Source organism: Onychomys torridus, chromosome 3 (assembly GCF_903995425.1).
Source record: "Onychomys torridus chromosome 3, mOncTor1.1, whole genome shotgun sequence".
NCBI classification, from domain to species: domain Eukaryota; kingdom Metazoa; phylum Chordata; class Mammalia; order Rodentia; family Cricetidae; genus Onychomys; species Onychomys torridus.
The window spans coordinates 154,060,135-154,201,806 of NC_050445.1; the positions used below are offsets into that span (position 1 = coordinate 154,060,135).

Sequence of the window (141,672 nt, forward strand, 5' to 3'; positions counted from 1 at the left end):
AAAATGGAAACTGCTACTAGGTATACTGCTGTTCTGTGTGAAGAGAATGACCTGAGATAGCACATGGTGGTAGCCATGCAGCTCTATGCCACGCTGATCAGCAAGAAGTGCATGATAGGGGCAAACTTGTGAGAATTCTATTTCAGCAAAGCTGCATTAGGCTAAAAAAGATTAAATCAAACTGTTTATCAGACTCCCTGACACAGAGTATGCAGGTCACTGAACTGGAAGTCTGATGCATGTGAGAACTTGCATACATTTGCTCATGACCTACAACTACGCCCTATGATCTAAAAGACATTCAGAAGCAGGTATTGAATAGCTAACTGCCCAAGGACAGCAGGAGTGCCATAAACACACACACACACACACACACACACACACACACACACACACACACACACTGAAGATGAGGATCCACCATACAGTAGATGCTCAGGATATTTACTGACTTCAGGAATGAGTGTGTGGAGATGAAATAATAGTAATGACTCAGAAACATCACATCAAAAAGGCAAAGAAATAGAATCACTGTTTACCAACTTTTTATTTAAAAAATAAAATTATAAACAAAATACAGAAAAATATTGACACCTGTATAACAATAAGTTGACTTTTCATCTTTAGGGTAATTTGTTGTTCTGAGAGAATAAAAATTCTAAGTTTTATAAGGAAATTTTGTTGGGCAAAGGAGGGCTTTGATATTTCATTAGCAGTGGGTACCTGGCATAGGTAAGACAATACAAACATCCAACACGTCACAGCATATTCAAGTCTCATTTCCAAGTCTATACCAAATAGTGTACCTCTCCAAAGTCCCTAGATTAGTAAGAGTGCAATTTATATTGTGAAAAAACAGTCTTGTTTTTCCTAGGTTGACTGTATTTTCACTACTTGAATATGTTTCCCAATGGACTCTCCCCAGTTAAAGCCAAGCCTCTTCTAGACAATTAAATATGAAGCAACAGACAGTTTTGAAGCATCCTCCTCCTTCCTCAATGTGGACAACCAGTTCATGAGGCATCTCCCCACTCCTTGATGTGGACAGCCAGTCATGAGGTGTCTCCCCACTCCTTGATGTGGACAGCCAGTCATGAGGTGTCTCCCCACTCCTTGATGTGGACAGCCAGTCTTGAGGTGTCTCCCCACTCCTTGATATGGAAGCTTCCAGGGGAAGCTCCTTCGAGCATCAGATAAGACTGCAGATGCACACTGTAGAATTTTCCTTTTAAATATGGCTGAAGTACATTACCTGTCCAGCTAACAAATTCCTCATTTCAAGCAAAAGGTACTGAGAAACCCACAGAGTAATTTTCTGAAAATACACAGTAATTTCCTCCATTTCTCAAATCAACTATGGACTCATTAGCAATCTGGATTCCTGCTTAGTTTTCTTTGTTACAGAAGCTACTTATTGCAGCCTCTTAACAATCTTCCCATTTCATTTTTAATTATAATTTTATTAAAATCAACATAAATTACAAATAACTCCTGTAACTGAAGGTGCTAGATTCCATGGGGTCTGTCTGTGTAAACAGGGCAAATGAAGTGTCAAGATCAGAAATTCTTAAGTCTCCAAGACGTCCACACAAACCAAACCAACTCATACTCATTCCTCCTTAGTTATCTATCCCAGGCTGGGTTTTTGGTCTGAGAAGATGACGACAAACAATGGAGACAGATGAATTTCATTCAGTTGAGCTCCTTCTGTCTTCAGGTTGTAACTTCTCCAGTACATGACGGCTGGCAGTTGACAACTGGCTGCTGAGTTGACATGACCTCTAAGTCAGATTCACGAACAAAAACCACTGCATCACCACTGACATTTATGAGACACTGCGCCTGTGAAAACAGCAGACAGAAGCCCAGGTGCATGCAGCCACAGTGGTCAGATGCCTGCTATGCAAGGGATCTGGGAGAAAACCAAATCCAGCACAGACCAATCAACTACTAGATAAAAGAACCCAGCAGATGCTCAGAAAAGGAAATGTTCACAAGCAAAGAAATCCAGAAAGTCTGGGAACAAATGACAAAATATTCAAGCCTGCTATAAATCAGAGATCTATAAACTTGACAATAAGAGCCTATGCCATATATACTGGAGAGCTGGTGAAAGCTAGATCTTATGAGGTGCTGACAAAGGCAGAGGGCAATAAACAGGTACTGGAAAAGAGCAACCACTCTGAAAAGCAACGTGTCAGTCTCTCACAGAGCAGAAAAAAGTATGAACTCTGCAATACTTTCACCATTCTGGCCTGTATTTTGTATTTTCCTCTAGGGAAAAATTTTGGATGGGACTTTTTATGGCAGCATGTTTATAAGAGGAAAATACTAAAATTAATGTAAATACCATCAAGAAGAAAGTGAAAATACAGAAGTTATACCTGAAATACTAAAGAGAAGTAAAAATACACAAAACTCTATCAATATGGCTGAGTGTCATAAATGTGATAAATTAATGAAAATACTTAGAATGTGGAAAATAGTGTCAATGGAGGCACATTCTGTCCCATATGAAAACTACAAAAATGAGAGCCCTTCCCTATGGACACACTCACTGTGCTAGCCCCTTATGTCCATGTTAGTTCTTATAGCACTGTATATACATCAGAGAAGCAGTCAACAGCTACCTCCTACAGGAGGAAACAGCTGAGGATTCTGAGTGACTAACACTGTGGAGTGCTGAGTGGATGAAGGAGCAATGAAGACAATCCTTAGGCCTCGAGCTGAGAAAGTCATTTAAAAAAAAAAAAAGAAGTGAAAAAACCAGCTACAAAATCACGTGCATAGCAGTACTACCCTGTATGCAGAAGTGATGTGAATTGTGTACTTGCTTGTGTGCAGCTAAGACACTCTCTATATCCTCAGGAACAGAAGTGACATTAAAATATATAAGAAGAAAAGAAAGGCACTAATGACTTCAGCTGTATAGGTAAAGAAATTGATTGGCTGGAACACAGACCAGGGAGAACCTTTTCTATTTATATATTTAATGGTTTTGAGACAGGGTCTCACTATGTAATCCTGGTGTAGTGGTTTGAAAGAAAAAGGCTCCTAAAGGGAGTGGCACTATTAAGAAGTGTGACCTTGCTGGAGTAGGTGTGGTCTTGTTGGAGGAAGTGTGTCACTGTGAAGGCAGGCTTTGAGACCTCATATAAGCTCAAGCCATGTCCAGTGAGTCCAGACCACTTTCTGATGCTTTCAAGTCAAGATATAGAATGCTAGGCTACTTCTCCAGCACCATGTCTGCCTGCACACCACCATGTTACATCATGATGATAATGGACTAAACCTCTGAAAATGTAAGCCACCCCAGTTAAATATTTTCCTGTATAAGAGTTGTCATGGTCATGGTGTCTCTTCACAGCAATTGAAACCCTAACTAAGACACCTGGGTAACCCAGAGCTATGGGGACCGGGCTGGCCTCAAAGTCATACAGCTCTGCCTGCTTCTCCTACCTCCTATACTTATTTTTTAATTGAATTGTTGAAGTTTGAATTGGATACAACTCCTCCAAAACATACATTAAAATATCATAATATAAAAGACTATATATATGTCCATATATATCTTGAAAATATAAAAAAACAAGGTCAGGATGGTTTCTTCAGTGGGAAGAACACACAGGCCCATGAAGTGTGTGGGATGGGGTTAAGGGGCTGCAGGCACTCTAGTCTGCATGTGTGGAGACCAGACATCAATGTCGTATCTTCCTTAATTGTCCAGCTGACTGCCAGGGCTCTTCAGCGTGTATGACAAGATTCCCACTGTAACCTGCTTCACCAAACATATCAGAAAGCTGTTTTCTGGCTTTCAGAATACGACTATTCTTTAACATCTATTAATGTTAGTGGAAGAAACTAACAAGCAGAACTGAAAAGATGGTTAAATGGTTTACCTTTTTCAAGAAATTGATTAACTTAATGGCTCTGAAATAAGGCTAAAGCTGTGTTTGACTCTCCTCTTACATTGCTCGCAAATTTATGACAGAAGCTCACTGTGAAGATTGCTTTATCCAAGAAAAGCCAGGAGTACTAAGAATGCAAAAATAATTTGCCCTTAATTATAATATCTAAGTATACAGCTGGCAGCAAAGTCCATACCCACAAAGACACACACATCTACTCTTCTCATTCCTGTGAAACCTGCATTGCAGTCTCCTGAATGCAGTGTCTGCCTGCATATCCCGTGCTCAGGGCGCAAGTCCATTTATCATGTGTGTCATACAAAATGTGATTTATGTATGTACCAAGTGGAGTAGGATGGGGCATGCTGCCTTCAGGATATTTTGTTACTTATATAATTATTTAATTTTAGAAGAAATCTTTAAAATGTTTGAGCTCTTTCAGTTAAAATTAATTAATAAAAGTACGATATTCTAAGGTTTAATCTAATAAGACCTCTTCTTATTCTATACCCCATTTACAGAGTAACATTTAATAGAAATAAATAAGCAGTCTGCCCCTACTGTATGCTCTTCACCATCAAGGCAGGTAAACCTAGACATCCCAGCACACAGAGTGAGGGGTGCCTCAGATCTTCTGAGAGGGGATACAGTCACATCCATATTCCCAAAGTTCACCACCAAAGTGGCAGAAGCAGTAACTCAGTGCAAAAATTCCAGCAATATTTAATTAAGGGTGACAGCTAGTCATGTGAGATGTGGAACACAGCCTGAGCGATGATGATTACACGATTAATAAAGTCACTTAGGTATGCTTTAAGCATCTAGAATCTAATTCTAAAAACCAATTAATTCTTCTAGAAGGGCATGGATGTGAACAGGCCAGAGGTCATTTTCAGACTGCCTTAGAGATGTTTAGTCGTCTCACCTGGTTCTTACTCGGATTCTCCATGAAGACACACTGTTTCATAATGTAGGAAACAACAGCATTCCCTCCCAGTGCAGCAACGTGAGCTCTTACCATGGCAAACACTTCAGCAATGAAAGCATGGAGGAAACCACTGACTCCTCCTTCCTGCAAATAATGGATGAGACCATTGTATCACATTCAGCTAGGAACACATGTAAAATGTCAAAAGCACATACACATTCTAAATTGCCTTAGTGTACAAGACAATCATTTACATTTCCCTCATAGTGAGGGGTGTTTTTTTGCATTAATAAACATACTTTTAATAAACACACCTCTGAGTAAGGATTTTAGAGTACTCTCATTAAAGCTCAGATAAACTGTAATTTGTCCATGACTAGCTTTTATTATACACAATGTATAATTTATGAACGTGATGCTGGAGAACAACCCCAGGGCTTTGTGCCGCTCAGCAAGTGCTCGACTAGACTCATCTACACCTATCCTCATCACCATCGTCATCATCATGGGTACACAGGGTCAGAATCGTGAACTTCTGGACTCAGCCTGGCTGGGCCTACACCTGTTTTCCACATCATATACTAATACACAATTCAGCACTACACAAGTAAAATTCCATATGCATTGCCAGAGCATGAAAAGAGCAGTATGGCGAACTTTTTCTGTTATAAAACCAAACAAAACAGAAATTAAAAGCCAGTCAATAGCTTAAATGCTTTTCTACTTAAGTTTTCTATCAACTCTACTTGAGGTGAGGTTAAGGACATTTCTGAATTAAACTGGAGTTAAGGAACAGCGGAGTCTTCTACTAGGAACTAAATTATTTTCTTAAGTACATCTTTAAAAAGTTGACATGCATGAATGCTCTGCCCGTGTATATGTCTGTGTACTACATATATGCCTGGTGTCTAGAGAGGACAGAATATGTGCAGGTCAGTTATAGAAGCACAAATGACTGTAAGAAGGATCTCACCAGGCAACGGCACATGTGGGATGCTGCACCCTTGGCTAATGGTGCAGGTCTCTGCTGCAGGGAGACTGACCAGGCAATGGCACATGTGGGATGCTGCACCCTTGGCTAATGGTGCAGGTCTCTGCTGCAGGGAGACTGACCAGGCAGTGGCACCGCAGTAGGGAAAGCTTCCACAAGAGCAAAGAGTAAGGAAGTGAAAACACACAGACTCCAGGGTGGCCAGCAGCTTGTGCCTGGACCCCACTATCTACCAGGCTGAGACAACAGGATCATGTGTGCCCTACACTATACCATACACAACTAGGAGTGACTAGAAAAGGAAACAACAACAACAACACGTCAATTTTGAAACAAACCTATCTGTCAAACTTCAGTGGACTTTAATTCTCTATTATTAAGAGGTTCTGAGACTACATGGTTTATTCTCCACGTAAACATAATTAGAGTACAATTACGCCAGATTATCTTAAAGCAAGCATACACCTAACTAATTAACCTGTCAGACATTATTCATTTATTTAAAGAAAGACATATTGTGCTGGCTCTGTGCCAGGCAGGCTTCACTCTGGGAGAAGGAAGTGTGGTGTGCAGACAGCTGTTCCAAGAGCACAAGCACACAAGAGCTTCCCGTGACACAAAGCGAAGCACAGCTGAGTCATCTTGTAAGAAAGGCACTTTCCACAACACAAACTGCTGCGACATTAAAACAGAGATGATAGGGTTTCACACCTCAGTAATTTCAGTTTCCCTATTCATAATACTAATTTGATCAGCAGCCCTGACTCATAAGATACAATATAATTTCCTTTTCTATTAGGTTAAATTCCCATGTTACAAATGACACAATAGAGTGGCCTTGATTTTGAAACTGAATCATATGACATAAAATTCCATAACCACTATGTAACAGTTCCCCGTGTGCACTGAGAATGGCGGGAAACAGCGCTCTGTACAGTCAGGACTGAGAACCAGTGGGCTCCTTCTTTTCCAGAGGGAAGAGAGCAGAGGTAAATACAGTATCTCTGCATCACACAGCTACTATAAAAATCTACTACTTCTAAATGTGGGTCCTTAAAAACTGCTGTTTAGGGTTGGGGACTTAGCTCAGTGGTAGAGCGCTTGCCGAGCAAGCGCAAGGCCCTGGGTTTGATCCTCAGCTCAAAAAAAAAAAAAAAAACCTGCTGCTTAAATGCACCTTAACAAAACAGCTACTTAGAAAACATAGGATGTCCTGTCAGGGCGGTTTTAAATCTTGCATCAAATATAAAAGGAAGTTATTTGTTTTACAATAAGGGTCTAGAACTTCTAGAAACAAATTTGAATCAGATACAACTCTTGTAAAATGGGTGACTGTATGAAATGCAAGTCTTATACAAAAATCCATCTGGACAGGTCACAAATAGGTAAATAAGTAAAATATAAGAGTCTATGTTATTTAGAACTTGGTTTTATTACTCACTCTTTCAAGAAAAAAAAATTTAAGTTTTGTAAAGTTACCTCACGGAGAGAAGTAGTTTCTCTAATAAAAAACATGTTAATGATGCCGAGATATTTTGTTATCTTTGCTCCAGGAATGAAAGAAAGAGGCGTCATCTTAACAACCCCGACTGTGGAACTTGCACAAGGTGGAGCAGAGCGATTCCGGAAATTTCCATCACCCATGGGACTTGCTTTCTCAACCGTCACAGCTAAAATTGGAGAAATAACGAAAACATTAAGAACAGACACTGGGAACTAGATAATCCCCTAAGGTTTCCAAACAAGAGGTGACAACATTCAGCTGTCTGTGAGACTAAGCCATGTCATGAAAGAAAAGAAATTATCATGCACCACATGCAATTCAGAGAGAGAGAGAGAGAGAGAGAGAGAGAGAGAGAGAGAGAGAGAGAGAGAGAGAAACAGAAACATGAGGAGATGCTGGAATGGAATTCTTTGGGAAGGAAAATGGCATTCCTGCAAAGGAAAATGTTGATGCAGTGTAGCTAGGCACACAATGATCGGTTACATAGTGGAGAAAGGAAAGCGCCAGAGCGGTAAGGTAGCTGCTGTAGAAACAAATTTTCCAAGGAGAGTGTGAAAGTTGTTACATTCCCAGGACATTTTCCACCTGTCTCCGACACTCCATCACTGTTGACAGCAGGCAGCCTAGGTAACACTAGGTGTAATACATCTCTATATTTCCTTCCCAAACTTTTTTGATTAAACAGCCACATAATTTAACCTTTAACAAGCAATCTTGGCTGTCTAAGGGATGTTTGGGGAAGAACAGGTAAAATAGTTACCACCACTTACTAAGTAACTGCAATAAACACACATCCCTGTGTTTTCCTAACCTCACAACCAGCTACAGGGTCACCATCATGCCTGTTTCCACAAGGGGAATCTAAGGTTGTCTAGTTGTTAATTTGGTACCTCTAGGGTTAAAAATACGATTCTGTTCTATTTTCTGTATCACCCCCTTTAAAATGTAGTTCTTTCCCTTGTACATTCACTCAAATATTGTTTTCTGAAAACCTGCCAAAACACAGGATATAAATCACCTCTCTGAAGTCTAGCAGTAAGACCAGCTGTCAACTTTGTAGGCACACTTGACCCTTTCTGTACCCTGTCTGAATTTCAGGCTTAGGAAGCTGACAGCCATGCAGTCAGTAGTTCACTGGATCCCGGAAGAGTGTCTCTTCAACAAGAAAGCTGGCCACATCCATGTACTTTCAGAAAGTTTCATAAATATAAAATTTAAAAGACAATTCTACAGCTAGAAGTAACCACTGAGAGACTCTATCTACAATAACTTCTCACAAAGGACCAAGCATCTGGAGCTTTCACACTCAAATACATGACTGATTGGCAATGTTGTTACTAGGCAGTAAGGTCTAGCCTTCACCACTGGGAAATCAGGGATATGCTTCTCAGGTCATCAGAATGTGGTAGAAACATCCGCCTACTTGTCTTAATTGATCCGCGCCTTATGGTCTGAGCTTTCAGTTTAATGAGCTCTATCCAGCTGCTGCATCTGTCTGCAAAGGAACTGTAATCAACTGACGTTGCTGAAAACACAGACAGAAAACAAAAGAAAACACAAAGAAAAATATGGATGACGTGTCTTACTCGCCATAATCCTCCTTGATGATGTAACTTAACTTGGCTGTAGCTTAGGGAAAGAGCGACCTTTTCAGGTCAGGCAGGAGAGGGAGAACCAGTGGGGAGTGGAGCTTAGACATTCAAGTGTCCAAACCCAGTGAGGCTGGCGGAGGGCTGAACACATGAGCCTGTGGTCTCAGGGGGACAAGTGCAGTCCAGCTGAGGCCTGAGCTCTCCTCCTTCTAAGAGTTTTATTGCTTCTGATTTTAATTTATAATCCAACTTATAATCAACCAATTATGAGCAACCCCTCCCCCACTTTAGCCAAAAATCAAAACTAAAAAAGAATCAAGTGCTGAAAATACTTGAAGGGGAAAACAAAACAGAACAACAACAAAAACCCCACCACCTCACAGGCTGACCTGTTTCTAACTAAAGTATCCTCTTTCCACCATCAGTAACCCAGCTACTAAACCCAGGAAAACCAAGCGGTCATTGTCATCCTACATTCTGCTTCCAGGTCTGACTTCTGGCTGCAAGGCCTCCAGCAAGATTTGTGGCTAGCACTCCTACAAACAGTAACTTTTACATGCTGCCATTTATAAAAGATTAAAGAGCTAAAACCTTAGAAACTGGGAAGACTATTACAATATTAAAAAATAATAACAAAGTAAATAATCAATGATTTGTAAAACATTCTAAATACAGTAAAGCCATATCTGATGTCTACTCCACTGTCCAGACATGTCTATGTCTGTAGCTGTATGTCAGCTCAACTACAGCCTCACACATATGGAGACTGTGTGCTTAGCCAGGCAAACTCACCTCTCTGTGCAGCTGGTGTACCTGAGTTAGAACTCGCACTCTCCAGATGTTCTAGTAAGACAATACGAACAGCATTAGCTCAGATGCTAAGCACAAGCCAGCACTTCTTCCTGCTGATTGTTAATATCTTCTGTGAGCCCGAAGAACAGAGTAAGTAAATCTTTACGGCTTCATTATAAAGGCAAACCAAATACAAGTATTAGCATTTAAAACGCAGTTCCATTATGTGAAAACTATCCCCATTAATAAATACCATGCCAAGACGGCTGCTTACTATGACACCAAGTGAGTTTCTGGAGAAAGTACAAACAGTAGCATGTTAGTAGAATGATGGCACAGGGCAAGAAGATGGGACCAAAGAAAGGGTGGGTCAGTGTGCTGGGGAGGGCTCAGAAGAGGAAAATGGAAGGCAGTATTTTAGGAGAAGGGTAAGAGCTAGTACCACAAAAAAACCACACACCAGGTAACCACCCGTGCTCCACACATATCAACCCCACTTCCTAGCCTTGGCCCTCCTCTCCTCCAACCTCTCCATCTGATTTTATCAACAACTCTCTCTGCTGGTAACAAGACTTTGTGGTACTTAAGGGTGACTGACAGATCTCCAGAGAGATGAATAGGAATCCCAGGATCACCCAAACAGTACCATACTCTTCCTAGCAGGCTGGAGAGTAGCATCCAGACAGGCATTTGTTGTGTATATGTAAGATATTGTGGAAATATAAAAGTACTATTAAAGTCAATATATTTTTGTTGTTTATGCTTTTTCTGTACTAGCCTATTTGAATTTTTGTTTCAAGGAATTATAAAACTAAAAAAAAAAAAAAGGAATAGCTCATTAGAAACACTAAAAATTATTTGGGACATCCAATTTTTTTAAAGTATCAACTAAGTAAAAACATTTTTCATCTCTAATGTTTTGACCTTTTGGTAGTATTTTCAAATTAATAAAATTTAACTACACAAGATATGATTTTTAATGGAACATTCTCCTAGATGGAGTAGCCTTCTCATCTGGTAGCTAACACTGGAGAGCATGCAGTAATTAACAGTCCTCCGAATGTGGAGTTGATTAATAAATGGGATCACTGGGTGCAGGCCACAGATGACTGGGAAGGTGCCATGCTGCAGACATGCCTGAACATCAACTATCATGTCCACAGACTACATACCTAACTGGTACAGTCCTTGTGATTCAGGAGACAGAACGAGATGGGAATACAGGAAGAAGACAAGGAGGCCCTGACATGTATTCAGGGGCTTAACAGTTTCTAGAGACCACATAGGACAGAAAGGGACTCCATGCATACACAGAGAACAACCAGCCTACTCCAGGCTTAGAGTTTTCTAGGGTTCTCTGGGGCTACTGCTGAATAGGATAGACTCTGTGAGCATACATTACAGAAAGTATAGTTGAGCTGGGTGTGATGACAAACACCCACCTACCAACTTGAAAGGCAGAGGCAGGAGTTCCAGGCTGTCTCAAAAAAATAAGAGGTAGGGTACTATAGCCTCATAGTAGACTGCCTGCCTAGCATGCACAGGCTCTGGGACTTGATCTCTATCAACAGAAAGAGAGAGACAGAGAGAGAGGGAGGGAGAAAAGGATGGAGGGAGAGTAGTTTAGATTGGGCATCCTAGGAACATTTTTCTCAGGAGCAAGAAGGAACAGCTAAAATAATTTTAGAAACCACTAAAATGAAATTCTCTCCCATAACTCAGTATTCCTGTGTGTGATTTAACAGCAACCCTGAACTGTGCCAAGTAGAAACAACATGGTACAAAGCAATACGAAAACTATATCTGTTTGTAAACACACAATGATGAGCCAAGCATTTGGGTGCATACTTGTAAACCCGGCATTTGGGAAGAGGTGTGAGGAGGATTAGGAGTTATAAGTCATCCTCAGCTATGCAGTGAGTCTGATCAGTCTAGGCTACATAAGATCCTAACTCAAAAAATAAATAAATAAATAAAATTACGTTATTTTTCTACAGAGAATAAACTAATAAGAGTACATGCTTTTGAGAAGGGAAATAAAGGGAAAAGGAAACTTTCAGATTACATGATTTTATAGTGTAGATATTTCTCTCTGAAATTGCCACTCTCCCCCTAAATACTTATAAAGATAGGTCTTTATTCCCTAACTTCAATAGTTTTGAATCACATTCTTCAATGTTCAAGGAGCCCTTTTAGCATACTTGGGATAGCATAGTTATCACTAACACACTTGCTATGATCTTAACTCTTACAGAAATGCTCAAGGTCAGATGGTTTGGGGACAAGTGAACTTTGGCACCTCAGTCCAACTTGCACACCTTAAACTCTGAAGTCCTCAGACTCTTGGCTCCTTCTCAGTATAGTCTCACTTCCCAGGTAACAGGCTCTCAAACAAGAAGGCACTACAACTGTTTGCAGTGTGGCTCATTGATACACTGGTAACTAATTAACAATAAAACATAAGCAATCTCCAGGTCATTTTTAAATGGAGGACACAGATTTCATTATTTCTCATTAAGTATCACTCAAGCTCTGCTGGGGAGCTAGCACTGAATTCTGTGTCATCAGAACATCTACATGGAGGAGTGAGACAAACAGTTCTCATGTGAGAGCCCCACTCCATCTGCAAAAAGCTGTTATCAAGACACATAGCAGTCCACACTTTCACAATGTGTGTGTGTGTGTGTGTGTGTGTGTGTGTGTGTGTGTGTGTGTATGCGCACCTGCCCCTGTAAGCAGTTAAGGGACACTCTGCAGAGGGCATGCTTCCTTCTTCAATCATATGAGACCTAGGGATGGAACTCAGGTTGGTCATCAGAGCTGGTGGCAAGTACCCTTCCCCACTGAGTCCTCACACTGGCACTGCTTCAGATCTTTAAGTCATCCTCATCAGTGGGTATGTGGTGCATGCCTTTACCCCAGGAGTCTGGGCAGGAGGATGACTAAATATTTACAGCCAGTCTGGGGCTACATAACAAGTACCTGCTGTGGATATCGCTCTATATAAATAAAACACTGATTGGCCAGTAGCCAGACAGGAAGTATAGGCAGGACAAGCAGAGAGGAGAATTCTGGGAAGTGGAAGGCTGAGGCAAGGAGATGTTGCCAGCTGCCACCATGACAAGCAACATGTTAAGACACCAGTAAGCTACAACCATGTAACAACTTACAGATTAATAGAAATGGGTTAATTTAAGATAGAAGAAGTAGATAACAAGAAACCTGCCACGTTCATACAGTTTGTAAGCAATATAAGTCTCCATGTGTTTACTCAGTTGGGTCTGAGTGGCTGCAGTACTGGAGGGTGAGAGAGATTTGTCCTAACTGTGGGCCAGGCAGGGCTGGAGAAAACTCCAGCTACAAGTACCAGATCAGCCAGATCCACAAAACACAGCATGATCATGTTAGCAAACTAAAAACAAAACAAAAAGGTATCATTAAGTGATAACTCTGTCACTCCCAGAGAAATAAATCTAACCAGGCAAAGCAAATACCATTACAAATTACTTTCTTAGCTTACTCTAACAATATTCAGCAAACCCTATGGCCACAAATATGGAGAAGAAAACAAACTCAGGTTAAGAATGGGTAAGCATTAATGAGCATATTAATGACCAAAATAACAGCAGCAGCAGAAGTGGCAAGGCTTCCTCCTCCCTCCTTTCATATGCTTCTAAAGTTCTTCTCAGTTATCTGTCACAAGTAGTGACAGAAGCATCTGTCAACTGTAGCTCCTTGAGGTACATGCTGACATTCTGTTGCCATGAGAACAGTATTACAGCTGGTTAGGTCAAACAGCTCTCTCCTCCAGTGACATGGGTACCACTGTAAAGGATCAGTTTGGTCTTTCCCCCACACTATAATGCAGCAAGAAGAAGGGCCTTCCACATTGCCAGAATATGATGTAGGCCTTCTCAAGCCTCTAGAACCCTGAGCCACTAAGTTTCTAGGCTTTCTAAGTCACCTTGTTTTCTGGTGAGCAACACACACTGGACAAAGACCACTATAACACAAATTAACTCTAGCGACTTTTTACGTCTCATCATTACAATATATCAATCATCTTTACTGTACATTTTTTAGAGTAAACATCTTTTCAAAAATTACTGTATTAAAAATTCCTACAAAAATTATTCTCTTGTAGAGTAAAAGTAAAAAATAATACTTTCTTGTAGCCCAGAGTCTTTAATTTTTATTATTTTCTCATTTAAACTTTTAGTTTTAAGTTACTATGATCACAATTGAGTTTTTACATGCTTTCAGGAATTTTTATCAATATAAAAAATGATTGGATATACTTTATATATAAAAAGGTGGCTTAATAACTAAGTTATTGGTGAATCAAAAGATAGAAATAAACCTACCCATAATGCTACTTAGAGGTGGATGAACTGATAAAGTAATTACATATAAGAGTTGTAAATTAAGGCATAAAGATAGAAATAACAGCTTCAATTTGAATAGTTTTAATGGAAACCCAAGACATCAGTAATGTGTACATTCACTAACATGTCATGAGCTTCCACGTGGGTCACACTCTCCAACTAAAGACAAACACCCTCCACTACTTTCTCCTTTTTGAACTCCCTGTCATAGTCTTGCACCCACTCCTGGGCATCTGGGCTTCTTAGGACTATGCTTTATGGCTTCTCTTCCAAATATTGTTAGCTCTCTCCTTCACAGTCTAGGTCTTTTTCTTTGCTTTGCCCTCCTCGGCCTCTTCTGCACCTCACCTCACTGTCCTCAAGCTGCCTGAAAACAGGGGAAAACTACTCTATCCCCGCTTTCATTAACTCCCTTCCTTCCACCCTTCCTCTTGAATGAGCCAGACACTTGTACCTATCTTTACATCTTGTTTCATTCCTTTATTTGTTTGTTTTTGAGAAAGAGTCTCATACTCTAACATCCCGGGCTAGCCTGCCTCAGCCTTCCAAGTTCTGGGGTTACACCTGGTTTGCCTCTCTTTAGTTTTCATATTCCTCATTCTCTATCCTGATAGCTTCTCTCGCCTGCCACTGCTTTGGCCATCCAACTATATGAAGACTATTTACAGATTCTTTTTATTGCTTTCACTATTTTGATCATAATGTCAAAATGTACAGTTTTTAAAAAGCAGATTCAGCAGATGTATGAAATGATTACTATATAAAGGTATTTGTAGTAGTATAGGGTGCTACTATATACAGTTAAGAATTCAGAAATATTTATTTGTAGAAAAAATAAAAGCTAATGTTCACAGATTTTCCTGCTGGCTACTGTAGTCAGTGACTGATTGAACAGAGCTCCCTGCCCTGCAGGCCTCAGCACCTGCCACTGAGCAGAAAGGACTGAGCAGGCACCAAGCAACAGAGACAGGAAACAAGAGTGTATGGAAAGATCCTTGTCTGCACTTTTAACCAAGAGACACTAAATTATCCTAATGAAACTTTTTGATAGTATTAAACTATCAATATCCAAATGAATCTACCATTCTATGACAGATTAGATTTATACCATATTTGAGATATATTTAAAGTAGTATATGACTTATAGTTGTTTAAGTCCATTAGCTCACTGTAACTAATATCTCAAGATTTGTCTTAAGATTTTTTGTTTTGTTTTTGGTTTTTGGTTTTTTGAGACAGAGTTTCTCTGTGTAGCCTTGGCTGTCCTGGAACTTGCAGAGATCCTCCTGCCTCTGCCTCCCAAGTGCTGGGATTAAAAAGGTGGCTGCCTGGCTCTATTTATTTGTTTGTTTGTTTGCTTGTTTTTGATAACTTCAGATTTTAAAGTAGTGCTAACCTTTTACAAACATTAAAGTTCAAAATTATTGAGCTCATCCACATTCTATGAGAAAAAAAAAATCTCATTTTAAAATTTTTTACCCAGGAATATCTTTACTTAGATTCTACATTTTTACTGTATTTATCTCTCTCCATTTTTTCTATAGGTATCATTTTAAAAAATGCAGGGGAAAAAGCCTCAAGTGTGGATGCTGATGAGGCTAAACCATTATGGTAGTATAGAATTTGTGCTACCCATGCTTTCTTACAGCACAGCCTTCCAAGAAAAGCTGCATGGTGATACCACACCATCCATGTTCCTCCTAAAATCCTGACAGCCTTCACATGACATTCTTTAAGAAATGACTGAAATCAGCACCTTCTAATATCTCACAGCAAACAAATCTAAGGAGCTATCAAAGTGACACTGAGTCAGCCAGAAATCTGAGCCAATAAACTTTTGTTACTTTGGAAAAAAAAAAAACACCAACTAGGCGGTGGTGCCACACACCTTTAATCCCAGCACTCAGAAGGCAGAGCCAGGCAAATCTCTGTGAGTTCGAGGCCAGCCTGGTCTACAGGGTGAGATCCAGGACAGGCACCAAAACTACACAGAGAAACCTGTCTTGAAAAACCTAAAGAAAAAAAAAAAAGAAAATGAAAAACAACACCAAATTCTTCATCATGAAATGGAAAACCTGACCATGGCTAGACAGTTCAGAGTTTGGTTTACTCTATATGGTGAATTAGGATAGATACGCGTAATGAAAGCAGCACATGACATTTACCCTTGTTGATAACAAGAAAATAAAGGGAGGTTTATCTAAAAGCATAGATGCAATTGTTAATAAATATATTATCTTAGCTCTTCAAACTACTCTTCCTGTCAACATCAAAAGAGAGAAACAAGTAACAAGTTCCTCCCTCTTTAGAACATGAATGGTAAGTACAAGTCAATGTCTGAAGGAGCAGGCTAGTCCCTGGGCCTGCTTCCTAACTATACACAGCTAAACTTAGGTTTTCACATACTTTCTGTTCCTACTCAACACTTTGTCATGTTACTACAGCACATGCACACTCCATTCATGCTCATAAGACCACTGGACTAGTCTTCAGACCTTTTATAAGCCACCTTACCCTCAAATCTTCCAAATTACCTTGAAATAACTTTTAAAGGCATATTTAACCCGTGTCCTGAAAAGATGGAGGAGGCAAAGCCAATCTATACATGCAACACAAACCAGAACCCACACAAGTATGTGAAAGGGACAGACACTAAGCACTCACCGGAGATGCTCATGCTCCAGGAAAGCACAGGTGTTCTGCATGGAGCACTGGGTGGCACACGTTTTTATGTACATTAGTAGACAAGAGGTTCTGCTATTAGGATGGTAGTGAGGTAGTGTGGTGTGGCCCAATGGTTTTCCAACTCTGGCAACCCTTTTTCAGGTACTATCTAGGAAGCCAACGTTGTAAGCATGGAGTTGAAGATCTCACTGCACACCCTCTTGTCAGCACCTCCCACCCAGAGGCTGTGCTGAGACTCACAACTTAGAGAGAAACTGGGCTTGCTGGTCTAACTGACTGGAGTTTCTTGGAAACTGATAATTACAGAAACTCTCTGATCTCAGGCATGAATTCAACTTTTGATTATTTATTTTTTTTCCCCTGAGACAAGGTTTCTCTGTGTAGCCCTGGCTGTCCTGTACACTAGGCTGGCCTCAAACTCAAGAGATTTGCCTGCCTCTGCCTCCCAAGTACTGGGATTAAAGGCTTGAACCACTCCAATACAAACATGTTAACAATCATAGGCCCACAAAATATAGAAACTGAAGGAATTTTCAAAACTTAAAAGCTAAAAGGAAGTATGAAACTTTTCAGATTTTCGACATGAGAAGCTGAGGCTGACAGAGGTCTGTAGTCAGACAACTTGCACACCTGCTCAGCGGCAGTGCTGCAGATAGGCATTCCACCGTTCCCTCCACCTCAGGCCTCTCATGCTGCCTTTGAAAATGAGCTGTACCACTTTGGGCAGTTCACAAAAAAGCATCCAAACGCTTCTTTTCTTTGTTCTTTAGTCATAATCATTTCACAATACTAACCATATAAGCAGCAGTTGTGACTGACCCTGCAACACTATGGAAGCCATCAGTATGGACACGGCAAACGTACAACCTCTTCTAATCATCTGCTACATCTGGTCAGCTAATATCACCCTGACTCCAAACATATACTCTTGTAAATTAGCAACAGACTCAACCTTTACTGACTAGGCTTTAGGGGTGATTTCTTACTGCAGAGGCTTCTCTTTCATCCCCGAAAAGAATGACACCTAAGGAGCTCAAGAAAGATGTTTTTAAGACTTATTTATGTGGGCGAGAGAGATGGCTCAGAGGTTAGGAGCACTGGTAACACTTCCAGAGGTCCTGAGTTCAATTCCCAGCAACTACATGGTAGCTCACAACCATTTGTAATGAGATCTGGTGCCCTCTTCTGGCATTCAGACATACATGCAGGCAGAATATTGTATATATAATAAATAAATTTAAAAAAAAAAAAAAAGACTTATTTATGTGTGCGAATGTTTCGCCTGCATGTATGTCTATGCTGAGTATGTGTACCTGATAACCAGAGGCCAGAAGAGGGTATCAGATCCCCTTAAACTAGATATAGACAGTTGTCAGCTGCCATGTGGGTGATGGGAACCAGATCTGATCCTCAGCAAGAGGTTAAATGCCCTTAACCTCTGAGTCATGTCCTCAGGCCCCTCAAGAAGATTCTTAAGAATGATGTTTTCTTCTCTGGAAACCATGTTTACTCAAATCTGAACACAGACTCTTTGGAACTGGATTCCCCTTCACTCTTCCAGGGATGTATGGAGTGCCGAGATTCTGTGTACAAGTCCTAACTTGGAGTGGAGAGCTGATACAAGGAAGATGACCAAGCTACCAGGTAAGGAAGTTCAGAATCAGACCACGACTTAGCTCTTCAAGTCTATGGTAAAACATATACTCCTGCATGGAGAGACAGGCTTTGCACTGACTGATTTAGTGAACGCACACACGCATGCTCACAAACACACACACTTATTCTGTTTTATACATAATTTGTTTTCAAATAAAAGTATTCATAGATGGAGCAATTTCAAGTGTTATGATTATAGTAACTAATTTTATGTTAAATAACAAATGAATCATTTCTCATTTAAAAACTTTAGGAAAAAAATACAAACTACATTTACTGAATATGTAATATAGGATTAGACACACAGTTTTGAAAAGTTAAAATAAAAATTATACTAAAAACAAAAAGAGAAATTTAAAAAAATCCTCCCATTCCCATTAAGGGGAAAATATTTTGTATTTGAAAAACTGTTTCTTATGAAAACAATATCCTTCAATTACAGCCATGGTGTAAAACATGGAAACATACATGGCTAACCTGAGCATGCCCCAGTGAATCTATGAAAATCTAAAATGTTCAAAAACCTCTACTAGAAGAAAACTAACCAGGTAAAATACCAAATACACTATATTTAAGTATTTACACTGGGAAATTCAAATCTTCAAAAGCTAAAACTTTAGTAGAACTGAGGTATAAGAATGGAACATGAGAAAAATGACCTTCACAGTTTATAATCTCTTCACAAAGTAAAGAAAGAAGATTATTTCCCCCATTTATACATATGGAAACACACAATGGCAGATGAAGGGCAGACTCCTTAGTGGACTCTAGTGAGGAGGCAGAGAGAAGCAAGGGACTCCCACACCATGAGCATCCATGGGACCAACCTTTAGCCGCTGGGAAAGCATGAGAAGGCAGTGAGTCTGAGCAGAGCTCCAGCGGGAACTGCAGTAGCTCTTCGTTATCTGTGGAGGCTAGGGAAGAAACACACACCAGTTACTCAGCAGCCATCAACTGCCCCGTTTAAACCTAAGAACCTAGCACACAGCTGGGACAGACATCAAAATTTACCTCTTTGCAGTGACTTTTCGACATGGGCTTTTGTGGTCTGTAAGGCCTGGTTTTTATCAAAAGTTATTGCAACTGCTGTGACTGTAACCTAGAATTATAAAAACAATCATATTACTAAAATAATCACTAATAAAATTAAATTTCTTACAATTTGCTTTCAGCACCATGGGACAACCTATATCAACTTACTAGTTTGCCCTTCCTCATTAAGACTCTCAACCAAAATTCTATGGAAACTCAGATGTGCACCGTGTCTAGCTAAACCTAGACATTTCTGAAGAGCTTTCTCTGAAAGACAGGGCTATTAAAGTCCTGGACAATGAGCCCCATTCTGTTTACTGTGTCATCACTAGGAGGACACATGTGAATCCCCTGCAGATAACCAGCAATAAAGACATTAGATACACAGCCTGAAGTATGCTAATAAACAACTTCAGACAGTCTGAGTTCAAACACTGTGCTGTAGTTAGCTAATTATGGTAACATTAAACTAAAACAGATCACAAAGGGCTAGAAGCCTCTTCTACAGTCAACGGCCCCTTCATTACCTGGATTAACTCGTCTTCAGGCAGAGACACTGTAAAGTTCACATGGCATAGGCAGCAGGGGGTCATGGACCGGAGTTTGAAATATAAGCTCTGCATAAAAGAGAGGACTGGTGACTTCATTCTTCACTTCATGCTAATGAATTCACAGAGTTAATTCTGTCCATGAGCATTACATCACAAAGGTGAAAACCAAGAAAGGAGGCCACAACTGCCCTTCTCTTTAAAAGACCAGTGTCAGTGACTGCTGTCGGGAAGGCTGAAGTGCTTGCAGTAGATACAGGAGCATGTAAACACAGAGGACATGGAGTCACAGGCAGGACTATCTGGAAGGCAGGGACTGAGGGGAGCCCTATCACAGCATACACCACAATGAACTAACACAACTTTACGAAACCCATCACTCTATGCTAAGAGCACGCCCAATAAAGGTTTAATGTTTGTCAACAACTCTGAAAACAATTCTACAAATGTACTAGATTGTTATGGAAGTTAAGCTACTAAATTAAGTAGCTTTTCTCATAATACTGTCTCTGAGGAGAGTGAGGACAAGCTAGTGCCTCACTGTGGCACAGGTGAGACCTGCAGGCCATAGCAGCAGCACACCCTGGGCCCGTGAGGCACTAGGCACAAAGGAGAAAGTGAAGCTGCCTGGCTCTGAGTGGCGGGCCCCTACCTTGAGCAGGTTCTCACACAGGCCGTTGAAGTTCCTATTGAGAGCTTGGTTCGTCAGGTTGAGGCCGCTCAGTCTGACCACTCTCACTGATGTGAACATCTAGGGCAGGAGACACAACAACACAACATCTTGGTCTTTTGTCCTGAAAGTCTAATAATTGATAAAACTGACAAATAATGAAGAAATAATGAAATTAAAAAGGACAGCATTTGTAATTTGTACTTGGTGTCAAAAAGAATAGATATTTAAGTGAAACTTACTTATAATGTATATGGTATTTGTTTCAAATTAATAAAATGGTTTACCTGTATTTCTGATGTCCAATTATTTATGCCAGGCATAATTTCTGTATTACAACTATAAAAACCTGCCAAAACAAATTATAGTTAAAATGTGATATTTTACTGACTATGGTTTTAGAAATGATGGTTCTCAACAATCAAATCTAAATATAAAACTTTCATTACTTTTGACTACATATTGAGTTCAATGCCAGCCTGAGATACTTGACACCATATTTCAAAAACAATAAATGACTGAATTACTAAGTAACTAAAAAGAAAGCTAGCCCTCTCACAAATAGGAACCAGAGCATTGATGCACACAGGCTTAATCTCAGAGCTAGCTTGCTGCATACCTGAAGGAGGGGGAACATCAGTAAGGAGGGAGTGAACATCTTCCATGGCATCAGTGTCATCGATCTGGAAACAAAAAGATCAAACTACTAAATGACATGGCATCGGTGTCTTGGATCTAGAAACAGAAAGATAAAACTACCATATAACCACTACACACGAAAGTTGTCCTGATTCCTTAAAATTACTTTCATTATCTGAAAGGCAGAAGATTTAAGAAGTAAGAAAACAGAGCCATTTCCCCCTGTCAAAACATTTAACAAGAGCGCTGGAGACATGGCTCAGAGTTAAGGGTGCTTGCTGCTCTTCCCAGGACCCAAAACTGAGACAGAACAGCCTGAAATGGCAGCCTCGTTTGAATGAGAACAGCTCTGACAGGCTTGCATATGTGAATACCTGCTTTCTAGATGGTAGAACTGCTTGGGAAGGATTAGGAGGAATAGCCTTGTTGGAGGCAGTGCGTCATTTGGGTTAAGCTCTGAGGTTTCAAAAACCCATGACAATCTCAGTTAACTCTCTGCCTCCTCCTTGGAGATAAGGATGAAAACTTCCAACTACTACTCCATCAGCACGCCAACCTGCCTGCTGCCATGCTCCCTGTCATGATAGTCAAGGGCTCCTAAATTCTGGAATCATAGCCTCAATAAACTCTTTTCTTCTAGAAGTTGCCTTGGTCGTGGTATCTCTTCACAGTAACAGAAAGTAACTAAAATAGATACCCTTTTCTTGCCTCTGCAGACACCTACATATATGCTCATAGACACACAGAGAGATACATGCATATAAACAATAAATAAAAATGTAACATAAAACAAAAATTCTAGCATCAGCAATTTCTCCACAGTAACAACTTCAAATACTTCTAAGTAAAATCTTTTATGTATTGAAGTATACTGACAGAGGTTATGCTCATGCAGACTTTTCAAAATGCTTATTAAAACACTCCCTATATAATATAAACAAGCCTAGATAACACCATAGTGTTCTTACATCACAACAGCTCACAGCCATGTTCACCTCTACTTCAGCTTAGTTGCCCAGTCATGGCCACAGCTCAAGCCACGATTCCCCTAACACTACACAAGCAGGATCACAAGCATTCCTCATCCCTCCCTCATCTTTCTGAATCTGTACCTTGCCCCCATCTTCTGCCCACACTGGCAGCACTTTTTCTTGTGTGCCTCTGGCCAACCAGGATCCCAGCACTCTGAACCAAAATTCAAGTGATGCTTAGCCACCTAGAGAGCTTGTTAAAATATTTTTAGGGCCCCACTTTGAAATTATCTTTTCCTATATCTAAAGTAGAGTCCTAACAATCCCCATTTCTTGCAAACTCCAGGAAGTACTGATGTTTCAGCTGGGCAAGGTAACTTGTACAGCCTCAGAGCCTATGACCTCCTTGAGCCACACTGCTCCTCCACTGATCTCCTTGTTCCCCATCTCAAACTGTAGAACAATGGAGAACAGACTACTACTTCTGCAAGAGAAAACTCAGGGGCCAGAGGGATGGCTTGGCAGTTAAGAGCACATAATGTTCTTAGAAAAGATCCAGCTTTGGTTCCCAGCACCCATGCTGGATGGTTTATAACAAATTCCTGGAACTCCAGATCTGGGGATCTAGATCTCTCTGTCTTCAGGGGGTACCTGCAAAAACTCATGAAGGTATATACACATATACAAGAATAAAAACAAACAAACAAATAAATAAAAAACATTTTATCTCACTTTAATTGCTCGTTTCTCATGGAGGACATCCTTAGGACAGTCAAAGACACTGTTTGGGACTCTCATCCCAACACAATTGTACTACCAGCTTCCAGAGTCACTGGGTAAAAGCACCAGACTCTACTCCCTAATACTGTTCTCACAGCATGCATATGTCATTCACTGCCTTCCACTTCATAGTAAAGAGATCTATCTCTCCAAAAGCTAGTCTCAGGGTAGGGCAAGAGGCACTGATCTGAAAACAGTGAACTTCTGAGCACCAGTCCATGGCTACTCTCTGGGAAAGGAGTTTACATGATCTAAGCGTCTTTTAATAAAGATTGTCAAAGTATCTCCTGCACTCAACAAGAACACACATTATTCAGTATTCAATGAGATTATTACATATTGCATAAAGCAATACTTAGCAAATACAATCATAAAAGGTGATAATTATACTGTGTTTAAAGTGGTACATTATCTGATTTAAAGTCACTCAAGTTTCAAAGGTAACTCCAAATGTTTACTATTATAGGTAAGTGTCCTTCCCCAGAATGCTGGGACCAAACCCCTCCAAATTCCAATGTTCCAAACTCGGACATCTATATAGATTTAAAGAGTTGAACATTCCTACTCCTAAACTGAAAGACTAAAATGCTCCAAAATCCAAAACTTCTAACATGAACTTTCTAATTTCTTTCTTTTTGGTGGGGCAAGAGATAGGGGAACAGGTCTCATGTAGACCTAGCTGGCCTTAAACTCACCATCCAGTCTGGAGTTCTGAGATTACAAACTTAAGCACCAGGTCCAGTTCACATGGTGCTGGGGGATCAGGCACAAGGCCTCAGGAATGCTAGGCAAGCACTTTAACAAATGAGCTATATCCCCAGTCCCAAAATTTGGAATTTCTGGGCAATTCAGATCTTAGATCTTTGATGAGGGTTGCTCAACTTGCCTTTTACTATTATTTCAACCCAAGTGGCTTCAGAGCTACCAATATTGCATCAGGTACCTAAGCTATCTTCATGCCTGTAATTTCTACAATTTCCTTGATACTTGTAAGACTTATGGTATAAATTATAAATTATAAACTATTTATCTTCTCAAACTTTTAGGACATAATTCCAATGCAGTCTTACCTCTAAAACAAATGCATCTTTTTTCCCATGTGAAAGGTCTAATTCTGTAACTTCATCAGAACTTTCTGACTGTGATCTTAAAAGTCTTGAGCGCTGTCTAGGTTCTGGGATGGGCGACCCTAGAATCTCTTCAGGTACCTCCTGAAAGACATGCAATTATGGAGGCTGAAGTTTTTGTTTGGTTTTCAAGTTTTATATTAATAGGCAGCTTCCTGAGGAGAAAAAAAAGCCCACACAATACATTCAGTGAACTCTATATTTAAGTATAACCTTTCAGATTATAGAAGACACAGATATTTCCTTTTATCTACAAAAGCTGACATCTAGTGCACAGACAGGGAACTACTCCAGGCTACACATATCTCTACATACTGTATGTCTTTTCTATGAAGAATTTCAAAGTACAATTGGCTACATAAAGATTTAACAATTTTCCAGGAAAGGGTACTACTCTTTCATAGCCTTTCTTATCCAGTAGCAATTTTTAAAGCTCTAACACAGTTAAACGTGAAGAGTAAGAAATGTATGTGTATATGACAAGATAATACATACATATACATATACAAATGCATGTACAAGATATACAATTTATAATGCTAAATAACCTTCAATAGCAACAAAACTGGTCTTCACAATCAGTGTATAATGATATCATCCTGCATGGATGTGTGTGTTTTAAACAGCTAATGACCTGGGCTGCAGTGTAACAAAAGGCAAAGCCTGATACTGATGTACCAGAAACTTCCTTTACAAAAATGAGGGTTATAACAGAGGTTTTCCAAAATGTCATGTTAAATGTTCACTGTTGGTGTGTGCCTAAGGACAAAGGCAACCAGTGCAGTTCAAAGCTACCTGTGGAGTACTGTCACACACGTTTACTTTAAGCATAGAACCTGCCCTGCACACATCTAAAAGGATGTCATTATAAAGAACAAAAGATGAGAAAAGAATGCAACTCTTAAGCTACAAACTAAATGAGGAACGCATGAAAGGCAGCAGTTCTGGTGGGTTATAATTTTTTTTCACTAAATATAAGACACTTCCTCTTGTGATTGTGTGTTTTGAATTCTGTGACTGCCTCTGTATGCTACTAAATGGTAACACTTTGGTATTTGGTATATTCAAGTCTCATATGTTAGGTTTTACCACTAGTAGTATTATTTTAAAAGTTTCTCTTACTTTGATACTATATATTATCTTAATAAAATTTGAACATCAAAATATTTTCAATTTACTGAGGAAAAATAATCCAATAAGAACAGTCAGCTAGGGCTATCTTTCTAAGAGAAGGAACACTGATCCACATTTTAATATTAAGTGGCTCAAGAGATACTCTGGATTAAGAGATTAAGAGCACACACTTCCCTTGCAGAGGACCCATCACCTGTAAATAGGAGTTTATGTCCCACCAGCAACTCCCAAATACCAGACAGCTGCTTTCCAAACTATCACATAAAGGCATATATTAATTACCAATGCTCAGCTGGTAGCTGAGGCTTATCACTAACTAGCTCTTACGCTTAACCCATAATTCTTATCTATGTTTAGTCATGTGGCTTGGTACCTTTTCTCAGTACAACATTCTCATCTTGCTTCTTCTGCATCTGGCTCGTGACTCCTGATTCTGCCCTTCCTCTTCCCAGCATTCTCAGTTTATTCAGCCTGCCTATACTTCCTGCCTGGCTACTGGCCAATCAGTGTGTTTTATTAAACCAATTTGAGTGACAAATCTTTACAATGTACAAGAGAATTATTCCATAGCATTTTCCCCTTTTTGTCTAATTAAAAAGGAAGGTTTTAACTTTAACATAGAAAAATTATATACAACAAAAACAGTTATTAAGTAAGAATTACAGTAGCACTATCTAATCCATTTGCATTTGGCAAAATTAGAGAAAATAATTATCTATCTTACCTTGGTGAATCTAAAGTTTTGTGTCTAATTTACTTTCTATTATAACTAAGGAAAACTATAATTATAACTATCTAGTCTTCAACTCCATCAAAGATCCAGAAGGATGAAATGTTACCTAATGACAGGGACATCAGGCTGCTCTACATTTCCTGTTTACTCAGGTAATATTATATCCTTCTCAGGTCTCTAATGGAGTTGAAGACTAGATAGTTATAGTTTTCCTTGTTACCAGACTCAGAAAACAAACTCACTAAAGAGGTGTAAAATGTATGAGGTTGAGAGACAAAAAAAGATAGTTTGGGGTTGTTAATACAAATTAGAACAGAAAGTAAATTAGGTACAACACTCTGGACTTACCAAGATAGGATAGATAATGGAGTATTTTCTCTGAATGGAGAATTTGTCAAATGCTAATGGACTAGACATTGTTAATGTAATTATTGCCTATATATATTTGTGTATAGTTATTGTACTTATTGTATATAGTTTTTCTATGTTAGTTAAAACCTTCACTTTTTCTTTAGACACAAATTGGGAAATGTGTGACATTTTGTTTGTGTTCTGGCAAATAAAGCTTGCCTGGAGATCAGAGGGCAGAACTTGCTATCCACTAGTTAACCATAGAGGCCAGGCAATGGTGGCTCACACCTTTAATCCTTGTACAATCAGAAGAAGGAGACAGGAAAATAAGGTGGGTGAAAACAGGATCTCAGCCCCCCCTTTTCAGTCTGAGGATTCAGGAAGCTAAGAAGTAACTGTGGCTGTTCCTTTGCTTCGCTGGTCTTTCAGTTTTTATCCCAATATCTGATTCCTGGTTTATTTGATAAGACTACTTAGGATCAAAATAAAGACAATTAAAATACTTAGTGTCTGAAGTAAGGAAAGACATATTGGAATAAAATCCACACCTGCTGAAATTTTAAAAATCATAACAGATTTTCTTCTTCCTCAAAAACCTAACTTGTGTGAAAAGAAGAACAACTCAGTGTTCACTGGGTGAAGTAACTTAACTTGTATTCTTATTAAGTACATTTTCAAGGGGATCTTATAGCCATCCCTCAGTATTCACAGAACCCTATGGATATTAAAATATGTGGGTGCTGAAGTAAGCTTCACAAGATGACACAGAATCTGCACTTAAGACACAATCTGCTGTGTGTGCTTTAATTATTTTGTAGAAATGGAGATCAAATCTAGGGCCTAGCACATGCTAGGCCAGTGTTCTACACTGATACTTGGCAGGCAGTGTGACTGCAGAGCACATGAAGGAAAGTCTCTCCAGTGGGCGATCGGGATGGAGTCACATCAGCAGTAAACAGTGAAAGAGTAGCTGACACCACTGGAACCAACAAACAGAACCAACACGGAGCTCCAGTGTAGCTTCACTGAACCCAAAAGGCATAAACATGGTACGTGCATGTTCAAATACCAAAATATAATTACAAAAGGAAAACAATGTACTGCAAACATTATTCAGCAATGGCTATGACAGCTTTTTAAGACTATTTTTCAGATATTAACATAGTAACATATCAGCATTTCATTGCTTTAAAGTTTCAAGTCACTGTCCAACAGAAACAAAGCAAGAGACACTAGATAATAAAGACAGACAGAACTAAGTCTAATGAAAATTATTATCTAATTATATTCAAAACATTACATTTTCAACATGTAATTAAAATAAAAACATTGATATTTTACCCTACTTTTATACTTTTTGCCCCAATTCAAGCTAAGTGGATGCCAAGGTCTCAGTGGCTCCCACACTGAGCTTCACAGTTCTCATCAAGTCCCTGAGCTCTCAGTTATCTTCACCACTTTGCTCCAAGAACATGACAAAAGATATAGGTGAAGCAAGAATTCTGGAGCAGTATTTTAGAAGACCAGCCCAAACAAGAATTATGTATAAAAGGATTAAAACATTACTCAAACAGTATCCCTTTGTGGAAGTAGTTATTATCTGAAACTCATAAAAAGATAGTTTCATTGTAATTGCAGTACATTTTTTTTTTTTTAATTCAATGATGGGAATGACGTTCTGTATTCTGTGAATGTGTGTTGCTCAGATTTGGATGATAAATAAAATGCTGATTGGCCAGTAGCCAGGCAGGAAGTACAGGCAGAATAAGCAGACAAGGAGAATTCTGGGAAGGACAAAAAGAACTGAGAAGGAAACACCAGCCCACTATACAGGCAGCAGCATGTAATATCACACAGGTAATGCCACAGAACACATCACAACATATAGATTAACAGAAATGGGCTGAGTTTAAATGTAAAAGCTAGTCAGAAGTAGCCCTGAGCTAATGGCCGAGCAGTTTTAATTAATATAAGCTTCTGAATGATTATTTTATAAGTGGATATGTGGTCTGAGGGGCTGGGCAGGACCAGAGAAAACTTCAGCTACAAATGGCACCCAATGGCTCGAGTTTCCACTTAAAACCTGAGAATACTTAACAGGTAATTCTAAATGGAGCTAAAACCAGATTCCTGTTTCATGTCTCATGCGGGTGGCCGCAACATGTGGGCTTGAGCTACTCTATGATGGATTTGTGGCATGTGACCTTGACCTACAGAGGTGTCTCCAAGCTGCACATGATGTTGCATGGTAGATATAGTTTTTGCTAATAATAATTAAAAAAAAAAAAAAAAAAAAAGGTTTCTGGGTTACATGCTGCTTTAATAGAAGCATAGACCCACTGCCTCCCAGAGTTTGGCGGTGAGCATGGATCCTCCAAAGCCGGCAGTAAACATATTTCCACCATTGTTGGAAAGCTAAGGTGGGCAGAGCCAGCAGCCAAAGCTGCCATTTCATTACTAGCCACTGCAGTTTAAAGCTAGATTCACGATAAGTCAGATTCAGATTAAATAAACCTCTAAATGGTTTACAATGTGTGTAAAAATGTACATAACCTTGAAATAGAGAAGAAAATGAATATAAACAGTTATATAAAGAAACGGTTTTTAAAAATAAAGTCTTTAAAGGGACAGTAAAAGTAATATTAAAATAAGCCACATACAGACGGAAATCACACAGAGTCTGGACTATATTGTCTTTGGGATTTTTAACTGCAGAGAGAGAGAGACATTTGACTGTAAAAGCTGCTGAGTTAAATCAATATGTATATTTTAAAGGTATCTTGATTTCAAAATTTATGTCTAAGGATACGTTGCTTTGGAAAAGAGGTTCTGCTTTTGTTTCCACAGAAGATGAGAGCCTGTGAAGTGTTTCCAGGCTAATATGGTTTGATCAGCCAAGACCCCCTGAAAGGTCTCCAATGACACCATGGCCCAGATCATCCAACATCCAAAATCAACTTCGAGGCAACTGGCTCAGAGAATACAGCATCACAGACTACTCCAGTCAAGACTTAACCATAATTCTTAATTTTCTCAGGATCCACATTAGATTGTCAGCACCTTCATCCAGTAGGAAACAGTATGAGAAGTGATGCCCAAATTTCCAAAATATTGTTCATAAATGTTTATTTTTATTTAAAGCAGGTTGATTATGAATGCAATCTCTTTCTAAAGAAGAAAAGAGGATATTATAGATATGATAGAATAAAGAGTAACAGCTTTTTAAAAATGTTTTCAATGCTGTGGATTTTAGTTTACTGATACAAATTTAAAGTTAATTTTGTTATACTGTATTTTTCTACTCTTGTTTAAGGTATTATGTTTGTGTAGCTCATTTAAATTATAGTGGATAATTAAGAAATACAGATTGATAATTAGTCTTCCATGATAGTCAAACTTATAGTCATGTTAGTTAAGTTTTCTAGATATACATAGATATATTTCAGTTAGGTAGGTAATCTTCAAACACTTCAAAGACCTACAGAATATGGCATTTAAAATGTTTTAAAAACTTAAGACTTTCTGGACAGTGAGACACATCTGCTCCTGGCAGGACCAATTTACTTCAGAGAGGAGAATGGGCATCAAAGACACTCTATATGGAATTTATCTTCACCTTGGCAAAAATAGCCATTTGGGCAAGAAACTGTGCTTAACAAAATGTTGTATCGACTGGACATGCAGGACCCAAAGGAAGGTGACCACTGAACTTTGCAAGGCAAAATGGTCCTTCAGGTTCCTACTTTGCAGAGGAAACTGCCAGACATTCTACAGGACACAGAGAGAAGCGACTGAGAGACTCTAGACCTGTAGGCTGAAGATGGATGCCCCAACGTTACAGAGGAACTTTGGGTAACTGTCCAGGCAGGCACCTGTCTCTTGTCATTCTAGATTTTTGGAAGTTGCTTATAATGCTCTTACTGTTTACTTAGGTAATATTATATCCTTCTGAGGTCTTTGATGTAGTTGAAGACTAGATAGATAGTTATAATTTTCCTTAGTTCTGATAAAAATGAGTTAGATATAAAACCTTAGACTCACAAATATAGGATAGATAAAAAAATTTTCTTTAATTTTACAAAATACAAATAGACTGAATATTGTAACTATAATTCTTGCTTGATAACTATTTTGCTATATATAATTTTACCATGTTGAAGTTAAAACCTTCCTTTTAAATAGAAAAAAAACGGGGGTGGGGGAATGATGGGAATATCGTCCTGTATGCTGTGAATGTGTGTTGTTCTGATTTGGTTGATAAATAAAACGCTGATTGGCCAGTAGCCAGGCAGGAAGTATAGGCAGAATAAGCAGACAAGGAGAATTCTGGGAAGAAAAAACAGAACTGAGAAGAAAACGCCAGCCCACCATCCAGGGAGCAGCATGTAATGGCACACAGGTAAAGCCATGGAACATGTGGTGACATGTAGATTAACAGAAATGGGTTGAGTTTAAGTGTAAGAGCTAGTCAGTGGTCAGCTAATGACCGAGCAGTTTTAATTAGGATAAGCTTCTGAGTGATTATTTTATAAGCAGCTATATGGTCTGTGGGGCTGGACAGGACCAGAGAAAACTAAGCTATAATTCAAACTATGACTGAAGGCACCTGCAGTGTGTGAACAATGTGATGCAGCTACAAGCTTGGCGAGCTTGACTATGGCAAGAATGGCAAGCAACTTGAAAGAAGGAGCAGTCGCTGAGACATCCCTGCTATCACACTTCAACCACTAAGCAATCTTTTTACCAAAAGGGATCTGTTTCCTTTTTCTCCCATGAAGGGTCTCATTCTGCAGCCCAGGCTGGCCTCCAACACACAGCAATTGTTCTGCTTCAGCTTCCCAAGTGCTGGGATTACAGATGTAAACCAATATGCCAGCCAAAAAAGAGCATTTTAAACCACTTACATAACAACCATTTAAAAAATATTTACTATGTCAAGAAACACAGCTGTAATGGAGTTTTACTCTATAGGTCACAACAGGCAAGAGAAAAACCGCTTAAACCCTTTGGGTATGTACAAAAGTCAAGCATGTGAACATGCATACACACATACACTTAGAGCACACCCACATGGATATCTCAGGAAACAAACAGAGGAAGCGACAAGAAGCAACACTTGGAAGGAGAGCTGCACTTTGTCCATTCAAGGTCAGAGGAGGTCACATCCAAATGCAGATGCTCAAGCAAAGACAACAGTAGGGGATGTGGAAAATGTTTATGTCCAAAATAAGATATCCTCCAAACACGCTGCATCCAACCGGAACTGCTACACTCGCCATGCAGGCTCTATTCACTTACCGGAGGGTTGATTTCATACAGTTCTTTGTTTCTGGCAATCGTGTCGTTTATTTTCTTCTGCATGTGGGAGATGTGCTGCTCATATGAGCCGTCATTAGGGGTCTTCCCAGCAATCTGGATACCACCAGGCATTGGTAAAGCTGCTAAGTAGACCCCTGTGGCCGACTTGTGAAAGTAACAGGGATACAGTCAGACAGAACATCAAATGACAATGGCTTCCAGTTCCCTACCTAGGAATGCACACTTCACTCTATACAAAAGACACATAGCTAGCGCATTGTCTGTAAGAACATATAAAACACTCTGCTAACGGGTGTTGGTCTACTCAGGGAGGTTCCTAAGTATATGGCAAACAACTGAGAAAGGGGATCTCTAAGTAACGAACTATAGCTTTTAAAGCTTTTGCCTCATTATATTAAAAAAAAAAGTTGAAATCTGAGCAGTTTGGGCAAGAGAACATGATGTTCTAGGTAAGTCTGTGTTTTCATTGTGAGTTCCAGGCCAGTCTGGGCTATATAGTGTTGAGACCATGCCTCAAAATATCTAAAAAAATATATATATATAAGTAATTTGAAGTCAAATATACCTTAGCAAAAAGAAAAAAGTTACTAAAACAGTTTTACCACCAATGAGGAGATAGTCTGCCTTTAGAAGGGCAACAGTAGAGAAAAGCTGCAATCACACATTGAAAGGATGAGGTAAGAAATGCGAGCAGCCTCATCCCTGCATCTCATTCTCCCACTTACTCCACAGTCACCAACAGAAACAATTTACTTGACCCATTTATTTTACTATTTAATACAATGACAATTTCTCATTCTACAGCAGTCATCCTACATTATGAATATTGGAAAGCTATGGGAACTATAAAGCAGGATAAAATCTGCACATGCACGTGTGTTTAAGCTATCACAAGCAGAGCAAAAGGTAAGGAAATCTAAGCATTAAGGTAGTGTAGAGGCACATGCCTGGAATCCCAGCTCTTAAGAGGTAGAGACAAGAGATTTGGAAATTCAAGACCAGCCTCAGCTATATAACAAGTCCAAGATCAGCCTGAGCTCCATAAAACCGTATCTCAAAAAGAACAAAAATAGGGCTAGAAAGATGTCAAGGAAAGGCATCCTCTGCCAAGCTTGATGACCTGAGCTCCATCCATGCAGCCCACATGGTGGAATGAGAGAAGTAAGTCACTTCCACAGGTTGTCCTTTGGTCCCCATATTTGCACCATGGTCTGTGCATCATGGGATGCACACACACACAAATAAATGTGAAACAGTAACAAGAGCAAAAAAGAAGCATTAAAGTGGAGGCATGGGAAATAGGAGAGGAAGTTCTTTTAACTTTGGATATTTGTATATTTAATCTATCAACTGTCAATTTTTCGACATTTTATAATGACGTCTACACATCATCTGAAACTGGTTCTAGGCAGTACTCTTCCAGAACGTAATCAGCATAGCCATAACTTAGCTCCTCATATCCACCACCAAGGAGCCCTGCCAAGCCTTAATATCACCTAACTACTTCTGCTCCATTCTCTGACTGATGACACACAACAGCCTTGAATTGCAGAACCAGATGGGCCTGGGTTTGAAACCACTGACAGTACCTAGGACCCTGTCACTCTGGAATGCCAGCCTGTGGCAACACTGTCTTCTCCTCTTAAGTGACACCCAGCAGGTGCTCCTATGTCAGCCATTACAGAAGCTAGCTTTTGGATCATGCAACTTGGGTGCACACAGTACAGCAGCCAGAAAATGGCAGGTGGTGAACTCTCCTCAAAATTTAAACAATTAGCCGGGTGGTGGTGGCGCACACCTTTAATCTCAGCACTTGGGAGGCAGAGCCAGGTGAATCTCTCTGAGTTCGAGGCCAGCCTGGGCTACCAAGTGAGTTCCAGAAAAAAGGCGCGGGATTGGGGATTTAGCTCAGTGGTAGAGCACTTGCCTAGCAAGTGCAAGGTCCTGGGTTCAGTCCTCCACTCTGGAGAAAAAAAAAAAAAAAAAAAAAGACAAAAAGGTGTAAAGCTACACAGAGAATCCCTGTCTCAAAAAACCAAAAAATAAAAATAAATAAATAATAATAATAATAAAATAAAAATAAAAAATTAAATAAAATTTTCATACTTGTGCTAATAGGAAATAAAAAATAGGAAATAATTTTGCATCTTAACTATAAATTTTTATAGAGAAAAGTCTAGAATATCCATAGATTTTATAAGTTAAATACTTCTATATGTCTTTAAAGTATGGCATGAAGAATTAAAATTTGAAAGCTGCAAACACAGATGAAAATCTTGTAAATGTCAACAGCCCAAAATATGAAAATTTAATAAAAGTTTAGATCATTGGTTTCAACTCAATAAACTAGGACTAATAACTTTTAGACTGATCACATTTCCTTAAAACCACATAAAAGCCAGTCACCAGACTCACTACCTAAAGTGTCTCCAACTATTAAAGGCTGGATGTCTGTTTCTTTAGCTAAGTCTACTTTTGTTTACTTATTCTTCTGAGACAGGGCCTTGCTATGTGGCCCAGGCAGGCCTTGATCTCCTGATCCCTGCCTCAGATGCCCACGTGACTATAAGAATGCATGACCACATCTGGCAATACTGTTTCTTGGATTATAAGGATACATGACCACATCTGGCTATGCTGTTTCTTGGACTATGAGGATGCACTACCACATCTGGCTATGCTGTTTCTTCGACTATGAGGATGCACGACCACATCTGGCTATGCTGTTTCTTCGACTATGAGGATGCACGACCACATCTGGCTATGCTGTTTCTTGGACTATAAGGATACACGACCACATCTGGCTATGCTATTCTTTATATAATCCTCTGAATTCCACACAACAGACTCTACAGCTACAGAACTGAGAAAAGCCAAGCAAAAGCTTCTCAACTCACCGCTAAGCCCATCAACATGTTTTCACCCACTGTGATCTGAATTCTTAGTCCAAACAAAGCATTCATTCCTTTGAGTTTGAGCTTGTTCATCAATTGAGTGTGAACTTCATACTCCATAAATGGCAGGAGATTACTGATAGCTGTGGCATTGGCTTCTGCCTGGGCTTTTTTTTTTAAGCGACATAACCTACAAAGGAGAATAATTCTGTCAGCGCATAGTATTACTGGTACCATTCTAAGAAATGTCCAGATGGGGATCTGATTCAGTGGAAGACTTCTTTAGATTTTTGATGTCTAAGGTCCAATCTCCAGCACCAATAAGAAACAGAAAAAAAAAAAAAGCATGCTCAGTAAAACACTAGTCTGAAACGTATTTGCTCTACTGTAATCTGTTGCTTTGCCATTTTTGTCACTCGGTGTGTCTTTACTGAAAGTTGTAGTTCAATTACATAGAAATTTAAAAATCCCAGAATCTCGAGAATTAAAATAATTAATGAGCAGAACCACTATACAATTAAAAATCTTAAGTTCCAGGGCTGGAAAGATGGCTCAGCAGTTAAGAACATTGGCTGCTGTTCCAGAAGACCAGATTTCAAGTCCACGTGCCCACATAGCAGCTCACAACCATCTCAAACTCCAGTTCTAAGGAATCTGATGCCCTCTTCTGGTCTCTGAAGGTACCAGATATGCACCTGGTGTGCATGCATTATCTCTATGCAGGCAGGCAAAACACCCACACACATAAAATTTTTAAAAATCTTAGGTTCCATAACTGTGTGTAATAGGGATAGATGAATAGCTGAGAGGAAGAGTAGGTTATGCACACAAGTTACTTGAGCATCTATTATGTAACAGAAAGCCTTTAAAAGGACCATACTTAGGGCTGGGCGGTGGTGGTGCACGCCTTTAATCCCAGCACTCTGGAGGCAGAGGCAGGTGGATCTTTTTGAGTTCAAGGCCAGCCTGATCTACAGAGTGAGATCCAGGAAAGGCGCAAAGCTATACAGAGAAACCCTGTCTCAAAAAAAAAAAAAAAAAAAGACCATACTTAGATCAACACATCACTCATAAACAACAATAATGACAGCCAGAAGACATTGATAAAGGCACTGTTCTAGGAAACACTTGCAACATAAAAGTAAACACATTTTCAGACAAACAAAAACAAACATTCATCACCTACAGATCATCAAAAAATACTAAAGGACATATGCTTAGAGGAGAGGGAGATAATCCTAGAGGGAAGCAGAAGATAGAAGAGGAAAAACACCAAATAGAATAGAAACATATCTTTATGAGGTAGGTAAGGCTGAAAGTACTGGGTCATAGCTTAAGCAAAGAAAGAGCTGTGACATTTGCACAGAAAGCACTCTGGTCAGAGGAAACCTGACCCATAAACTCCAAACTGGAAGGTAATGATGTGCAGCCCCAGAGCCAACCAAGAAACACCACAGTAGCTAGGTGCAGAGCCCACCAAAAATCCACAGATATAAACCTCCGCCCTTTGTTTAAATAAATGAGAGCTTGCTTACAACCTCCCAGAGTCTGTGTCGTTGACTCTGCATCTACCCACCACCCACACCCACCCCACCCACCCCGTCCCAGGGAACAGAGACAGCAAGACCCCAGCTGCAGAACCAGCAACATCTTAGAACAAAACTCAATGTAACATTGGAATTAAGCTGATGTGCGAAAGTTAAGAGGACAATATCAACAATTCCCTGGACATGAATGGGGTACTGTTTACTTACAGAGATGAGCAGGAAGTGGGGGACCATCAGTTCAACTAGAACAATGTGAGACACATATCTCTCATCATATTAGGGTGTGAAGTAGAGAGCTCTGTAGCTCTGAAGCTCAGAAGCACGTTTACACTGGATTTATAAATATGTACTCACAGGCATAAACATAGCACACATACCTATAAGTTGACAGAAGTTCCAAACCCATGGTTCCCATTAGGATGAGTCAATAGACTGAAGAGCATTCACTATGTTCAGATAAAGACTCAGTGTGACACTGTGAAATCAAAGGAGTCTCAAGGAAAAAAAAGGACCAAGTGTTTCACTACTGCTGAAGTTTCAAGGTGAGGACAGAAACACTCAAGCGACCAGGGATCCTGGCAGCTGTTGGTAACCTAGACACTTTGTGGTGGACCAGCTCCCACACTTATTTACCAGGAACTCTTGAGGAATGAGGGATAAGAGACTTAGTCAGAAATAGAGAGGGAGAAACACAGAGAAAACACAGGATAGACTCAGGTGGGCCTGGATCCTTATCCACGAGCCCAGAACTTTATTCCAAAGGTCTATTTATAACAATACCAAGGGGTGGAGCAAAAATCCTCCCCCTTGCTAGTTAGACCCTTACAAACACCTGGTACCTGGGCCCATGGTCCAATCAACCTCCCATGCAGTCCTGCTGGACACAGCCACTAGGAAACCTTAACAACACTTAAAGCTCTTTGCTGCACGTGTGTCACACTGTAGGATATCCTACTCTAATGCTGAACAGCTGAGTGCCACATGAAAGACACAGTATGGAACACAATTTTAAAAAAAAAACAAAAAAACAAAAAACAAAAAACTAAACAATTAGTTCCAAAACATATCAGAGGTCTCTAAAGCAGTTGATGTTTAGCCACATTCCAAGCCAGTAGACAAGTTAATGCATGCATATAATAAAAGCTTGTACAACAGAATTGTAGAATATTATTTTAAGATGTATTGCATTTGTTTGTATTGTGGAACATTTGTTTAATGATGCAAAGATGTGTTGCATTCTTTTATGTTGCATTTGTTTAATTTTGTAACGCTGTGTTTCTTTGCCTGTTAAAACACCTGGTGATCTAATAAAGACCTGAACAATAGTGAGGCAGGAGAAAAGACAGGCAGGGCTCACAGGCAGAGAGAATAAATAGAGGAGAAATCTGGAAGAAAGAAGAAAGAACAAGAGAACAAACAAAGGAATCAGGGGCCAGCCACCCAGCCACCCAACCAGCCAGAGAGTAAGGGTGAAAGCAAGATTTACAGAAGAATAGGAAAAGGCCCAGAGGCAAAAGGTAGATAGGTTAATTTAAGTTAAAAGCTTGCTAAAACAAGCCAAGCTAAGGCCAGGCATTTATAATTAAGAATAAGCCTCCATGTATATTTACTTGGGGGCTGCGTGGTGGGCCCCCAGCAAACCAAAAGAGCTAAAGAGCCAGAAGAACAAAAAGCAAAAACAACCAACCACACAATTAAAACATTAAAGAAGTTCTTGAGTGTTATAGAGAGTGCTTTTTTTGTCAGCTGTATAAGTGCTAAAGACAAAGTTCAAATAGAATTGCCCAGTTGGTCCAGGATCAAACATGTCAGATACAATAGGTATCGTACAATGGGTTTATGACTATGTACCTCATGGTTTTTCAGAGATATCAGACAGTTTTCACAAACATACCTTGCCTGAATAAGACAACCTTTTCCAACAACAACTGCATCAGTGGGCAGGTCTATAGTTGTAAAGAGAACATCAGGGACTTTTTGTTTCCTGCAGTTGTAACAATATGTGAGATGAGCTGGAAACGGCATGTTTAGTTCATCATATGGTATATGGCAGAATCCACAGCCCACAGGCAAATTTTCTTCAATCCTATGTAAATACATTTAGAAAATAATTAGGTACTCTATTCAAGATCCAATACCTAGTCATCCTTTAAAAAAAGAATAGCAAGTAAGTGTCATAGAGCATTTCTAAAATATCTATGACATTTAAACAGTATATATTACATACATAGTATCTGTGTATAAACCCATACAACTTATACCAGAGCAATGGGAATACGGCTGTGACAAAATGCTAGCAACCATGAAATCAGAGCTATTACTAGTCCTCTAAGGAAAAAGGAATCATGTTATACTAATCCTGTTTGCTCATTTGCCATAATGCAACAGAGATGACTTTTGATGCAAAAATTAGAGGAGTGAATATCATAAAACAGAAGGAGCAAGCATAGCATTTCCCTAATCATTAGTAAATACTAAAACACACACACACACACACACACACACACACACACACACACACACACACACACCAAACAAAGAATAACAACTCTTGGTTGCCCATGGGAACCAAATGGTAAGATACTATTGAAGACACCATATGCTTTGGTTGAGGACGCACAGATAACAAGCTAGAACTGACCTGCAAACCTGCAAACCTTCACCCACCCTGCTAACCAGCTCACAGAGTACTAAGTGATATTCAGGCTTCTGGAGAAAAGTGTTACTCAGTAGTGGAGCCTGTGAATTACAACACCAAAATGTCAGGCAAAATGTGGTACAATTGTGGCATGACTACAGTTAGTAACCAACTGCTTTCTGATTGGATTTGAAGCCCATTCCATAAGAGAGAACTCATACCTAGTACTAGTCAGGAGCCCATGGCTGAAGAGGTCACAGACCCAACTGAGAAACCTACTGTTCCTACTGTTGTCTTGCTAAATGGACATGATGTCAAACTGCCTTCTAAACACTTACATTTATATCCATAAACTAATACTGATCTTAGCCTCATTCAGAGAAGCTTCTATCCGCTGTGGGTAGTGGTTAATGAAGAGACTCATATGTATTAAAAGTGCTGAGAATAAGTGTCTCAATGTAGCTCAGCCCTAAACAAAACATCTGTATAACCCCCACTGTGGTCAGGGAACATTGCAGAAGGAAGGGCGGAAAGAATGTTACAAACACAGGAGGCTGGGGAGGAGTTCTGTGAAACACTGTCTTCTGTAAAATGACACGACCATTTACTCATGAACACACAGCCACTGTAGTTACCTACACAAGATCTGCACAAAATAGGGACACTAACATCCCATCATGCATGAGGGAGGACCCTGAGACCCACTCCTGTTTGAGGCTACTGATATGTAGATAGTGAATGGCTGCTGAGAGAGGAAGAACTGTCTTCTGTGGAGTGGTCATTGGTATGTCGTCCGTGCTCCAGTAAGTAACTACCAACCCACGTGCCTAGAAGCAACCCTAATTAAATTCACTGGGACACCAAAAGACATGAAGCAGAGGGGACCTCTTGGGGAGAAGAGGTGTTCCAGTGGGAAAAGGGTGATGAGAGATGGTAATGGAGGACAAAATGACCAAAATACACTAAATATATGTACAAAATTACCGAGGAAGAAAACATAAGAATTATGGGAAATTTTTAACAACAAAAGTGTTTGAAAAGAAAAAACAGTGTTAGAAAAAGGTATACACTAAGATTTTTTATTTCTAGTAACTATTTTAACATTCCTAGAAGGCCAAAAGACCTACTTCATATGACATGCATATAACAAACCCACAACCACCCCATTCATTACAAGTGGTTCAGAAACAGTATGACTCCACACCAGTTACTTAACCTATCACAGCCTCTTCTATAAAACTGGAGTGACTATTTTGAAATGTTTTGGGGGTTTTCTTGGAAAATTAAGAAAGCCACAACTAAGTATACCTACCCTGCAAACTTAATCTCCTGACAGATGCAAATGCAAGTCTATTTAACCTCAATCAGCTGGGATACCACACTAGCCTGCTAAGCCACAACTGACCTCTTTTTTTAATTAACATTTATTTATTTGAACACAGGAGGATGACTTAAGTGGAACCGTTTTTAATTAAGCACTCTGCACAGATTTGAGTATCTACAGCAAAATCACCAATCACAAAAATGAGAGCAGTACAATTTATAGAAACATTTGAAACACAAAAAGTACAGAAAGAACGTTCTCTGAATACTGAGATTAAGGGGATCATTTTTCTTTCTACTCTGATATTCTCCAAATTATGTCTAGTATGCACTAATAATCCCATGGTTGTGAAGGGGATCTGGTTAGAGTAGTCAGCAGTAAAGGGAGTTGTCACCAAGTCTGTCCACTTGAGTTCGATCCCTGGAACCCACACGGTGGAAAGAAAGAGCTCATAACACATACAAGCTGTCCTCTGACTACTACCCACATGGCATGGCATGTGTGCGCGCACACACACACACACACACACACACACACACACACACACACACACACACTAGATGTTTTGAAAATATTTTATTAGAACTTGCTCTACCCTTCTAAACCACAAAACAAATACCAAGGACGTTTTGGAATACTTATCAAATTAGGTTTCGAAGACACTGAGGATGTAGCTCAGTGGCAAAGCCTTTGCTGAACATAACAAAATCCCAAATTCAACCACCGGTCATCTTCTGCCTTACTCAAGAGTGCAGTCAGATGGAGGTATCCCTGAGGCACAGTGGACTGTAGCCTGCCCAGCAAGCATACGTCCTGGTCCATTCCTCAGCCCAGGAGCTACACTGTGCATCAGGCAAATCACTCAGTAGTATAGTCCAATTTCTGGACAATGTCCCCTACTTAGAAGGCTCTAGCATATAGAATGGCCGGTATCCACTCAAAAGGCAATAACTAAGGTCCTCTTCTTTACCAATGCTAGCATATCATTCTACATTATATCCTCTTGCAAAGTTATACTTAATTGGAACATAGAGGACTTTCATATTTTTTCCTTAATTTATATAATAGTTATTTTTTATCAAAGTAGATGCCAATATTAAGCTAATAATTCTAATATATTTAAATATATTTATTTACATACACATTGGATAGTTTCATCTGTTTTTACATTCATTGACACTAACAGTTTAAAGGTTACAATAATTCAGTAAGTTAAAAGTAAGCTAATCTTACCTAACACTTTCATTTTCCATTTCACATGTATTAAAGTTATTTTTCATGAAGCTTTTAAGCAGTTTAGCACAATGTAGTAAGTGCTTTTCTTGTTTTGTGAAGGAGGAATTTATGAAAATGAGTTGTTTGTGAGGCTGAGACAAAAAGAGTAAAAGTAATTAAAAGTAATTAAAAGTGTATCCTTGCAATCCTTCTGCTGTTAGTCCCACCTGGACTTCATCCAGACACCAAAGACGATGTGCAAGGCAGAATGTTGTGGGGTATTTGTGCACCGTGTGAAAATGTATTTCTGTGATTGGTGTAAAAAAAAGCTGAATGGCCAAAAACTAGGAAGAAGTGAGGTGGGACTTCCAGGGACAGTAAGGACTCTGGGAAGAAGAAGGGAAGAGACACCAGGAGAGGAAACAGGAGGTGTAAGACGGAAGAGAGGTAATGCCATATGATAGAATGTAGATTAATATAAATGGGTTAATTAAAGTTATAAAAGCTAGTTAGAAACAAGCGAAGCTATAGGCTGAGCTTTTATAATTAATAAGAAGTCTCTGTGTAGTTATCTGCAGGCTAGCTACAAGGGCAGACTCCTGCACATCTATTACTAAGTGCCTGGTACTGGCTATGACACTCCCCAACTAACAGCCAATTACACAGAAAATTCTCCCAGGCTAAGACTTTGAAGAGTCAACCTCTCCCTTCTGCTTAGGAAAGAAGTGGTGACAACCTCTGATCCAAAGAGCCCTCCACAGTGCCTTCCTGCAGAAACCGTGGGTTCAGTACAGCTGCCGTGCCAGATGCCGATAAAATACAGACTTCTTCACTAGAAAAGAGAAACACAGGTTAACATTCCTAACAATAAACCTTCAGAAAATGCTAAATATCAAGAGTGACGAATTGAGTCCATATGTTAGATAGTATCTGAAGACTACACCCCTAAACCCAGGGCAAAAACATAAGCAAAGCACATATCAAATGCAAAGGGCAAAAACTGCTGCAAATTAGAAGCTGAAAAAGATAAATTAACAGTAATAGCTTCCTGAAAGATTAAATAGTTCATACTGTAATCTAGTAATAAGCTACCAAACTGTGTTACTCTCTAAAGCTTTATTAAAATTATTCTGAAAGCACAACTATGAAAATTATCTATAGTGCTATAGTTTCATCTGAATTAGAATCACAAAAGTATCTAAAACAGTACCCAAAATATATTAAATGAAACAAAGTGTATCATTCGTATATTTGTGTGGGTATATGTGTGTGTGTGTGTATGTGTATACACATGAATGATAGAAAACTTATTTTAAAAGGATTTCTTTTAAATTCTTCATTACAAATTGCCTGTCTTAAAAGCAAAAAAAATTAGGCAATAACAGATGTAACTGCTGAGTGGTATCACCCACAGCAAAATTCACCAGGATGGTCTTCAGCTACTCTGAATCTTTCCTCCAGCATGCTCCATGTACACGTGTGCTCTCCAGAATCCACACAAGCATTTATGTCATTCATGTTCATTCTTCATAGCTTAGTGCAAGTGTCAGTCATCATTGACACTTTTAAATGACAGTACACTCATATCCCATTTCCACTAACTTTCCCACCCTATTTCAGACTTCTGGTCCTCTGGGATCCTGAAGCATCCTGGGATATCTCAACAATAAAACTTACTTCTCCAACAGAATGTAAATTTCATGGCAAAAATCATGCCTTAACTATCAAATCCTTCAGACATAAAAGCATATGGCACTAAACAAGGTAGCACTTCCTACCAGGGAGCAAGATGGAGCAGTTACACTAAGTCGGTAGTTAGCAACAGCAGAAAACCTACTACAGAGGCTGGAGAGATAGCTCAGTAGTTAAGAGCACTTGGTGCTCTTGCAGAGGACCCAGATATGATCCCTAGTACCCAAAGGGTAGTTCACAATCACCTATAACTCCTGTTCCAGGGCATCCAACAGGCACACACATAGTATATATATACATGCATGCAGACATAACATTCCTACACATAAAGAAATAAATCTTAAAAAAGAAAAAAAAAAATCTACTCTGTGGTAATAGAAAGGTTTAAAGGTAGAATTGTGGCCTGAAACAGCAAAAAACACAAAATAATAGACAGCATGGCTTAGTAATATTCATATTTACTGCAAGTTACTGACTTTTCTCTGACAGTAATGATCAACACACGAGCAGAGTGTCTGGTAGTAAGAACTATGCAAAGCAGAGTGAAGTAAGACAGCACAGGGTCAAATGGCTCTTAATTACCACAATTATCAACTTTCTAGAAGAGCATGAAGATGGGCTTCAAGGACGATAAAATAACCAAAACCTAAGAAAAATATATGTGCCTAAGACAACAGGGTCAAAACTGAGTATAAAGGAGCAAGTGGTAATGGTGGGAAAACATTAGGTTCTAATATGAGAGTAAAATTTCGTAATTTCAAATTTTTTAAATGGTTTCGATGGATCCATCAACAAGTCTAAAACATACTCAAAAGTGGCAATGGAAGACTTAACAACAAGAAAGGCTGATTCTAGCTGCAAGGAGGGAGAGTCGACACATGACCAGGGCAGGACAACTGGAGACAGGAAGCCATCAGCAGAGAGCATGGGTGAAAGGTAGGAAGAAAAGAACCCAAAAACTTAGCAGTTAGGTAGGAGTGTTTCACTAGCAAGAAAGTATCCCGTTCCAGCTTATGAATGAAAGCACAGTGGCTTTGCTTTTTTCTTTATAGAAGGTCTATGTAGCTCTTGGCTGGCCTGGAATTCACTATGCTGCCCAGGCTGGCCTCAAACTCACTGAGAGACCTCTACCTCCCAAGGGCTGGAATTAAGGCTGCCTGAAGACTAACTAGAGACAGTTGGCAATTCATTTACAAAACACCTAGAGCTCCCTCCAAATGTCCCACTGGAAGGAGTCAGCAGAATCAGCAACTGAAGTGCCACAGGCCAAGGACTACTAAGTAGGTGTGCCAGTTATACACTCGTATGACCCTTCAAAGCTCAGTACACAGTTTGTATCCTCATCATTTTAACAGGTAAGCCAAGGCTCTCGAGTTTACAGAGATCAGGTGTGCAGGAGGCACCTAGAACCTTATTGGATACACTCAAGGCCCAGCTGGCCCCCCAACTGTGCTCCTCTTCTCAGACATGCAGCACATCTCTTCCCGCTCACAAGATAAGCCAATCACAGTGTCAGGAAATCCAAGCAGAGATTTACCAGATGCTAGTTGACTCGCTGTAGCCCACTACAGCATGGCAGCCTAAGGCTTTAGCATGTGACTTTATCTCTTGTCTGATTTCTGCCCACCATGCATCTCGAGTTTCTGGTTCATCTGAAAAATAAAGTTTAAGTCAATTGACTACCCCACAGCACATTATACATCAACAGGACATGTCTGCAGTAAGCCTGACTCTGGAGAGGAAGTACCGCCCCATACTTTACACTTCCCCTTTGTGAAAGTGCTGATTTCACACAAGAATCAAGATGGAGCTCTGCAACTTGACTGCTAGGACAGCCCACTCTGCTCTACTAGCTTTACTACTTCAAGGGACACTTGCAGGGCATGCATTTTAGTATAACGGCATATATTTTAAGAGCTGGAACTTAAAAATGAGAGTCAACTTTCCAGATTTCAATCTGGTTTATTTGTTTGACTGATTTTGGGGACAGCATCTCATATAGCTCAGGCTGGATTCAAACTCACTAAGTAGCTGAGGATAACCTTGATCTGATTCTTCTGCCTCCACCTTCTGAATGCTAGGGTCACAGGCATGTGCCACCACACCAGCTCAGATAATAAACTGAGAGGATACGTTGTGTCTCATCTCACTGAATGAATAACTTACATATACTATCCATAAATCTGATTAAAATTATGATTTCATATTCTATCACCTACTTTTATAATTCACTACATTCTGAGTTCTTCCCAAGGTAGAGATTCACCAATATTTATAAATGGTCTAAAAACTTTATTTGCCATTCTTTGATAAAGATGTAAGTCCTAGGGCCGAGCAAAAGGGTATAAAAGGACAAGCTAATCTAAAAAGAAAAAAAATTGAGGGGGGGGGGGTAGAAAAAGAAAGTACATTTAAAAGGTTAACACAAATAATTTGGTTGATAAGGGAAGGGAAAATTTCAAACACATAATAATAAACTCCATACATGGCCTATAACTTCAAAAGTAGATGATGGGCATGGTGAGCTGTGCCTGAAGTTGTGGCTATTTGGGAAGCTGGACCCATGAGTTTAAAACTAGCCTGGTCAACAACTAGAGTTTCTGTCTCTACCGTAACAAAGACTACTTAGGGACTAGGGATAAGCTAAGTCGTACGGCCAGCATGTAGAGGCACTGGGTTCACCCCAGTCACAGGGAATTCTAACATCCCTTGTAATGGGGCAGTATGGATGGAGGAGTGGCCAGATGCTTCTTAATCACCTGCATTTTGCAAGTGAGTAAGCACTGCAAGTGAAACTCAGTCTCCACGGGCAAAGGTGTGAGACTCAAAAGTGGACTATAACAACTAGTGTATCCTGACTGTTTCTTTGTGTGGTCACCACCCATGTGGGAGGACTCTGGAAGCTTAACTAGAGTACAACGCTAAGCTCTCACTGTACAACTGTATACAAAAGGTGCTACTAGCACAGAAAACCAAGCAAATACCACTTTCTGTTTTTACAAAGCAGTTACATCTAATTCTCAGCAGAGCTTTTCAGAATATATGAAGTGGAAGTATACTCACTGGTAGAGTAGAGAAGAAAGGAAGGAAGGAAAGGTTAAGAAGTGTATTAGAACTCACATCCCTGTGATGAGTGTGTCTCCTCCACAAGGAAGGAACAGCAAGGGGAGAGATGAGGAGGTAAATGTCAGCCAGCTCTTCATTAAGTCTGGGGTTAGAGACAGAGCTACCCTAAAAATTCCCTTCAGAGGAAAAGGAAAAAGCACAGACTTGAGGAAACTGGGGAAGATGAAAGGACAAGATAAAGGAAAGAAGAAAGAGCAGACGGCCCCCGTCCCAGACTATGCCCTGAGAGCCACAGAAACGTCCAGGTGGCCATCTGCATCTCCAGCCATTACAAACCTGTTCTCACATTCCTGGCTGAAATGAAAACACTGAGAGTCTGTACTCACATCAGCAAGCAAGAGACGCAGGCCTGCTTGGTGTTTGCTTTGTTTGAGATAGGACTTGCCTAAGTAGCCTCAAATTCACTATAGAAATCAAACTGCTGGAACTTGCTGCAATTCTCCTATCTCAGCCTCCCCAGTGCTAGGATTACGCCTGGCTAGACATGTGTGCTTGTATGCCAATTTAAATATCCATGTAGCCTTATCTTTTTCCAAAAGGAAATTATAGCAGAGAACAAACTATCACCTATGTAGTGTTCTCATCTATCAAATTATTTCTATTTCTAAGAAAGTAAGTATCACAAATAGAAATAATTTTGTCTAGAAAATAATTGTTTTGCTAAAACACTTATCAAATAAGTCAAACTTTTCTCAAACTCATGAATGGAATTTGCTATTTACTTTTTGAATTACTATAGAAGTTTGGACTATTTTCTAAGGCAATTATCGTATGCTATGTAAAAAACAGTTTTCTCACAGTAGACTCACCTTATCTGTACCATGAGTAACACATGGTAGATTCCCTGTTTTTAAAAAAGGGTTTTATAGGCAGCAATCTACAACACCATTTTAAAAATAATGAAATGAAGGGAGCTAGTTATTTTAAGCTTGAAATGTATTTGTTTAGAAATGCCCAGCATGTTCAAATGGAGAAATATTAACAGTTCCCTTGAGGTATGTGTAACCACGTAGAATACAGTTACTGCACATCACACTTACCTGGGTATAACATAAAACAACAGATAGTTAAACCAAAGCCATGAAAGAAAAAGTGGCTGATTACACCTTGAAGAGAGCAGGAGCAAGAGCGAGCTGACTGAGCGCAAGTGCAGCATTCATACCCCTCAGGCAAGCTCACAAGCAGCCTTCATTTTGACACAGCCACACAAGTGCATGAGATGCCAGGACTATACTTAGCAAAGTATTGAGGAGTGTAAAAAGCTACTTATATGACATGGGCACCAAGGAAGCAAATGGCATGTGTCCACACTCTGGAAAATGTTCCATTTGGTTTGAGCTAAAGCAAAAGCTAAGGAACGAAGGGTTTGCAAAGCAGATTTGGCAAACAGGAGCCAGGAACGGTGATGTTTTGGCGCATGCTCGGGTCAGGTGACAGCATGGACTGAAAACTATGGCAGCTCACTGAAATGGTCACAGAAAGGAATGGCCCTAGACTCTAGGTGAGAGCAAGGCAAGCATACAGGAGGAGCACTTCATCAGTAGTCACTCTGGCAACCATGGCCACTATACTGTAAGCAAGAGCAAGGGATGAAAGTTATTCGACTGCAGAAAAATTCAGACTAATCAGTTTATTTAGTATTCAGAAAGAGTCTATTTATCTTTAAAACCTGCACTATAATCATGGTAAAAAAATGAACCACAGACTCAGAATATTTATAATTAGTATGATCTTATTATCAATAAAAAATCAGCTATATCACACTATTTAATCTCTATAAAGGACTTTTTTGAGGTTTAATAATTACTAACTAAATTTTAATAGGAAACACACTATTGAACCTATTTATTTTATTCACTGTACCAAACCATAAATCTGACATTCTATCATACTTTTATAAAAAGCAAAACAGAGTCTGGCTTAAAAATTATCCATGTAGTACACGGGTACTATTAGTCATTTTAGGAAAATACAGCTGAGATGTGAACTCATTTAACAAGTATTCCAAAGGTAATAAGAAGATGATTTCCATATAAAATGCCATATTCCTAATATCTATACAATTATTTTTAATTAAGAAAATTTTTCAGGAAAAATTAAATTTTAACTATTATACAAATTATATTTCACACTATTTTAAGCTTCTTTTCTATGGGTCAAACTTATACAGATTATACAAATCTCTTAACATCTCCTTTTAGCAGCTGACATGCACTAGGCTTTATTCCAGCTCACCGCTAGTTCTCAGGGTGTTACCACTGTGGCTGGCAGCAGAGCCCACTCTTTTCTACTGGTGCTTTTCTAGAGCATGGTCACAGCTTGATATCTTGCCATCTTTTTGTTTCAGAAGTGTGGGTGGAACTACATAGTTTTTGTTTGTTTTTTGCTGAAACAAGGCTTAACATGTAGCCCAAACTAGCCTCAAACTCACAACCCTGACTCAGCTTCAAACATACCATGATTATGAGCCACCACATCCAGCTTAACCTAACTTAAAAATGACCAGGAGATAAAGGTGTTGGGCTGGATCAAGCAAAGGCTGACTATGACCATCTCTAGCTGCTGAGGTATGCAGAGAAGCTGCATTCCCAAACAATGGAAAGTGACCTCCCCTGGAGTAACAGAAATTAAAGAGTTCAGCTTCAACAGAGTACACAGCCTCAAACTGGGTAGAGATTAGAACCAGCCTGAGAAAAAGATCTTCACTGCCCTGTAAACGGTATGTAGGGAGAGAGAGAACATCAAAGTCTAGATGTCAGTGTGATAGCTGGCATATAAGCCATACTGCATCTAACTGAACACTGCTACTTTTCAAAGCTAGACATAATTGACTGTAACCGAAACCTCACTGACTATACATCACGTAACGGGTGCATACAGCAAGCATGCCACACATGCTGCTGCTAGGACTTCTTGGCCTTTCCACTTCCTGAAAACTGACTATAGTTGAGAATCAAGTGCTGTCTACATCCACCTTCTCACCTGAGCCTTGGTGCTCCAGAAAAGAACAGCTGAGGCCTTCAGCAGAATTCACACTCCTGGGGAGCCTGCATGACTTCTAACTAATGACTTAGTGTTCTAAAACTAACGAAACCATTCATGAACAGGATGCCGACCTGGTTTAATGATGTCCCTGGGTGCCAAGACTCAACTCACATGAGCGTGTCACAAGCATTCACTGATGGTTTCCAGAGTGTTTAAGGTTTGTTAAAACAAAACAAACCAACAAAATGAATGAACAAATTCAGATGTTATTTCCTTATACATCAGCTGACTCACATTTGCTTTGTTTTGTTTTGTCTAGGTCTCTCTACATAGCCATCGCTGTTGAACTCACTCTGTAGACCAGGCTGGCCTTGAACTCAGAGACCTGCCTGCCTCTGCCTCCCAAGTACTGGAATTAAAGGTATGCATCACTACACCCAGCTGGTCACATTTTTTACAATTTAATATTTTGTAAAGTAGTAAATTTATTTTTCAAGCTTTTAACTGAATTTTTACTCCCAAAATGAGCTTTCTATAAAAAAAAAAAAAAAAAGATTGTGATTAACAAAAAAGCAGGTAACTAAAGCTTGCCTTATAATTCAAGTCTATTATGATTGAAGAAAAAAATAAATATATGTCCTAAAATTCATGATTCATCTAAAAATATTCTTAAAACTTAAAAAAAATTCTCAAAACCAAAAACAGCAATCCTTTTAAACAATTTGTTTTTCCTAATTCTGAACATAAGTCATCAAATCAAAAATACTGTGTGAAGATTACACCCTCCCCTTGCCTGAGAGCTGACGGGCACCTGTTCTGCATGCCACATGTAGAAGCAAACCCTGATGACTTCATGCTCCAAGTATGCTCCATCCATGGTTAAGATGCAGGTCCCAAAGCCAGGTCACTTAGGCTGCGATTGTGGCTCTGCTGCCTTCTACTGATCCTGTTTCGCTTTATTCACCCATACAGTAGGATTAGAGTCGCCCTCAAAGATCTCTTAAGACTCAAATAACTTGCTATTGTAAAGCACTCAGATGGGGTCTGGCATGTAGTAAAATACTCAAGACTCTCTGACTTGTCTCTAGGTCTATGGAGAGGCAGTATCTGCCAGGATGACCAAAAGGCGTATTATCATTGTCTCATTACCGTGATCTCATGGCAGCCAGAGTATCAAGGAAGAGCAGTAACATCTCAGCCTCCTTTCCAGCTGCTAATAATCCACTCTACCCCCACCCACACGTGTCCCACTTTTCTCAAATTCTGTTCACAGAACAGAAAAATCAGGAAACAAAAGGTAACATCATAATAAGTTCTCAGGTTCATGAGATGGGTTCACTTCTTCCTAGTGCATAAAAATGACCCATCACTGTGGTTAACTTGGGACAAGATGGCTAAGACAAAAGCAAAGGGCAGGAGGCTAAGGCACACCCTTTATATTCTGTGAAGTCACTATCAGCCCTTAAGAGAAGCACTGGCTAAGATGGACTCAAATGCTGGAGGCTTAGAACAGCAGAGTATGCATGCGTACGGGGTTAAGTACCTTACTGAAAGAATTAGAAACTTATGAAAACCTGATATATAACCTTCAAACATGAGCTTAAGAATTAGCACAGTCCCTAACACAGTTAGCTATGCCTGTTTCCACTCTGTATCACACAACACAGTAACACACTTAATACTTTTCTATCATCTAAGAACATAAGTTTCATAAAGACAGGGCAATCTTTGTCCTCTAGTGCCTAACTGCGCAGTACAAAATAAATACCAATTCAGTCATGTATCACTCAATGATAGAGACACATGTTCTGAGAAATGCCACACTGGCCAGTGTTCACCACTGTGAAAACATCATGGTATGCAATGGCACACCAATCCCAAGGCAATATGATCTTATGGGACAATCATGATGCATGATCCATGACCAGAAAGTCATTATATAGCACCACATTGTAAATGCTGTGTGTCGTATTTTTCACCCTGTAAGATTTCTGAACTAAGAAAGTCTAGTAACTAACAAATGTTTCTCATTCAGAATTCTCTTTTCTCTTGCTCTTCCATGACTATTATCAAACTGACTGAGGCCTCACATTATTTAAGGTGTCAAAGAACTCAAGAAATAAAGAATGAATAATTTTGGAATTAAACAGTATTTACAATTACTCTTACTAATGGGAGTCAATTCTTTGTTTGGATTTTTTGTTTGTTGTTTTTTTAACTTTTATGTATGGGTGTTTGCCTGCATTTATGGTTGCACCACGTACATGCAAGTACCCCCATAGAGGCCAGAGGAGGGTACTGGATCCCCTGGAATTAGAGTTAGAGACAGCTGTGAGCTGCCATGTGAGTGCTAGGAATTAAGCATGAGGCCTGTGGATGAACAGTCAGTGTTCTTAACTACTTGAGTCATCCTTCCAGACTTAAGTGTGGTCAATTTGTGACATTTTGACATAACACACTTTATTCAGAATTATCAAATTGTTTTTTCTAAATTAATATTAAAATCAGTCTTATTTCTAAATGTAACTATCCTAAGGCCTGGATCATAGGATGGTACTACGGACATATTAATCTAAAAGCATTGTCTTTATACTCCAGCTGTTCTGTTGTTTGTTTAGTTCCTTCTTCTGAGAGCAGTCTCACATCATAGCTTAGGCTGGCCCTGTAACTACCTACACAGTCTAGTCTGCCCCTCTCACCCATTCCTACGACCCCTCCATGTGGCTCCACAGCCACTTCTCTTTTGTACACTTCTCATGTGACAGGACATTCAGTGATGGCAAGATATACTGCTTCCTCAACCATGTCTGTCCTCGTCCCACTGCTGCTCTGTCTGCCTGAGACAGTACCCTTGTGTCCCAAAGATTTAATTTCTGCGCTTTCCATTTATAAAACTTTTCTGTCATCTGACCAACAACTATCACACCCTAAAAGTGGCTGATCTTCCTTAAGTTGTTAGTAGTCGATATCATTTTTATACACAACCTATTTTTTTAATTGCTCTAAGTTAACTGTGTATTGGAATATATTCTTACTTTATAAAACAAATCTTATAGGGTATATTTTATTTCCTCACTAAAAAAATCAATCAACAAAACATAATCATTTTCATTTTAGTGAATGTCAGCACAATGGAAAAGCCTGTCTAGAAACAGGTAACTTCCTTAAAGAGTCAGAAATTAGGATCACTTTACATTTGCACAGGCTGACACAGCCAGATCATGAACATGACTCACTCTTAGTCAAACACTACACAGCAGAGCTTTCATTTTTGACTCCTGCATACAAAGAATACTGAAAGGAAAATGTTACCTAAAATGCTGAGCCCTTTGGTACTTTTGCTTCACTATAAAATACAGGGACACAAAGAACTGACAACATTCTTTAAATACCAGCTTTAGCATTTAATTAAAATAGTTCCAAATTTTAATCTCAAAAATAATTTTAGATATTTATATTAGTAAGAAAATGTTTTTATCAAAAAGAAACTAATTGACATTACTAAAACACATCATCAGCTGTAAAATTTTCTTATTTTTTTAATTGCTACAGACTATATTCCAATTACTTATAAAGAGAAATTAGAATGTCATATGGAAGGAGGAAAGCTTAGAGATGTTAATCTCCCTGGAAAATCTGTCCTGCTATGAAATTTTAGAACACATCTAGCACTATATATGCAAATGCTGATTCACATTTCCTGGTAATTTATAAAACAGTAAAAATTCTCTATTAAATCTGATCATGCAGTTTAAACATGCTTTAAGGCTTATCAGGCTGGTTGTTTAATGTATTTAATAAATGCTGCTTGATGGTAAAGCTAATGCCTGTATCACTTACCAGATAGGAAAACACTGGCCAAAATTCATAAACAGAATTTAATTATATTCTGAAAGTTAGTCACATAAGCAAAGTCATTCATAATTTATGGTATGGTTTTGATGTGCTTTAGTTCATGTATTTTTATACTTGTACTTTTATGCAAATTACAAGTTGTGACATAACTATTACAGAATGCATCCATGTGACTGAATTGATCTATTTAATCTAGAACATCTCTAAAACCTCACTGAGCTGCCATAATTTCTGTCAGCATATGTAATACTGAATGACCAGTAAAATACCTGAATTGAAACTATTCCAGTCTAGCAGTTTGTAAGATCTTGTGTTACCCATAATTCCGACAAAGGCTGAGTTCAAAACAGCAAATTAGTTGATCAGTTTTAGGTGTAGAATAGTAGGAATAAAAGAAAAAAAAAAAAAAAACTACAAACAAGAACACAATTGACAACAGCACTTGACAGGAACTGGAAGACAGACAGCAGAGTTAATAAGAAATAGAGACAGGAAAGGCAGGAGAAGCAAGCTACAGTCACCTACAATTAGCTGTCATTTGGTCCCCTGGGTGCTCAGAAACCACCCCGTCTTTCTGTTTATGCTTCTACTTGCCTGGTATTTAACAAAGGAAGGAGCGCTAAGAACTCAGAAGTCATCACCAAGAGAACTAGTTAGTGGCAATGTGTTTGTTTTGTTGTTTTGTTTTTGTTTTTTATGAGACAGGATTTCTCTGGCTGTCCTGGAACTCACTCTGCAGACCAGGCTGGCCTCAACAGAGATCCTCCTGCCTCTGCCTCCCGAGAGCTGGAATTAAAGGCGTGTGCCACCACCACCTGGCTGGAGCAATGGTTTTAAAATAAGATTGTTACCCTTTTCCACTGAAAATGAAATTAAAATGTCTCATATTCACTAGTTAAAAACTAACTGCAAGGAAACACACTGCATATGTATCTCTCCCAGCATAGCAGCAGTGCCCATCCCACTTATCGCTGTGATAAGTCTAATCCAGGGCTTTACAGAGTGTCACCATCCAGCTTTTCTCAACAAACTCTCTCTTTGCACAGAAAAATTACTTGAGGGGCTCAGAGAAGCTGTTAGGTAAATGTTCCGTTTTAGTACACAATGCATACATAAAAGAATCCAAAGAGAGTTTATTTTAAATCAAAATAAGATATTGGGACCATTAGAATTACATTTGATAAGTATTAGACTAAAAACAAGCCAAACTAAAAATGTTAACTCTATACTATTCATAGTATTTGCATATAGATATATGCACTTGAACTTCTGAGAATAATTCATTAATAGTAACTGAGGCTTCCCATGCATGATGCACAGCTCTTCTGAGAGACAGGAGGAGAAAACTGGTGAGCAGCTAGTTACAGCATACAAAATTCATTCTAAGAGGACAGTCTCTCTCCTGGGTTCTCAGATTTCTAGGCTGGAATGAATTGGTGGGTATGGTAAACTCTCAAGAAGATTTTGTAAATGTAAGTAACATTTTGAGGTAATTATCTCCATTTAAAGCTAATTTAAATAACTTATTTGGAAGCAACAAAATGAAAGAAGACATCAATTAAATACACTTCTAAAACTGTTTTGGATAGTATCATGTGAATGAGTGCCATCAAAACATCAGTCAGTCATCCATGGAAAGCATAGTGACCATCAGGTTTCATAGCCTGGTCTTTCCTTACACTTCTTGGAACTGAATTTGCTACAGAAAGTTAGAATTTCATGTGCTACATGGTAGCTGTCTGACTGCCCTCTAAGTGCTACAGGGTAGACAATACAGTAAGAAAAATGAGAACTTACACTGACCATAAAAGTAAAAAAGGAGCCAGGCGGTGGTGGCACACGCCTTTAATCCCAGCACTTGGGAGGCAGAGGCAGGCGGATCTCTGTGAGTTCGAGGCCAGCCTGGTCTACCAAGCGAGATCCAGGAAAGGCGCAAAGCTACACAAAGAAACCCTGTCTCGAAAAACCAAAAAAAAAAAAAAAAAAAAAGTAAAAAAGGGAGAAAATAAACCAAATTGAAACAAAATACTGGAGCTGAGATCATGTATTTGCTCACTTTAGAGCTAAATAAACATGAATAGCATTGCCTTTCTGAAGTCACATTTGCAGTTAGAAGAATTCCATTCTTCTTGGATAAAATCAAATCACAGAGCACCAATTAAATTTAATTGTAAAGAATGGTTAATGCTCTGTTATACTCAAAAGCACTATCCATAATATTTTCCATCCCAATCATTGTCAGAGCATTCTTTTCTTCTTTTCCTACATGTCACAAAGAAGTTGCTGGAAGTGATGAATTAATGGCTTCTAAAATATACAAAAGTACAGATGCCAACATTGCTTCAGGTTTATGGTGCTTGAGCAAATGTCTGGGCATGAAATACAACTACCTAGGGAGCTACCATTATTGATGATGCTTGTTGTAGAGTGAGAAAATTCACCCGGGGGTTCTAACCCAAGGCCCTAAAAGTGCCAGGACTTGGCTGCCTGCCTTCTGCGTCACTCACATGTTGTTCTCTAAAGACGTGAGCTACTGCCCCTCCTTGTTTGGCCACACGGGCAAGTGAAACATAAACAACTTCATGTAATGGCCAAGAAGGCCAGACAGTAAAAGCCTTTAACTCCTTAAAGCAAATATAACGCTAACCCAAACATTAATTAACGAGCCCCTCAAAATGACACCCTAGCCAGAAATAAATCAAAAGGTGCTCATTTGTTATACATTAAAAATAACTAAAATATACTTCTTAGTTTACCTTTAACTGCAATTACTGAAAATATTTCAAAATAACATGTGCCAGTTTATAATCTGTTTTCATCTCTCTTCCAGTTAAATTTGCTTTCAATATTCACCAAAATCAATTTTTACAACCACATCTCAAGTAAAAGCAGTAAAATCAAACTTATCAGAAAACATACCAGGATTGTGGATCCGATCTAAAAGTTTCACAGAGCGTGCACTAACCACACCACCGACATGCACGAGGAGTCCAGGAGGAAAGGCCGTCAAGGTGAGGAAGGGGAATTCCTGGTGAAGACAAGGACAGAACAGATAAGACCAAATGGACAGTAGAAGGCTCTGCTCATGCAGGTCCTAACCCAGGAAATGCATGGCCTGAAAAAATACACTGCACCTGCTTTTTCCTTAAAATTTCCCAGACACACAGATCCAAATCTGTTCCCCTACATCTGAGGTGGCATTCAGAATCCACTTGCCTTATCAGTTCTGAGTTAGGGGAAATGTTCAAGAGTCCCCAGCTGAGCTACTCAGAACACACTCTTCTCTCTTCTCCAACTCTATTCCAACACCATTTCCCAATGGCACAGGGCTGGACAGCCTAGCAACCCATATGCCTTTCTCAGTAACGATGCCTCTCACATGCAGGCAACACAGGTTATTGAAAAGTATTTATTCCCAAGGCCTGCATGCAACAAGAGGCCTAGAAAAAGGGAATGTGGGACATGGAGTAAAAGGATAGGCACTCTGGAGAACAAGAAAGAGAAAGTAAACAGCTAGGTGAAGTGAGAGCCAATCTCTGTGTGGCCAGAAGCAAAAAGAGCCACATACTGTATGTGAAGCAGAAGAAAGAAGCCCACGGTAGAGTTAGGGAATACAAAATCCTGCAGGTTCTCCAAGATGTGGCTCCCCTTCTGCCTTAAGAATGACAAGAAGATCTCAAAAGAAAAGTGAAATGATAGGGAACTCACTCAAAGAGCACCAGCAGGAAAGGGGAATGTCTGTGGGTGCCCAAACATGGGCCATGGGCCATGGAAAAAGTGGATGCAAGGAAGAGGTGACGGCTACCTGGCCTGCCTGGCTGTGAGATGAGTGCAGCTCTCTTAACCGGAAGTCACTAACCAACAGCCCTGACCACTTTCAACATAATAAGAGCTGGAAAACAGCCCAACAAACCCTCAAAGGACTGCAAGTATTAAGGTTCATGCACTGTATTCCCCAGGCATCTCCACAGGGGATGCTCACACTGGTAGAAAGTAGCTACAGATGCTAAAAATACTTGTCATTCAAAAATTCATCATTATCAAATTTTCTAGGCCACAGCATACTAAATGCAACAAATAAAAAGAAAGAGCAGCTACTAAAAATAGGCACATATAAAAGCAGCAAGACGACCAACTGGCTGCTTGAAGCATGGAATTACAAGATTGCTGAAGCACAATGCATAAGGCAGAGCAACTTGCAATTTTCAACGCAAAGTAACTATCCTGCACACCTGCATAAACCTAAAAAGTGCACCTGGGTGTGCATATACATAAACACATTAAAATCCAGTCAAAACTCAAGTGACCTTTACTTTAGCAAGGGCCAGAACTGCTACACCGTATAAGAAGGGTAAAAAGCAAATCCATAGTATTGTTTATGTTTGACCTAGACTGAAACATGGAAGTGAATATTAGGAAATACATGGCTAAAGATATAGAATATGTTTTGTCAAAAATGTATCCTTATTTTCATCTGAACTTTTATACCTTAAATTTTAAATTAGACATGTATAAGTGGCTAATGTTATTAAAATGTAGTAAATTAGGTCCATAGAATTTTCCAGGTTTTTTTTTTTTTTTTCAATTTTAGGAACACTTACATTTTTGTTTGTTTGTTTGTTTTTATTTATTATATTTGCGTTTTAATTTTACACATCAGCCATGGGTTCCCCTGTCCTCCAACCTCCCACCCCCCCCCCCGCCTTCTCTCCAGCCCCTCCCCTCCATTCCCATCTCCTCCAGGACCAAGACTCCCCTGGGGATTCATTTAGACCTGGTGGATTCAGTACAGGCAGGTCCAGTCCCCTCCTTCCAGGCTGAGCATGTGTCCCTGTGTAAGCCCAAGGTTCCAAACAGCCAGCCCATGCACTAAGGACAGGTCCGGGTCCCACTGCCTGGATGCCTCTCAAACAGACCAAGCTATTCAATTGTCTCACTTATCCAGAGGGCCTGCTCCAGCTGGGGCTCCACAGCCTTTGGTTCATAATTCATGTGCTTCCATTAGTTTGGCTATTTGTCCCTGTGCTTTTCCAATCTTGGTCTCAACAATTCACGCTCTTACAGTCCCTCCTCTTTCTCGCCAATTGAACTCCTGGAGCTCCACCTGGGGCCTGGCTGAGGATATCTGCATCCACTGCCATCAGTTATTGGATGAGAGTTCTAGAACACTTACATTTTAAAAGTTCTTAAAATATCTAAGTTATATGATGGTCTCAAAGAATAAAATGTACTTTATACTTATTCTTTATACATCCATCTTTTAAATATTAAGACAAAAACCACTGTAAAAAGAAGAAAATGTTTGTAAGCTAAATGGAAAACACAACTTCCAGCCCTGGGGACAGCAGCGCAGTCCAGAGTCTGCTGAGCTCTTCTATAGACGAGATGGAGAGACGAGTAGGAGGGAGGGAAGGGGGAGGGAAGGGAGAGGGAAGGGGGAGGCAGACCAGGGGACTGGATAAAGGATGAGCTAGGAAGTTTCACACTAAAACTAGTCAGAGCAGAAAACACAATGGCTGCTTCAAGAGGCACCAGCTCACTCTGCTGATGATGTCTCTCTTACACAGCCCCAGTCCATCTAGCCAGCACATTGATTCACTTTAAAATACAAGATTTAATCAACAATAGGCAAAAACTATCAGGATTATTTGGGCCAAGTCCATCTAAAAAGTATTCTCCAACTAAAGAAGTTACTGTTGTTACTGACAGCAAGTAAAACATGGCCATCTCCACATCACAGGAGACTGCTGGCACATGCTGACCTATGCCAGGGCCTATGTTAAGTGCAGAAAATTACTTTCAAAACTGCCCCAACCCAAAGAGAGGTGCTATTATAACTCCATATTTTAGAAAGCAGAAGATGGCAGGGCCTCCTATTCCCATCCTCCTTAGCAGTAAACCTTAACACCTATATTTGTTCTTATTTCTCATTAAATATCGTTCAGAACTTGGTTTAATTTAGTCTGTGCATTCCACCTGCTGAATTTATAGAGTTGCTCTTTTTTCCCTCCTGTGACAAAGGCAGCTTCCCCAAGATCAGTCCAAGTATGCTATGCTTTCAATGTCTGAAAGTCGGTTTGAGAAACTAGAAAAAGACACATTCTTTAGAAAGTCCATTAATGTTTAAAGTAGCCTTTCCTGTTGTCCCCAGACATATTTTACTTGTTGACCTTTGATATAAGCCAAGAGCATGAATTATAAGAATATTTGATAGTGTGTCTTTAAAGAAAGGTAGTTGAAAAAAATCAATAAAACACAGCAGAAGTATTATTTTCAGTAGATTTACATGGAGTTTTTCTTTAAGATATAAATGGCTCAATTTTTATATCAACTCTTTTGTCATCCCCAGAGCACACAGTGAATTTCTAAAGCTGAAGAGATGGCTCAGGAGTTAAGAGCAGCCACTGCTCCAGAGGACCCAGATTTGGTTCCCAGCACCCATGTCAATCAGCTCACACCACCTATAACTCCAAGTCCAGGGGATCCAATGCCTTCTGCTGGCCTCTGCATGCATGCAAACACACATGAGCATACACATACAGACACATGCACATCATTAAACATAGAAATACATCTTAAAAAGCAACCCAGCACCATGCTAGATCCCTGCAATGATTAATCATACAATTTTAACCTACTTACTAATAAGGAGATCTTAATTCACTATAAATCCACTTTTTATCCATGTTTCCCAAAAGTATGTTCCTTGAGAACAGGCAAATAACTAGGTTTCTTTCCTTTCCTTCTTCCCCATGTAGTCCAGGCTCATCTTGAACTCAGAACCCACAAGCCCCAGATTCTAAGTGCTGGGACTGTAGGTATATGCCTCAGCATCCAGCTCCAGCTTTCTGTACTGAGGAAAAACACACAACTAAAAACCTATGTGAATACTTTTAAAGCCAATTATTTTTAATGCGCCTAGTATATCCTCACACAGATGTTTTCATACACACCTGCACACTTCTGCAAAGAACTTACTGCTGCATGCCTTTTCCCCAAACAGAAGTGACATCAACAGCAGCCAGAGGTGACTGGAAAAGCCAAAGACACTGCTACTTTGCTGCTTCTTCTGAACTTGGGGAAATTCAAGGGACTACTACTGCATATGGGAATGGTACAGATGCAAAACTGTAACACATCAGGTTTTACACAGTTATACACAAATCTGTAGTTCTCAATACCTTTGCTTTTAATCCTATGAAGAGTGTCTACTAACATATGCCTGTAAGATGGATTGCTAAATAGTCTTATAAATGAAATAAAACCCGAAGTCAGGTATTAGGGTGAACAATGAAAGATCAGAGAAACAGAACAAGCCATAGACAACCTCACCTCGCCAATATATCAGCTGTTCTTGTTTCCTCAAACTGGAAGCCTCTGTGTCCTCATCCGAATGGATCTCAGCTGAACTGCTGCTAAAAGCCTAAAAGCTTAACAAACTTAGTTCCTGGTCCTCATGCCTTATATACCTTTCTGCTTGCTGCCATCACTCCCTGAGATTAAAGGTGTGTGTCACTATGCCTGGTGGTTTCCAGTGTGGCTTTGAGCTCGCAGAGATCCAGATGGATCTCTACCTCCAGAAGGCTAGGATTAAAGGTGTGTGCTACCACTGCCTAACCTCTATGTTTAATATAGTGGCTATTCTGTTCTCTGACCCTCAGATAAGTTTATCGTGGTGCATAATATATCAACCACATTTCCCCTTTTTTGTTTAAAATATAAAATAGTTATAGTATATGCCCAATGTACTGACATGTCCAAGATTTTAAACTCTTTAAAAGCACATTAGAGGCCATCAAGATTGCCTAGTTGGTAAAGACACTTGCTGCCAAGCCTGACAACCCAAGTTCAACTGACCACATGGAAGTAGAGAAGCCACTCCCATGAGTTATTCTTGGGCCTCCATATGTGCACCACAGCATTTATGCACCCACAAACTTGCCTCCGCCCACACAAAATAAATTTTAAAATGTAATAAAATACAGGTTGAAAAGTACAAGTAGAAGCCCAATGTGTTTGGGTATGCCTATAATCCCAGTTTGAGAGGTAGAGATCATTCTTAACTACATACTATGTTTGAAGCCATGCTCTGCTACATGACACTGTATCTAAAAAAAAAAAAAAAAGCATATTAGAAAATAAAAATCTGAGCCAGGCACAGACTTTTAGTCCTAGCACTCAGGTAGCAGATGATCTCTATGAGTTCAAGGCCAGGCTGGTCTACAGAGCAAGTTCCAGAATAGCCAAGGCTATACAGAGAAACTCTGCCTCAAAAAAAGGAAGGAAGGAAGGAAGGAAGGAAGGAAGGAAGGAAGGAAGGAAGGAAGGAAGGAAGGAAGGAAAACAAACATAAATCTGGCCAAATTCTGTAGCACACAGTTATAATCCCAGTACTTAATTGGTAAAGGCATGGGCTGGGCATGGTGGCACATGCCTTTAATCCTAGCACTTGAGAGGCAGAGGCAGGCAGATGTCTGTGAGTCCAAGGTCGGCCTGGTCTACATAGTGAGTCCCAGGACAGTCAGGACTATGTGGAAAGATCCAGTCTCAAAAAACCTAAATAAACAAATAAAATAGCAACAAAAACAAAAAAGAGGCAGAGGCAGGAGTTCAAGGTGATCCTTGGGTATACAGTTGGCTCAGGCCAACCTAGAATACATGAGACCCTGTCTTAAAAAAAAAAACAAAATCCCCTGCATGTTTTCACTCAACTGACATTCCTATCTCCAAACCCTCAGATGCTCTGATGGGCATACACAACACGAACTAACCAGAGAAACCAAGAAAATATAAAGGGGCCATAGATGGGGGGCAGTGAGGGGGGAATTAGCAGGTAATACAAAGTAAGAAACATTTAAAAATGGGGAGTGGACTCCAACAACAAAAGATTAGGGCTCAAACATATGGTGAAGAGGGGAGGAAAATACCAGGGCTATGATTCATTTTATAGTTACTTAAAATTATAAGCAATACATATGTGTATACATGGGTACACACACACACACACACACACACACAAGCTTAAAGGAAGTTAAGCCACTTGGGCTAACAACACTACCCTACAAGAACTATAGACTAACAAAAATCCCAGTACCAGACATGAGAAACCTCCTTTCAAATGGTTGGTCAGGATAGTCCAAGGGACTCCTAAAGCAACAAACTATAAACATAGACTTTTGCTGTCTTTCAGAGATCAAGGGTGCAACCCTAGTGCTGAAGATATCACAGATTAAAGACACAAAACTCATAATTTGAGCTGCACCTGACCTGAAAGTTTCTTTTTCCTGCAATCAAACCTCCATGGTACCACAGAATAGTATGCAAGCTACCAAAAGAGAGATGGGATTGAACAGCCGTACCCAGCTGCAACACCTGTGAACCATGACAATGAACAACATGCAAGATGTCCTAAAGGTTAAACAGGAACACTCACATCTTGGTGGTAACCACAGCTGTTGAAGTGGACTTAAAGCCCACTCAACAGAAGGGCTATCATTCTTGACTCATAGCTTCCTAGCTAGTGAGGTCATGGACATTAGAAAAGACTGCCACATTACTAACCCAGCATAATTCCTCACTACATTATAAATCTTATCCTTAGACACACAGGTAAGTGTATAAGGACACACCACCACTCTTTAGCACTGAAGTCTCTCTTTACAGCAAATGAAGCCTATCACAGAAAACTACAGCTGGACACAAAGAAGGGATCAATGGATCTGAGGATCCCAGCCCCAACAGAAACATCTACATCACAGCTCCTGCATCCATGGCTCAGAGAAGCTCTTGGAAAAGGGAGTACAATGACTGTAAGAGCCAGAATCCCAGGAAGTCTGCTGTAAAACATTCTCTCCTAGAAATAGCTACATAAACAAGCCAAAACAATAGCAGTATCAATGAACATGCCAATGCAGAAGGGGTCATCTCATGGAGTCCCAACCCTAACAAAGAACTACAAGCTACTAATGACTATTGGGAGAAGGATTAGCTTCTCTCAGGGATGAGTCAACTTATTGGTTGTCTAATGTAGAGTGGTCAGCACTGAAACCATATGCATACAAACAACAAAAACAGACTTAGCAGGTTGTACTTACATATTTTTGCATATAAATAGATATATGTATGTAATAATAATTTTTAAAAAGAGGCTATTAACCTGAGAGTGGGTGGATAAGGGAGGAGCTAGACAGAGAAATGGGAGGGAGGAAAGTGATGAAATTCGATTTCAATTTAAAACATATTTTAAAGAAACACACACACATACAACTTTTACTTAGGCATTGTAATCCCAGCATTTGCAAGGTTAAAGCAGTACAATTATGAGTTCAGAGCTAGCCTGAGCTATATCGTGAGATCCCTGTTAGCCTGGGCTACAGGTTAGACACCACCTCAAAAAATAAAAACAAAACAAAACAAAAAAGCCCACAAATTTTATCTGAACCCAATCCAAAATTATTTGAATGTCTCCCATGAAATGGTTGTAAAGTCACCAGCATGTCACACCGCCACATTTCTAGTCCACTATCTCATCAACCAAGCTTTTCTCTTTATGTGAATTCTAAAACAGCCATTAGATTTAAAAAAAAAAAAAAAAAGACAGAGAGAGAGAAGGCAAAGATAAAACGATTCTGGCCTAAAATATGATGAACAGAAGACACACACACCTCCACTTTGACCCTGTTCTCCATATTCTAATCTTCTGCTCTGACTATGGTGGTAATGGTATGGTTATGGTGGTGGTCAGTATGCTGCCGAGGCAGGAGCAGGTGAAGAGCAAATGCAGTTTAACGGGCACAAAACAAAGAACTGAGGGCTAAGGACACAGCTCAGAGGGAAGGTGCTTGCCTAGCATATACCAGGCCCTGGGGTTCATCCCAAGTACTGCACAAAAACAGAGACCTGGGTGGAGCTCAACTCATTACTATACTCCAGCTCTGCTCACCCCACTCTTGTCTAAAAGGTAAACAGGACATAGAGAGCTACTTGCAGCATAAGAAAAAAACTGCCTAGAGAATAAACTTAGCGTCTGTAGTCAGAGAATCAGAAACAAATGTTCTCGGAGGCAGACTGCAGAAAGGAGGTGTGCCTTTTATGGTGTTCACTACATCTCACCTTTGTTCTGTCCCAAGTGCTAGTATAAAATGAACAAACAAAATAAGAGTCTCTAAATGCTTATAGCTTCTAAAGCAGATGGAAAGAAAGCTGTGGAGCGCTGTCTGAAGCACAGGACAGGACACATGGAACCATGCACTGCATTAGCAGAAAAGAACAGGAGCCTCACAGTACTAAGTTCAGAAAAAGCCAGCAACATTTGTTAAAAGCTTAAATAAAACTTGGCTGAGCAAGATGAAAAGTAGAAAAGCTTCTAACACAAGGCACAGGCTCTCATACGTGTTCAGAAACATACCCGCCTTCTACAGAACCTATGAGGCGATCCTCCCTTAGCAATGACATTTATAAAGAGAGAGAGAGAGAAATCATCCAAAAACTAGACTCAGTTTCCCACTCAACAAATTAACTAAACATTAAGCATAATTAAAATATTACACTAGAGAACCAATCTATTAATTTTAATCTACAGAGATATAGAAAGTGTCTTATCTCTAATACACAGGCCAGTGAGAAAAATTATATCAGCCGATAAATATGTTAATATACTGGAACATTAATTTAATGTAATGCTATTAAGATGATTTTCTGAAAAATAGTAACCATTTTCTTTTCTATATTGTAATTTTAATGGAAAAAAGAAATGACTTCATCATTCAATGGATATTTTCAGGAGAAATATTTTAAATTAAAGATTGGAACACAAAACAAAAAACTTACAGAATTTTTCCAACCGAAAGTAAATATTGGTAAATAAATTACTGTGATATCTTAAAGACACCTGATCATTAAAACTACAGGACTGCAGATATGATCAAGAATACCTTTCGGAAGCCTTTGAGCCTGCAGCAGCATAGGAACACAGAGCCATGGTGCCAATGCACGAACAGAAAGTAAAGTGACGACTCTTACCCGCTGTTCCAACGCCGACTGAGTCTGCTGTCGCAGAAGAGCTTTGAAGGGCCCCCCTTCTTTTCCAGCACTACCACTTCCCATTCCTATAGAACATCAGACATAAGTAACAACCAACAACAACTACAAAACAACAAACCAGTATGAGTCAAAATACAAGAAAATGATCCACACATTTCACATACTTTGAGATGGCAACTAACACATACATTTTACTCCACTATACTAAGACTTTCATTAAAGCAAGACATCAAAGTTCTGGTCAGAGCTAGTTTTAGAATCAATTTATTCTAATAAGAATATTATAACAAGGTAGCAAATCTTTGATAATATTCTATATTTAAAATGAGAATTTTAATAAAATAATCAAAAGAATAACTATTACTATGCTAACAATTTAGGCACACCAAAATATCTGATTAAATATAAAGGAGAAACATATTAACTGCTCATTTAAAATATCACAGGAGAGCTAAAGAGCATGAAAACAGCATTCAGAATGAAGTTTATTCTCTGCTGAAACCCATCTCTGAAAATGGTGTCACAAACAGTGTGCTCATTCACAAAAATCAACACAATTTTTTGGAAAAAAAAAATCACACATGGGTAAATAAATCTCAAATGTACATAGTCAGGGATGAAAGAATTCTATTTCCTCCCTCTTAGATGGACTTTAAGGCTAATTTCACATTTCTTTCTCTACCATTTGTTGTTCCTCTTGTTTTGATACTACTACAAGAACAAATATGACCCAAGACTTGTATGGAAATGGGATGGGTGAGAAGCTAGTGCTGCAGACTGGGGTGAATCCCACCCTCCCAAGACTAAGACGCACACAGTCAAATTTACTGCAGTGCCTTAAAAAGGAACTAATTCACATTTACATTTTTAGCTGTTCTTGGATAAGGAAACAAAGGTTAGCATATGTGTAGTCCCATTCTGTTCTTTTAAAAATAAAATTTTTCTTATAGTAATCTAAACATTTTTAAGAGACTATACAATGCTAACTGGAAATAAAACTAAGATCTTTATATGAAGCATATTAAAAGTCACAAAATAAAGGTAAGTTTGCAGTGATAAATAAATTACCAGAAAACATAGCAGAATAACTTGATTAATGTAGTGGATAGAAAAAAGATATAATAAAAGAATATCACCAAAATGAGACTTAAACTGGTTCAAACAGAATAATTTTCTCATGTAGCCTTATGGTTTAGCAACAGGATGGCACAGGTCTGATGTGGATAGAGCAGGTATGGAGAGAAGGGAGCAAAGCATCTACCACAGTCACTTGAGTAAGGACCTAGGTAGTGATAGTTACAATAAACATCCACATCCACGTCCTGAGACATAATCTTTTTAGGTATAAAGTTTAGTATATACTCATAATTATCCATTAAATAACCTCCAATGACATCTTTGTAATTCTGATTAACTGTAGTAAAATAACTAACAGACACATAAAGCACACAATCACTCTTTATGGTATCAAATAATATGTTTCAAAGATGATTTAAAATAAAGGGATTAAAAAAGCTGACATAATGTGATCCTACCAGAAGCAGCCAGGAACAGCTCTTCACTGAAAGAAACACTTTTCCTCAGAACGGGGCTGACAAGGCTAGAGTGATGAGGGGTAAGGCTAGATTCCGAGAGGAGGCGGGACTTAAGGTGAAGGGAACCACAAGAGAGGGGGGTGGAGCTGGGGCACAGGTAGATCCCAGGCCCCTGTGGGTAAGGTGCTGTGGAGGAAAGTAGCAAAGATGCAGATTCAGAAGATCAGAAAATGCAGGAGAAGGAAAGCAATGATGAAGCAAAACATAACAGTCAAATGGATTTCAAATGCAGACAAATCAACACTGAGCCTAAGAACACCCACCCGCCAGAACCCTATAGCCAACACAGTGCAAACCAAAGATATCTTCTAAATTAACAAAGCCCTTTCAAACTCTGCAGTCATTAAAAACCTTTAAATAACTAGCAAGATTTTATGCCATTTACATCACTTTTAACTGACTTCTTCAAACACTTCAATTGCCCACCAATTTTTGTTAGTTGGTTGGTTGTGTGTCTCAGAACTTGTATGGTTAAAAAATACCCCTCTGTAGTATTATGATGAGAAACTTGTTGCTTCGGTCATAAACACTTATTTAAAGTGGTAAAGTTTGGAACCTTCAAACATTACTAGCTAAGATACACAACTGAATATTGTTGTGTTAATGGACTACTCATTAAAAAATAATCAGAGTATTGCCTTAGGAATTCAAAAGAGTTTCTCTCTCCAATTTCGAAGTATAAATTATTCCTTTTACTTTTCTCTAAAATTTTTCATACTTTAATCTGACCATAGTATTATTTACAAAGATTTATTTAAAGATTAAAAACCCTGTGGATAATAAAAAGTATATACGACAACAGATTGTCTAAGAAAATAAAATTAACCCCAAATCAAGTATGTAAATCTCTGTCATACACCAGCATTAAAAAATTTCACTCTTATTAATTGAGAACTTGGGGAAATATTTTTTAGTCTCGTTTTTTAAAATGTCATAAATTAGATTCTAATAAATAAGAAAAAATTTAAGAAATCTAAAAGAAAAAACGCATATATTATAAACAGAAAAATAATTTTCTCAGGCTACCTTTAATATGTCTGCTCTATTTTTGACTTCTCAGTTTATAAATAATAAATCAATTATAATCAGTTTATTCCACTATTTCTCAGAAGACTGGGTCTTGAATGTAGGGAATTAGAGAGCAGAGAAAGATACATACAGAATCACAGCTTTAGGAATTTGAGAACATTATTCTGCCATTTCCTAACAGAAGTGAAGTGCCCCTCTGGACCACTGAAAGGTGAAGGACTCACAGCAAGGCCAAGAGCCTGGGGATGCTAACATACAATAAGTTCCTGAGGCAAGTAAATATAATAAAGCACTCAGAGTCAGCTTATAAGAGTGTTAGAATAACACATTGTTTGTAAATGAGATTTTAAGAACCAAAATTACAAAGGCCATTGCTAGTACAGATGATGCCAGTCAGAAATCTTAAGAGATCTGGTTTGGTCACATATCTGAAAATCTTTAGGTTTGGCCTTTTATTGAAATTAAAAAACAAAAGGCCAAGAAAACACTTTCAAAACTTTATCTATGGTACAACAAAAAATAATCAGTAAGTGTACTGAAAAGTAGCCTAGAACTCAGTGAGTTGCCAAAGCCTTAAAACTATTGTTAGGAGATCTTACTGTTCATGAGGGCACAAAACCAGAGTCCCAGCTATACCGAGCAGCTAATGGGTGATTGCTTCAGCTCACAAGGCAGAGATCAGCCTCAGGCACTTAATAAGATCTTGTCTCCAAAAGCATCCAGGAGCTAGAGGTAAATGCTGGCTCAGAATGCATGATGTGATGTGTTTCATCTCCAGTGCCAATAAAAGGAGAGCAGAGGCAACAATACTATCCTAAGTCTATCTTGTTCTGACCGTCATGAACATTAAGGCCAGTATCTTTTTTTTTTTTTTTTAATTTCATTACAATTTGAATGGTTCCATTTTTTTATGGCACAAAATAGCTACAATGCCCCATTCCATAGCATCCATCACTATGAAATACTACATAAAATACTATTGTATTTTGAACTGTTACTCCTAATTAATAATATAGAGTAATAATAATAAGTCTTCAGCATATGTACGATTGGTGCTAGAGCCACCATACCACCTTTACTACAGTTTCTTATCCAATGTGGGGTATTATCTGCAAATAACCTATGTACATCCTCCTGTCTGTGTTAAATCATCTTTACATTGCTTATGATAAGCACATGCTAAGCTAGAGAAGAAGTTCTAAGGATGCATCGTCTGGGCAATAACGAAAAGGAAAAGTCGCCTGTACTGGGAACAGATGCAATCTTCTCTAGGATTTTTGTCCTGCACTTGGTTTAATATGTTAAGACTACGCATATACTTAGAAATAAAGTAATTGTGTTGGAGAGGTGTGACAGGGATGGTAATAAAAACAAAGAGAAAGAAATGGGTGCTTATAGTATTTCTATTTTGTGACCGTATTTATAAAAAGAAAGAAAGAAAGAAAGAAATTAAGTCTATAATAAATAGCACTGCTTTGGGAGTAAGATTTTGTTTTGATTGTTTTCACGAGATATGGATCCATTTTATATTCCTCTTCTAACACTAAAATAAAACATTAAAGGTTGTTAAAGATGATAAATTCAAAATAATATAAAAACTGTTTTAATCAATCTGATAGGAAAACTGCCAGAAATAGTACTTAAAATACTAGAAATAGTAAGTCTGTAAATTTTCAATCTTTCTTTAAAAATTATTTAAATAATTTAATTCTTTAGGAAGAAGCTAATTTAATCTTTTATCAACTTTTTACCAAAAAACATTAACAAAAATCCAGAAACCATTCATAATACAAACAGGAGAGGGAAAATTATAAATTTAATGAATTGGAAAATATTCAAGGCCAAGGAAATTTAAAATGCAGTTTCAACCTGGAGAGCAAACCTAGCAAAGCTAAGCACCCTGATCCCATGGAGTCAGTATCAACAATGACTAAATAGTTAAATGTCACTCATCAAACAAAATAATTTCTCTATAAAAAATTAATTTTAATAATTGAAATGATCAGTGTTTACACTGTCTTTTTTGTTTGTTTTTTTTTTGTTGTTTTGTTTTTCAAGACAGGGTTTCTCTGTGTAGCCTTGGTTGTCCTGGAACTCGCTCTATAGACCAGGCTGGCCTGGAACTCAGAGATCCTCCTGAGTGCTGGGATTAAAAGCGTGCGCCACCACTGCCCGGCTACATTATCTTTTAAGTTAATGTGTAAACAAGTTAATAAATAGATGTGACCAATGTCATTTCCTCTTCTCTTTTTGACTTTTCCTTTTTTTCTGTTTTTCCAGTTAAATTCAGGACAATACTGAATTACACTAACCTAACCTTAAGCCAGTAAGTAGATGGACAAACATCTGTACAGCTATACAACCATTCCAGTTCTGAAATGTTTTCATAATAAAACACAAACCTAAATTCTGAAATATGAATTCTCTGAGTGCAGCCCACTCTGGCAGCTGTTCAAGCACCTTGAGCCAGCACTCGTCCGGGCTTGAACAGGAAATGAACACTGCCAGCACCCAAAAGTCAACTTTAGACTTGATATCAACAATGATTAGTTAAAATGTCACTCTCCAAACAATGGCTCTACAAAAAAATTAATAACTGAAATGATTAGCATTCACATTCACTTTTAACTTAAATGCAGAAATAGGAGGAAAGACTTGGATGGGAAGCTTCTAAGAAACAGAAACAGTTCTTAAAAGGAAACACGAAAGGTGGGTGGAAGTGCCTTACCAGTCTTGGGTGTCAAACTCAAGTCTGTGTCAGAAGAAGAGGACTGTCGACTGTAGGACTTGGAAGGTGAAAAGGAATAAGTTTGGTTTTTCAGAGGGGTTGAGGGTCCTGATGAGTGAGGATTGGGATTGGGATCTTCATTGAAGGGAATCCTGCCAGAAGAAGGTGGAGACATATTAAGCAATCATGTGCCAAAGGGCTTGACAGTTGGCAGCATGATCCAAACATCAGGAAAGAACTGGGGTGGGGCCGGCAGTCATTTTCTTAAGTGTGGAGCTGGGAATGAGGCCAAAGACAACGAACTGCTGTTTAACCATTCATCACTCTCCAGATAAATATTCTCTGCATTGAAACAGTTAATAAGCCGAGTGGAAAAGCAAAGAAGCATGAAATGGTAGACTAATGGGGATTAAAAATACAAATGTTAAAAGAAAAAAAAATAAAAAGAATAAATAAATGACAAAATATTTAAATAAATGTTTTTGTAAGTTACAAAAGAAAATGATGGCCACAAATGGTGTGTGGAAATATCTGTAACTGTCTTCATATTTACACACACACAAGTATCTCGAAAAGAAAAAACTGTTTCCTTATCCTATAGCATCAGAGTGCTACAGCTAAAAACACAGCAAAGAGGACGGTAAGTAGAGCTACAGAGAAACACTGCGTTGCTTACCTGTTTTCCAATAGTTCTCTTCCACAGAGTGAAACAGGCCCTATCGTTTGAAAACCCTAAGACTTTGTACATAAAGAAAATAAGCAAATCAAAGTGTCAGTGCCTGCTTCATTAGAAGCATTACCGATTTCAATTCTAAACAAATACAGAAACAGTCACATAAATACAACTGGAGGGTTCTCAGAATGTAATACACAAAATCATAGGGTTCTGAGAGGATCTGTGGAAGAGACTTTGGAAGCCGGAAAAACACCTTCGCTTCCATAGTCAGAGCCTTTGTGTTAGCTAAACAGAAGTCCTTTATTGAAGCTGGATTTGAAGTAAGAAAGGGAAGAAGCAAAGATTTGTGGTACCTGCCTATGCTACCTGCCTGCCTGCCTCTGCAGCCACTCTGCCCGTGGCCTGCCTCTCCCCAGCTCTGGAGTCTGAGCAGTCTCGTACCAGTATAGATGAGAGTGGGAACAGACACAGAGAAGTTCTGAGTAAGTCGTGAGCCAGTAGCAGTGTGAATTGGGCTGTTGTGAGTCGAGCGGCATCCATGGCTTGGAGGATGAACCAGCGGAGACCTGAAGGAATTTGTGATCAAAGTGGAAGAAAAGAAAACAATACATACAACAGATTGCAAAAGTTATGTTAAAATTATTTTGAAGGAGCTTTTGTTAAGGGAGAAAACTTATTTTTTAATCCCTAGCATGCAAAAAGTTAAAATTTAAAAAGAATAGCCAATAACTAATTAGTTAGGATATAATTTTAAAGGATCAGATTAATCAAGAACTGTAAGAAAAATAGCAAGTATAATTGTTGATGGAACTAAGAAAGACTACTAAGACTTCAATTTTAAGTTTCTTTTTAACATACTTGTTTTTGTTTTCATCAAAAAAGGACTTGCTATCATGTTTATGGGAGGAAACACCCAACAAAGTGAAAGTCAAATACAGAGCTGTCACGTTCTTTTACACTAAGATATGAATTGCTTATTTAATTATATCTTTCTATGAAAAAAGCTTAGCAATTATTTATGTTTTTAAGACAGAGGTACTTAAGAATATATAAAAACTGTCAGCAGGGAGAGAGAATAAGGGAAGTGACCAGGTAAAAACAGGCATAGTTCAGCCTTTTAATGTACAACACATACTGAGTAAAAACAGGGTAATCTAGCAACTGGACAGCAGGGAACACAACATGGCTTTCTAACTCACATGGGACTGATGCTTTGCTGTGGCTAATGTAAGTCTAAAACGTGTTTAGTACGACTGACACATTAAACCTCTTAGAGGTGGTCTGTTTTTATATACACTACTGAGTGAATGGAGTTCTCTCCCCTAAAGTGAAAAAGGGCCTTTAAATTCTTCAACTTGGAAGGTCTACAACACAGTTCTGTGCACACAAGAAATCACATGTAAGGCACTTGGAAAGCATCTGTGTGCAGAGCAGTGATTAGTCACATTGAATGCAGCTTTACCACAAGGAGAGCTCAGTGTTCATCAAAGGGATCTGAACTGCTGTACAACAGCTAAGAGAAGTGAAACTGTACAGAAAGCATACATGCCGTTAATGCAGGTAAAACACTACAAACACTGCAAGATCCCAAGTGTGACATCAAATCAAAGTTCACATATCTTAGGGCACTACCATGATAGATTCTGAGTTCTGTCTGTCTCCTTGTAAGAAAGTTTGCCTCAAAAGAACACATTTCCAGTGTTAAGTCCATTCCATCCATTCTAATCCTTCATTCATTTAGATAATGTATTAAATCCAATCTGTTTCCTCTTACCAAATTCCAATTTAAAACCAACAGTTATACAATAACCAAAGACTAGATTAGTTATAATAAGCTAAATCATAACAAATGCTAAAGTATCACCCAAACTAATTCCTTATGACAAATACAGTATAGCCAATGGAGACACAGCAGCCTATATCCCAAGGGGCTTTCTAAACATGGTCTACATTGTAAGAAGCCTTCCAAAGACCCTAATAATGCAGGGTAGAACACTTCACCCTGTGTCTCACAATTTAAAGTATATGGCTGTGAGAGAAAAGAGAAACAAATCCTCTAGGGCTTACTGAGGGTCTCTTCGTGAATGCACATAAAACACGACCCTGTGGTTTCTCTTTCTAAGGTTCCACCAAGAAAAACACTTTTCGCTCAAAACCTCACTGTACAGATTACTTTAGAGATGCATCTGCGGAAGCCAGGGTTCATGAGGTGGAGGTTTAAATCACATGGTGGCAACAGACAGACTCAGGTCTTAAGTGTATGTATGTGTGGTGTGGTGTGGTGTGGTGTGGTGTGGTGTGGTGTGGTGTGGTGTGGTGTGGTGTGGTGGGTGTGTGGGGGTGTGTGTGTGTGGGTGTGTGTGTGTGTGTGTGTGTGTGTGTGTGTGTTTTCACTCGTTCATTTGTTTATTTATTTTGAGGCAGAATCTTACCAAGTAGCCCAGGCTGGCCTCCTGCCTCAGCCTCCCAAACATTGAGATTACAGGGATATACCATGGTGACTGGCTTCAAAAAGCAAGTCTTCAAATTTGGTATGGAAAGGGATACAGGGTCTGAATCTATGTGCATCTAACTCTACCTATATCAGATGAGTCCTGCTCTCACACTCCTGTAGGACACATTTTATTTATGAATTTTCACTACAGTATCATGAACACATCCAGGACCTCATGCTTGTTAGGAAAACACTCTACATACCACTGAGCAACATCCCCAGCCTTAAGACACATTTTTAAAGCAAACTGAGGTAACAACTTTTTAAATAACTTCATTTGTAAGTACATTTCCAAATAAAATTTGGTACTACTGTGATAAATCTTGTGAGCAGAATTCAATCCAAATAATTATAAAGACCATATCAAAGGAAGGAGCTAAACAAGTATATGCTCAAGATAAAGAAAATTTCATTTTTCACAAAGATCACAAGTAGGGGGGACTTTTTTGAGAATTGAGATTGTTTCCATTTGCCTTCAGCTGACTACAGAATTTTGACCCGCTGATAACCTAAAGTAGGAAAAAGTCAGCAGACTACACCTGAGGCCAATCTACCTGCCATGTAATTTATAAAGGAAGCCTTACTGGAACACACAGTAGCACTAGAAGTTTATATGTTGCTGGTGCTACAATGGTAGAGTTACACAGGAGCATCAGCAATGTACCTAGACACATAGTTCCCAGTTAAGGGTTGGGAAACTATCTCTAGATCACTGGTCCTTATGGAATTACTAATGGCTCCAGCATGGAAAAAGTGTAATTTCACTTGCATGGAGTTGTTCCAATTACATAAACTGGTCAGCAGCTCTGGTCCCCAAAAGCCATTGAACATAACCATTACAACAGAAAAGGAAATCATCATTCAAACATTCTCCACTGACAATTCAGAATAGCACTTATCTGAAATACTTGAGAACATGAGCATCTCAGACTTTAGAATATTTGAAGAGACTTTACCAAAAGCACTTCTAACCTAAAAACCCCAAAATTGAAATGCTCCAAAACCCAAAGCTCTTGAGGACTGATACCCAAAGTGTTTCCTATTTTATTAGAGTATTCCAGATTTCATACTTTCAGATTAAGGATACCCAAGATATCCCCCCACCACCCTTTGATACAAGTGAAAAATCACAGGCCAAGTCAATCTCGGATATGAGCTTTGCAAGGTGTGCTGGCTAGTTTTATGTCAACACAAGCTAGTGTCATCTGAGAGAAGGGAACCTCAACTGAGAAAATGCCTCCATAAGATCCAGCTGTAGGCAAGCCAGTAGATCATGTTCTTAATTAGTGATTTATGGGGGGAGGGCCCAGCCCATTGTGGGTGGAGTCACCCCGGGTTGGCGGTCCTAGGTTCTATAAGAAAGCAGGCTAAAGCCATGAGGAGCAAGCCAGTAAGCAGCATGCCTCCACGGCCTCTGGATCAGCTCCTGCCTCCAGCTTCCTGCCATTTGAGCTCCTGTCCTGATGTCATCAAATACCCTTTCTTCTCCAAGTTGCTTTAGTCATAGTGTTTCATCACAGCCATAGTAACCCTGACTAGGCACCAGGCACAGAGCTTTCAAGCAATGTTTAAGTCTAAATACCCTTAGATCACAGACTGAGAACTCCTTTGCAGAAATTTTTTATGGTTTTGGTGGTTGTTGGTTTTTTGTTCTGGTTTGGTTTTTGTTTTCTGTCTAGGTCTGGGCGGGAGGGTACTTTCTGTTTTTGTCGTATTTTATAAATAAAGACAGTCCACACTGCTAGTATCTAAAATATTTACTAACTGGCCTTTTAAAGAAGTTTGCTTAAGCAGGCATGGTGCTAGGCACCTCCATCTCAGCTCTTACAAAGCTAAAGATAGCTTGAACCCAAGAATTATGTGTCAGCCTGGGCAACAATGTGAGAACTGATCTCAAAAAGGGGAAAGAAAAGATGAGAGAGAGAGAGAAAGTGAGAGGAAGGAGGGAAGCAAGGAAGGAAAGAAAGAGAGCAGTGAGAGGTGTGTCCACCCTGCTTACACAAACCCAGTATTAATATTTAACGATCCCCAATGTTTATTTTCATGAACTGTTGGCACATAGTAGACACCAGAGGCTGAGAACCCTGTCAAGACAATCTGCAGTCTTCCATACACACTGCTAACAGTAGAGCACATTTAAGCATCTCCTAGAAAGGAAGGCAGATTCCACACAGGACATGAATATTCACTTTATGCTTTAGATAGATGATGTCTAAGGATCTCGAATAGTTTAAGAAAAATCACACAAGTAAAAACTGTATGTTAACACTGCTACCAAAATGTGAGAACAAATGAAACTTCCAGGTAAAAGATAAAAACCTCCATGAGAACAGTTTCATTGATTCATACTTACTCCTTCATTTCTTTGGATGGGGAATTACATGCAGGAAGGAATGCTGCTGGGCTACTTAATTTATCCAGAGTACACGCTGTTCCTATGGCTCGTACCACTAACCCAGACTCGCCTTCCAGATCAAAACACTGCAAGTACCCAACAACTGCATTTCCTCTCATCTCAAGTACTTTCAAGCCAATCTTTCTCTGTAATTCACCTACAGAAAGAAAGAAACTCATTTTTAATTTCATATCTCTATATTATATACCTTTAAAAGAAAGATATAGTAGACATACAAAAACAAAAGTTTAATAATCATAGATTCTCAGAATTTGAGGAGAACTTAAGAGTTATCTGGTCCACGCTTTCAGGTAGTGGTGCACACCTTTAATCCCAGCACTCGGGAGGCAGAGCCAGGTGGATCTCTGTGAGTTCGAGGCCAGCCTAATCTACAGAGCAAGTTCCAGGACAGGCTCCAAAGCTACACAAAGAAACCCTGGTTCAAAAAAACAAAAACAAACAAACAAAATCTCAAGTATGATAGCATGCACCTATAATCCCAGCAGTGGGGAATTACTGGCTGGAGAATCCCTAGGACTTGCTGGCCAGCCACTCTGGCCAATTGGTGAGCTCCAGATTCAGTGAGAGACCCTGCCTCAAAAACACAAGGTGGAAAGTGATCAAGGAAAAAACCAGATGTCAACCTCTGACCCACACATGCACACACATATGCAACCACACACATGCACATATACACTCACATAAACAGAAACAAGCTCCATGTCTACTGGCATTTATAGACTGCTGCCCAGGCAAGTGGTAACGGAGGGCAGAGGAGCTGAGTACTCAGTTCTCAAGAAAGCACTATGCAGAGGTAACGTCTGAACAGCGATCAGAGCAAAGCTCCATGGCTTGCCTAAGCTACGACTGCAAGGGACACTAAGGGAGGACAAGTGCTCGAGTCCTCCCGAACCGCCATACCTGACCTTCACATCACACCACGTACAAGTGTCCTCTGCTACTAGTCAAGAGGGATCCCGGGGGCCAGAGAACAACTGAATCAACAAAGAGTTTGTCCTGCAATCATAAGGACCTGAGTTCCACTCCCAGAACCCATGTTAAAAAGACGATGAGGAAGAGAAGAGGAAGAGGAGGAGAAATAGGTGGCCCACGTTTGTAATGAGAACACTGAGGAAGTGAATTCCTAGAGATCAATTAGAAAGCCAAACTAGTCTGGTGAGTTCTAGACCAACCCAAGACCCTGACTAAAAAAAAAAAAAAAAAAAAATTTTAAATAGTGCCTGAGGAATACCTGAAGTTGTTCTCTGGCCTCTACAACAATGCACACACCTGCATGTCCACATGTTCATGTGCACGCACACACACACATACACACAGTGAACTCACTCATCTGATTCAGATGCCCACTTGTTAAAGGTGTTTAATGGGATGGTACCTAGGATAAGTAATCAACTCCTATAATTTACAGTCTTGGTTGTGAAATTTCATGTATCATACGAAAAGAAAGTGAAAATATTAAGACTAAGTTAACAGTAATTTTAAGTCTAAGTAATCAACAGCTGCTTTACTAGAATACCTGACATTAAAGAAATAAGTCTCTGTCTGGCCTCATTTGATGCCCTTGGTGTGCGAATACGATCAATCCATTGATATTCAGGATCTTCATTGACCACAAGTTCTTCTACAAATCCATGGATCACCACAGCTCTGTAGCACTTTGGAATAGATGTTGCTGTTAAAACAAATTACTAATTATCCTCCTATTAACCACAAAGCCAAACTTAAATTTAGAAAAAAAATATAAATCCAAACCAAAGAAGAAATAAAAAAATAAAAAGTATCTGTATAGTTTTTGTTTTAGATATATAAAGCAGGAATATCTATTACATAACCTCAACACATTGTAAGAGCTCTCAAACAACCTTTTAAGATGTGTTTTATCCTAAAAATAATTTCCTGTCATGAGGCCTCTCACTTTCCTCACGTAAGAATAGCAAATATATTGGGGCTGGAGAAATGGTTCAGAATTAAGAGCACTGGCTGACCCGGGTTCAATTCCCAGCACCCTTAGGGCAGCCCATAACTGTCTGTAACTCAAGGTCCAAGGGACATGACACCCTCACACCAATGCACATAAAATAAAATTAAATAACTTTTTTTAAAAAAAATGAATAGCAAATATAAACTGTACTTTTCTGATCCAGAGTATGGCTATAGACATTAAATCACTGTTCAATACAAAGTTTAAGAAAATCAAAATATCACAGAGTACCACATAAATCTGTACTATTAAAAGTAAATTTAAGTTTATAATAACAAAATGAAAGTTGGCCAGCTGATGCTAACATTATAGGCAGAATGTTCTTTCCATCTCACAGCTCCTTTCCAAACATGTTGAGGAGTCCCACAGCCCCTCGTTCCTAACAGAATCTATGCCATATAACCAACTTTTGTAGTAGTCACGTACTAATTAATAGAGCCACTGAATATGAAAATCATTTAAATAAATGTATCATTGGGTTTAAGTAAAATCTAGTCAGATTCAAAAGGGGGAACATCCACACCAAACTAGTCGCTCAAAAAAATGTATTTATGCACTGAGGATGACTACTTGGGGATGCTTGACCCACTAACAGTGACTGGGATGAGCTTCAGAATAGATCCACAATGGTCACTGTCCTTGGGCCTCACGTGTTCAGGCTATAGACTGCTCCATAGACCATCCACAGTTCTCCCCTCATTCAGCATTCTATACCACAGCAAAATGCCTTGGGATTTTTAAACAAAAATTTCCAAGAACTTGTAAAAATTAGCTATCATTTACTCTAAAAATCAAATAAACAATCACAGAGTTATAGTGACTGTTTCTAGAAATTTAACAATTTTCTCTCTGTTATAAAAACCAAACCCTAATACTTTTTCCATTAATCCATCTGAGTATTGGTTTTTCATATTTAAAAATTATTAAATTCTCCTGTTAAACAAGACAATGCATTTACTTACTGCAAAAGAATTTGACTCCACATGATGACTGTCTAAATCTGTTTAAATCATTAAAGAGGTCTACTTTGACAACCACATTGATTTCTCCACGGATACCTACAGATTTAAAAAGAAAATCAAGTTTCTAAGTTAAGAAAACAGCATACAATAACCCATGACGCAAACAGATGTAATTACTGATCTTCAAGTAATGTATTATCGTTAACAGTAAGGTTAGCTTTACTTCCTGGATATTCTCACTCCCAGCTGGTCACTGGATACACTGAAGCTAAGTGTAACAGCCTGAGGAAAGCATCATGCCCACTATTACCTAACGGCTCACCCACTTGAGCCAAGACTTCCTGAAAGAAGCCCCATTTTAAATGATGACAGCAGTGGTGGAAAGACTTGCTGAGTCCTAAGAGACTCGACCCACTAAACATTCACTGTGCTCACATCAACCCAGCAAGATCATTCCTACAGTAGTACCATTCCCATTTTAAAGAAGAAATTAGTATTTAATTAAAAGTTTACCAATTCACATAGTGTTGGTAACTAACAAAGACAAGGGTAAGGGCAAGAATAAAAAGTCAGTTCTTTGTAATAGCAAGGATAGACTCCTAATCCACTAAGACTCTGATTTAACATGAGAAGTTTTATACATGGGCTTTCAGAACATGCTGCAATAAAAAGGAAATGACCTAGCCCTTACTGCTAAACATTTATTATATAGCTTTACTCGACTGTCTTGATCTCTTGTCAACTCAGTGCTGATGGAGAAAGGCCTTCTAAGAAAAGCCTTTACTAATTTACTGAAACAAGAAGAGATATTTCAAACACAGAGCCCATATTAAGCCAATCAGAAACTATCTTTAATGTTCAATGTTGGGAAACTTCCATGCACATAGGTTTGTATTGCTTTAATCCAGGCCCATAATTAATTACCTCTTTAGCATCACCGACTGACCAGTGAGCTCCCAGGATTTGTCTGACCCTACCTCTCGAGTTCTGGGATTACAGAAGATGCCATGTTTGTACATGGGTGCCGGGGATCTGAACTCAGTCTCTTGTTCTTATATCACAGTCTCTTTAACGACTGAGCCATTTTCCCACTCACTCCCTTTGAAACAGGGTCTCTCTAAACCTGAACTCACTGACGTGGCTTGATGACCTGCCAGCCAGAGGACTCTGCTGTTATTCCTCCCGATACTGGTATGCCCTGCTTTGCATAGCTTCTGAGAATCAAACTCAAGTCCTCATTCTTGTACAGCCAGCACTTTGGTTAACTAAGCCATCTCCTGGACTTCGCAGCGCATCCTTTAACTACAATAGCGTTTGATTGTATTTACTTCCTGACCATAAAGACAACATATAACACACTCTAGAAAACAAAGGGTGAGGGGAGAAGAGAAAGGGAATCATTTAAAATTCAGAATGGAACTGTGCAAGCACAAGCAAGACATCATGCATTCTACCAAATGTTCTAATGTTATTACAGATTAAAATTGGGACCATTATATTTTATAACGTAAATTTTGCAACTCCGAGTATATCACACTGGTGTACCTGTTTCACTGTTTTCTGAAAACTTCAGTTTCTTCTGCTGTAAAACAGGGCCTATAATAGGATCTAACCTATCTTAAAATCCCATTTCTCAACCTGTTTTATCATTTTGAATGTTAATAAATAATAGGATACCGATAAAGTCACAGTGAATTTATACACAAATGTCTTGCTTTATTACAAACATCTCACTTCTTTACTGCTATCCCTCTATCAGTGGAACCGCCAGGTCAGGAAAAAGAAATGCAGCAGAAGAAGCAAGGTGGGGCCATTTGTGTCAGCCCTAAGCAGCACAAGCCCTCAAAAGCAACCATACAATCAGAAGAGTAGATCTCAGAGCTTTGGTCATAGGACCCCTTTACAATCTAAAAACTATTGAGAATTTCAAAGAATTTATAAAGATTATTATCTATCAATATGTACCATAATAAAATTAAGATTACCAAATTAAAAAAATTAATCATTGCTTTACTTACAATAAATGAGCATGAACTTTTTTTTAAATTTATTTATTTATTATATATACAGAAGAGGGCGCCAGATCTTGTTACAGATGGTTGTGAGCCACCATGTGGTTGCTGGGAATTGAACTCAGGACCTCTGGAAGAGCAGTCAGTGCTCCTAACCTCTGAGCCATCTCTCCAGCCCTGAACTTTTTATAAAAAGAGTTATTTTCTTTTTTTTTTTTTTGGTTTCTCGAGACAGGGTTTCTCTGTAGCTTTGGAGCCTGTCCTGGACTAGCTCTGTAGACCAGGCTGGCCTCGAACTCACAGAGATCCTCCTGCCTCTGCCTCCCGAGTGCTGGGATTACAGGCGTACGCCACCACCGCACGGTAAGTTATTTTCTTAAACAGAACAATTAGTGACTAGAGTGCACTGTGACATCTTCACACATCTCTCCACAGTCCTGTTAATGAGTCTTCCTTCAGCTCTATGCTGTGCCCTAACTCCTCTACCACAGCACATGTCTATGAGAAACTGAATAAAAACAATGAATGACACAATCACTGTGCTAAAAATAGCTTAACCACAAAACCCACAGCAGCATTTCAGGGACTGCAGGTGCTCCTAGACCGACAGGCTAGCCTTGACCTCCTAGTCAGCCTATCTACCAAGTACTGGGATTAAAGGCATGCACCATCATTTCTGGCTAAGAATCCAGCTTTAAACAACAAAAAGGCTTTAGGAATCTTTCAGAAAATAAATATCAATATTAATCAGTTTAAAAACATGTCTTAAAAACATAGAATAACAATGTTATTCTATATTTTCCTTTTTTTTTTTTTTTTTTTTGTCATTGATAGATACCATCCTGGAGTATAATGCTGGCTAGAAAAATGCTCCACCAGAGCCAAACCCAACCCTCAATACAGCTTTTAAATAACACGTTTACTTCCTCTGTCACACGGAGTCAGCAGGCATTTTAACTGTGTTCAGAGAAATGCAGATTCTCTCAGCAACACTTGGCTACTTGTCTATTTTTCAAGGTATCTTTTAGGAATATTTTAAAAAACACAGTGTAGTAGAAAAGGTAAACAGAGAAGATTAAGACTGCATTTCATTTTCTTCCAATGCTACTCCTTACCATGTATGGTGTCATAAATTGGGAACCACCCTGAGATGACTGTTGCAGCTTCACTATACAGTAAAGGATCGATGTCAATGTACACCTTGCCAATAGCATCGTTTGCACTGTACGTATCGTGGTCAAGAACTGTGATCTGCAGAGGTTCATCTTGTAAGTCTTCATCATCCACCTAAAAGTACACTCTGAAATTAAATCTTACACCTTTGAAATATTAAGTATCACAAAGCTACACACTACCAAACCATAAAGGCATGGTAGGGATTTATCTGTAAAGAGATTAGCATACTCAAGTGTGGTAACTAGGCCCAACACAATAAACCAGTGGTAGAGTATCTGCCTAACATATATACTACAAGGCCTTAAATGCAATTCCAGAACTACAGAAAGTAAACACCTCCAAGGAAAAAAAGAAACACACACACACACACACACACACACACACACACACACACACACACACACACTGGAGACAGGGTCTTTCTATGTAGCTCTGGCTGTCTTTCTATGCCCACTAAAAGACTACATTTTCCAGCCTGTCTTGCAAATGGTAAGTTTCAGGCACAACTAGTACCCAGGGCATGGTAAGGTGGGAAATCTCTTGAAGGGATCCATCTCCTGGAAACCTTCAAAGAAAGGCTACTTCAGTTCCTGCAACTGAATCCCTTGGTAGAAAGCTCAGACACAGCCAAGCTGCTTGGAAGTGGTTCTTCTGAGAATCATAGGCACACCCCACATGGAGATCATTAGAAATGGTAACCACTGTCCAATATGACTATTTCCCAGTCAAATATCTTATTGGCTGTGAGCTAAAGTATAAATAGCTTTTCAACCTGCAGTTTTGTTTATTTAGCATATGTAGTAGTTGGAATAGGAATGGCCCCATAGTCTCATATATTTGAATGTTTAGTCACCAGAGAGTGGCACTATTTAAAATGATTGCAGTCTCAGTCAGTCTGTGTCTATGTGTGTCTCTTCCTCTCCCTCCCCTTCCCTCTCTCTGCAAATCAGGATGTATCTCTCAGCTACTTTCTCTAGAACCATGCCTGCTCCCATTTAGTCCATGATGACAATGGGCTAAACCTCTGAAACTATAAGCAAGCCCCCAATTAAATCCTTTCTTTTATTAATATTGCCTTGATTGTGGTGTCTTCTCACAGCAATAGAACAGTGACTAAGTCAGAGGTTAGTACCAGGAATCGGGTATTGCTGTGACCCACCACACCACAGTGCTTGTTGACAGAATGTGGACTTTGGATTAGGAAAGCAGTTTGAATATTTTATGTGGTGATTAATGGGACATAATAGTAGACGAATGGAAGACAGTGGTGCTGAGAATGATGTAGATTATGATGGCCTTGCTTGATAAGTGTCAAAGAAGGAGAATATTAGCAAATGGGTTAGAGACTGTTCTTGAAATATTTTGGAGAAGAATGTGGCTGCTTTTTGCCCTTGTCCAAAAAAAACTGCTAAATTGAAGAGTTTGGGATTAATGGCATTGGCAGAGGAGATTTCAAGATAGCCTAGTATTGACTCTGTCATGTGGTTATCAAGTGATAGTTCTTATGCAGATCTGTAATTAAAAGCTATGAAAGGAAAAATACAAAAGTACAGTTTGAGGAAAAAAGGAGCTCCAGGAAGTGTAATGGAGCTGAGTCCAGTGTGCAAGGAGATAAAAAGTTTAAACAAAAGCCTGATGCTAAATGGAATAAAGGGAGTGATGACCTCAGGGCAAGACCCCACTCGGTTCAGCTTCCAACTTGTGAAAAGTAATTTAGAAAAACTTAAGCAGTGAAGGAAACCATCGAAAACAGAAAACTTATGAAAATGTATTTGAACGAGGGGGCTATACTCCAGCCCCAGCTAGTAGAAGAACTTGGCAGCTTTGGCCATGTAGTTCTAGCTTATGAGTCAAGAATACAAAAAAGGGTTGTGGAATCTCCCTCCGTGGCTAAGGAAAGCTGCTGAGACCAAGTGTGAGTCAGGGTTGTCTCTGCATAAAGGCCCAGAGAGGTCATTGTGTGAAGCTGTGAGGGTAAAGCCTGGATTGCCTTGGAGACCTCAAGATGTTGGAGATGCCAGAATTGTGGGATACCTGCCAAGGAGAACTGCAGACCAGGTATGGAACTAGCCCAAGAGAGAGAAGTGTGATGCAATCAACAAAACTGAAAGGAGTTGGAGATCCGAAAAGTGCTTTGATATCAGACATAAAAATGTATAGTTTGGAGTTTGCCCTGATGATTTTACATGCTGTTTTTGTCTAGTATTTCTCCACTATGTTCCCTTAGCCCACTTTTGGACTGGTAATATGCATTATGTGCCATTATATGTTAGAAGTATGTGATCTGCTTTTTTTAATTTTGATTTTACCAGAGATTACAGTTAAGAGATTGTCATGAGTCTCAGAAGAAACTTCAAACTTCGAACTTTTAAACACTGCTGAGACTGTGATAGACTATGGGGACTTTTGTAATGTATTTTTTCATTATAATATGGCTATAAGACTATGGGGGCCAGGGAATAGAATATGGTGTTTTGAATAACAATGGCCCCCACAGGCTTATCTATTTGAATGCTTATACACTAGGGAGTGGTACTATTTGAAAGGATTAAGAGGATTAGGAAGTGTGGCCTTCTAGAAAGAAGTGTATCACTGGGGGTGGGCTTTAAGGTGTCAAAAGCCCACACCAAGTTCAGTCTATCTCTGCCTGTGGATCAGGATGTAGCTCTCAGCTACTCCTCTAGCACCACACCTGCTCCTACTATGAGGATAATGGACTAAACCTCTGAAACTGTAAGCAAGCCTGAAAAATGCTTTCTCTTTTAAGTGTTGCCTTGGTCACGGTGTATCTTCAAAGCAACAGAACAGTGACTAAGATAGCATACCTATACCACTTACACCTCTATATTATCTAAAGGATGCAACTGTCTCAAAATGCCAATATTCAAACCACTTCATGCCTAACTCATTTAATATCATCCACTTTCACTGGTGCCAGCTCATATTAACATACACATAACTTTCCTATATGAACACATTATTATAGCCACCCTCTGAAAGGATACACACTGAGGAAAATGGAAGCTCAAAATGGGCAGCATGTGTGCAGACATGTATACATTACCAAGTACCAAGAACAGGAATTCTATTTTCTCCATTTGGACCTCAGTATTTCACAACAGGCAGCTAGCCAGCATCCCAACTCTTATAGAATAAGCTTTCTGGCACTAAAGGAGAGATCACAATCCTGCCATTGACCAGGAACAAAGCAGTGTGATTTCCTTCCTTCTCTGGTAAGTTGGAAGGCTAGTAGCAAAACTAAAGCAACCTTCAGATCAGTCAACACTCTGCTGCCCCTCATTCTCTTTCTTTAAAGGGCACAGGGCTACATTTTACCCAGGCTTACACAATGACTGCAAAGCAAGGCTCAGAAAAGAAGACACAGGAATAATTCTCTGCACAACATAGGACCACAATGGAGATATCGAGGAGCAAAAGTGCACTAGTATATTTTAAGTGAAAGCTTCTTCAGTGCTTCATTACCCTGTCCCCAAAACGTACAACAGTGGAGTTGGACATGTCAGAAACTGACACAATCCACTTAAAAATGAATAATACGGGCGGTGGTGGTGCATGCCTTTAATCCCAGCACTTAGGAGGCAGAGGCAGGCGGATCTCTGTGAGTTCGAGGCCAGCCTTGTCTCCAAAGCAAGTTCCAGGAAAGGCACAAAGCAACACAGAGAAACCCTGTCTCAAAAAACCAAAAAAAAAAAAAAAATAGGGTTGGGGATTTAGCTCAGTGGTAGAGCACTCGCCTAGCAAGCGCAAGGCCCTGGGTTCGGTCCTCAGCTCAAAAAATAAATAAATAAAACAATAAAAAAATAAAAATAAATTAGAATTAAAAATGAATAATAGGTACACAAAGGGAAAAGGCAGATACTACCAGGAGGTAGCCAGGTACATGATGTTTTTTTCAGAGAGCAAGCATAAAGAAGCTACAGAGCTAGAAAGACTAACACGTCCTAGACAGAACAAGAGAGACTGGATTAGGTTAAGGGAGAGATACTCCAGAAGTCATCAACATCCCATGATGCCAAGAAAGGATCACTACTGCACAGGAGACAAAGTGCAGGGGGAAAGGCGGAGGAGAACACAGACCTGGATGAGGAAATGGGAAGCACCTCCACCTTAGAAAAGATCTCCAGGTGCAGGTGTACACTTGGACATGAGCACTCCCCAACCCTCTCCACCCAATCCTTCCATCTCAGAAACTGCTACTTAGCCAGGCTCTTCTGTACCAGAACCTCAACTTCTGCCCCACATTCATCATCCTTGACCCTCTGTGAACCGACAAATCCCATAGACTCACAACTGCTTCCAATAACCCACAGCAATCACAGCCAATGAGAATTAATCCCTAGTCTTGGTATATAGCTCACATATAGCCCCTGTGCTGACTTTTTAAAGAAAGAGAGAGAGAAAGAGAGAGTGTGTTCACAGGTGCACATGAGAGTACAAGTGGTCAATGAGGCCAGAAGACAGCATTGGTTCCTCAGGAGCTCTCTAGGCAGTTGTGAGCTGCCCACATGAATGCCAGGTCTCCAACTCAGGCACATCACCTGGAAAAGTGGCCAGTGCTCTTAACCTCTAAGCCATCTCTCCAGCCCGGGCTGACTTGTGAAAAGTGCTAAGGCTCTTAAAGGAGAAAGAAGTCTCTTAACATATGGGGATTCAACATCTGAATTTCTACACATACAGAAAAGAAATTAGCTAGCCACTTACCTCATACCACTAAAGAAGTTAACTGAAAATTAATCAATGACCTATATATAAGAGCTAAACCATGAAATTCTTAGAAGAAAACACATGGAGTGGGTTTTTAATACCAAAAGCATAAACAGCAACATGAATCTGTATGTACTGAACTGTATCAAAAGAATCTGTACATCAAAAAAATTATTAAAAAGTAAAACCTACTGAATAGAAAAAGCATCTACAAGTGGTATATGATAGGAACAGATATTAAAAATATATAAAACATATAAAGCCCAAAGCTCAATCCCTAGTACAAATACACATATGAATACACACACACACACACACACACACACACACACATATGAATACACACACACACACACACACACACACACACACACAGAACTTCTACAATTCAATAATAAAAAAGTCAATAATTTAAAAAAAAAACTGGGTGGTTTTTTATCCTTTAATCCTAGTACTTGGAAGGCAGAGGCAGGTGGATCTCTGTGAGTTCAAGGCCAACTAAGGCTATATAGAGAAACCCTATCTCAAGGGGGGAAAAAAGCCCTTGGGGCTGGAGAGATGGCTCAGTGGTTAAGAGCTCTGGCTGTTCTTCGAGAGGCCCTAAGTTTAACTCTCCAAGCCTCTTTGGGCACCATGAACATACACGGTGTTTAAACATGTAGATAAGCAAAACAACTATACACATAAAATAAATAAAGTTTAAAAACAAATGTCTGTGATCCCAGAACTCTGGAAATAGAAGCAGAAGAACCAGAAATTCAAGGTCATCCTCAACTACATGATGAGCTCCATCATAAGCAAATTCAAAGAAACAGGAAGCAGATCAGAAGTTACCAGGGTCTAGAAAAAAACGGGAATAGAAATTATGGCTCAAAGAGTACAGTTTCTGTTTAGGGTAATAAAAACGTTTTGGAAATAGTAGTAATGTTTCCAAAACACTGTAAATGTAGTTAGTACTATTAAGGTGTACCTAAAATGAAGCTGGAATGCATCAGCTATGTGGGAGGCTGAGGCAGAAGGGTCTCAGTTCAAGGCCAGCATAGATAATATTCCAAGACTTGGCCTCAAAACAAAAAATACAAAACTGGTTAAAATCAGGCATGGTGTCAGATGCCTATAATCCTAGTACTTGGGAGGAGGATCAGGAGTTCAAGACCAACCTTAGTGACATTATAGATATAAAGTAGTTAAAAGAAGATGACTTTGTTTCTAAGTGTGTATACTGTTCTTCAGATTTGATACACACTAAGACCCAAAGAAAACTTCAAGAGCATAATGCCTATGAGGAATGCATTTTTCTCCTACATTAGCATATATTTTAACTATGATGTAATACTTTAAAAGCTCAATATTCCAACCAGGTGGTGGTGGAATACACCTTTAGGCCCAGCACTTGGGAGGCAAAGACAGATGGATTTCTGTGAGTTCCAAGCCAGTCTGCTCTACAGGACAGTCAGGATGGTTACACAGAGAAACCCTGTCTCAAAAAAACAAACAAAAACAAAAAACAAACAAACAAACAAACAAAAAAGTTCAATATTCCCAATAAACAAAAAAGGAACTACTTCTCAGGTATAAAAACTAGTATACTCAAAGTAGAAAGTCTTTATCATTCCCAGGAGAAAAGGGTACACCCAAACAACAGAGATATTCAACAGCTTACCTCAAATTTAAACCACTCCGAGTTCCACTGAGGATTGAGTGACTTGAGGTACACATCTGTCTTAAAGGTTGTATTACCAAATTTTACCTAAAAAAAAAAAAAGAAGAAGAAGAAGAAGAAGAAGAAGAAACTATTCAAATACAAATACCCAAAACCAGGAGTAAATTCTAGGCTGTGAGTGGTGGCACACGCCTTTAATCCCAGCACTCAGAAGGCAGAGGCAGAGGAGTCTGATCTCTAAATTCAAAGCCAGTCTGGTCTGCATAGGGAGGTTACCTACAAAACTGGGAGGGGGGTGTTTCAGGGAGGGGTAGCAAATGTTAGTAGCAGCTACACCAAGTGAGGGTTAGCAAAATGAAGGGAAAAAGACAGTCATCCTAAAAAAAAAAAAAAAAAAGAAGGTTGGTCTGCCCAGGTAAGCAAGCAGGATACAAGGAACAAAGGATCGCCTACTGGTCTACCTGACCAGCTCCACAGAAAACAGAAAACATGCTTCCTGACATCAGCCCTGAGGAAGGAGCTGGCATGTCTACTTGAGGGAGAACAGCTACAACAAAATCAGAAGGTAACGAAGACATTCTCTTAGCATCTAAGCAAGAGAAGCCAGAAACACACGCATTAATCAAGGACAGAGTAATGGACTCCTTGTTCTCTAACTTGCTCACGTTATTATTTTTACACCCCTTACCTGTGCACACAGCAGTCAGTGATAGACTACTGTATTTTATGTTCACTTCCTCAAGAACAATCAAAGGAGCTGTGGGGAGAGACTATTTCAGTCCACAGTAATCCTGGCATGCACTAAATCACAAAGGCCCAAAACTAAAGAGGGAAGAGAGCAAGTTAAGCCCCTGGTATTTGCTCCTCCACCCCCGAAAAAAGCAACTGAAAGCTCAGAGTGGATTTGGAAGTGGTCAAGAAGCCTGAGAACAACATACCAAAAGCAGCTTCCTAACCTGCCTCTACAATTCTAAATTCAATCTTTTTTTAAAGGCTCTTTTAATAAAAATTTTAGCCACATTCATTGTGTGTGTGTGTGTGTGTGCGTGTGTGCGTGTGTGTGTGTGTGTGTGTGTCTGTGTGTGTCTGTATTCTACTGCGTAGGTCCCAGGCAGGCGTTAAACTGAGGTCCTCAGGCTTGCCAGAGGACACCTTTACCCACTGCCACCACAAAAACCTTATCTTATCTATCTTAGAGATTGCTGCAAAGAACTTTTTGAGTTTTGTCCATGGTGACGATAAAACGGAGGATCTTACCCATTTCACCACTGAGCCACAACATGCCCTGCTCATGAACAACCAGCTTTACTGTTTAGTCTTCACATCATAAAGGAGAAATTCCCTCAGCCAACACAACTTGACCCAATACTTGATCTGTTAGTCTAGCAAATTCTGTTACATCACAGAATCACTAAAAACTTAAGTTCAGTAGGAAAACGAATTGTGAGCCTGACTACCTGAGCTTCATGCCCAGAACTCATGCATGACTTTTACAATGAAATATAGAAACATGCACTTGTCTTTAAAGGTAATGCTTTTAAATACAGGTCTACTATTTATAGTTTAACATCAGTTTCTGCATAAACTACACTGATAGGACCTGTGATCTGGGGTATATGTATGTGGTGGCACAATTCAAAATTGGTTGTAATATTTTTAAATTTTTAATTTTAATTTACATTTTAATGTAAACACAGAATTCTATTTTTAATCTTTTCTCCTAATTCAAGGGCAATTATCAGTGACTATTTCTATAAATCTTTATATAGCATTAACTTTTAAAACTCAGTTTATCAATTTACACATAAATTACAATAATAAATGCAATTGACAAAAACCTATCTGGTTAAACACAAGTGTTCCTACAGTATATTAGACAAAGGAGGAGACTCCGAGTACACTAGAGAGCAGTTTATAGTATGGCAGCGTGCAGAGTCTCAGAGACAACAATGGTCAGTAGGAACTAGTTGAGAGGGCTGCTAAACAGACTTCTTGCCCTGACTTCAAGACTGCTTAGCAATCTGAACCTCCTTCACCAAATGGGATTTATTTCTCAATCTATTCAACACCAACTCTCCCTCCAAGTATATGTGTTTTACACCTGGCTTCACCTTCACCGGGTTTGTCCTAGTCACTCAAAAAGCACTTTTCTATGTACCTATGGACATTTAACTATCCTCCAGATGCAGCACCAAAAGTTCTCGTAACTTGCCAAGTATGGCAGTGTGCATCTATAGCCTGAGACTGGCAAGGCAAGAAGGAGGGAGATGGGTTTCTCCTTAGGAGCTGGACACCTAGGTTCCGTTATCTCCCTCTCCTGGGAGCTTATAATACTTACAGTCCACATCCTATAACTTATTCCTTTAACTGCAATCCTTTATTATCCCCCTTCTCCTGCTCTAATTTTCTCCTTCCTGCTGGATTATTCCTATTAGACAAATATGCCCGAGAAGCTTATTTCCTTAATTACTAAAAGCTATATACACATTAAGGACCACAGCTTTCTCTCCTCTCTTCAAAGCCATATTTCTTTAACAGTTGCCAATTCATGCTGCTTTCTCACTCCAAGTATCCCAATTCTCTGGAAGTCCTTAGACTGTAAGCTTCAACTTCACAAGAGTAGTAAGGTCCACAGTGACCCATCTAGACAACTCCATGTTTTCTTAATTGCTTCAAGGTGTTAATACTTGAGGACTGCGACTGGAGAGATGGTTCAGTGGCTAAGAGGTGTTCTTGCAGAGGACCTGGGTTTGATTCCCAATACCTACATGGCAGCTCACAGCTGTCTTCAATTGCAGTTCCAAAGGACTGATGCTTTCTTCTGATCCCCTTGGACATCAATCAAGCATGTGGTGTACATATATACATGCAGGCAAAACATTCATACACATAAAATAAATCATTTTTTAAAACTTCGGGCTTCCTCTTTCTCCAACCTAAGCCATCACTCATTATTTTCCTTACTTTTCACATACCCATCAATAGTTTCCTCCCCTTTATGCTCCTACTCAACTGACTTGTTTTTTGGGACAGTCTCACTATATAGCTCTGGCTGGCCACAAACTCAGAAATCCACCTGACTTTGCTTCTGGAGAAAAAGACATGCACCACCACACCCCATCTTCAAATGACCCCATCTTCAGTGTCAAGTTTTTTCAAGGACAGATATATCCTGCTTCTCTAACAAGTTAGAGGACAGGACCAACCCCTAAGTGGGTATTAGAAATTTCTTTTATTACACTAATTAACTGACATTTCTCTATGTGTATATGTATGTTTGTGTGTGCCCATGTGCCTGTGAAGGTCAGAGGACAACTTCTGGAAGTCAGCCCTTTCCTTCCACCATACATACAGGTTTGGAGACTGAACTCAGTTGCCAGACTTGGCTACAAGCACCACTGCATGCTAAACCATCTCACTAGCCTCAAGTTTGAGAAATTTCTAGCCTTGTTTTAGAGAAAGTGAGACAGTACATAAGATCAGAACACTGGGTATACTGCAATGCAAGACTCCCAACAGTGATTTTCCCCGTGTCATGGTTTTTAATAGCCTAATAGATAGTCACATGACTAAAAATCTAAAGCCAGGCAAGGCTGCACAAGTCTGTAATCCCAGCACTTGGAGATCTGGAGACTTCAGAGCCAGCCTGAGCAACACAGTAGGACTGTCTCAAAGGAAATCTACCTAGACTCTAAGTTAGTTTTACAGATCAGAGTTTTATGATAAGGGTTTTTTGGGGTTTTTTTCCTCATTTTTATTTACATGTATGGATGTTTTGTCTGCATGGATGTCTGTTTACCACATGCATGTCTGGTGTCTGTCAAGCCCAGAGAGGGAGTCAGATTCCCTGGAACTGGAATTACAGACATGGTGAATGGTCATATGGGTGCTGGGAATTAATTGAACCAGGGTCCTCTGAAAGATAATCAGTGCTCTTAACCACTGAGCTTTCTCTCCAGCCCCTACAACTGTCTTATTCACATGATTTTATCCACAAGAGACATTCCCAGACCAATTTTCTCACCATCTAGAACACTATTTAATTATATTACATATAAATTACCTCCTCCTCCCAAAAGGAGAAATTATTGTTGCATTCATCACTATATCCCTGGCATCCACTACAGTGTCTGATATATACCTGAGCTCAAAAACTAGCCAATGACCCAATCTGATTAGTTCCCATTTTTTACTACATTTATAAATACTTCAATACTAAAATAACACATAGACATAGACACACACACACACACACACACACACACACACAAACTGTGTCATACTAACCCAGTGCTCACTTTATCATGATTACAGATAAATTATGTTTTCTATGAATATGGTTCAAGAGAGACTTCAAAATATGTGATACAGGGTCAGCTAGATAGCTCAGCAGGTAAAGACCTTGCCACACAGCCTAACAACCTGAATTTGATCCCTGAAATCAACAGGAGAAAACCAACTCCCAAAAATTGTCCTTTGACCTCTATTCTCAATCTGTAGCATGTGTACACACACACACACACACACACACACACACACACACCATATACATATATACACAAATAATATTTTTAAAAAGCCAAGTGTGGTGGCACTTGGGAGGCTGAGCTAGGTGAATCTCAGAGTTCCATGACACCAGGCTACACAAAGAAATACTGCCTCAAAAAATAAACAAATAAAAGCAAAATATGTTTTATTAAAGGGGATGTAGGTAACATGAATTGGAGCACTTTTAATCTACAACTCAACCAAGAAAATAATTTTTAAAAAGTGCTTGATCTCACAGAATTGAGCAATGCTGGCCTCACTTCGAATTCAAACTGCTCTTTTGAACATCAGTCACAAATCTGATTTCCTCTTTGACAAATGTTATAAAAGACATCTCAGGTCTAACATGTCCAAATGGAAACTGTCTCCTCAGTCCATCCATATCCTCCTGCAAAGCTCAGAAAATGACTTGTCTACTCCAGAAAGCTAGGTATTGCCTTAGTTCTCCTTTGCTTGGTCCCTGGCTCCAATCTACCAACAAATGCTCTAATCTACTTTCAAAATAGATTTGGAATTTATCCACTTCTTTCCATTACCAAATCCACCATGTGGACCTATTTGAACTACAACAGACTCCCCATTGGATACAACATGCTACAAATCAACTGCCATTTAATAAAGTTACCCACTGAATGTATAAAATTCAAATCTTAACCATAGTCTTGCAGCACCAGCCACTTGACCATTTCCCCCCTGTGCCTCATACTGCTCTCGCTCCTTTTCCTAAAAGATGTCTACTACATACTCCTTCACTCCCATAATGCATCAGTCTCCTCCAGCTTCTCTTCTGCCTCCTCATCCTTTTACACAAACTATCGTCTCTCAGTAGCTGATGCTTCCCTCCAACAGGTGTTTGCTTGATTGATCCTGATTATTCAACCTAAAATTGATGTCCCTTATCATTCTCTATTGTATTCTCTTGTGGCACTCATAACAATCTTTTCCTAATTTTAATTTCAATATAATTTCCTAATTAAATACTTAATAAGTTCTTTACTTTTTAAATGTCCTAGTCACCAAGATAAAAGTTCACTAAAATCAGAAACCAACTCCTTCTCATAAATCATCATACATAATCAGCTAGACCCAAAATAGCCCAGGGCCGGGCAAACAACCACCAGTGACTAGTTACTGGAAGGGCTGGGTTTGATGGCTCATGTCTGTGACCCCAGCTGCTCAGAGGGCCAAGGGAGGAAGATTTTATTTTTATGTTTTTTATTTATTTTTGAGATAGGGTCTCAATATGTATCCCTAACTGGCCTTGGAACCATGTAGACCACACTGACCTCAAACTTAGAGATCCACCTGCCTCTGCCTCCTAAGCACTAAAATTAGGATTGTGCAATATCATGCCTGGCTTGAGACAGGATTTTAATATCAAGGTATGCCTGGGTAATTTAGTGAAACTCTAAATAAAATAAATATTAAACCCATTCAGTCCATCCTATGGATAACGTAATTTTTGAAAAATCTCATTTCTGCTGAAAACTCTCTCCTGGTTTACTCTCGCTTACAACAGGAGACTAGAATAAAAAATGAGATTTGACTCCAACCCATCTTTCCCGCTTCATCTCCACAAACCTCAAGACCCATATTTTATTCCAAGTGCATCTTACACTAAAATGGCTTCCTGGACATTTCATGTACCACATTCTGTGTTTGCTCTTTCCTTTGCCTGAAAAAAAAAAAAAAAATCCTGGGCATTCCTCAAGGCTCAGCTCAACTGTCGGCTCCTTAGGAAGTCTTCTTAAATTATGATACAGAATTAAGTTCCCTCAGTCAAATATAACATCCATCATCTTGCATGCAGAGGCAGGAATAGTATACTAGAACAGACTGCCCCTAGGCTGTGGCGATTTACCAAGTAATTTTAGGCACATTATTACCAACCCTAGGCCTCTACTGCCTAACTTTATAATATGGGATAACACTCCTAGCAGGACTGTGGTAAGGACTAAAACTTAAAAGTATATGGCACAAATATGGCAATAATGAAGCTCAATACACGTTAGCTATTAATATCAGCTGTATGGGTCATTCTGCCTAATACTAACTCCAGTTATCTGTTAACATCTGAGGACCCAGGAGAAAACAGACTTTTTTCAATGAAAATGAAGTTAAGCTTAACAATTGTCACTTTAAAAAAAATTAAAAATTAAAAAATGGGGTGAAATGCAGTTAATTCGGTTCTAGAACCTTGAAGAATGTTTTATATTAAGCAGAAGTATACTTCATATATCTTTGAACCCTAGGTAGGCATTAATAGCCCAAATGATTATTGCTCTAATGGTCTGCCTCATCATGTCAACTTTTATTATAATTTCTCCTTGGCTTCTTCCAGGTTCTGAGTTATTAATTTCCGGGCTGTAGGCCTGCGCTAATTTGCATGACTTTTAAACTAATCATTAGATTTAAAAAGCAATTTTGCAATTGAAATCCATGGCACTTAATTGACTTCCTACCTCAAGGCAATAAATTACCCTAAGACAGCTCATCTCCTACCAGTCCACACAAGAGCGGATAGAGTGCCACTGTTGTGTGTGACTTGCGCTGACGATTCAGACGTGTTGGGGAAAGGGCTGCATGTCGTCGCACCGTTGGGACTGCGGGTGTCCCCCGAGAGCTGGCTGCGTGGACATGCTGCAGCAATGGCCCTTAACCTCCTGATGGTAAACGAGGTCGTGCGAGCGTCTCCGCGGCCACGCCTGGGACTGGCAGGTGGCCGGGAGGCGTCCTGACCCAGGGACACGGCGAACCTGGCGGCGGGCCGTGTCCCGAGCGGAGGGCCACATCCCACGGGCTGGGGGCGGCGGGCATCCCTCCACGGAGCGGCGGACAGCGGGCAGCGCAGGGCTGGGCGCCCCGCGCCCGGAGGGGGCAGGACCAGGCACCAACCTCCACGAAGGCATCCGTCAGGTCGCTGGCACGGTCCATCACCGGCAAATGGCGACCGGCCACGATTTTCACCTTCAGCTTCCCCGGCATCGCGGCGGCTTCGGCCTCCCCTAGGATTCCTGCAGAAACAAACAAGCGAGTCTGCGCCGAGCCAGCGTCGGGGGGAAGGGGGCGGGGGGGCGGCGGGAGCGCGCGGAGGGACGGCGGGAGCGCGCGCCAACTGACAGCGGAGGGCGCGCGCGCCGCACTCACGCTCTGAGGAGGAACCGGGTCGTCCCGCGCGGGCGCCGAAGCCTCATTCCGGAGGAGCACCCGGAGGAAGGGCGCCGGCCAGCCGTGCCTCCCTGGCCCCGGCGTACCACCTCTAGCCTCCAAGTCCAGTCAGCATCCCGCGGAGCCGGCGCCGCGCCTCCCCGCCTCTCTCCTCCCACCCTTCCAAAAATGGCGGCCCGCGGGGCGGGAGCGATCGATCACTCGGTTCTCTGCCCCTTCGGCAGGACCGATTTGAATTCGCCGGGGCCAGAAGAGAGGGGCGGGGCTGAGCTGGGGAGCAGGGGAGCCGGTCGAGCCCTGCATCATCCACCCAGCCTGCCTTCGGGTGCCGGCGCTCCGGGACGCGACGTAGGTGATAGCCACGCCGCGCTTTGCAGGCTCCTGGACAGACTGCTGCAGCTGAGCCTGCTGGAGGAATCTGCTGTTAGTGTTTCCTAAGACGGCCACCACGAAGGGGTACTAGTGCGTCTTCAGGTCAGAGCCGGGTGTGGGGACGCACACCTGTCAACTCAGAGCTTGGAAGGCTGAGGCAGGAGGATTTCCTCGAGTTCTTAGCCAGCCTGGACGACAGACTAAAACCCTGTCTTAAAATAAAAAAAAAAATAAAAATAAATAAAAAATAAAAATAAAAAACCATACACACGCACATGCATCTCAGATAGTGAATAAGTATTTTTCCGGAAGACTTGTTTCAGTCATAGGCATTTGTACCTTGTCCTGGGTACCAGAGGTCCCTTCACACTTGCCTGAGTATGAACTTTTGTTTGTTTTTTGAGACAAGGTCTTGCCTGTAGTGTATAATCCTGGCTGCCCTCTTCCTTGGTATGCAGCCCAGGCTGGCTTTGAGCTTGTGGCATTGTCCCAGGTACTAGGATGATGGGCTTGCACAGGCACACCCAGCTCTAATTATTAGGCATTTCCAAGCCTAAAGGGAAGGCCTACAGTGCTGGCTAAAAGTCTGCAAGTAATGAACCTATAGCAGTAATGTATTCAGTGTGAGACAGGAGCCCGAAAAGCACTGACCCCACGCTCTGTACTAAGTGAGCCAGCCAAAGAGGAGTGTTTATATACAGCTTCAGACTGTCAAAAAAACATTGGGGTTGAGTGACACATAGGATGTAACAAGACCACTCCATACCATGTGGCAAACCCAGAGTTACCAATGTACTCCATAGCAAATACTAAAATCAACATTTAAAATGCCAGTGAAAAAAATGTAGCACTGAGTTTATTAGGAATGGAAAATTCCTAAATGAAGATAATCAGCATGATCTTTTTAGCTTCAAAAATACTAAAACGGGATAGAAAAATTGCTCCAAGCAGTAACAAGCCAGAAATGCCTTTTCAAAAAAGCCCTCCTGGAGAAGGAATTTTGCCCATGTGAGAAGCTGAATTCTTCCAAAGAAAATGCCCTGCTCAAAAGAAAGAGAAAAAAAAAACTAAGAGATATATTGTTGCAGAGTTTTTGGACTAGAGAATGTCTGTCCATTTAGACTACAACAAAAAAGAACATGATCTCACATAATTGCCTGGGAACCACATAACTTTTTTTCCTAAACACTGACTTTCCTTAAAATGCCCTCGCCAGATTCAAAGGTCCAGCACACATAACCAGTGTTCTTTATATTGTTGTTTTCCTTCATTTAGCCAGTGTTCAATGGAATGGATGTGTAAGATTGCTCTGACTGAAATCTTCTCTGTTACCGTCTCTTCCTCATGTTTGCTGCTTACTCTTCTATCTTGGGGATGTTTGGCCTTCTACTCCAGAGCCTTTTGGTAGTCTTTATCCAGCCTTTAGTCGGGTGGTAAATACCTTGATGGGGTTAATGTTCACGTGGACATTTGTACCATTGGCATTTCTGCTGTCCCTGTTCATTGTGGATGACATTTCCTGCAAACTTGGGCTCTTTCGCCAATTAGCTGACCTTTTTAGTGTCCTCACGCAACCTGAACGTCTTCCTTTTGGACACACAGAGATCAAACCTCTGTCTCAGATCTTTGGGAAAAGGCGTAGGTACACTGAAATCCCTTTTACCTTGCTCAGTTAGGAAGTGCTGAGAGTGGGGGCACCTGTCTTTAATCCCAGCACTGGGGAGGCAGAGGAAACAGATCTCTGTGAGTTCAAAGCCAGCCTAGTCTACTTAGTGAGTCCCAGGCCAGCCAGAACTACACAGTGAGACACTGTCCGCACCCCAGCTCCCTCACCACAAGAAAAAAATTCGCAAAGGTCCTTCAGTTTGACAGTTTGTCCCCAGCAACGGTAGCCAAAGACAAGAGCCTTTTTATTGTTTGGATGGTGTAATTGAGATGGCTTTTCTAATGAAAAGATAACACCTTATTACCAGTTCCTTTTTTAAAACGCAAAAGCAAAGGAGGATTGCTGAGACTTCCGGTCCAACCTGGGCTACAAAGTGAGACTAACTGAAAAAAGAGAAGAAAAAAACAAAAAAACTCACTGGGATATAACTGCATGAGCAAGCATTTGCCTAGTACACAGGGGCTTTGGGCTCAAACCACAGAACCACAAACAACAACAAATCAAAAAGATATACAGGAAAATCCAAGAAAACTGAAGTTTAGCAATAATTTTTAATGGGACATAATTCACAGAATTCAAGATGTTGTGAAGTAGAAAATATTTGCAAATTGCACTATTAGAGGTTAGCAGGCTCCACCTCCTAATTAGTGGACCATAAAGTACTTGTGAGTACCTGCTGCCTGAGGCATCATCAACAGGAGATTATAATTAAGATGCTTCCTGGAGACTTTTTTTAGAGGAGTTAAGCCTGGATTCAGCTTAACTGGTTCCTAGTAATTGTGCTCGTTTGTTTTAATTAATGCTGGGAATGGTGCTCACTTTTCTGACAAATAAATCATGAGATGACCTCTGATTAGCATCTTCAGCTTCATAAGCTGTCCTTTTTCTTGCAGATTAGTTTTTAAATACAATCTAGTGTGTACTGAGTGTTTCCTGTTAGTTAGACACCAAATTTAGAAGTTGACAGTTAAGTTCACTAAAATCCTGCAAGAATTGTCAGACTTTGTTTTTCTGTAATGTTAAGAATGGAGCCTTCATTTAAAAAAAAAAATTATTACTCTTACGTTTATTTGTGTTTATATGTAGGTATATATGTGAACATGTGCATGCCACAGCCCACATGTGGAGGCCAGAAACCAACTTTTGGAAGTCAATTCTTTTCTGCCACCATATGCATCCCAGGGAGAGAATTTGGGTCATTAGGTTTGACCACACGCACTATTACCAACCAACTGAAGCATCTTGCCAACTGAGAGCCGGCATGTTATAGATAAATAAATAGTTTTTGTTTGTTTTGTTTTTTGAGATAGAGTTTCACACTAGTCCAAGCTGGCCTAGAATTCACTATTTAACACAGAAAGACATAAAATGCACAGCAGTACTTCCATTTCAGCTCCCAATACTGAGGTAACAGGTGTGTGCTACAATGCCAGGCTAGTACTAGTTTTGCAAAGTGACAGTGATTATCCAGGGTCTCAGAGCCAATAAAGAGGGAGGCAGTCCTGTTGTGTATGATTCCTAAAGACTTCTCACATGTGTCTTCCATCATTAACTTGTTGTGGAATAAATTTTTGGTACACTGTGAAGATGTGTCACTCTGATTGGTTTAATAAAAAACTGAACAGCCAATAGCTAGGCAGGGTTTCTGGGCAGAGAGAACACTGGGAAGAAGACACCAGCAGACACAGAGCAAGCAGGATGGGCAGTATGGAGATAACGTAATAAAGCCACGAGGCAAAAAGTAAATTAATAGAAATGAATCAATTTAAGTTATAAGAGCTAGTTAGAAACAAGCCTAAGCTAAGGCTGAGCTTTCATAATTCACGTAAGTCTCCATGTCCTTTTTTGTGAGCTGAGCTGGTGGCCCAAAGAAAAGCCCAACTTCATTAACTGTCACAGAGAAGGCCACATCTACCACTACTCTTCTCTGTCCTCCAATCTATTCATGACAAACAGCCCAAGTAATTTATTTGTTGAGATAAAGTTTCTTTGTGTAGCTCAGGCTGTGTTCAAACTCAAAACCTCTTGCTCAGCCTCCAGAGTACCCTGATAATAGGCATGCCCTACAACACCTGGCTTAGAGATTTGTTTTTAGGTCCCACGTATCCCAGAATGTTCTTGAATTGCCTATGTAGCTAAGGATGACTTCCAGCTTCTGCTTTTCCTGCCTCTACCTTGAGAGTTTTGGGATTACAGAAGTGTACCACCATGTCCAACTTATGCAATGCTAGTGCAAGTACACCACTAGTTGGGTTGCTTTCCCAGCTCCCTTGCAGAGAGAGACAGAGACATAGACATAGACAGACAGACAGACAGACAGACAGACAGACAGACAGAAACAGCTGTTTTAAAACATACTTTTTATTTTGGACAGGGCCAGGCTTTATAACTCTAGCTGACCCTGAACTCACCAGAATAGCCCAAGCTGCTCTCAGCTTGCTTCCTAGATGCCCAGCCCCATCACTGCTAAGATTATAGTTACGCACCAATACACCCAAGAGCACACTGCTAATGTTCGATAATGACACAAGAGCAATTCAGAGTGTTGTCAGGACCTGGTCAACAAATGGTCAGCCATAGTAAGTAAACAAATCAATCATCCCTGAGGAGGTGCAGCTCAGTTGGTAGAGTGCTTGCCTAGCATTCATGAAGCCCTGGGTTCCATTTCCCAATGGATCTTCATAAAACAGGCACACTGGCACACACCTGTAATCCCATCACGCTTGAGGTAGAGGCAGAAGGATCAAAAGTTGAAGATCTTCTTTTACACAGGAATTGGAAATCAGCCTGGGATATGTGAACCATTTTTCTCAAAAAAGAAAAAAACTAAAAGAAAAGAAATATTCAACCCCAGCCCCTACAAAATCAGAAAGTGTTGTCTTTTCTTTTGTGACCATTTCTTTTCAAGAAATTTTGAAAAAAAAAAAGTTTAGAACTTCAGGGGGAAAATATCAGTTAGAAGCAGATTCTTTTCACTTTGTGTTCTTTGGATTTGTCTGGAGTCAAGCTCTTTGGCTTCTCAGTGGTTCACTGATTTGCCACCCGCTGTTTCATCTTAACATTTTCTAGAAACTGAACTGGGCCCAAGTGACTTCAGTTCATCAAACCCAAGTTGCTCTTACATCTTGAGATTTTAGCCTAACACTATATTTCCTTTTTGTGCTCATCTTTTTCTTTTCTTTGCCAATCAACTGTCACTAACAATTACAATTTCTATAGCCTCTTTGGCCAGTATCTTTTCAGAGGCCACTGCCATTAATTAGATTAGTTAAACTGACATATCACTTCTCAACTCACTTGCTAACTTCCTACCTTTCTTTACTGTTAGAGGAACACTCTAATAATGTATCAAGCGGTCCTTGAATAGAAAAGCTGTAGACAATATATATATATATATATCTGATAAGTTTATGATGAGCACAGGCCCCAGCAGAGCTCACTGTGGACTAGCTTTAGTTAATGGAAGACCACGGACAGCGCACCAAGTACCAATGACTGCAAAATAAGAAGAATGAGAGTAAGTTTGCTCCGTCACCAGTTATCCATACAGCTCACAGGAGACGGACTAGTCAGCCGGCTCTAGACAGCTGCATGCCGGTTTTCTAAAGTCCCTGGAAGATCTGTGGCTTTCCCCTAAGAGGAGAAGCTCCACACGCTACCTTACAAAAAGCAATACTCACTCTTCACCCTTGAACCAGTCCTCCAGTTCCACATGACCTTCTTCTAAGAAATGGAAGCAGCATTTTTTTTAAAAGTATGCACTTATATATTATTTTAACTGAGGGCTATGCAAAACTAATAAAAACACTTACATATTAGAGAAATAAAATGGCCAGTATCATTAAGTTAGGAGTGAAAGAAAACATTTCTGAATATTTCTTAAGATTTACCTTTTGAACTCTGTGCATGTGGGGGGGGGGGGGGCAGGAGATATGTGCACGTGGGTGCAGGCACATGTGGAGACCAAATGAGGGTGTCCAATTCCCTGGAGCTGGCAGTCATGACTCGCCAGACATGGGTGCTGGGAACCAAACCCAGGTCCTCTGCAAAAACACTCTTAATTGCCATCAGCCCCATCTGAATATATGTTACAGCATCAACTTTGAAACCACATGACTTGGATAACTATAAAGTAACATAAAAATATCACTTGAAAGCAAAGTGAAATAAATAAACCCAATTTGTAAAAAGATTGAAAAGTAATCACAGAAAAGAATTAAGTTCCTCAATAGCATTGGTATTTATATGTCTCCAACTGAAAATATGCTAAGAACAAAAATAACTGCCAAGAAATCTTAAACTATTTGATAACAATGTGGCTAGTAATGATATTGCTGTATATACAATTTCTGGAATTATATGTGTATAAATGCATATACATACATATAAATGTGTGTGCGTGTACACACAGAGAGACTATGGTGGTTTGAATGAGGATGTCTCCACAGCCTCATGTACTTGAACACTTGGTCCCTAGTATTTGGGAAGGATTAGGGAGTGTGGCCTTGTTGGAGGAGGTGTGCCACTGAGGGTGGGCTTTGAGGTTTCAAAGGTTTCAGCTCTCCCTCCCTCCCTCCTGCCTGTGGATCTAGGTGTGAACTCTCTAGCTCAGCAGGGTCTCAGCCTTTAATCCCAGCACTTCAGAGATAGAGGGTGGCAGATCTCTGTGAGTTTAAGGCCAGCCTGGTCTATAAAATGAGTTCCAGGGCAGTCAGGGCTACACCAAAATTCTGTCTCAAAAAACAAAACCAAGAAGATGCCTAGGTCACGGCATCTCTTCACGACAATAGACAGGTAACCGAGAAAGAGGCCACTGCCACCTTCCCTTCAGGGTCATCAAGAAGCAAGATTTTCAGATTTTAAAAAAATAAGGCACATGTTAGGAAACTACAATACAGTTATTGTGACTTGCAATTTAAGCTGGCAGGAGCTAGAGAGATGGCTTAGAGGTTCAGAGCTCTCACTGTTCTTTCAGAGGACCCAAGTGTGGCCCCCAACACCCACTTTGTCAACTCTTATAGCTGCCTGGGGCTCCAGCTCTAGAGGTCTGACACTCTCTTCTGGCCTCCACAAGCATTGGACACATGTTCATAAGTCACACAGACTACGCACATATACACATAATTAAAAATAAAAAATTAGATCTTTAAAATGTAACCATGAATAGCATAACTATAATTACTTTCTCTATTTGGTTTAGATGTTTGGTGTTTTACAGAGGCCTCCTGTAGCCCAAGTGGTCTGGACTCACCATGTAGCTTGGATGACTTTCAAGTCCTCCTGCCCTCCTCAAGCCTGGCTTATTTCCAATTCGTTTGTTTGAGACAGGGTCTCTCAGGCTGGTCTGGACCTCATTTTGTAGATCAGGCTAGCCTTGAACTCAAAGACGCCTCCTGCTCCTGCCTTCTGAGTGTGAAAATTAGAGACATAAACAGCCACACCCAACTTTATTTCAACTTTGAAAAATAATTTTTCCTGCTGTGGGTGGTTATGTATGTTCCGAATCTCACCAGTGGGGAGGCTGAGACACTAAAGCTTGGGCATTAAAGGCCAGCCTAGCTAGCATGTGGGAAGGGGGTGGGTCCTAACTATATTCATAGAATTATCATCAATATATTGAATAAACGTCGACAAAAAGGGGCTAATAAAGTCTTCTAGTTCTCTGTAACAACCAACAAACCCAGACATCCTTAAAGAAGGGGCTGGTCATAGGAGTGGACCAGAAGACTCATCAAGGACTTCAGGGTCATGACAAAGGAACTTAGGAGTTCAGGCTCTCTGCCCAAAACTGGAGTAATCTGAGCCTCAAGAGGACCAGTGATGGCCAGGTGGTGGCGGCACACACCTTTAACCCCAGCATTTGGGAGGCAGAGGTCAGCCTGGTCTACAGAGTGAGTTCCAGGACAGCCAGGGCTGTTACACAGAGAGTGACTCAAAAAACCACAAGAAGAGGGAGGAAGAGGAGGAGGAGATGGGGGGGGGAGGAGGAAGGGGAAGGGGAAAGAGAAGAAGAAGAAGGATGATGATGAGCAATGACTAATTAGGTATAGTGGCACATGCCTATAATCACCATACTCTGAGGCTGAGGCAGGAGGATCATGAGTTCCAGGACAATCTGAGCTACACTGTGAAAAATTATTTTTAAAAACATACATACACACACGTGTGTGTACGTGTGTATGCGTGCATATATGGAGAAATAAAAATAAGGTCAATAACTGCAATGAATTGAAAAACATAAAATTTATAAAAATGCAGAATCCATAATAATATTAACAGCAATGGAAAAAAATCTTGGAGATTTTCCAATGCTGGAAACCCAATACATAAGACATTAGTTTTGTGATAATAAGAAAGCTATATGCATTCAGTGGACACCATACTTCAGATTCTGAGTTTTGCTCTTTTCCAGGGTAAAAAGTTCTTTCAGTCAGGAACTGTGGCATGTGTCTGTAATCCCAGCACTTGAGAGGTGGAGGCAGGATTATAACAGAGTTGAAGTCATCCTTAGCTACACAGGGAGTTCAACCCTGTCTGGGCACCACGAGACCATGTCTCAAAATTCAACACTGTTTCTTCCTTTTTCACTCTGTGTCTGGAATGCCCATAACCCCTTTCTTCTCTCTGCTTCTGTCTTTGGTTAAGTGATTCCTATTCATGACTCAGTTTTCAACTAAGATGTCAGTTCCTAAAGTCTGTGAACCCCCGAAGTAGATCAGCTTCTCTTGTTATGTAGTGCAATAACCAGCTAAAGTCATTCTTTCTGATGCTACAAGCCTTATGCCAAAACACTCACAGTTAGCTAATGTTTCTTCCCCAGTGCTAATAACACCAGCCCCATGAAGCCAGCACCGGCTTCCACTGCACCTTTACACCCTGGCTCATGATACACAGCAGGGATTTTATCACACACTTATTAAAAGAGGAAATGGCATGGTCATCACATGGTCTTGGGATGGAGCTAGGCATAGTGACTCATTCCTGTAATCTTAGCATTCAGAACAAGAAGGCAGGAAGATTGCAGCCAGTTTGAGGCCACCTTGGGCTACATAGTGGACACCAAGCCAGTCAGGCCTACATAGCAAATACCCAGTCTTAAAAAGAAAAAAAGAAAGATGGATATATGTGTATCTAATAATGCTAGGAATTAGCAAATGGACATTAGCCCTGGATTAAAATCCTCACTTTGTCATTTACTACACATGAAACTAAGTGAGTTAATTACCCCTTTCTGGAGAAAAAAAAAAAAAAAAAAAAAAAGGATGTCTGAGAGATGTGTATTTATAGTTTCTAGCACAAAGAAGTCCAAAAAAGCCTAGCTGTTGCTTATTTATTCATTTGTGCATCAAACATTTGAATATTGCAGGAACTGCTGAGGGAATAAGAGACAGTGTGGTAGATGATTTAGATGATATTCCTGGCCTCATGGGATGCATTTTACAGGCAAGTTTCACTAAATGTGTATGAATATGCGTGTCCTGTGAAGAATAGTGGGAGACATTATTTTAAAATGGGAGTGGGGAGATGGCTCAGGGGTTAAAACCCTTACTGTTCTTGCAGAGGACCTGAGTTGGGTTCCCAGCATACACATGGTGGCTTGCTACCTCCTATAAATCTATGTCCAGGTGTTCTGACTCCCTCTTCTGGTATCTCTGGGCACTGCATGCATGTGGTGCACATATGTATGTGCTGGAAAACTCTACACATTAAAATAAAATAAATCTAAAAAACTACAGGGTTTCTCTGTGCAGCTTTGGAGCCTTTCCTGCAACTCACTCTGTAGCCCAGGCTGGCCTCGAACTCACAGAGATCCGCCTGCCTCTGCCTCCCGAGTGCTGGGATTAAAGGCGTGTGTCACCACTGCCCGACAAACTACTTTTTTTAAACTTAAAAACAACCCCCAAGAGTTAGAGAAAAAGAGGGAGCAATGCAAAAAATACAGGCAGAAGAGGTGCAAGAAATTAACTTCCAGGTATGGTTTCAATGGGAACATTGTCCCATCGACACACACACACACACACACATACATACACACACACACACACACACACACACACACACACACACCCCGACAGGCTCAGGTATCCACAGCAAGCTCATGTGTTAAACACTCGGTCCTCAGACGGCAATATTTTCTCGGGAGCAACAGCTTTAAAAGATGGAGTACAGAGGAGGACAACGTAGAGCATGTGTGGTCCCCATCCCTTCCTCTCCCACTCCCACCCGTCTACCATGAGATCATGGGCCTCCTCCACCACAGGGTCCCCCTGACAGGATGTTCCACCCAAGGGGATGGGGCCCAGAGACCGTGCACTAAAACCATGAACCAAACCAAAGACTGTCCCTTTAAGTTGTCTGTGGTAAATGTGACACAAAAATCTAACATACTTCTGCATAATAATCTGCTACAATTGTGGATTTAATTATTCACTACAATAAGCTTATTGCATTTATTGTATAGTATTTGTGTTATTAGGCTGTTAGAGCCCACAGAAACAAAATTGCAACTTAGAGAACCCGAGCTCTTTATTATTATAAAATAAACTAATAGACTTTTTAAAAGATCCTTAAGTGCATTTCTATTTTTTCAAAATTTGATTTTTATTTTTGTTTTATTTATCTATCTATCTAGCTAGCTATTTATTTGTTTGTTTGTTTATTTTGAGACAAGGTCTCTCTATGTTGTCACAATGTAGAATAGGCTGGCATCAAACCTACAGAGATCCAAATGCCTCTGCCTCTGGAATGCTGAGATTGAAGGCATTCATCACCATACCTTACCCTTATTTTTCATTTTTCATTACGTGTATGTGTGTTTGTCTGTGTGGGAATATATGCACACAAGATGCTGACAGAGGCCAGGTTGGATGCTCTGAGGCTGGAGTTCCAGATGGTTCTGAACCATCATATGGGCACTAGGAAATGAACTCACATCCACTTTAAGAGCAGAAAGTACTCTTAATCACTGAACCATTTCTCTAGCCCGTGAGGACTATTTCACCTGCATTAAGAAAGCTAGGTCTGGGGGCTGGAGAAATGGCTCAGTGGTTAAGGGCACCAATTGTTCTTCCAGAGGTCCTGAGTTCAATTCCCAGCAACCACATGGTGGCTTACAACCATCTTAATGAATGGATGGATGGATGGATGGATGGATGGATAAATCTTTTTTTAAAAAAAGAAAGAAAGCTAGGTCAACTTCTCTTAGGAAAGTATTCTAGTGGTATATTTCTTTTGGTCAACTTTGATGCTTATAAATTTTGTTTATTATAAGCAGAGTCATTGAATCAATGTATCTGAAAACAAAAGAGAAAATAAAGGCCTCATCCAAACAGTTATTTCTCAATGTTTTTTTTTTAAAAGATGTATTTATTATGTATACAGTGTTCTGCCTGCACATATGCCTGCATACCAGAAGAGGGCGCCAGATCTCATTACAGATGGTTGTAAGCCACCATGTGGTTGCTGGGAATTGAACTCATGACCTCTGGAAGAACAGTCAGTGCTCTTAACTGCTGAGCCATCTCTCCAGCTCTCAATGTTTTATTTGACCAACATTTGACCCTTTCAAATATATTTGCCTCATCTTGATTTTGTTTTATTTTTATTGTATTTATCAAGATAGAATCGCAATATGTAGTTCATAATGGCTCTTCATTTATGATGTGACCCACGCTAGTCTAAATTCTTGATCTTCGTGCCTCAGCCTCCTGAAAGCTGAGATCTCTGGTGCATGCTAGTATGCCCAGCTCATTCATCCCTTTTCAAGATCTTTTAGGACCTTCTGACCTTAGGGCTCAACCTTCCCCTCACACTGCTGGATGCTCTGAGATGTTTCCTCCCTCCTAACCACAGGGCAACTCTAGCTGAAGAGGTGTGAATACAAAAATAGGCCCCTTGGTTTTACATTTGAAGAAACTGGGCTAACATAGAGATTTGTCTATGTTTTGTGAACACCCTCTTTCCTTCCTGTACTATATAAACAATATCTAATTTTAACATTCTGTTTCAGTGATCAGATTTTCTACAAGTACAAAACTCTGGAGGAAAAAAAAATGAATGTGATTGTATCTTGAAGGAATATACACAAGATAAAAACTAGTGGCCAAAACTGACACTGTTCTTATTGTTGAAAAAAAAAAAAAAAAGTTGGCTCATTATTTGATGTTGTACTTCTCTAGAAAATAACCCACACATTTTTTCTCACTGTTGGTGTTGTTTCCCCTTCTTAGGATGGCCCTATTCAAATTCTACCCAAATTTTGCTCCCCCCTCATTGTTTAATGATAACATACTGTACATGGCAGAAGATCTGAAAGTTAGGCCCTAGAAGAATGCCAGGGTTTTTCTGTGTCACCTATTCTGGTCTGGAAATCATGGTCTAGCTCAAGTTAGTCTTAAACTCATAGCAATCCCCCTGCCTCAGTCTCCCTAGTTCTGGGATTAGAGATGTAAGCCTGCATGCCCTGATGTTTTTTTTTTTTTCTTTTCGATAAGGGCACATGTAGTCCAGACTGGCCTCAAGCTCACTAAATAGCCAAGGCTGGCCCTACATTTCCTCCTGCCTCAGTTTCCCAAGTGCTAAGAGTACAAGCGTGCACACCATGCCTAACTATCAGAAAGTAATAAGTTAAGTGCATAGGTAAAATATCTATGAATGAAAAGTATAACTATAATAAATGATAGCAAAGTAACTATCAGCTGAATGGTTTGAAAGTAAATACCCAATGGGATAAAAAAAAAAATATTAACAATAGTCCAAGAGTAATTATGGCAGAGCCTTCATGTCAAAGGTAGAAGCAGATGGAAGGTCAGGGGCTCAGGGATGTGACTTTAACGCCAGCACTCAGAAGGCTGAGGCAGGAGTGTATGGATATCCAAGATGTTGAAAAGAGGACAGAATTTGAGTTGGACATCTTGAAAATATGTTTATTTACTTGTGTGTATGTATATGTGCATGAGTTTATGTGCACCATGTGTGTACAGGGGCCAGGGGGCGCTGGATCATCTGGAACTAGAGTTACAGGCACTTGTGAGCCACCAATTGTTTTTGCTGGAAACTGAACCCAGGGCCTCTGGAAGAGCAGTAAGTGCTCTTAACCACTGAATTATCCTTCAGGCCTCTGAGTTGGACATTTTTAATCTAATCAAAATCTGAACAAAGGAAACTCAGTTTAAAATACTCAAGAGTAAAATGGCCTAGTCTAGAAACAATGACAAAGTTAATTTGGCCGGAAGTGGGACCTGTGCAGAAGAGTAGTAACTTAGAACAACTAAAAGTGATGTCTGGAAAATAGGCAGGACTGGAGGGAGGGGACCCAGAAGGGAAACGTGTGATATTGTCAAAGGAAGCTGTGGAAAGAAACCCTTAAAAAATTACTGTATTTTACAGTGACTGTCATAAGGGATTTCAGGGGAAACTGGAAACAAAAAAGCCAAAGAGTACTATTGTTCTTTCATTATTAAGATAACACAAACTCGGTGGCAATCCATGTGGATGAGGGGGCTGAGAAGAAAAGCATTGTGCTGCCTTGTCCTTGGTGAAAATCAACTGGAGAAAGAAATCTGATGGGTTGATGGGAACGGGGCACTGTGTACAGGGGAAGGAAAGTGCAGAGATGAGGGAGAACACGTGGCTCTGTGTCTAATGGAGTACATAAGCAGTGATGGTGTGACTAGAACAAGTCTGAAAGCCAGGATGATGCGCCCAGAGCTGGCCACGTGGCTCAGTGGGCAGAGTGCTTGCCTAGCACACACGAATCTCTGGGATTGGTCCCCAGTATCACATAAACTGGGCCTGGTGGTGCAGACCTGTAAACACAACATTCAGGAGGTACAGGCAGGAGGATCAGGAGTTCAAGACCAACCTGAGCTACAAGAGATCCTGTCACCCCCTCAAAAATACAACATGAGACCCAACTGTGAGCATAATTGGTTCTGTGAAGTTATCCAACTCTTCCAGCTTGTTCTGAGCACTTGAACATGGAGAAGCTTAATGGAATTTGTGATGCTTCTGTGGGTTGGTCTGGCTGTGCCCCTTTGTGGAGCTGCTTGCACAGGTAGAGAGCTGCCTTGTAGCAGGCTTGCTTGGCCGCCAGTCCCAAACAGAAACTTACTATTAATTACGAAAGCTTGGCCTTAGCTTAGGCTTATTTCTAACTAGTTCTTATAACTTAAATTAACCCATTTCTCTTAATCTACATGCTGACACATGGCTCATGGCTCTTCTCCTGCCTGTCCTGCTTCCTCTCAATCTCCTCTGGCATCTCTCCCACACCTAGATTCATCTCCTCACTTTTCTCTCTGCCTGGAAGTCCTGCCTATCCCTTCTGCCTAGCTGTTCTTGGCCATTCAGCTCTTTATTAAGCCAATCAGAAGGCACCTTGGCAAAGATACATCTTCACAATGTACAAAAAGATTATTCCACAACACTGCCACTGAGCTGTGGCTTTATAAGACGGTTGGTTTGGCTCTGGCAATCATGTAAGTGAGTCTGGTGTCATGTGTCTAGCCCCTGTGGTCCTGTGACAGGGCAGATTTGCTCTTATCCCATGGTATCAGGCAGCCTTCCAACAGGGCAAAAGCTGTCTTCGAGTAGAACTTGCTTTAATTGTTGGCAGTTTGAGAAGTGGTACCAGAAGCTGGATCCAAGCACTTTCTTCCTTGAAAAGTTACTTTTCCTGATTGTGGGGCCTAAAAGAATACCCAATTAAGTTTTTCTTTTGCAATTTATTTAGGGTATAGATTAAAACAAAATGACAAGAATGCCTCAGCCCCCCTTCTAGTACTTGTTATAATATTTTTTAGATTTATTTATTTTACATGTATAATGTTTTGCTTGCATGTATGTATGTATGTACATGCATCATGTGTGTGCTGTATCCACAGAAGCCAGAGGAGGACATCAGGAGATCTCCTGACACTAGTTATAGGTTCTTGTGAGCCACCACATGGGTGCTGGGAAACAAACCCAGGTCTTCTGAAAGAGAAAAAGTATTACACTTTTTCTTTAATATTCAAAACAGGGTTTCATAGATTACACTGTCGTTGAACTCATGACCTTGAGCCCCCCCCCCCCGATCTCTTCTTCAAGAGCTAGGATTACAGATGTAAACCACTACACCTGGCAATTGTTTTTAAAGAGTTGGTTGTTTTGTTTTACAGGGATAAGGATTGAACCCTAGGCTCTTTCTTTTTTTTTTTGATAAGCATGTGAAGAAATGGATTTTACCATGAGATTTTCATATATATTCATATTCATATACAGTACATACATACATGCATACGTACATATCATTATACTTCATTCATGTTTGCTCTCTCCACTGCCTGTACCCATATCCCATTCCCCTCTTTTCTGGGCCCCTCTCTTCCACTGTTTCTTGTCAATTATGTTCTGTTGCTCTGCTTTATTCTCCCTTCTCTGTAGTCAGAAGTTTTCTTGGGTCTCACATGGCCTGCAGTTGGGGCAAATCTCTCTCACTGGCAACCCGAAGCTGCTTAGACCCAAGTAAACACACAGAGGCTTATATTATTTACAAACTGGATGGCCTATGGCAGGCTTCTTGCTAGCTGTTCTTAAAACTAAACCCATGTCTATTTATCTATAAATTACCCCGTGGCTTCGTGGCTTCGTGGCTTACCAGTACTTTCTTACCTTGCTTCTCCTCACAGTGGCTCGCAGCCTCTCTTCTGCCTCCTTTTCCTCTTCCCCTTTCTCCAGTTGGATTATACCGCCTAACCTTATTCTGCCTCACCACTGGCCAAACAGGTTCATTTATCAACCAATCAGAGCCACGCGTATTCACAGCATGCAGAAAGACATCCCACAGCACTTCTCTGCTCTTTATCCCTCCTTTTCCCCTTCCTACCCTCTTTTCCATGTTCACATATGTATAATTTAAAACAGTTCACATCAAAGAAAAATACACAATATTTTTCTGTGTGTATTTGCCTTTTATTTTGTGGTTTTGGCAGCCCTCTGTAAGGAACCCAGGCCCTTGCACATGCTGGGCCAGTGCTCTGCCACTGAGCTACATCACTACCCTGATCGCTTCTCATAGCAGAAATCTAACTGAACCAAGGGCTTACCACAGCCCTCTTGCCCCTTTGCCCAGAGCCTCTTCGGTCCCAGAGAACACCGGCATGGTTTTCATAGTCACATGGCAGTGGCAGGAGTCACAGGAACTATGTCTAGAGGAAATAGGTGTCTTGCTCCTTGAGGCTATTTTTGTAATCAGTCTCTTTTTAAGTGGTTACAAAAGTCACAATGTTGATGCTTAAAATATTTACTCTCTGTCTAATCTGATGGAAACTTTAAAGAAAAAAAAGGACTTTGCATTTCTATTCTGAATAAGGTACAAGTTCCAAAATAGGAGTAGCCAGTTGACCTGCTAAGTAAAAATTTCAGTGCTGTGACATTAGCTGAGGGGGAGCTGTCTAGAGTTTCCTTGCTTTCCATTGAACTGTTATGAGATTCCTTGGTCAAGAACATCTCTACTCCTCAAGCTTCCAATTTTATCCTGTCTTCCCTTTGTGCTTTTTTGTTTGTTTGTTTGTTTGTTTTTTCAAGACAGGGTTTTTCTGTGTAGCTTTGCGTCTTTCCTGGATCTTGCTCTGTAGACCAGGCTGGCCTCGAACTCATAAAGATCCACCTGGCTCTGCCTCCTGAGTGCTGGGATTAAAGGCATGTGCCACCACCCGCTCGGCCATTTGTGCTTTTTTAAAATAAGGAATGCGTTTTGTCATGGTCAGACTCAGACTTGGAACCTTATTCTAGGCAAGTGATCTACCACTATGCTATAACTCTAGCCCTGCATTATTTCTTTTCCTTCCTTCTTTCCTCCCTCCTCCCTTCCTCATTCCTTCCTTTCTTTCTTTTTCTTTTTCTTTTTTTTTTTTTTTTAAGACAGGGTTTCTCTGTGTAGTCCTAGCTGTCCTAGAACTCACTCTGTAGACCAGGCTGGCCTCAGATTAAGAGATCCCTCTGCCACTGCCTCCTGGGTGCTGGGATTAAAAACATGGGTCAGCTGGGCGGTGGTGGCACACGCCTTTAATCTCAACACTCGGGAGGCAGAGCCAGGAGGATCTTTGTGAGTTCGAGGCCAGCCTGGTCTACAGAGTGAGATCCAGGAAAGGCACAAAGCGACACAGAGAAACCCTGTCTCGAGAAACAAAAGACAAACAACAACAACAACAAAAAAGAGATGAACTCAATTAGCCGGGTGGTGGTGGCGCATGCCTGTAATCCCAGCACTTGGGAGGCAGAAGCAGGTGGATCTCTGTGAGTTCTACAGAGCTAGTCCAGGACAAGCACCAAAGCTACAGAGAAACCCTGTCTCGAAAAACCAAAAAAATAAAAAATAAAAAATTTTTTAAAAAATTAAAACATGGGTCACCATCGCCTTTTTTTTTTTTTTGTCAGCATTATTTCTTAAGACAAAAATACAAAAATACTGCATAGATTACAGGTATCTAACATGTAATATCAATATATAATGTGCCACCAACACTGGGATATTTTTATTTTTATTTATTTACTTACTTACTTATTTATTTATTTTTATGTGCGTGGTTCCTACACATGTATGTCTTGCAGACCATGTGCACCCAGTGCCCATGTAGAGCACAATAGGGCATCAAAACCCCTGGAACTGGAGTTACAGATGATTGTGAGCCATCATGAGGGTGCTGGGAATCCAACCCAAGTGTTGTGGAATATTTGCTTAACTGTGCAGATATGTTGTTTTTGTTTTTAACTATGTAAAGATGCATTACATTTGTTTATGTTGTGGATTATTTGTTTAACTATGTAAAGATGCATTACATTTGTTTATGTTGTGGATTATTTGTTTAACTATGTAAAGATGTGTTGCATTTGTTTAATTTTGTAGAGAAGTGTTGCTGTTTTACCTTGCCTACCTAAGGCACCTGATTAGTCTAATAAAAAGCTTAATAGCCAATAGTGAGGAAGGAGGTATAGATGATACGCTCAGGCAGGGAGACTAAGTAAGAGGAGGAATTTAGGCTTGAAAAAGCAAAAGAGACACCAGGGAAACAGTAGGGGCCAGTCAGACACAGAGGAAGCAGGAAAGTAGGACATACAGAATGAAAGAAATGTAAAAGGCCCTGAGGCAAAACATAAGTGGATAGAAACAGGCTAAATTAAGTTAAAAGAGCTAGTGGGACAAGCCGAAGCTAAGGTCAGGCTTTCATAATTAGTAATAAGTCTCCGTGTCTTCATTTGGGAGCTGGTTGGCAGTACAAAAAAACATTCCAACTACACCCAAGTCCTCTGGAAGAGCAGCCAGTGTTCTTCTAAGCCGTCCCTCCAGCCTTCCACATTTACTTTTCAGACAAGTTCTCTCACTGACCCTGAAGTTCATCTATTTGGCTAGACTATCTGGCCAACGAGCTCCAAGAATCTTCCTGTTTGCACACACACACACACACACACACACACACACACACACACACACACACACACGGTTGGGGGGGGCACTTGATTTTATAGATACAAGCTTCCAGACTTGGCTTTTTAACGTGGTTTTAAGGATCTCAGGTTTTTGAACACATGAAGCAGACACTGTACAACTGAGCCATCTCCTCACCCCCATAGCTCTAATGCTTTTAACAACTGCCCTTGGTTTGCAGCACACTCCTTCATGGCCAAACTGGACGGTTTTCAAGTAATTCTGCTCTGCGTTTGGTCTCTGATTTCCATGTCTTGAAATCTTCTGCCAGTTTAATTCATCTGTCACCTTTAAACTCAGTGTCCTAAAAGACGTGAACCAAAGGTAGACAAATTGTGTTTCAACAAGGTAATGTGAATGGCCTCTAGTCCAATTCCTGGCTTTCATTGTGCACATTCCCGCTGGCATTCTGGCTTTCTACACTCCCACCAGAACCACCCATTAAGCTGATCTTACAACATATAAGGCATCATTAGCTCACAGCTCCAAATCTTTTCAAATACTTCTCACAAACCAGTTGCAAAGGCCTAAGAACCACATACTCAGGTTTAGTCTCAGCATTTCTCAATGCTAATGACTTCTGCATTATGATATCCAGATTCCTAACAGAAACAACTTCAGGGGTGGAAGCATTTAACTGGGTTCATGGTCTGACACTGTCCTTGGTTCATTGACTCAGGGCCTATGATGAGACAGCATATGACTACAGAGACTTGGAGAAGGAGACTCAACTTCATGGTATGTGGGAGGCAGAAAGTCAAAAGGGCCTGAGACAAGATATAACACCCAAGCACATGCTCATAAGAGACCCATTTCTTCCAGATAGACCCCACCTTCTAAGGTTAGAGAACCTCCTAACATATTGAATTGGGAACCAAGTGCTGAACAAACATAGCTAAGAACTTAAGGGGTCAATTCATATGCAAACCTTAACTTCCAGTTTCCACAAGCTCATGGCTCATCCATTCACACACACATAAGCTTATACTTCCAAACTACTGCTAATTATGATAAGGTGGAGAGCAACTAAAAAAGGCACTTGACATCTGGCTCTGCTCTCCATAAGCGCACGCGCGCGCGCGCACACACACACACACACACACACACACACACACCACAACTATGAGAACATGTAAAAAGGATTTATTTGCAGTCTTAGGAGTTGGTAATTTAGGAGACATAGATTCTTTTTAAAAATTATATGCATGTGTGTGTGTGTGTGTGTGTGTGTGTATACATGTAGCTAGGCAGACAGATATTGTGTGTGTGTGTGTATACATGTAGCTAGGCAGACAGATATTGCGTGTGTGTGTGTGTATACATGTAGCTAGGCAGACAGTGTGTGTGTGTGTGTGTGTGTGTGTGTGTGTGTGTGTGTGTGTGTGCACGTATGCATGCAGACACGTAGCATAGTTTACAGATGAAGGTCAGAGGATAATTTTCTGGAGTTGATCTCTCCATCTACCTGAGAACTGAACTCATGCCATCAGGCTTGTGTGCTGTGCTTCTACCCACTAGTAAGAACAAGCCCAGATGTGGATTCTAAAACCTCTGACTTATTGTTTCCAGAGAACCAAAACAAGTGAGAGCTGTTGAACAAAGACCAGGAGTGGGTGAAGAGGGCTGGAGATCGGACTCAGCAGGCAGGAGACCTCACAGAGGAGTGGGATTCAGATCCTAGCACCATACTGGGCAGCTCACAAATGGCTGGGATTTTCAAGACCCTCTCTGGCCTCCATAAGCACATGCATGTATACACACACACACACACACACACACACACACACACACACACTCACACCATAAATCTTTTTTTTTTAAAGACTGCATACAGATAACAGAAGTGCCAAGCAGAAGATCAACAGGAGCAGTTGATCGGAGGAAAAAGAGGACCAAAAAGAGCGTGCAAGCCCTGTCCATGTTTGTACAGCCTGACAAGCTATTGTATTATTGGGTTTTTTGTCTTTTTTGTTTATTTGTTCAGGCTTTTGTTTTGTTTTTGTTTTTGTTTTTGTGACAAGTTTTCTCTGTGTAGCCCTGGCTGTCCTGTAACTCATTCTGTAGACCAGGCTGGCTTCAAATTCAGAGACCCACCTGACTCTGTCTCCCAAGTGCTGGGATTAACTGCATTAGTTTTCAACCTGTGGGCTGTGACCCCTATGGGGGCAACATATCAGATAACCTGCATATCAGACATTTACATTATGATTCATAACAGTAGCAAAATTACAGTTATGAAATAGCAACAAGATAATTTTATGGTTGGGGGTCACCACAACATGAGGAACTGTATTAAAGGGTATCAGCATTAGGAAGGTTGAGAACCACTGGATTAAAGGCGTATGCCATTACCGCCTGGCTCCGACAAGCTGTGTAAACCTGCCCCCCCCACCCCCCCCCCCTACATGACAAAGTTTCAGTTTTCTTAGTCAATGGCCCTGAGCTCACTCATGGACCTTGAACAGTCTCAAACGAGTTAGTGAGAAAACTGCAGCGGTGTCTTGGTAACCGAGTTTCCTAATGGTCAAATTCCCCCTTTGTAAATGTCCTTGAGGCTACAGATAAGCTGTTCCTGGTAGATCAAAAACTGAAAGAACAGAGCATTTCCCCACGTACATGCCCTGACAAAGGACCTGTATTGTCAAGCAGACCCAACTTCTCTAGAATATGATAAGATGATCAACATTGTGGTTTTGATTTCTGTTGTGAAGATTACATGCTGCTCTTGCAAAGGACCGAGTCTGATTCCCAGCACCCACATCTGGTGGCTCACAACCACCTTTAACACCAGCTCCACGGGGTTTTGACACCTCTGACTGCTGTGGGCATTGCATTCGTGTGCCCATACCAACACAAAGACATATACATAATTAAAAATAAAAGTGAACATGAAATATATATACAACACAGAATCCACTGTGCTGCTGCACCCCTGTCTTCAGGGACAGCCCACTCTAACCTTGCTTTGGGATACTCTTCTTTGTTCTGCTAAATAAACTTCTGCTTAAACTGTCTGTACCTTTCCTCTGAATTCCAAGAACAAAGTGAGAAACCAAGAACAAAGTGACCACTGCATCAGAAATGTCAATAACACAAGAACCCAGTGGCCTCCTGGTGTGCACCTTGAGCCTCTAGCACAGGATTTCCGTGGTCTTCCCAGATGTCATCACTAAAAGCATGGAGGGAGGCGGCCAGAGTTCACACCCATCCGTACAGCAGGTGGAATAGACAGAGCCCTTTTACCTGTTTGCCTTTCAACTACACTTTGAAAAGTTTTTAGCATTGCTTTCATGATTTTCCTGTTACCTTCAGATCCCTGATGGGCGCATCTTGCTAATGATAGTGGAATCACACAACTTTACTTCATAGTTTTAGCTTTTTAAAAAAAAAGTTTTGCTATTGTTTGTCTACTAATTAGATAACTATGTGACTTCATCAGCCACTAGGGTGATCTGCCTAATTACCATGATGCATAACTTGGATTCATCCTTTTTAATCACGTGCAGAACATCAGAACTACGAGTTTATAGAGGCTTGCACCAGGGTTTGGAGACAAGCCACTGATCCCAGACAGTGCTTAGCAGGGAAAGAAGATGCCCCTGCCCCACCCTGTGGATGGGACTATGAGACTCACACTGAGAGCTGTAAGGCAAAGGTCAAGTTGTAGTGGAGACTTCAAAGTGCTGGAGATGCCAGGAACATGGGATATCTGCTGGGTAAAGCTACAAACACAAAGTGAATGAGTCTGAGAGAGGCCACTATTTACTTGGTGCCATCATACACGAGATGTAAGTTGCTTTTTACTTTAAGGAAATGACAGTGAAGAATTTGCCGTGATTCTCAAAAGATTCTTTGGACTTTTGAACAGTCTTGAGGCTGCTAAGACTGTGGAGAAGATTTCCAAAGTTGAGAGCATTGGAGTCCAGGAGTAGCATGTTAATGTTTAAGTCTGAAATGTCCTCCACAGGTTCACGTATTTGAATACTTGGTCCCCAGCTGGGAGCCACTCACTAAGCGACTGCCATGCCTGCACTGCTCTTATGACTGTTCTTTCCAAACTGTGAGACAAAACACATCCTCCCTTCCTTCTGGTCTTTTGTTAGGTCTTTGGTCACAGCAATGGAGTCAGTTCAGACAGACAAGCAAGATCAAAGGGACGTAGACTTAAGCTGTGTCCTGGGAGCAAGAGAGGGAACAAAAGTAAAGTAAGATGGACATCAAAGACGACAGCCTGTGGCACTAAGAGGCTATGTTAGCCGTGGCAATAAACAGTGGAGGAAGAGTAACAACAAGCCTGGGAAGAGGCTAATGTGGGACCTGGAAACGATGGGGCTGGAGAGATGGTTCAGTGGTAAAGAGTTTTCCCGTTTGTCTTAATCACTGTTCTATTGGATGAAGAGACACCATGACCAAGGCAACTCATATTTTTAAAAAAGCTTGGAGGCTGGCTTACAGTTTCCGAGGTTTAGCCCTTTGCTATCACAGTAGGAGCATGTCTGCACTCAATGTGCTGCAGCAGTAGCTGAGAGCTACATGTTGATCTGAAGGCCAAGGGAGAAAGAGAACTGGGCCTAGCATGGGCTTTTGAAACCTCAAAGCCTACCCCCGACCTCCCCCACCTCCTCCCACCCCTGTGACACACTTCTTCCAACAAGGTCACACTTTCTAATCCTTCCCAAATAGTGCCGTTCCCTGATGACCAAGCACTCAAACATATGAGCCTATGGGGGCCATTCTTACTCATACTACCACTGCCCTTCCAGAGGACCCTGAGCCAGTTTCTAGCACTCATATCAGGCACTCACAACAACCCATAACTCTAGCTTGACAAGGGCTGTGACACCATCTTCTAGACTCCAAGGGCAAATACGCGCGCGCGCGCGCGCGCACACACACACACACACACACACACACACACACACACACTCACTAACCAGGCAGTGGTGTTGTACACCCTTAATCCCATCACTCAGGAGGCAGAAGAAGGCAGATTTCTGAGTCTGAGACCAGCCTGGTCTACAGAGCAAGTTCTAGAACAGCCAGGGCTACACAGAAAAATGATGTCTTAAAAAAAAAAAAAAAAGGGAGGAAGGGAGAGAGATAATTGATCTCGCTAAGGTCTTTTTTCAGTGAACTCATTGAGCATGCGCTGCTGAACTGGATTTTGTTGCCTTGTTCCGTTTTGTCTTTTAAATAGGGTCTTGCTGTGTGCCCCCAACATCCATCAGGCGCGTTACTCACTGTGTAGCGCAGTTTGGCTTCCAGCTGCCTCACGCCCCAAGTGTGTGGGTGTGGGTGTCGTGCGCACTAACCATGCCATATCACACCGAGGAGTTTGAGCATTATCAGCAGTTCTCGTGTGTCTTAGTTGACTGTCCCTATGGGAAACAGACCGAGGTAAACAAGACTGGAAGTGGGCTGGAAATGAGCGCGGGATGAGGTACTCCACATACAAACCAAGAGGAATGTTCTCTTAGTACATGCTTTAGAAAATCAAATTAAGATCAAGGAATTATGATGAGTGACAAGAAGATCTGGAAAGAAGACGTGGTCTTAGGGAGTTCCTTGAAGGGTGATACAGCAATTCATACTAGGGATGACACAGGCCCAACGTAGAGGAGCAAGAGTGCATTTGAGACAGTTGGGCTGACTGAGGAAAATTACAACAGGGCCATTTCCACGTTTGGGGTGGGGAGGCGGGGCCTTTGGCTATGCCATTTACCAAAGCTCATAGAAATGAACAGAAGGAAAGAGTGGCGTGTCCAGGGAGAAAATGAAGTTCTGTTTTGGGAATGCAGAGCTTAAGAAGCCTCAGAACATCCCCCTTGGAGAGTCCACTAGGTGTCTAAATAGAATGAAGGGGCTGTACGGATGGCTCAGTAGATAATTGCTATGTGGGGCAGCTCACAAAAGCCTGTAACTTCAGGGGAGTCAACACTCGTTTCTGGCCTCCCTGGGCACCATGTGCTTGAAGGTACGTGCACACGCCCACATACAGAGCTGGGCTTTTGTGTTCCTTGCCTTTTAGTCTTAGTTTCTCACTGCTTTTGTTTGTTTGTTTGTTTGTTTGTTTGTTTGTTTGTTTGTTTTCCTTGCCAGAGGAAAGGGACCTTAAAGCATCTAAATCCTAAGAGCACAGAAGCCTAAGTTGAGAGCTGGCGATTGAAAGGGAAGTTGAGTGGTTTGCCGATCATCTGCCACCGTTGGCTCCAGTGTTTGAACACTCGCTCCCCAGCTGGTGGCGCTGTTTTGAAAACTGTGGATTCTCTGGAGGAAGTGATTCCACAGGGGCAGGCCTTGAGGTGTCCTAGCCTGACCCCCACTTCCTTTCAACCCTCAGCTTCTCCGTCAGTTTGATGGACTTTACGCCAAGATAAACCCTCCCTCCCTTAAATGTCTTCTCAGACATCCAGGCACAGGAAGAGGAAAGTAAATCAGGAGGTGACAGAAATAACAAATGCCACTTGTATGAGACACTGTCCTGGACCATTCAGGGGCACTACATTTCCATTCTCAATGTTCTGTTCTGGTTCACGAATTGGACACTCATCTATTTCATCTGCCTGTCACTGACAGCCTGGTCATTCCTTCCTTGTTGGCAAAGACTTTGACCTGCACATAAACCACACACTGCATCTCCACATACCAGAAACTCTACCACTATCTAAGTTCACACACACCACGCCAGGACTTTCAACTCCCCAGCAGCCTTCCTGAAGTCATTACTGGACAACAGTTCTCTGAACTCAGTAGGGCTCTGTGGCCCTTGATCCCTCTTCAGGAAGTCCATCGGTCACTCTTGGCCTTCCCTTCTACCCTGTCCAGACACGTCACAAAGATAGGTCACTTCTGCCACAGCTTTTCATTGCTCCCTTCCCATGTGTGTCCCCTGTCATTACTTTATTTATTTATGTGTGCATGCTTGTGTGTGTGTGTGTGTGTGTGTGTGTGTGTGTGTGTCTGAACCTGTGCACATATGTCTGTGTGCATGTGTTGCTTTTGTTTGATTATTTGTTTTTGTGTGTGTGTCTGTGTGTGCATGCACACGTGCGTGTACGCACAGAAGTCAGAGAACAGCTTGTAGGAGAAGGCTGTCTCTTTCCACCATATGGCTTCCAGGGCTAGAACTCAGGTTGTCGGGTTTGACAGCAAGCCATCTTTCTGAGCCATCTTGCTGACTCTCCTGTTGTCACATCTTCTGGTAGGTCCCTAGCTCTATGATGACCACCACAAACACGATGGCTGTTTTTGTATCAGAGCACCCTGCAATAGAAACCAAGTTTTGCTTAGAGATCTGGGCACCTTTTTCTAATCTACCACATGACCCAAACTAGAGGTTGCAACACTAGCCAAATTTACCCATTACCTATTTCTGTGTGACGCATAAGATATGAATTGTTTTCATATTTTCTTTTGTTGTTGCTTTTGTTTGTTTGTTTGAGTCAGAGTTTCACTGTGTAGCTCTGGCTGTCCTGGAACTCGCAGAGATCCTCCTGCCTCTGCCTCTCTAGTTCAGGGATTAAGGGCATGCACCACCACACCTGGTGTTTTTGATATTTTCAAACACTTGAAAGAAAAATCAAAGAAAAAATATTTTGTGAAAAATGAAAATGACATTGAGTTTAGATTTTAGTCTCTACAAGTCAAGTCTGACATGGTGGTGCTATAGAAACACAGGTGTTTCCCCATGGTGGATGTCACACCAGAAAGACAGCTGAGGAACTATGATAGTGACTGCACAGGTGCACACAATGACAGCCTACCTGCCACACACAGCTGAGGGTAGCTGTGAACACAGCCCAACACAAAATCTTAACTCACTTAGAACACTGAATTTTTTGCTATTTTTTCTTGTAGCTCAACTGCATGGTTCTGGAATATGAGGTATGTGGAGGATATTGTATTTCCATGACAAAAAACAGAAGGGGCCACAAAGCTTGCAAATCTTCTACTAGGAGCTCTCAGCTGGCAGTGATCAAGCAAGCAAGTATTCCCAACCCATAGGAGGCCAGGGTCAGAGGATTCCAGTGAGCCTGAGGTGGGTCTTGGCTCTTGCTCATGTAAAGGTCTTTGCCATTATATTGGGCCTGACTAAATAAATCAGGAGAACCTCACCCTCTCTGTATTCCAAACCCGCTTGGCACAGTTAATCTAATCCCAGCACTGGGGAGGCTGAGGCAGGAAGATTGACATGAATTCAGTGCCAGCCTGGATTATAATTCTTAGCCAATATGAAGCTTTATCATAACAAAACCAGTTCCTAACCTAATCCCTGAAAACTCTCCTTGTCTATGTAAGGCACTGGGAACACAAATTGGGATACTGACATCTGGGGCAGGAGTCTACTTAGCCTCACACAGGAAGTAAGCAAAAGAAATTGGAGTCTTCTTGGCAGTAGAAACTCAGAAGATTCTAAAAGATATAAAGGGAATTGTGGAACTTTAATCACTTGATATTTTAGCTGTGAAATAATATAGGCTATTGGGGGCTGGATATATGGCTTAGTGGGAAAACATTTGCCTAGCATCATACGCAAAGCCCTGGGTTCCATCTCCAGCCAGTGGCTTTCCTGATTGACTAGTTGTAGTTGGAAGTTTTCCTGTGTCCTGCGTGGTCCCACAGCTGCTCAGACCCAAATAAACATACAGAGGTTTATATTATATTATTTTATTTTTTTGGTTTTTCGAGACAGGGTTTCTCTGTGTAGCTTTGCGCCTTTCCTGGATCTCACTTGGTAGCCCAGGCTGGCCTCAAACTCACAAGATCTGCCTGCCTCTGCCTCCCAAGTGCTGGGATTAAAGGCATGTGCCACCACCGCCCAGCTGGTTTATATTATTTTTAAATTATGGCCTTGGCAGGCTTCTTGCTACCTAGCTCTTATATCTTAAATTAACCCATTTCTATGAATCTATACTTTGCCACATGGCTTGTGACTTACCAGCACTTTACATCTTGCTTCTTCTGGTGGCAGCTAGCATCGTCACCCTCTGCCTTCTTCTTGTCTCTCTCTTTGAATTTACCACCTGCCTTTAAGCTGCCTTGCTATAGGCCAAATGGCTTTATTTATTAAACAATCAGAACAACACATATAACACATATTCACAGTGTACAGAAAGATATCCCCCATCAACTAGTAGTTAAGATTCATATCAATATCAACAACACAAATGCACACACACACACACACACACACACACACACACACACACACACACACATATATACACCAGGGGCAAAAAGGAAGAAATCATGGTATCTATATGACTTCATCACATAGGATAAAATAATACATACAAAGGTCTAAAGGCACATTCTTATTCATTATTAGTGTTACTAAAATAGGTCATAGGAAAACCAATGCCCAAGAGATGAGTGTTGAGAAGAGGCAGTGGGCTGGCATCCTGGGAAGGAGACCATTATCTCTGCTTGCCCTCCTGTCATTAGGAATGTAGAGTATTTATATGAAGACAGTGTCAAGTGCTATAAGTAGGTCAGAGTTTTCCAGAAGTTTGAGTGATGCTGTCTGCTCTCTCCATATGGAACAGAGGTAGTAAGCTCTTCATGATGATGTTCTGCCTTCAGGGCAGCACACTGCAGTTTTAGGTCATTTTTATGATCAATAGTTTCTGGAATCATCTCAGAAAAACAAGACCATAGGAATGTGGGCTGAAGGCCATGCCTTTCCTGGGGCTGTGGTTCAAAGTGTGAAGCATCTCCTACAGACTTTGTTTGAACTTCAGGTGATCTGCTAGGGGCACTGTGCTGGGAAGTTGTAGAGCATTTAGGAGATGGAGTCCAGAGGGAAGAAGTGTGTCATGGAAGGCCAAGCTTTCAGGATTTTATTGTGGTTCTACATTGAGCCAGAGCCTTCTCTGTTCCCTGGTCATCAGCTTGCATAAAGAAATTGCTGCAAGCTCCCATTTCCATGTACCGAGCCTGCTGCCATGCTTTCCGTACTGGCTGCTTCTGTGTGTCATCTTGACACAAGCTAGAGTCATCAGAGAGGAAGGAGCCTCAGCTGAGGAAATGCCTCCATGAGATCCAGCTGTAAGGCATTTTCTTACTTAGTGACCATTGAGGGAAGGCCCAGCCCATGGTGGGTGGTGCCATCCCTGAGCAGTTAGTCCTGGGTTCTGTAAGAAGGTGGGCTGAGCAGGCCAGGGGAAACAACCAGTAAGCAGCACCCCTCCATGGCCTCTGCATCAGTTCCTCCCTCCGGGATCCTGTCCTGTTTGAATTCCTGTCCTGAATTCCTTCAGTGATGAACTGTAGTGATATATTGTGTACCCCAATAAACTTATCTGGGGATCAGAGGACACAGCCAGCCACTTGATTAGACAGAGGCCAGACAGTGGGGGGCACACACCCTTAATTCTATTTCTGGGGAAGCAGAGATCCATCTGGATCTCTGTGAGTTCAAGGACACACTGAAAAGAGGCAGGCAGTGGTGGCTCACACCTTTAATCCTAGTACTGGGAAGCACACATACCTTTAATCCCAGGAAGTGACAGCAGGGCAGAGAAAGGTATATAAGGTGTGAGGAGACAGGAACTAAGGCAGTTCAGCTGAGACCCTTTTGGGTGTGGACTCAGAGGCTTTCAGTCAGAGGATTTATGGAGTTGATGAGGTAATAGGTGGTAGCTGTGGCTAGCTCTGCTTCTCTGATCTTTCAGCCTTCACCTTGATATTTGGCTCCGGGTTTTCTATTAATAAGACCTCTAAGATTTGAACAACAATGAACAGCAATGCTGAAGTGTAAGCCTAATAAAACCTCTTCTCCCCAACTTGCTCTTTGGCCATGGTGTTTGGTTGCAGCAATAGAAACCCTTACTAAGACATCTTCCTGCCACAATAAACTGTTCTCTGTAAAGTATAAGTTGCAAAAAAAAAGAAGGAAGAAAGGAGAGAGAGAGAGAGAGAGAGAGAGAGAGAGAGAGAGAGAGAGAAGGAAAGAAGAAAAGAAGAAAGCCTCTCTGAACTTGGTTCTGTCAGGCATTTCTTTTGTCACAATAATCTGATAGTGATGCGCAGCCACATCCAACTCCAACCTCTGCCACACACAGCTGAGGACAGCTGTGAACACAGCCCAACACAAAATCTTAATTCACTTAGAACACTGAACAGTGTGCATGTTTTCCTCAGAGCTCAGTGCGTGGTTCTGGAACAGGAATTCTTTGGAGGATGATGTTCCACGTCAAAAAGTGGGACACACTGCAAGGGCTTGCAGAACTCCAAGTATCACTACCAGCCAGGAGCGATGGTACAAGCAAGTATTAGAAGCCCCTGAGAGGCTGAAGTAGGAGAATCCCATTGAGTTGGGGCCGGCCTCAGCTACAATGTTCCAGGCCAACCTGTGCTACACAATGAGTAAGGTCTTGTCTTTAAAAAAAAAAAAAAAAATGTTTTTTAAGGCACAATAGGAACTACCTGGCTTGTTACAGAAGAACGCCCGCCCTTGGGGTCTAAACTGCCTATTTTCTGCTTTCTCTGCGCCAACTCCTGGGCCATTCAATATTTTCTGAAGAAAAATCCATCAGTTATGTAGATTGTGCCTCAATTACTCCATGATTCTGACCACCTGGAAAGTCAACACGATCTGGAAACCTCTAATTTCCCTAGTCCCCCCCCCCCCCCCCCCCCCGCCTCTCACTTTCTCACTCCAGCAGCCTTTACACACTTCAGCTCCTCCCCATCTCCCCAGATGCCTCCCTCCTACTTCAAAGAGAAAACGGAAGACATCGGATTGGTAGCCCTCGGTTTCCTGCAGCTGGGGCCTCCTACACATTTGCCTACAAGGTGCTCCTTCCTTTGTTTACTACACCCTGCTTCAGAGCCCGGCGCTCTCACCCCTGTAAAGCCAGCTCTTTGGCCAGTACTGTGGTGGTAAATTTCGTGGGCCAGTTTGTCTGGGTGAAGGGAAACCCACATAGCAAATGTAGCATGATGTGGGGTGTTTCTGAGACGCTGTTTCTGGGAGCGATTAGCATGAGAATCAGTAGACTGAGCAGAGAAGACCCACCCTCACCAGTGTGGGCAGGTGCCAGCGATGCTTAGAGGGCAGGGGAGGAACTGAAAAGCAGAGGAAACTGAGTTAGAAGTCTCTTTTGAAACAGGGTATTCCTGTCTGCCCAGGGAGCGCAGGGCCCACGCTTCCCAGGCCTTCAGATTGCCACCAGTCCAACTTCCGGTCCGTGATAAATGAGTGAGAGAGTCCGGAGAGTCAGGCCCAGAGGGAGTGTCACTTGCTGTGCAGACCGGGGGCCTGGCCACCTGCAGAACTCAAAGGTGAAAAAGGGAGGTCCAACTCCACAAAGATGTCCTTTGACCTCCACATGTGCGCTGTGGCACCCGCATGCCCCCTGCCCCCGTGATAGGAGTTTGGGCTTTTATTCTAAGCTAGATAGAAAGATGAGATGTCTGTGTGTATTCAAAATTAACACCCCCCAACAGAATTGTTGATGTTTCACTCTTCCCTCAACTTATCATTTCTGTTGTTTTTTTTTTGGGGGGGGGGGTTTCAAGACAGGGTTTCCCTGTGTAGCCTTGCATAGCTTTGTGCCCTTCCTGGAACTCGCCTCGAACTCACAGAGATCCGACTGCCTCTGCCTCCTGAGTACTGGGATTAAAGGCGTGCACCACCATTGCCTGGCTCCATTTTTGCATTCTTAACTACCTCATTTAATGATCTGATCATCTGTCTACTTGTTCGGAAAGAAAAAAAATCCTCCAAGCCACTCTTTTAATTGTTTTAAAACACCATTAGTGTGTGTGTGTGCACGTACATGCATGTCTTTCCAATGTCTCCCATCCTGCTTGTGTCCGCACTGTGTTGGTTGACTTGCGGTTGTACCTGAGGAAACACCTTGGAGAGAGGAACAGGACGCCTCAGCTCATGGTTTCCAAGGGGTCATCACAGTGCGATGTGACAGCTCACATCACTTGGCCAGATGTGGGCAGAGAGGAGCTGTTGTAGCTGGCCTCCTCTTCCCCCTTTCTTCTCCATCCAGGTCCCTCACCCAGCAGATGGTGCCACAACATTTCAGGTGGGGCGTAGCCCTCTGTTAATCTCTCTAGATAAACCTGTTTACCAATCTCCTAGGCACGGCTCAAGCCACCAATCGGGATTCACCATCATGGTTGTTTTCAAAGTACCAACATGTTATTGTAGATTCAGAACCCAGATTGGGACCTTTTCTCATTTTCTGTCCTTAAAGTGGTCTGAGCACCAGCATGTCATAGCGAGCTTACTGCGGCTCCTTCGTGATAGAGCGCCTGATTGTTTCCTAGGCTCTCTGGTTCTTGTTTTTCAGTGCAGCAATCAAAGCAATGGTTTTGAAAGGTCAGAGCATGTCACTCTTGGCAGACAACTTTCTTTTTTGTTTCCTGTTTTCTTTCATTGCCTTTCCGTCTCGCTTAGGATAAAAGCCAAAATTGATATCATGGTAGGTTAATTATGCATTGCTGTATAAAAATCAAACTTCACAGAACATTGCTTTCAGACAGCGCCTGTTGTTTGCTCATAATTCCATGCATCGGGGAATCTGGGTTGGGCTCAAATTTGAGATTCAAGTACTGTTCTTGCCTGGAGCTATGCATGTGCCTCAAGTCCTGCTGCCTTAATTGGAACTACACTGTCTAGCTCATTTGTTTGGTGGTCAGGGTCTGGAGTTAGCTGGGCCACATGGCTACATCATATAGCAGACTAGCTTAGGTTTCCCACGGCCATCTCAAAAACAGAAACCACAAAGTGGGCTGGGGAGAGAGAGGACTCAGCAGTTATGAACACTGCAGGGAGAGTTTTTAGCACCTGTGCTTGGTGGCTTACAATTGCCTGTAACTCCAGTGACAGGCTGAGTCCTCCCTATTAGTAACTAATAAACAGCCAGATAATACAGAAGCATCTTATCAGCTGAAGTTCTCTCCTTTCAGGTGACCAAAGCTGGCGTCAAGTTGACATAAAACAGGCTAGCACATTGGTCTAAACACAGTGATGGGGGAAGCTCAGGGTTCTTCAGGACTGTGTCTTTTTTTCTCCCTATCCTTGTAGTTATTGGGATATTGGAGGATGGACTCTGTGGAGACTGGGGCTGGAGAGATGGCTCCAACTTGAATAGCACTTGCTGTTTGTGCAAAGGTCCTGGGTTCCATTATCAGCACCCACAGGAAGGCTCACAACTTTAAGTAACTTCCGTTCTTGGGGACTCAGCACCCTCTTTTGGCCTCTTCAGGCCCTAAGCACAGGCTCAGCACACATACATGCAAGCAAAACACTCATACATATAAATGAAAATACTCTTTAGAAAAATCTATAAGGGTAGAAGGGAGATGAGAGAAGAAAAAGCAAGAGAGGAATAACTCCTCCCAGATGTGCCCAGAGGCTTGTCTCCTAGGTGATCCCAGCTCCTGTCAAGTTGACAGTCAACACTAACCACCATCATGGTCTTATACCCTACCTAACTGGGGATTCAGCATGACAGTCACTTTGTTAGTGTTAAATGTGAGCAGAGATTTAAAAATTATGTGCGTTCCCCAAAGAGACACTTCTTTTTTAAAATTTTTTTATTAAGAGATTTTTCTATTCATTTTACATATCAACCTCAGATTCCCCTGTCCTCCCTCCTCCCACCCACCCCCCAGCATTCCCCCCAACTCATCCCCCATTCCCACCTCCTCCAAGGCTAGGTCTCCCTGGGGAGTCAGCAGAGCCTGGTACATTCAGGGAGCAGGTCCACACCCCTCCTCCCTGCACCAAGGCTGTGCAAAGTCAGAGACACTTTTCTTAGCATTTTAAAATTAATCTTCAGACCTCTTTCCTTATTTTAAAATTTCAAACTGTTTCTCTAAGTTGATGGTCAGAGGCTATTTATTGACAATTATTATTGTAGAGCTAGAGAGATAGCTAGGTGGTACAGTGCTTACCTAACATGTGTTCAAGAGGCTGGGGATATGAATTAATGGGTACAGTGCTTACCGGATAACCATAATCTCCAGCACCCACATAAAAAGCCAAGTTTACCTGGTACTCGGGAGGCAGAGGCAGGAGGATCTCTGTGAGTTTGAAGCAAGCCTAGTCTACAGAGTGAGTTCCAAGACAGCCAGGGATACACAGAGAAACCTAGTCTTCAAAAAAATAAAAGAAGAAGCAGCCAGGTGTGGTGGTAATCTTGGAGCAGCCAGGTGTGGTGGTAATCTTGAAGCAGCCAGGTGTGGTGGTAATCTTGGAGCAGCCAGGTGTGGTGGTAATCTTGGAGCAGCCAGGTGTGGTGGTAATCTTGGAGCAGCCAGGTGTGGTGGTAATCTTGGAGCAGCCAGGTGTGGTGGTAATCTTGGAGCAGCCAGGTGTGGTGGTAATCTTGGAGCAGGCAGGTGTGGTGGTAACCCTTGAAGCAGCTAGTCTAGCACACTAGTGAGCTCTAGGCTCAGTGAGAGAGAAGAAAAGAGAGCAACAGAAGTTGCTGACAACAACCTCTGGCAACCACATGTGTACACATCTGGAGGCTGCACACACAAGCACATCATACACACACACACACACACACACACACACACACACACACACGCACAGAGGCCTGGGTTCAATTCCCAGTACCGCAAAAAATAAAGATAAAAGATAAATTAATGTAATATCAAATTAATGTTATGCATCTTTCTTTATGGATATATTTAAATTTAAAGTTATTTGGAAAGGCCATGTTTAAGATCACTCTACAAAGTAAAGGAATTTTAAAATATTATAATTATTCTTTTTTTTTTTGAGACAGGGTTTCTCTGTAGCTTTGGAGCCTGTCTTGGACTAGTTCTGTAGCCCAGGCTGGCCTCACAGAGATCTGCCTGGCTCTGCCTCCCGAGTGCTGGGATTACAGGCGTGCACCACCACCGCCCGGCCAATTATTCTTAATATTAAAATTTACTACATGCTGGGCAGTGATATGGTGGTGCACGCCTTTAATCCTAGCACTTGGGAGGCAGAGGCAGATGGATCTCTGTGAGTTCAAGGCCAGTCTGCTCTATAGAGCTAGTTCCAGGACAACCAGGGCTTCAGAGAAACCCTATTTCAGGGGGAAAAAAAAAAAGACCAAGTGTCTACTACTTACTTCACTAATCAAGAAAAGATTCATTCATTTTCTTCAATAGTCTAAAAATAGTAACCTATTTTAAATTTTTATTTAAATAAAATTTTAATAATAAATAACATTTCAAATTTTATTTCAATGGATTTTTAAAAGCAGTCAACAAGGAGGCTGGAAAGATGGCTCAGTTAAGTACACACATTGCTTTTGCTGAGGACCTGAGTTTGGTTCCCAAAACACATCATGCAGCACACAGCAGCTTATAACTCCAGCTCCACAGATCTTACACCCTCTTCTGGCTTTTGAGGAGACACTGATTCTAATAAACCCAATGTCCTGTATTTTGTGAGTTTAATGGTCCCAATTCATAAAAATTATTAATAGCTACAAACTAGTAAGTTAATAAAAAATTGTGGCTGGGTAGAAATGATAATTTGTAAATACATATTACAATCCCAGAACTGAGGAAATAGAGGCAAGTGGATTGTGATTTCAGGGTCATCCTCAGCTATATGAGACCCTTTTTCAAGTACACAAACAACCTGCAACCAAAGTAAATGCTGAGAGGCAGAGAGATGGCTCAGTGGTTAAGAGCACATACTGCTCTTCCAGAGGTCCTGAGTTCAATTTTCAGTATCTACATCAGAAACTCATAACTTCCAGTAATTCCAGTTTGGGGATCCACTATCCTCTTCTGGCCTCTATGGGTATCCACACAAAATAAAAACAAATCTTAAAAAAATATTTTAGACCCACTAAAATCCATCTTAAAAGCTTTCTCCCACTTAGTGAATATCAATCCCACAGTGACCAAAAGTAAACTAGGGTTCACACTGCAACAACATTAGGGATGATGGACATCATCATCATCATCACGCAGTACTTTAGTCTCTTCTCAACTTTCCACTGCCCTGCCCTGCTTACACATCACATGTAGTAAATGCATACACAACACAGAATGTGCTACTAGACATTCTAAAATGCTTTCCAGACAATTCATCACTTGCATATTCTAAATAAGGTCATTAGGCACATTCCACCACTGTGGGTGTGGCCCAGCTCTGTAATAGACAATTCAAGAGCACTCTACACAGCATCAACAGCAATCCTGCTCTTCCTCAGGGACGGGCACTGCCTTACTCAACACCCCTTTCCTTGTGAAGTACTCAAAAGAAGCTGGACTCGGGGATCACAACTTTAGAAACTAGGATTCAGCCTTTATTAAACCAGGTTTTTCATCTTTAAAGTGGAATATTGTAGAGCACACTGTGGGGAAGCTTTACTGACAACCACCTACAGGTTGCCGGACGGTGGTGGCGCATGCCTTTAATTCCAGCACTCAGGAGGCAGAGCTAGCTGGATCTCTGTGAGTTCCAGGCCAGCCTGGTCTACCAAGTGAGTTCCAGGAAAGGCGCAAAGCTACACAGAGAACCCTGTCTCGAAAAACTAAAAAAAAAAAAAAAAGACGGCAGGCTCAACCTGAGCTTGGGATAGGACCAGCTGGCAGGGAACTGCTTAAGAGTCTCAGTGTTTTCATATTTGATCTTGGCCAGAAGGCTGAGACTTCTCACAGTGTTTTTAAGGTTAAGTTCAATTGCTTATTAAAAACAAACTTTAATATGTTATTATTGGAACAATGATGAGTATTGCCTTTAAAAAAACTGAACTTACCTTAAAACCACTGTGAAAGCCTTCAAAATTTCTCATGTATTCATCAGCTGATAATGCAACTTGTTTGTAAAATTAGGTCAATATTCTGGACTTTTCTTCTGTGAATTAATAATAATGGCAGCTAAAATGAGACATCCCTCAACTATTTGGAAAACAAACACAACACAGATGTAGAATACAAAAGCCAACTGGGGAGTACCACCTTCCAGTGGACCCAGCAGCCCCCCTGGAAGCACCCAAGCCCCTCCAAGTCCCATTCCCCTCGGATTTTCCCACAGGGTAAACAGCTGAGACTTTAGACTATGAATGATTAAGCTGTCTGCCTCTACTAAATACAACTTGGGCACGCTCCTTACCTGTCTGTGCCTTAATTTCCTCATGTATCAGGACAGACTGATCATGCCAGTGCCAATCTTACTATAAACCACGCCTCATAAGCATGCAAACAGTGCTCTTTTACTATACTCAAATCTGACTCATCTCTGTGAACATTCTCTGAACAAACTGTAAGGCTCTTCTGAAAAACATCTAGAAGCTTCTGGTCTTCTGTCATTCCCCTTCATCTGCCTCTTCTACACACGTAAGCACTATTACTACAGTAGGTCTCCCAACCTAAGATTAGGATAGACATAACAACCTCTCCACCCCATGATTTTATACACACCGTGCCCTGTGCTCCCCTCCAAGTCCTCCTACACTGCATCCTCCTGGGCAACGCACTTTAGCTTAGGCTCAGCTCTTTCTACAGATGACTCCCTGACATGCTAAGCAGATTTAAGGCCAAATCCTTTGTGTTTCTCTTATTTTACAGCTGAAGGTTTGTCTGTCTATCTTGGGAGTTCTTTCATCTAGAATATTAGCAACTTGAGATCAGAAACTATGTGTCTCTAACACTAGCTGAGAAATTGGCATAACACAAATGCTAAATAAACAGTAAATGAATAAATATAAAATCCAGCAGTTACTATTTTTGTCCACTTTCTCAAATGGCATTTTTACACATTATTTTTATATAATTCTTTTTTTTTTTTTTTTTTTTTTTTTTTTTTTTTTTTTTTGCCGGAGCTGAGGACGGAACCCAGGGCCTTGAGCTTGCTAGGCAAGCGCTCTACCACTGAGCTAAATCCCCAACTATATAATTCTTAATCCCAAGCCAAATCAAGTCCCAGCATGGAGAGTAGAACTGGATACAATGTTCCACCCCTACCCCAGGCGCTAATGGCCATTGTTAACTGCTGGGAGATGAAGAGTCAGTTTTCTCTAAGAGTGTAGCCACTGAGAAGCCAACCACAATCCAGCAGAAGGCCACAGATCTAAGAAGCACAAATGGGCCTTCAATTGGGGGTGGGGGTGGGGGGAGGCACAGGGATACAAAACTGGGTAGAAAGGGAAGGTGGGTGGATCTTTAGGAGAGTGAATATGATCAAAATATATTATATGAAGTTCTCAAAGAAATAATAAAATAATTTTTAAAAATACAAGTAGCTATAGCATTAAAATTATGGCATTTAACTAGACAAAAAAGGCCAATTTCACTGTTTTAAGGATATATCTATATTTAGTATACAGTATATGGATTCAAGCAACTAGTTCTAGGTTTAGCATGACTATAGACAAGGTACTTATGCCTTGGTATGTTCACCTGTAAATCAAGGTACTAGAAAAATCTAAGCCAGATACAATGGTATATACTTATAATCCTAGCACTGAGAGGTAGAGGCAGGCAGACAGTGAGTCTGGGGTCAGTCTATGATCCGAAGCAAGATCAAGGGTAGCTTGAGGTACATAGCCAGACTGTCTCAAAAATACCAGGGGCTAGAGAAGTAGCTCAGGGGTAGACCACTTGCTTTATATGTGCAAGGCTGAGGGATTTCTGATCCCTAGAAACACACACCGATGTGGGTGGAGCAGGGGACCACCCACACATGGAAAGAAAGAAAAAAGCATCAGAGAACTACAGAGTAATTACTGTATTTTTAAATCAGTGGGCAGTAACCTTTTCCCACTGATAGGTCTAATTTCTTGTCTCTTCTTATTTTCTTTCTTGAAATGATTCATGAGCACAGCATTTATTGTAGACCAGTACAAAATAAACAGTCTATTTGAAGAATTATCATTGAAGCCTAAAATGAGAAATAATAAGTTCATTATCATGTTTCAAGCTTTTAGATAAAAGGGCTTCATGATTCTATCAGTGTTTTCAGTATTTGAGGAAGTGTTCAAAAAATAGTTTCCGTGTTTTATTATCTTTATCACCTTGAGTATAAATCCATAGCCTACCAATCCTTTATTTCATGATGAAAAGGGACCGCAATGGTGAGTTTTTGGCTATGTGCATTTCCCTATGTTAACATGATAATGTAAGTCCACACACTCAGAAGAGTGCTAAACATGTGAAATGGGTCTTGTGATAAACAGGCAAATAATGGAAGCACATAGGGCAGAACCTTATCACTAATAAGAAACTACAACAAGCAACAGGGGTCAGTGAAGAAGCCAGGGCAGGAGACAAGAGTCTGGCACCTAATTCTGCCACTTAGATTCAACTGTTCTCCTTAGTCCTGATGTTTCTCACTTAACACAGGAGCAACCCCAAGAGGGCTACTGAAAAAAGCAAGTGTAATAATGTTTGTAAAAAACGTAAGTCTAGAGCCGGGCGGTGGTGGCGCATGCCTTTAATCTCAGCACCCGGGAGGCACAGCCAGGCTGATCTCTGTGAGTTCAAGGCCAGCCTGGGCTACCAAGTGAGTTCCAGGAAAGGCGCAAAGCTACACAGGGAAACCTTGTCTCGAAAAACCAAAAAAAAAAAAAACAAAAAAACAAAAAAACAAAAAACAAAAACAATCAAACATAAGTCTATATATAAAAGAACAGGCAAACAATTTTATAAATTTCATTATTTCAAAACATATTACAACTTTCAAAACCAGATAAAGGCTTCCTTACATAAGCATAATTCTGTTTTACAGACCCCAACTTTAACTCCTCAAAATCATCCATGCTATTAATGAAGTGTGTGGGTGTGTGTGTGTGTGTGTGTGTGTGTGTGTGTGTGTGTGTGTGTGTGTGAGAGAGAGAGAGAGAGAGAGAGAGAGAGAGAGAGAGAGAGCATATGAACAAGTAGTTCACAAAGAAGGTCAGTTGGAAATCTCTCTATGGAAGGTATTTATTACTTATAAGTCACAGTCATCTAAGTTGGGAGGTAGGATCTGATTCACTGTTGTTCCTTAGTGTCTTCCTGGCCATTACTTCCTCCACCTGTTAAACACTCTCTGCCTGTAGAGGCTTGTTCCACTTAGCCATAACCTTTTCCTGCTTGCTGACAGGTTATCCCCAGGTCAGTCCCCTCCTTTGCAAGGTCTGTTACCTGGCTCAGTTTTCCTGTGCACCTCTGGTCGTACCGCCATTCTAAGAGGAAGGGGTTTCAATGTTAGTGTCCATCAAATTCCATACTCTCTACCTCATGCCCAGTGAGCTCTATCACTCCACCTCTGCCTCCTAGGTGAACTATGTCCCAGAAGGAGTTATCACTTATGACTGCTTTACCTTCAGATAATTCACCAAGCATCTCATTTCTGACTTCATCATCCTGCCCTTTCAGCATGATTAAGTGGTTCAACCATAACTGTTTTTTGACTGCTTTGAGAATGCTTAGCTACAGCAACTTTTACCCAACTTCCCAGCTCACTTCTGCCACTATTTCCTTTTTCTTCCAGGTCACTATTTCAATTATATTTGGGGAGTTTCCTTTCACTTTTGGATTTCTGTCATGTAAATAGCAAAACCTCACTCCAAACCGACTCAACTATCTCCCTGTTTGTTGCCAATCACCACTGATAAGTCTAACTGACTTGAAATGAATCCTTCATGTAACTCTGTAACTTTCTCTAGTCAGTTCACCTTTCTCTCCAATGACTATTTCAGAGTGTTTCTACAGCATCTCAAGCTTTGTACCTCTATACAGTAATACGTCCTTTGTAACAAAGAAAACAGCTCCGTGATCTAGGAACTTTCACAAACACTTATGTCTAGTGGGACTATTCTCTTGCCTTATAGATAGATAGATAGATAGATAGATAGATAGATAGACAGATAGATAGATTCTTCTATATAATTTTATATATATGCCTCCCCATCCCCTAGTCAACTCTGCTGCAGTGCCGTGGGAGACTCAAGTTACTACAGCGGATAAGAGGCTCATCAGCAAAGGCATACAGGTAATCAAAATTTGTAAGACTGCATTCACTAAATGCTTATTTCACAAAGGCAACAACTGATCTACCAAAAACTGTCGAATTTCCCTCCTAAATAACTGAAATACACTTACCCAAATCCAAAACACCACATCTTAGCAAACTTTATTACAGGAAGCTTCCTTTGCTAATGAACTCTTAAAAGTATGCATCTTGTACTGGGGAGATGCTTGGTGGTTTGGAATACTTGTTGCTTTTGCAGAGGACCAGGGTTCGACTCCCAGCAACCACATCCATTTAAGCTTAAATTCAGGGGATCCAACATCTTCTTCTAGCCTCCTCTGGGACCAGGCATACACATGGCACAAACACATAGAAGCAGGCAAAACATACATACATATAAAATAAATCTTTTAAAAAAATTTAAAATATTAATATTTTGGCTTCCTCCCAATTAAAATGCTTGACAAGGACAATCTTTTTTTAATTGGGTAATTATTTCATGAAGACCTGTGGTGATATGGGAGACTCAAATTACTACAGGGGATTAAGAGGATGATCAGCAAAGATGCAGGTAATCAAAATTTATAAGACTGCAATCACCCAATGTTTATTTCACAAAGGCCACTGCATCAGGTTGGGGATACAAAAGTGAAAAAGAAAAACTGAACCCTCGAGAACCTTTGTCTGATGGAGACTAAGGAATCTGGCCTCAACATGGACATGACCACGAGCAGAGACCAATCAAAAGCTCTCTACTGACATCTGGGCCACTTTGCAGTTGTGGTATGTACAAGAATGAACCTTGACAAAAGAGCAATTACAGAGACTTTGGAAGGTCTAAGGTACAAACCTGGTACAGCTACATGATGCCACTTTCAATGTCAAGCTGACACTCTGGATCTGAACTAATGATAAAGGCCTTCCCTAATTTTGAGCAGGAGACAGCAAACATGTATGTAGGAAAAAAATGCATTAATTTGGGTAGCCCATACCCAAAGCAACATACCTCTGAGTTCAAGGGCAGCCTGAGGCCAAACCATGAGACACAGTCTCATAAAACTAAATCCACCACAAATTTTAAGAATTTGGGGAGTCAAATTATCAATATATCTTGGGTACTGGAGATCAAACCCAGGGAAAGGAAAACAATGTTAAGAGGGCCTGTTATTGCTTAAACATACACCACCACCACCACTGCCAAAGGTCTATGTGTTTGAAATCTCAGTCCCCAGCTGGTGGTACCATTTTGGAAGACTGTGGAAGGGTCTAGCTGAAGGAAGTGAGTAACTGGGGTGCTAAGCCTTGAGGACTGTATGTGGGCTCCAAGTCACCTCTGGCTTCCTGCTGTGGTATCTCAACCACCTCTTTCTCCCATCACAAGGTCTTCCCTGACATGAGAGACTCAAACTCAATGATCTGCCTACCTCTGGTTCTGCTGAGATTAAAAGCCTTTGCCACCATGTGCGGCTTGTTGTTGTTGTTTTTGTTGTTGTTGTTGTTGTTGTTTGTAACTATTCTCCCAAAGAGGTATGCCATTCTTGGTACCACAAGACCAAGTCAAGCATGAAGTGGACAGACAGAGCAAGTTCCTATTCAATCTCCTAACTCCAAACATCCATTTAACATATTATGCTCAGATAGAGGACACTTAGGTATTAAACTGGAAAGAAAACATGTGTCACCTCGACACAATGGAGAATCACGTGGGAAGAGTATCAGTGAGGGATTGTCTAGATCACATTTGCCTGTGGAAGCTGTCTTGATATAGGAAGACCTGGCCTACTGTGGGCAGTACTGTTCCCTGGGGGTTGGGTATGGATTGTAGAAGAGTATGAAAACTTTTAAAAACATTTAAAAAGTGAGAAACATTAGCTGAGTAATAAGCATCCATGCATTTATTCTCTTTCTGCATAACTATTTGCTTCAAGTTCCTGTCTTGGGTAGAGGGATGAAGTTTCAGATGTCGGGAGGAAACTTCTTTATATTTCAAACCTTGTTCTATCTCTTTTCCCTATACATACATTTCATTATTCCTTCCTAGTATTTTAAATATGCATGACTGGGGTGGGTGTAGAGGGGGGAAGAAGAAGAAAGAGAGAGAAATCATTTTTCATGATAGTGCTGGGGATTGGACTCAGAGCCTCACACAGGCTGGGAAGGGTTCTACCAATGAGCAGACATTAGAATCCAACCCTCTTACTAAAGCACACACTAAGGCAATTCATAAAACCCTCAAGTGTGGCACTGCTTTTTGGAAACATGGTTCTCCAGCCTAGTCTAGCTTCATGACCCACTCCCTGCCTCTGCCTTCCAAGTGCTGAGATTACACATATTCCCCACCACAGCTGGCTCAAGAAGCTTCTACTTCATTTTTATTCTTATTGCCTAGTGGTGCTAGCGATGGAATCTAGGTTAAGAAATTTTCACTAAGCTATATCTTCAGCTCAGCGTAGTTCTTTTTTTTTATAAGAATGCAGAGAATTCAGGTTAACAAGTAGTATATATCATTTTTAGTCTTAAAAGAATAAGTTCTAATAAGCTAACAGTTTTTGTTTGTTTGTTACTTTTTGCGAGACACAGTTTCTCTGTGTAGCCCTGGCTATCCTGGAACTCATAATGTAGACCAGGGTTGCCTTGAACTCAGACTTCCACCAGCCTCTGCCTCACAAGTGCTGGAATTAAACCAAATTCTGAAATTTTGAACACCGAAGACTAAAAATTTTGAGAAATGCTGTTCTCAGAAGAGAGCTAAGATTTGAGGAATTAAAGGCAGATGATAATTTTTTCAGTTTATCAGTAGTTTTAAATGTATAATAAAAATTATTTGCAAAGTATTTATATAATTTAAAAAGTCTTAAAATATAATAACCCCTTACTACATAACTTCTTGAATCAGTAATGTTGGTTCTTCGACACAAAGCTATGCTTTCTAATTTTTATATGTTCAACATCTCAAAACCACTTTTTTTTCTTTTTTCTTTTCTTTTCTTTTTTTTTGGTTCTTCAAGGCAGGGTTTCTCTGTGTAGTTTTGGTGCCTGTCCTGGATCTCGCTCTGTAGACTAGGCTGGCCTTGAACTCACAGAGACCCTTCTGGCTGTGCCTCCTGAGTGCTGGGATTAAAGGTGTGTGCCACCACCACTGCCACCACCACCCAGCATCAAAACCACTATTTATTGACTTTGGCAATTTAAAAGTTTATAGAAGTCAAGCCAGACACAGGCGAGACATCTCAGGTTGTCTTCTGCTCTTGACAAAGCCTTGCCTACTCTTGCAATCTGCTGTTCCTTCCCTTGCCCCTCTGGAGGCTATTTTTTAAGATTAGGGGTTCTACCAGTTTACACCCCCTTGCTTTCTATCAATACACAGGATATGATGTAATTTTTGGTTGGTTGAGAGAACTGAACTCTCCCCCCAAAAGAAGATAAAAAGAAAGAGCAAGGAAAACTGCCCCAAGCAATGAAGTAAGTGGGTGACTTGGTTCTCCTGTACAAAAAAAGATAAAAATTTTAGATATATTAGCATTTCCACTATTTGTAATCTGTATTGAATCCACATTATAGAAAAGGCAGGTAACAGGTGTCTGTAAAACAGCTGGAGTAGACACATACCTTTGAGTCCTAGCAAAAGCTATAGATTTGGGTTAAAAAAGCATAGACATTTTTTTCCTCTGTCCAAAGAGCCAGACATATAGATTAGAAAGAGATGCTTTTAGCCTGATGAGAAGCACCTTTAAGTGTATACTTAGAAGACAACCAAAGGAAATTTAGAATCTCGAGCTTGTGACTGATAATAGATAGCAATCAGTGTTCTACCAGCTTATCAGAACTCCATTTATCAATGCTACAATTCTGGACTTTTGAGATCTTATACTAACAATAGCATAGAAGAAGAAAGAGGTCTGAAACATTTCCCAGTTTTTCACATACTTTAAATCACTTTCTTATACCTTTTCAACTTGCATTTACACAGCTTAAGTAGTTTTCATAGACCCTCAGAACTTGTCTTTCACATCCTCAGACCTTTATACATTTAGATATACTTTAAACCTTTTTCTTTGCATCTAATCATTTGCCAGAGACAGGGGTAGTTATCACTAAGAGCAGTCATTGCCAAGTAAGTTCTTTTAAAAAAAAAAAAAAAGGAACAGTAAAAAATCACCTCTGAAACCTGTTTACTCTTTAATAAGAAACATGTTAGCAAGACAAACCTGTGTGTCTTTCTCAGCAGGAGACCTAGTTAGTAGCTCTAGAAAAAGCAAGACCTGATTTTTGTATATGAAATGAACTGACAAGGTGGCTGCAGCCTTGAGGAAGAACCTGCTTGCCTGGTGCTGAGCTAACAAAGCTATAATTAGCCTAGACATCAATACCATCAGAGATCTGAGAAGGATAAATTATAGCAGGAAGTATAATCCAAATGGCCTATGTATGGAGTAAAATGACAGAGACTATGCATAGTCCATTACCTAGACAGTCATCCAGATTCCTGTGGTCTCCATGGCATTGGGGGCAGAGGTATCAGGACAACATTAGTCTTTAACAGCCAGGCCCAGAAGATCTGAGAGGCTTTCTTGTGGAGGAGAAATATAGGGAACTGATCTTATTTTGTTTATGCAAAGGAGGCAATCAACTCTCCAGTGTCCTATTTGTTGACAGTTTTGGCAGGGTTCTGGTGGCAGGTGAGGCATTGGGGCAATTTCCCCTAGTGGTTCAAGTTACCACAATCCAGTTGTTATAATGCCCCATAATCTTCTTTGGAGACTTTGGGATTACTGCTAAGAGTTGTGGGTCTCTGTCATAGTATGCTTTTTCTATTAAACATTTTAAATGCCACATTTAACAGATCTCTGACAAGTTTGAGGACCATTATCTATTAAGTATATCTGAGCTAAACAAACTTTGCTTGTTTTTAGTTATTTGTTTTAGGCTTAACCTTGAAAACATATATGGGAGACTAAAGCTTTTCCTACAATTAACTACATCAATACTTAAC

At 40.6% G+C, this 141,672-nt stretch overlaps 1 protein-coding gene across 24 annotated transcripts; it reads right to left on the bottom strand.

The window, feature by feature from the left end:
- Window positions 1–537: 537 nt before the first annotated feature.
- On the bottom strand, window positions 538–96,425 carry C2cd5 (C2 calcium dependent domain containing 5). Of its 24 annotated transcripts, none has more exons than XM_036180628.1 (29): window positions 96,216–96,425; window positions 95,964–96,082; window positions 88,521–88,607; window positions 82,072–82,243; window positions 78,945–79,040; window positions 77,518–77,673; window positions 75,939–76,137; window positions 70,416–70,567; window positions 65,043–65,128; window positions 64,429–64,461; window positions 55,941–56,049; window positions 53,291–53,356; window positions 44,593–44,707; window positions 42,100–42,195; window positions 38,081–38,272; window positions 34,643–34,829; window positions 31,725–31,889; window positions 24,152–24,292; window positions 21,311–21,374; window positions 20,979–21,040; window positions 20,674–20,772; window positions 20,001–20,090; window positions 19,453–19,540; window positions 19,269–19,355; window positions 9,716–9,766; window positions 8,755–8,826; window positions 7,307–7,497; window positions 4,834–4,980; window positions 538–1,842 (listed from the first exon to the last, which is right to left on the bottom strand). In XM_036180628.1, exons 2-29 carry the CDS (start codon window positions 96,051–96,053, stop codon window positions 1,714–1,716), a joined length of 3,222 nt encoding a protein of 1,073 aa, XP_036036521.1. In that variant the 5' UTR covers window positions 96,054–96,082; window positions 96,216–96,425; the 3' UTR covers window positions 538–1,713. The 24 variants fall into 24 exon arrangements, with proteins under 24 accessions (XP_036036521.1, XP_036036519.1, XP_036036520.1 ...); XM_036180626.1 differs by having other exon boundaries at window positions 8,755–8,856; XM_036180627.1 differs by lacking the exon at window positions 70,416–70,567 and adding an exon at window positions 71,533–71,657 and having other exon boundaries at window positions 8,755–8,856.
- Window positions 96,426–141,672: the final 45,247 nt, after the last annotated feature.

Excerpts from the sequence above, each read along its gene's own strand:
- C2cd5 (XM_036180649.1), bottom strand. The coding sequence starts at position 96,053 with ATGCCGGGGAAGCTGAAGGTGAAAATCGTGGCCGGTCGCCATTTGCCG. Across the intron at positions 88,608-95,963 it reads TGACGGATGCCTTCGTGGAG|GTAAAATTTGGTAATACAAC; the intron begins GTTGGTGCCTGG and ends TTTTTTTTTTAG. Across the intron at positions 76,138-77,517 it reads ACTTATTTCTTTAATGTCAG|GTGAATTACAGAGAAAGATT; the intron begins GTATTCTAGTAA and ends TTCTTTCTGTAG.